This window comes from Megalobrama amblycephala, linkage group LG1 (genome assembly GCF_018812025.1).
Source record: "Megalobrama amblycephala isolate DHTTF-2021 linkage group LG1, ASM1881202v1, whole genome shotgun sequence".
Classification (NCBI taxonomy): domain Eukaryota; kingdom Metazoa; phylum Chordata; class Actinopteri; order Cypriniformes; family Xenocyprididae; genus Megalobrama; species Megalobrama amblycephala.
Genome location: NC_063044.1, coordinates 54,900,269 through 55,006,818, shown reverse-complemented (window position 1 = coordinate 55,006,818; position 106,550 = coordinate 54,900,269). Strand labels below are relative to the sequence as shown.

Below are 106,550 nucleotides of genomic sequence, written 5' to 3'. Positions count from 1 at the left end.
ACTGAAACTGTCAATTGACCTTCAACCGTTTGGTGCCCATTCAAGTCCACTGTAAGGAGAAAAATCCTGGAATGTTTTCCTCAAAAACCTTAATTTCTTTTCCACTGAAGAAAGAAAGACATGGACATCTTGGATGACATGGGGGTGAGTAATTTATCAGCAAAAGTTTATTTAAAAGTGAACTAATCCTTTAAGGCAGCAATTTGGTAAGCACAGCACAAGAGACTCGTATGTATGGAAAATCAAACAAGACTTTATTGAACTAAAACTACAACGCACAAACTAATCTAACGAAAAACATATATACACACAAACACACACACACACACACATTCATTCAGTTACAGGGAAATGGTGAGGTTATTGTCTGGAGGTAAAATGGATTCCCCAATTGTTTAGCTTTTAACACGTTTCTTTGACTGTAGCCTGAGAGAATTAATACACTAGCAATTCAACAATAGTTTCATTTGCTTAATAAAATTGCACCAGCTCAGAAAAATTAGGAGACCTTGTGTTACTTGCTTGGGTGCTCCTTTAAGCGCGTGTTCCCTTCGTGACGGAGTTGAAGGAAGCGGCGTTGCTCGGTCAAGAGTTCTGAAGGATGACGTCCCGTGGGGAAATAGTTGGCTTTGCAGAAAATGTAGTCTTCGTTGAATAGTTGCAGGGTTTACGCGTTGCTGCGTGGGTCTCTCTTTGCATCTCAAGGAGTTGTTGGAAACAAAAGACTTTTGGTGAGTCCTCGGCTGCGAAGTTCAACGAAGGTTCTTGCAGGGGTTTGAGTGAGTCTTGAAGTGATCTGGCTTGCAGGCAGGACGATGTTTGGTCTGCCGCCTCAGCGAAGGCCAAGACGAAGTGCCAGCAAGGCAAAAGCAAAAAGCCAAAACCAAAGCAAAAGCAAATTTACAATGCACGGTATTGAGTTTTGAACGGTTCGTTGGTTCCGCCTTTCCGATTGTTTCGGCAAATCAGGTCCTGTTTTGGGCGGGTCAAACTCCCAGTTCTCCTGTTCTTGTATGTAGTTAGCATAATGTCCTTACAGTCCTTTGTTCTCAAACTTAGGGATTTTGGTCAGAACTTTGAGAAGTCAATTTTGCTGGTTCAAAAGTCATACATCTTACATAAATCAATTTTGCATCAAAATACTGGAAAGCATTCATCCATCACAACCATACCAAACAGTACACACTTTCTGTAATTGAGGTAAATTTCCTTCAAATTTACCTGTAATAAACATTTTAAAATACACAGAAAGAATTACATAGGTTTCATAAACAAAATAAAAGCATACTTGATACATATGAAATGTTAGAGGCTGTTTTGGGCGATAAGTTCATGTCTTTTGGCAATATTTCCTAAATTGTCTTTGTTACCCAAACAGTAATTACACTGTCTGCCAGGAAACTTTGGAATGTCTTTTGAAATGCAAAGTTGGGCAGAAGGGAATGTTTCTTGAAGAAGATTCCCCTGATGACCTGCTGTGATTTTCACCTTGAGATGTGTCACAAGTCCCAGTTTCCTGATAACCATGGGAATTTATGCCTTGTATCTTGGACTTTGTTGATCCATCTGTTCCTTGGTCAACAAAGTGATAGATAGTCTGTTTTGATCTGTCCCTACAGTCAATGTTCTCCAAATGGTGGCAATTGGAGAACAGGATCTTTCGGCAATATCGTGATTCATGCAGGTCTTGGTGGGGGAATGAGTTGATTATCTTTGATCTTTTGAATGTGGAGTGTTTTGGTCATTTAATGTGCTTCGTTCAGTAATAGTCCTACAGCTCCGTGGCTAACGGCTAACGCTACACTGTTGGAGAGATTTATAAAGAATGAAGTTGTGTTTATGAATTATACAGACTGGACGTGTTTAAAAATGAAAATAGCGACGGCTCTTGTCTCCGTGAATACAGTAATAAACGATGGTAACTTTAACCTCATTTAACAGTACATTAGCAACATGCTAATGAAACATTTAGAAAGACAATTTACAAATATCACTAAAAATATCATGCTATCATGGATCATGTCAGTTATTATTGCTCTATGTGCCATTTTCACTGTTGTTCTTGCTTACCTTATCTGCGCACAGATCCAGACACTGCTCTTGTCTTATGCGCTACATGGGCTGGCATACAGTATGCAAATATTGGGGTCATACATATTAATGATCCCGACTGTTACATAACAGTCCGCGTGTTTTCCGTAAGTCTTTTAAACAAATGAGATTTACATAAGAAGGAGGAAACAATGATTTGAAACTCAATGTATGTCTTTTCCATGTACTGAACTCTTGTTATTAAACTATGCCGAGGTAAATTCAAATTTTGATTCTAGGGCACCTTTGAGAAATGTGTAGTTTATTCCAAGCGCGCTGTCTCTTTTTTTTTTTATTTTTTATGAACGATGCCCCATTCACAAATGAATCACTCTTTTGAGTCAATTCTGTTCAAAGTATTGATAAAACAAGTTGGCAACTTGGCAAAATGGTCTAAATTGGTTCGCAAATCAGTTTTAATGATTTGTTCAGTTCTTGCATGCACTGAATCGTCTGAAGCGGTTTCTAACTCGGAGCATTGGATGAAGTGGCAGTCGACCTCCAGCAAATTAAAAGCAAATCTGCAAATGCGTCCTATTGTTTGCCAGCGACAAAGATCTTCATTAGCTGAACTGCGTATGATGTCTGTGAACAATTCCACATAGGTATCAATTTCATTTGATTTAAATTCATACAACCAATAGCCTACATTTTACAACCAAGCAGATTATTACGCCACGATAACAAATTGTGTAGCATTTCTTTACCTTTTTTATGGACATATATCTTAATTTATACATTAAATAAGCTACTATTGTTCAGAGAGTATGAAATGAACACCTGCCGTCCTGCGGTAATTTGTGATAGCCTATTGCGCAATGGCAGTGCCGGTGACCTGTTTGTCTTGAAAATGCACACAGCTTTTCGTCTTGAAAAAGACACAGTTAAGCAGTTTACTCTCGCCTGCTGAAATATAGGCTACATTTGATTACATTTTAGAGAACAGATGGAAGAAGATCCATCAATGTGTATTTGATCATTGTTTGTGTTCAGATGTTCAGCGGTTATTAGCACGAGCACATTGAGTTTCTCTCTTCTTTCAAATGTAGCTGTATACGTTATTATTATACAAAGCAAAAGACATGCAATGATATTCGGGTTACAGATGCCAGAAATAATGCTTGTCTCTTCTGTGTTTGTTGCAAAGATATCTAATTATGATAATAATTTAAATATCTAAATAATAACATGCTATTGTATTGTTTATATATGCCTAGTTACAAAGTAACTAGTAACTAGCTACTAGTTTTTTCATTGGATACTTTTTTACTCTTACTCAAGTAACTATGACGATTATTACTTTCACTTTTACTTTAAGTAAATATTTCTATAAGTTCTTGTACTTTTACTTGAGTACAGTTTTTGGATACTCTACCCACCTCTGAAATCAGCACACTGTTATGTCAGGAACAAGACCACATGTTACCACATTACTTTTCTGCCAAACTTACGCTTCCCTTTACCATCTCACCTATCCTCTTTGGGCTCATCCACACTTCCTCCCCCTAACCAGTTCTCATCACTGGACACTAACCATGCTACTGACACTCTTTGCACCACTCTAACACCTTGCTTAGATGACTTCTGCCCCCTTTTATCCAGACCAGCCCATGCTACCCCCTCTGCCCCCTGGCTCTCTGATGCTCTCTGTGAGAATCGGTCGAAACTCAGGGCTGCAGAGAGGAAGTGGCGCAAATCTAAAGATCCTACTGACCTTAGCTTATATCAGTCACTCCTTTCTTCTTTCTCTACTAATGTCTTCAATGCTAAAACCACACACTATCACACTAAAATTAACAATCCGACTGATTCCCACACACTTTTTAAAACCTTTTCTTCTCTTATTTGCCCTCCTCCCCTCCCTCCCACATCAACTCTTACAGCTGATGACTTTGCCACATTCTTCACACATAAAATAACAACCATCAGCAGCCAATTCTCCACACCACACACTGACAATAACATATTAACGGAAAACACACAAACTCTCTCCTCCTTCTCCATGCTCTCGGAGGCAGATGATTCAAAACTCATCCTTTCCAATCACCCTACTACCTGTCCGCTAGACCCTATCCCCACTCCTCTTCTTCAGGCAATCTCCTCCTCAATTCTACCTGCACTCACTCACATAATCAATTCTTCCCTTCAAACTGGAACATTTCCCACAGCTTTTAAGCAGGCTAGGATTACCCAACTGCTTAAAAAACCCACTCTGAATCCAGCACTTTTAGAAAATTACAGACCAGTATCCCTTCTTCCTTTCATTGCTAAGACACTGGAGAGAGTTGTATTCAACCAACTGTCTACTTATCTCACACAGAACAACCTCCTTGACAACCACCAATCTGGTTTCAGGAGTGGCCACTCAACTGAGACTGCCTTGCTCTCAGTCACTGGTAGGTGCCAACCCAACACTTCATCATAACCTTTCAATTCAACTTGGGTCGTCAACCATTACTCCTTCCAGGATAGCCAGGAACCTTGGAGTGGTGATGGATGATTGTTTAAGCTTCACAGATCATGTTGCGACAACAGCCCGGTCCTGCAGATTTGCCTTGTACAACATCAGGAAGATTAGACCCTTCCTATCGGAGCATTCCACACAAATTCTTGTCCAAGCTCTTGTTCTATCCAGACCAGACTATTGTAATGCTCTCTTGGCTGGCCTTCCAGCATGCACTGTCAAGCCTCTACAACTGATCCAGAATGCTGCAGCAAGACTGGTCTTAAACGAACCGAAGAGAGCACGCGTCATCCCTCTCTTCATCAGTCTGCATTGGCTGCCAGTAGCTGCTCGCATCCAATTCAAGGCTCTAATGTTTGCCTACAGAATGACCGCTGGCTCTGCACCGCTATATCTTAACTCACTACTTCAGATTTATGCGCCCTCCAGAAACTTGTGCTCTGCAAGTGAATGGTGCTTGGGAATGGGGCACAAAATCACTCTCACGGACCTTCTCCGGGTCTGTTCCTGGCTGGTGGAATGACCTGCCACGCTCTCTCCGAGCAGCTGAATCTTTAGCCACTTTCAAAAAAAATGCTAAAGACGTATCTTTTTCGTCAGCACTTGACCCAGTAATAGTAGCACTTACCTTGATTTCTATTTTCCTTCCATCTATTTGTGTATTTATTTTCTTCCCTTTCAGTGGGTCACGTTCGACATACGTCAGTAGTGACCGACGAATTGGGATACCACCAGAGAGCCCTATCAGCTTTGAGTGAACTTAAAACAAGCCAATGGAATTGGCGTGCGATATTTGCATACAGGTGTATATAAATAAGAAGCAGATGCAATCGCACTCTGTCTTTCGCTTCGGAGCCAACCTGTGTGTTCCTGCTATTAGACTGAGAGTGACTTCTCAAGCCTTTGAAGAGCTTTCGTTCTACAGTGCTGGCATTATGGTACAACCACGATCTGATGATAAGAGCAAATCATTAGTAACTCTGATGAGAGCAGTCTCAGTACTATGGTACGGTCTAAATCCTGACTGTAAATCCTCACAGATATTATTTATTTCTAAAAAGGAACATAGTTGTGATGAAACTGTTTTTTTTTTCTAGTATTTCTGACAGAAAAGTAAGATTTGAGATAAGCCTATAATTGACTAATTCTTTAGGATCTAGTTGTGGTTTTCTAATAAGAGGTTTAAGTAGCCAGTAAGTAGCCAGCTTAAAAGTTTTTGGTACGTATCCTAGTGATAAAGATGAATTAACAATATTAAGAAGAGGATCTATGACCTCTGGAAGCATCTCTTTCAATAGCTTAGTTGGTATAGGGTCTAACATACATGTGATTGATTTTGATGATTTAACAAGTTTAGACAATTCTTCCTCTCCTAAAGCAGTAAATGAAATGAATTTTTCCTCAGGGACACTAATGCACTGTCTGACACGATACTGTAGTAGACAGTTGCATGGTTATAATTTTTTCTCTAATACTATCAATCTTGCAAGTAAAGAAGTTCATAAAGTCATTACTGCTGTGTTCTTTGGAAACATCAGAAGTTGAAGCTTTATTTCCTTTTAATTTAGCCACTGTATCAAATAAATAACTAGGGTTGTGTTTGGTTTCTTTAAGAGTTTTGAAAAAAAGGGAGATTTAGCAGTTTTTAAGGCCTTTCTGTACTCAATCATTTTCTCTCTCCACGAAATGCAAAATACTTCTACTTTTGTTTTCTTCCTGCTACGCTCCATTTTCTGGCTGCTGTTTTTAGGGCCCGAGTCTGCTCACTGTACCATGGCATTGGATTAAATTCTTAATCTTTTTTAAACGCAAAGGAGCAACTGAATCTAATGTGCTGGAAAAGACAGAGGCAATAGTTTCTGTTGCAACATCGAGGTCTTCTAAGCTGTCTGGTATGCTAAGGTGATGAAACTGATCAGGATTATTTATAAAGCGATCTTTAGTGGTAGAAGTGATGGTTCTACCATATTTATGGCAGTTTAGCTGCTTTAACTAAATGTAATATACACGAGGCTAGATAATGATCTGAGATGTCGTCACTCTGCTGCAGAATTTCAACGGCATCAATATCGATTCCATGTGACAATATTAGATCTAAAGTATGATTACGACAATTAATGGGTCCTGACACGTGTTGTCTAACACCAATAGAGTTTAGAATGTCTGTAAATGCCAATCCCAATGAGTCTTTTTTATTATCTACATGGATATTAAAATCACCAACAACAAGGACTTTATCTGCAGCTAGTACTAACTCTGATAGAAAATCAGCAAATTCTTTAATAAAGTCTGTATGGTGTCCTGGTGGCCTGTATACAGTAGCCAACACAAATGTCAACTTACATAATGTTACGTAAAGCACAATCACTTCGAAGGAATTATATTTGAAAGACTTTTGACTAATACTGTAAATATTATTATAAATTACAATAACACATCCCCCGTTTGCCTTTCTGTCAAGGATTGTGTCGATAATCATAACCTTGAGGGCTAGACTCATTTAAAGTAATGTAATTGTCTGGTTTTAGCAAGGTTTCTGTCAAACATAGCACATTTAGATTATTGTTTGTGATAATATTGTTTACAATAAGTGCTTTTGAAGAAAGTGATCTAATATTTAACAACCCAAGCTTTATCATTTGTTTATCATTATTATCTCTATTTTTTATTTGTTGAACATTGATTAAATTTTTACCATTAAATGAGTTTGGAAGTTTTTTGTTTTTACTAATTCGAGGTACAGACACAGTCTCTATGTGATAATATCTAGGTGTGAGAGTTTCTATGTGTTGGGATTCATCTGACTTTTGTAATGTGAGGCAGCTAGCAGACGGTCGGTTTAGCCAGTCTGTCTGCTGCTTTGTCCTGTCCTGGGCCCCAGTTTGTCATGTTTCAGCTCTAAGACTATGTGCCATATTACTAGAGAGTATACTAGAATATACTAGAGAAAGCAGCACCATCCCGGGATGGATGAATACCATCTCTTTTCAACAGGTCAGGTCTGCCCCAAAAACTTTTCCAATTGTCTATGAAACCTATATTATTATGCGAACACCACTTAGATAGCCAGCCATTGAGTGATGATAATCTGCTAACTATCTCATCACTCTGACGAACAGAAAGAGGGCCAGAGCAAATTACTTTACCTGACATTGTATTTGCGAGTTCACACACCTTTTTAATGTTCATTTTAGTGATCTCCGACTGGCGAAGTCGAATGGTGGCTGGTGTCTCTATTTTCACGTTCCATGTAATAGAATCGCCAATTACTACGGCACTTTCAACAGGATTCTCAGTGGATGCGTCACTGAGTGGGGAGAACCTGTTTGATGTTCTTATTGGAACGGAAGAGTGGTGTTTTCTGCGGCTAGGCTGCCTCACTGTTACCCAAGTGCCCTGCTGCGCGGAACCGAACAATGTACAGAGTTCACTAAGCTAGTCGCATCCAAAACGGTATCTGAAGCCCCTGCATTCTTACTATCCTCGATTAAAGTTTGGATGTGTGTCTCTAAATCTGAGATTCTCTCTGTCAGCCTGAATATTTTCCTACATTTATGACATGTAAATCCATCGTCGCTGACAGAGAGAGCTATGCTAAATGTGACAGATGGAACAGGAAACAATTCTGGGAGAGAATGGCATGACTCACCATATTTGTAGACTGATCCGATTCAAGTTACCACCACTGTTTGATGAACGTGTTGAAAAAGGAGCGCGCGAGAGACTGATGACAAGTTAACAAGCTAGCGAGATGCAAACATGTTGTAACAGCGATTTAGATTCAAAGATTACAAGCTGGCGATGTCAGATTAATGTGGCAGGCAATAGTATATATAAAGTAATAATAATATAAGCAACAATGAATAAAAGTACAAGATTCAATAAAAATAAGAGAAAACAAAGCTATACAGAGACGGAAACCACTCTGAGCAGCGAGGCAGAGGCAGAGAGGCTCGGTGTCTGGAAGCCTGGATAGTGCTCCCCAGCCCGTCCCGCTGTCTCATTCGTACTATCACTCTCGGCTATGTGATTCAGTTCGCCCGGCATCCCCCGGTTTTCAGGCGTGTCCACTACACTCAGGTGTCACTGGACAATGCACCTGTTCTCTGGGCGGAGATTGCTGTCCTCCTTGCGAAGGATGCAATCGAGCTGGTCCCTCCAGCCGATATGAAGTCGGGGTTTTACAGCCCCTACTTCATTGTACCCAAAAGGGCGGTGGGCTACGGCCAATCCTGGATCTGCGCGTCTTGAACCGGTACCTTCACTGGCTGCCGTTTTAGTTTTGTTTTCATACTTGCTGAAGGTAATGACTGACAAGTATTGTGGATTATATAATCGACAAATCGTGGCTTGAGAGAAGGCGGTATTTACAGAGAACGGTTAAAGCATTGCAAATACGACAACATTTTATTGCATTGCATGAGAACTGTGGCATGCACCTCCTCCGCACATAAATAGTGTTCCACACAATGATTCGACTGAAAAGGGCACTTTTACGATTAAAGAGGCAAGGGCTCAAGCCAATTTAGAAATCCTGGCCAGCACGTGTCTGGGAAAAATGCCACGTATGGTCACATTAAATATAACTCAATATATTGTTGTCATGTTGGTATTAACAGCTGCACAAACAGTGTTTTCAACCGTACAGTATCTTTATTTCTGTGCTACAAATAATCAAATTATCACAGAAGTACTGAGATAAAAGATTATTGTTCAGATATAAACACTAATGTCTATGTTATCGATCAAAATTAAGCAAATCAGCTTTTGAAAGAAACTTGAAGTGCTGAAAATGACGCATTTATCAATTACATTGTTTTACCACAAGGTGGCGACAAGTGACTGTTAAAAAATGTATTTGACATTGAATCTTCATTCAACAGATTCTTTCAAATACACTGATTCATCCAGTAATGAAACAACACACCAGAGTATTTATGAGTGAGTCATTGAATCATACATCCAAACAGATTAAAAAAAAATAATAATAAAATAATTAATTCAGATACATTTTTTCAATTTTAAAATAGACTGCAGCAATTAATATTTTGTCAGAACCTCTAAATTATATGTTTGTTTGTTTTTTTTCATTTAGTTGTCATTCAGAATCACGACAATGCTCTGCCTAATGTGGCTAGAGTATGCAGGCAGTTCCTGGAGGATGAAGGAATTGATATGGTCTGCACGCTCACCTGAACTAAATCCAATAGAGCATTTCTGGGATATTATGTTTCAGTTCATCCTATGCCGTAAGGTTGTACCTCAGACTGTCCAGGAGCTCAGTGATAGTCCAGATCTGTGAGGAAATACCCCAGGACACCATCCGTTATTTCATTAGGAGCTTGCTCCGACGTTGTCAAGCACGTGGGGGCCATAAAAACTACTGAGGACCATTTTGAGTTCCTGCAATGAAATTTCAGCAAAATGGACTAGCCTGCTGCATCATTGTTTCACTTTGATTTTCGGAGTGTCTTTGAATTCAGTCCTCTGTGGGTTGATGATTTTCATTTCCATCAAACGATGTGGCATCCTTTAGTTCCTAACACATTACCCAGTCCATATCAGTATAGATATTCAGTATGATATTTTTCCCCATTGAGATCAAAGTGTTCCTTTAATATTTTGAGCAGTTTGTGTGTGTGTATGTGTGTGTGTGTATGTATATATACATACCGATGCCTATATACATTTATAAATTCTCTCTATCTTATTTATTTATTTATTTATTTTTGATGTTGCAGTTTTCCAAGCACAACACAGTGCGACTAATGAATGTCGGACAGCTGCTTTATTATTACTCTAATGAAATACAAACCTGATTCCAAAAAAGTTGGGACACTGTAAAAATTGTGAAAAAAAACAGAATGCAATGATGTGGAAGTTTCAAATTTCAGTATTTTATTCAGAATACAACATAGATGACATATCAAATGTTTAAACTGAGAAAACTGATCATTTTAAGGGAAAAATAAGTTGATTTTAAATTTCATGGCATCAACACATCTCAAAAAGAGACCATGTTTACCACTGTGTGGCATCCCCTCTTCTTTTTATAACAGTCTGCAAACGTCTGGGGGACTGAGGAGACAAGTTGCTCAAGTTTAGGAATAGGAATGTTGTCCCATTCTTGTCTAATACAGGCTTCTAGTTGCTCAACTGTCTTAGGTCTTCTTTGTCGCATCTTCCTCTTTGAAAGATCTGGACTGCAGGCTGGTCATACCCTTCTTCTACGCAGCCATGATGTTGTAATTGATGCAGTATGTGGTCTGGCATTGTCATGTTGGAAAATGCAAGGTCTTCCCTGAAAGTGACGACGTCTGGATGGGAGCATATGTTGTTCTAGAACTTGGATATACCTTTCAGCATTGATGGTGCCTTTCCAGATGTGTAAGCTGCCCATGCCACACGCACTCATGCAACCCCATACCATCAGAGATGCAGGCTTCTGAACTTAGCGCTGATAACAACTTGGGTTGTCCTTGTCCTCTTTAGTCCGGATGACATGGCGTCCCAGTTTTCCAAAAAGAACTTCAAATTTTGATTCGTCTGACCACAGAACAGTTTTCCACTTTGCCACAGTCCATTTTAAATTAGCCTTGGCCCAGAGAAAACACCTGTGCTTCTGGATCATGTTTAGATATGGCTTCTTTTTTGACCTATAGAGTTTTAGCCGGCAGTGGCGAATGGCACGGTGGATTGTGTTCACCGACAATGTTTTCTGGAAGTATTCCTGAGCCCATGTTGTGATTTCCATTACAGTAGCATTCCTGTATGTGATGCAGTGCCATCTAAGGGCCCGAAGGTCACGGGCATCCAGTACGGTTTTCCGGCCTTGACCCTTATGCACAGAGATTGTTCCAGATTCTCTGAATCTTTGGATGATATTATGCACTGTAGATGATGATAACTTCAAACTCTTTGCAATTTTTCTCTGAGAAACTCCTTTCTGATATTGCGCCACTATTTTTGGCCGCAGCACTGGGGGAATTGGTGATCCTCTGCCCATCTTGACTTCTGAGAGACACTGCCACTCTGAGAGGCTCTTTTTATACCCAATCATGTTGCCAATTGACCTAATAAGTTGCAAATTGGTCCTCCAGCTGTTCCTTATTTGTACAGTGGGTATGGAAAGTATGCAGACCCCCTTGAATTTTTCAATCTTTGTTATATTGCAGCCATTTGCTAAAATCATTTAAGTTCATTTTTTTCCTTATTAATATACACACAGCACCCCATATTGACAGAAAAACATAGAATTGTTGACATTTTTCCAGATTTATTAAAAAAGAAAAACTGAAATATCACATGGTCCTAAGTATTCAGACCCTTTTCTCAGTATTTAGTTGAAGCACCCTTTTGATCTAATACAGCCATGAGTCTTTTTGGGAAAGATGCAACAAGTTTTTCACACCTGGATTTGGGGATCCTCTGCCATTCCTCCTTGCAGATCCAGTTCTGTCAGGTTGGATGGTAAACGTTGGTGGACAGCTATTTTTAGGTCTCTCCAGAGATGCTCAGTTGGGTTTAAGTCAGGGCTCTAGCTGGGCCATTCAAGAACAGTCACGGAGTTGTTGTGAAGCCACTCCCTTATTATTTTAGCTGTGTCTTGTTGGAAGGTAAACCTTCGGCCCAGTCTGAGGTCCTGAGCACTCTGGAGAAGGTTTTCGTCCAGGATATCCCTGTTCTTGGCCAAATTCATCTTTCCCTCGATTGCAACCAGTCGTCCTGTCCCTGCAGCTGAAAAACACCCCCTCAGCATGATGCTGCCACCACCATGCTTCACTGTTGGGACTGTATTGGACAGGTGATGAGCAGTGCCTGGTTTTCTCCACACATACCACTTAGAATTAAGGCCAAAAAGTTCTATCTAGGTCTCATCTTGGAGTCCTTCAGGCGAGCTTTCATGTGTCTTGCACTGAGGAGAGGCTTCCGTCGGGCCACTCTGCCATAAAGCCCTGACTGGTGGAGGGCTGCAGTGATGGTTGACTTTCTACAACTTTCTCCCATCTCCCAACTGCATCTCTGGAGCTCAGCCACAGTGATCTTTGGGTTCTTCTTTACCTCTCTCACCAAGGCTCTTCTCCCCCGATAGCTCAGTTTGGCCGGACGGCCAGCTCTAGGAACGGCTCTGGACATCCCAAACATCTTCTATTTAAGGATTATGGAGGCCACTGTGCTCTTAGGAATCTTAAGTGCAGCAGAAATGTTTTTGTAACCTTGGCCAGATCTGTGCCTTGTCACAATTCTGTCTCTGAGCTCTTCAGGCAGTTCCTTTGACCTCATGATTCTCATTTGCTCTGACATGCACTGTGAGCTGTAAGGTCTTATATAGACAGGTGTGTGGCTTTCCTAATCAAGTCCAGTCAGTATAATCAAACACAGCTGAATTCAAATGAAGGTGTAGAACCATCTCAAGGATGATCAGAAGAAATGGACAGCACCTGAGTTAAATATATGAGTGTCACAGCAAAGGGTCTGAATACTTAGGACCATGTGATATTTCAGTTTTTCTTTTTTAATAAATCTGCAAACATGTCAACAATTCTGTGTTTTTCTGTCAATATGGGGTGCTGTGTGTACATTAATGAGGGAAAAAAATGAACTTAAATGATTTTAGCAAATGGCTGCAATATAACAAAGAGAGAAAAATTTAAGGGGGTCTGAATACTTTCCGTACCCACTGTATATTTAAATTTTCCAGACTCTTATTGCTACCTGTCCCAACTTTTTTGGAATGTGTAGTTCTCATGAAATCCAAAATGAGCCAATATTTGGCATGACATTTCAAAATGTGTCACTTTTAACATTTGATATGTTATCTATATTCTATTGTGAATAAAATATAAGTTTATGAGATTTGTAAATTATTGCATTCCTTTGTTATTCACAATTTGTACAGTGTCCCAACATTTTTTTTTTTTTTTTGTAATCGGGTTTGTAAGTAATACTTTTTATGTGCTTGTCACAAACTTAAAGAACAAAAAATTCACAGTGTCCAAAAACCTTCAAAGGCCATAATTGACAATATTTATAATTGTTGTTGTATAAAAAGAAATTTACAAACAATTTACAAACAATACAACAAATACTATATACAAATTAAATAAACTTGTTTTTCAGATACAGTAGGTTTATTTACCATGTTTACATTTATTTAACACATTTTGTTATTTTATTAACATTGACAAATATAGGCTACGGTCACTTTAAGACCGAATCCATGGATACTGACACATATCCTGTTTTCACCCAAATGTTTACGTCCACTTAAGCCATAACCGACTGTATTTACGCGAGATACTCCACATGATGGACATTTTGACAACTGTGTGCATTTGACCATTCAGGCATGTGAGAAATGGGATTGCGCACAAGAGAGCGTGTGTGAGAAAGGGAGCGCTTCTGGTCTGTGTCATTCAGTGCAATTCCACCTATACTAATCGATAATGAATTGTGATTGAAAGTATGTAGTTTGCAAAATATGTGTTTCTGCTGCTGCTGCCGCCGCTGTCTCTGTTCTCTGTGCACGGACAGTTCTGTCAGTTACATCACGTGAGGTATCGGTCTTTGGTATCGGGGGTATTTTTATCAGTACTATATATATATATATATATATATATTAGTGGTGGGCCGTTATCGGCGTTAACGTGCTGCGTTAACGTGAGACTCTTATCGGGCGATAAAAAAAAATATCGCTGTTAATCTATTCTCAAAGTTGGGTTGGGAGCTGGGTCTATACTACGCAAGCTATGATGACTTTCACCTTGATATTTTAGCGCGGATGTATACCTAGCCGAATTGACCCTTCGCAAAGACCCGCCCCCCTTAGTTACTGTTGCTTTGTCCGACGAGCAGTGGCGCTGTCACGTGACACACAGTGATAAATGCATCACGGAGCAAAGAGGACACTGACAACACGTCGACAAACAAGACAGAGCAGGTTACAAAGTCCCAGCTTTAAAACTGTGTCGTTTTTTAAGAAATTCAAACAATAAAAACTGTTTTGTTGCTTGCCAACCCGCCAAATGTGGGTAGATTTCAGCTGTGGGGGGTAAGACAGCCACTCCCACATAGCCACTTTGGCGGGTTGAATATAATTTCAGTTTACAGCCAAATGATCGTCGAAGATCGTCGTAGCACAAAATTACAATCCAATCACACAATTCGTTATTTACATGCAATTAGTAGATAGGCGGAATTGCGCTGAATGACACACAACAGAAGCGCTCTCTCGCGTGCGCTCTATCTCTCTCTCTGTCGCGAGCGCGATCAGTTCTCCTCGCGCCTGAATAGTCAAATACCAAGCGGCAACCTCCCCGTTTCTCGTGAAGCCAATACGGAAGTGAATTAAACTGCAATTCATCGACTGGCCGCTAGGGACAGGCTGCAGAAGTGAGCAGAATCTCATTGACCATCATGTTAAATTAGCCAAGTTTACAGCAGAAAAAAACATGTTTACAGTCTGGTTCATATTGTGGTTTTGGTCTATACTGTGAATTTGCCCTTCATGACAACTCTGAGGGGGGTGAATTTTTTTATAGCTCATCCGTTTAAATTATATTAAGCCTTAAAGTTCTGAATAATTAAGGGTGTGGTCACTTGAGTGACAGGTATGCCGCTGCTGTCTGTGAGCCGTCATGTTACCTCAGCAGCTCATTTCAGCCGCTGAATTTGGCATCTCACTCGTATTTGTGCTTTTTTCTGTATTATTTTATACAATATATGGCTTGCTGCATACTCGAGATAGATGTCAGTCTGTGTACATGTGCTCGCATGCGGAACACACGTTGTTGGATCGTCGTGGCATTGGCTTTTGTTCCTGAGATTTACTACAATGACAATACCAGGAGGATACAACTCCGACAGCACTGCTTGGATATAACTGAAACTGCTGCACTATTTTGAAAAATTATACTTTGGATACGTGCTCATTAGTTTGAGAGAACATTTGAGAGATATACATCTGGTACATATATATTTTACCCAAGTGCCACGGATTGGATTCATCTCGCGATCTCTATTTCATTAAAGGTATGAAATCCCATTTGATTTGTGTTATTTGCACACCCCACACAAATTAATTAGCCTACTGGTGTTAGAGCACCTATAACGTTATCGTAAAAAAAATTACCGTAGATTGACAGTAATCCTTTAGTACTTTCTAATGATATTGCTATCTTTATTAATATTTTAGATAGTATCTAAGATAGATAGCTAGGGCGGGCGTGGTTTCAGCAACAAGTCGCATGGGCTCCAACTTCGTCCCGCCTCTTTGCCCATTTTCAGTTATCCGTGAGTGACGTGCGGTCACGTGCAGCTAAGATGGCCGCGGCCTCATTTGCGCGTCAAAACCATAGACAGTAAAAGAAATGGACACAGCGACCCCATTGGAACTCAATTGAGACAAGTGAAGCCCATTTTTAGCGATTTTTAGCACTTCCGTTTCTGACGCGCAGACTCAAACTAAGCTTGATGACGTCAGCAACCTGTCTGACAGATGTAAATCTTCTAGTAGCTGTGCGTGCAAACTGCCATCGTTAATCTTGCAGAGACGGCGAGCTTGAGCGGGGAGTTCTTTGGCGTGAGTGAGCAGGAGTAAGTATTCTGATTAATTATTTTGTATAGTATTTTAAAATGTAACGCCAGTACGCCATATTAAGTTAATGCATACTATTGCCTGCGAGCTTCTCCTCCTGTCTGTACGGTAATTTCTCTACTGTGCGACAGAGAGTCGAGTGGTTATGACGCAATCGTTAGCCTATTTTTACAAAAACTGTATCTACGGGGCCATAATGTAACATAGAAGGTAATGGAGCCCTTTATACATTGTCGTGTATTTTTAGAAATAAATAATGGACAAATGGAGTGTTTAAACGCCTCAGATGTAAAGTTATTCACTGTCAAAGTGACGCCAAAATGAATGGGAGTCAATGGGATGCTAACGCAAGTGAAGTTCTGCTACAAGATGGCGGCACCCGGCCGACTTCAACTTCCGGTCGACTTCCTTGGGCACTGGTCAAAACTGCTATTCAGAACTCTATGGGTGACGTCACGGACACTACGTCCATATTTTTTACAGTCTATGTCAAATACACGTGCACACACACAGATGTATAAATGTCCATCGTGTGGAGTATCTCGCTTGAATACAGTCGGTTATGGCTTAAGTGGACGTAAACAGGTGAGTAATAACTGAATATGCATCAGTTAGGTCTATTCAGCAGCCCAATTAAATAGTCCTACCTGTCTGTCATTAATGTTAATCAAACAACAAAAGATGTTAAATGAATGTAGGCTATATGTTAAATAAACCTACTGTATCTGAAAAAAAGATTATTTTTAATTTACTATTGTTTTTGTAATTTGTTTCTTTGTTCTTTTATATAGCCTAACACAAATAACTTATAAAATTTCTCATATTAGCCCATGCTCATATTGTCCACCTCTTGCCCACCTGTACATACCAGCTGATATACAATGTAATCTTGATTTGGGTGGTCAATCTGCATTTAAAAGTTTGAAAGGGTTTTAAATCTTATAAATCAAGTAAAATTATTCAAAATAAAGTAAGCATAACAAAAGTCAACTTTAATCATATAAAATGTAATTTACCAACATCAAAATTGTGGCCAGTGAAAATGCTGAGTGGCTAGTAACTTTGGAAAACCACTAGCCACAGTGACTGGTGAGCAAAAAAGTTAATGTCAAACCCTGGTCGTGACCATGGTCGTAACAGATTGCTGTAACCGATCATCTCTTACTACGAGTCCATAGCATCAAATAAACATGAATGGACATGGAAATCAATGTCGTTTTAAATGCGGAAAGATGTCAATATACACAATTTTTCAAGTAGCACACATATTCTGAATGTCTTCGGCAGAATTCAAATGAGCCATTTTAATCTAGATTAATCTAGATTAATCTAGATTAAAAAAATTAATCTATGCCCACCACTAATATATATATATATATATATATATATACATATATATACATATATGTATGTATTACTGATTAAAGTTTAAAAATTATTTAAGTTGCTGCATCACCTCGATGAATTTGCTTCAGCATTTATTTATATCAGTGATAGATATCTGTAGATAAAGCGCAAATGTATATTGTTCTCTTCTTGCCAGGAACAGCAAACTGTCATTGTCTGTTGCACACTGATGAAACCGCATCCGAATGATGATTATGTAGAAATGTCAAACACATATTCATTGTTTTTTCGAGCAAAAACACACTTGGTCTAATGGAAACATTCTCCTTGTATTTCTTTGTTTCTATGTGCCGCTGTCACAGATGAAGAGAAGAGGAAATCATGGATGAAGGGTGAGATTCTGTTTAAATATCTTAAAAGCCTGATCATGATGTGATGTGTGAGATGTGTCTTCATTCACTTTAGTTTTTATTCAGATTAGTTTATATTCAGTTTTCAGATTTCAAACACATTTTAATTGAACTTTACATTTTAGTTGCTTGTTTTAGTAGATGCATGAGATCACAAGAACAATAAATATGATGTTCATTTGTGAGAAAAGAGCTTAAACCAGACTGAACTTGTCAAATAAGTGAGATGAACTTCTGACAGTCTGTGTTAAATGATTTGATACATTGAAAAGCTTGACTTTAGACTTGATGCCTCATATAATATGACTAAATCCAGATCTGTTTAATTTTCCATTGTCTGTGTATTTTCTGACAGATTCCACAGACAATCGAGAGAATGAATCAGTGACTGTAGATATACCGCAGCTGAATGCAGATAATCTGGATTGAGTGAATGAGCAGGACAATTTACTTTAATGAGATTAGACACGCCCACCAGTGTCAATCACTCTGACATCATCAACACTTCAGCTCCAACAACAAAAACACATTTCTGCTTTAAAGCCTCTAGAATCCGTCCAGTTACAGAGAGAAATGAGCCCATGTATGTTGAGATGATGAACCTGCATGTAAAAAGCTTCTGTGGTTTATATGAACCAAGAAACATAGTAATATTATATCATTTATTATATAATTTTAATAATGTTACTCTTCATACCTGTACCTCTATTAACACAATACTAGTGTGAGTCTCACAGCTTTGACTGTGTGATTATCAACAGTGAGTGTGAGGAATATGATTTTTATAAGATGTTTTACCACAGTATTTGATTTTGCTGTTTTATGTAATTAACACCAGTGCCAGATTAACGTTCATGTTCAGAACTAATCACATGTCTTTGAGATCACATGACCTTCTCTTTGTGTGTAGAAATTCATTAGTGTGTTTGAGACAAATAGCTTCAACCATTTAGTGTTATTCAGCTTCACTGTAAGTGACAGTATTTTTGTAAAAAAATAATAATAATAATAATAATAATAACAACTGCTTAAAGGTGCTCTAAGTGATCCGGGGGCCTTTTCATAAAACAAGTTTACCAAATAAGCTTGGCTTATTTTATTTAGTCTGATTATTTTGAACCGAATCAACTGAAAATAAACCAGACTTACTGAAATAAACCTGGATTATCTGGTAAACTTGTTTTATGAAACAGGCCCCTGGGTGGAGTAACTTCCTGTTGACGTTCGAGGTGTTGTCAAACAAAACAGAGGCTAGCTAGACCCTCCCTCCTCCTCCTCCCCGCCGTGCTTTTTCAAACAGTCATGAACGCGCATTTAAAATGTAAGTAGCTTGCGTATTGATGTTGCTTGTCAGTTATTGGCTGGAGCATGTTTATTATGTTAAGTGGTCCAGGCTGCACCAGTTTGTTTTTATGTCCGTTTTTGGAGCTTGTGGCGACTACAGAGACCGCGTTTTTTTACAGTGTGTTCAGGGGACAGGCAGCTAGCGCATAGTGAGGAGATGTTTGCTGTATGTGACAAAAAATGTTTTTGGCCTAAAAACGTGTGACATCGCTTAAAGCGCCTTTAAGTTGACATTCTTTTTATATTTCTTTTAAAGTTGTAAATGTATGGTTTATTTTGCTCTATGATGTAATTATGCTTAATTAAGGGTATATCAAAGATATGATGTGAAGTGAATCTTCATCTTATCTGAATGATTGTAAATGTGATTTGAAGCACTTAACGTAGCCTTGATGAAAGAGGAAAAAAAAACATTTTGTTCAGATCTAATACTTAGTGGAATGATACCACATTGTGGTATTTCGTGTATTTTATTATTTTTTCAGAAGCATGTTATTGTTGATGAATATTGCTGTACTGCTGATCTTAATGTCTGATCTCTTCTGTCCTCTAGTGGACAAACACTGATACAGCTTTTGCTTCCTAATAAATCTTTTAAAGGTGCCCTAGAATCAAAAATTGAATTTACCTCGGCATAGTTAAATAACAAGAGTTCAGTACATGGAAAAGACATACATTGAGTTTCAAACTCCATTGCTTCCTCCTTCTTATGTAAATCTCATTTGTTTAAAAGACTTCCGGAAAACATGCGGATCTCAACATAACACCGTCTGTTACGTAACAGTCGGGATCATTAATATAATAATAACTGACATGATCCATGATAGCATGATATTTTTAGTGATATTTGTAAATTGTCTTTCTAAATGTTTCGTTAGCATGTTGCTAATGTACTGTTAAATGAGGTTAAAGTTACCATCGTTTCTTACTGTATTCACAGAGACAAGATCAGTCGTTATTTACATTTTTAAACACGTGCAGTCTGTATAATTCATAAACACAACTTCATTCTTTATAAATCTCTCCAACAGTGTGTAATGTTAGCTTTAGCCACGCAGCATAGCCTCAAACTCATTCAGAATCAAATGTAAACATCCAAATAAATACTATACTCACATGACCCGAAGCATGCATGACGAACATCATGTAAAGATCCATTTGAGGGTTATATTAGCTGTGTGAACTTTGTAAATGCACTGTAATATAGTCGGGAGGTCGGTGGGCAGTGAGCACGAGATTTAAAGGGGCAGCAGCCTGAATGGGCACATATTTAATGATGCCTCAAAATAGGCAGCTAAAAATTAATTTTAATAAAATTAATAAAAAAAAAATTATGGGGTATTTTGAGCTGAAACTTCACAGACACATTCAGGAGACACCTTAGACTTATATTACATATTGTGAAAGAACATTCTAGGGCACCTTTAACACAAATTGTTGTCTAGTTGTGTTGATTGTAATGACAAATGTCCAGTAATAAAATAAGACTTTAATCAGCTGTTGTTCATCTTTCAATAGCTCTAAATAATAACTTTGTGCTGATTAATAGTTGAAGAGAAGTACAATCTAGAATGTTTTTTTTTTCTTTTTATTGCTAATTCAAGTACTGCATTTTCACCCAGTGCCAAGAAAAGGCTTTCCACATGCACTTCATCTTTTTTAAGATATATATATCTTTATATATATATATATATCTTTATATATATATATATATATATATATATATATATATATATATAAGATTGAAGAAAGAACAAAAACAACAGATATAGTTAGCAGATGGTAGAACAAAAATGATCATAATATTAAAGGTAAATAAGTAACAGTAAAAAATACAGTTTCAGCTATGATCAAAAATATGATCATGCAGTTATTAAAGCATATCTACCAACGGTGGGTGAACCTCTTGTTCAAATGCACATTGTCCACCTAAGTGGACAGGTCACCAACTCCTTGAAGAATGCATGTTTGAAAAAAAATGAAATGAAGGTGCATGCCTAAAGAGTAATAAAAACACTTTTGAAAAAAAATCCCGAAGTAGCCTTTCATAATTCATGCACGAAAGGGTTAAGAACATCTAAGTGTACACAACTGTGCAATTTTGAGACACCATCAAATATGAACTAAAATGTAATGTTGTTTCCCATGTAAGACTTGATCCAGTCCTGATACAGAGAAACTCTGGTGAAGGCTTAGCCTTCCCCATGCAGGCCATGGGTCAAAAAGTTATGATAGTTTGGCCAAAAATGCAGCTGAACATTTAAACTAAATCTAGAAATTAAGTGAAAAATAAAATTAAATGAAAAGTGTAGATTGCAGCATTTAATATAGATCAGCTCATCTTGCGTTATACTTTTTATGCATTTTACAGTGTTGCGCCCTATAACCAATCACACACAATTCTGTTGAGCTTACAGTTGGACTGGCCAATCAGAGGCATTCAGATTAGTCATCGCTGAAATGTCAGAGTTTTGTTCAGTGCTCGAGATGAACTCGGGATTCTCGGGATTCTCTTCATAAACAGATTTGGTGATTGTGCTCTTGAGGGCGTTGAAACTAATATAAACAGGTTTATTTACAACATATTTTTGTTACCGTTCAGCGATGTAGCCGATCACAAACATATCTGATCATACGTTTTTGTCCAGTGCTCAGAAGGTTTTTGATGAAAACATTCCAGGATTTTTCTCCTTATAGTGGACTTCAATGGAGCCCAAAAGGTTGAAGGACAAAATTACAGTTTACAGCGATCCCAGACAATAAGGGTCTTATCTAGAGAAACCATCGCTCATTTTCTAAAAAAAAAAAAAAAATTAAAATTTTATACATTTTAACCATAAATGCTCATCTTGAACTATCTCTCTTGAACTATCTCTCACTGCTAAGTGTATTACTGCCCTCCAAAGGTCACAGTTTGAACTAAATTGGCATATAATATGATAGTTCAAGTATATAACAATAGTCCAAACTTTGACCTGAGGAGGGCAGTAATACACTGAGTAATACACTGCTGGAATTCAAATAGAGAAGAAGAAGAAGAAGAAGAAGAAGAGAGCTAGTTCAAGATGAGCATTTAGAAACTGAGTAATTGTTTCTCTAGATAAGACCCTTATTCGCGTAGAAAGCTTTGAAGCTGCACTGAAACTGTAATTTTGACCTTCAACTGTTTGGGCTCCATTGAAGTCCACTGTAAGGAGAATAATCCTGGAATGTTTTCATCAAAAACCTTCATTTCTTTTTGACTGAAGAAAGAAAGACATGAACATCTTGGATGACATGGGGGTTTTAATCAGGAAATTTTAATTTGAAAGTGATCTAATCCTTTAAGTATTTAATGACACAGACTCTGTTTTCATGGAGGAATCACATCTAGCCCTAGAGTTGGTTCAATCTGTGGGGCACTGTAGCGCATTACTGTAATGCAGTCCTCCCAGATCAAATCGAATAGAAGACGCAGTGCTTCGGAGTAAATAGTGCAAATGAAGTTGACCCATAAAATGTGGGAGATTAACACAGCATAAAATATAACGTTTAGCATAACTACAAAAAATGCTGTCATGCAGGGCCACCAACTCTCATTCAAACTCACTATTCGCCACACGTCCATTTTCTTACGCAGCGAAAGATACATCAGAGGACACAGACAGATAAGACAGATCAAGATTACTTTTGATATAAAAAAAATCGTAACTTTTAAATTCTGTCAATTATACTATGAGATTCAAACAATACATGTGGTTTTGGCGCTCTTTATTGTGGAGTGACAGATCGCTGTAGCGCCTCAGGTCAAGCTGAATCCAGCTCTAATCACTTAATCAGAGTTTCTACTGCAGAAAGACAGTATTTTGAACAAATTCATTAAAAATACACTTTCAAAAGCTGAAATGATTTTCTTGTTTTAATTATTAAAGTATAACTCAGTATTTTAACTAATTGCTAGTGGAATAATTGAAAAAAGCATGCTTATTAACCAGTATAATAATCAATGATTTGTTGATTAATCATTCCAAATAATCGGCAGATTAATCAATTATCAAAATAATTGTTTTTTGCAGCCCTAGTGTACGAGTTTTTGATGAGTGGAGTAAAAATTGGTCTTAATTAAGCAACTAGGTTGGCAGTGTAAAATTTGCAGGTGAGTTGTATTGTGTAAATTTCTTTGGATTAAAAAGGGTTCAAATTAATGACTGGTATCTTACCGAACAGATACTTTTCTCTTCCTAAATTAAAAGTCCAGCACAAATCATATTGCTTGTGATTCTGTTGATCCAGAAATGAACCCTATAACATGAACCCCTATGTGTGCACATGTGCACAGACGTATATATGTCTTCACCATTAACCGCTCAACAAGCCATATTGATAATTGTATGAAATAATCCAGAAAAACGGTTCAGCGGCTGGAATTAGCTGAGGTAATGTGACGGCTCAGACAAACGGCTAGTAGTGACAGCAGTGTCAATGTCATACTCACACTCACATACTTAAGTATCATTTTATACACAAAAACATGGGCCAATTTAGTCCAAAGTAGTATTGAAATAGTACACTCACAAGTATACTACTAGTACATTGATATTAGTATACTTACTACATAAAGTATACTTAAAATATACTTGAACTTGACTATAGCTCATAAAATGAGCTTTAAGTATACTTAATATTTTTTGTAAGGGGTATCTCATCTAAAACGGTTAGCCTATCTAATAATTCAACACTTGTGAATGTAGATCTCTGGAGTGAAACCACTTCCCATAATCTATTATCAGCCATGAAGACATTGTATTTCTTGTCTATAAACTATTTTGCCTTATTATAACTTTAATACAGTGCAGAACTTTACAAACTCATTTCCATTCACAACAGACATGTTTGCCATGTCAAAACTCTGCAACAATGGTATCGTCTGAATTCACAGTTTCCCACTTGTAAATACACTTCACTCTGTCATTCATGTGGCTGAAACACATATATATGATTCTTCTGGCTTCACTTGAGCAACATGATTCTTGATTATTTTGCCTCAACTTCATTTCTTTATGTTTAATCCAGGTTTATTTACTTCAAGACGTTCAGTAGGCTTTATTTTGGCTTTACTTAATTCAGATTACACAAGAACACAATGATTAATGTAGGCTTCAACAAAACCAATTTGTTGTTCTAGACTTATGTTCAGAAGCACTTCGCTGGAATAACTGGAAATTACCACAGCACGTGCATACTGTTGCACTCATGTTGATTTGATTGCTTCTGTTGTTCTCATTTGTAAGTTGCTTTGGGGAAAAAAAAGTGTCTGCTAAATGACTAAATGTAAATGTAGAAGAATAAAGAATGTCATTTAGGTTTAAACAACACAAGGGTGAGTAAATGATAAATTACAGAATTATCATTTTTGGCTGAACTAACATTTAAAGGGGTGGTTACATGCAAGTTCACTTTTTTAACTTTAGTTAGTATGTAATGTTGCTGCTTGAGCATAAACAATATCTGCAAAGTTACAGCGCTGAACGTTTAATGCAATCTGAGATATTGTCTTTTAAAATGATGGCAGTTTAATGCCTACAAAAACAACCGGTTTGGACTACAACGAGCTTCTTCCCGGGTTGGTGGCATCATAAACCCTTGCTATTAACATAAACACGCCCCCGGGAACATGCAACAAAGTGGGCGAGGCCATGTGGCGCAGTATAATGGAAGCGGAAGAGTTGTGTACACCGGACGCGAGCAGCGCGACACGTCAAAAGATAGAGAACCCATTATAATATGTGATATTTTCTACACTGGATGTGGCGCTGAAGAAGCTTCTAGAATCTACACGAGTTCAATGCTGGATTTGCACAAAGGCTTTTACTGAAAGATGAAGCAGTTCCCACTTTAAAAGCAGAAGCTCCTGTTTATTGGCTTTAAACTGTAAGTACGTTTTATTGTTTGTACATGTCTTTTAAACGTAATGTTATAGTTCTGTTGCTATTTTTAATGCATCAAGGACATATACAAAGAGCAACTCTTTTTTGCTAGCCAGTTAGCTAAGTTCTAGTGAAACAAACACCAACAAACTTCTATGTTCACAGACAAACAGTTGTTCATGCTATAAATTAAATAATACCTATACAAAAATGCGACTACTCAGTCATGTATTCGGCTACAGTAAAGCTTTGTGAAGTTCACAACGGAATTTCGGGAGGAGTGAACCCAAACTTAATCTCAAGAGGAGGGAACCCTAATCTTTCAATTACATCCAGAGCATATAAGCAACTACTCAACCTGCTCTGGTATCAGTTGTTTCGATATCCCTCCACCTCCCCAGCTCCACCTCATAATTTAGGCATCTCATCTATCGTATTCCTCTTCCAGGCACTAGTAGTCCCTGGGGGGTATATCCAAGCTCGTGTTGAAGCTGCTTCCTCGAGCCCCTCCACAGTGGACAGCAAGCCAAATGCGTTTAACCATATTAGCTTAACCCTCTGGAGTCTGAGGCTGATTTGGGGCTTGGAGAAGTTTTGACATGCCCTGACATTTGTGATTTTTTCAGTTGTTCATAAACATATAAATGACAAAAGTGTCATTACACTGTATTCAGCACAAACTAGGCTACAATAATATGTGAGGAACATGTATGTACATGTTTGTATTTTTGAAGGAATAATGTTTATGCGTGGTTATTGAAAAAACAAAAAACTTAAGTCACTGAAATAAGGCCAAAAAAAGTATATTAAATCTGTGTTCACAAGATTTCTGGTTATTGGAGGTTGTAGACTAGAGTTTTTGCTTCAGAATTATGTAAAAATTATGCAGCCTACTCCTTCATATAAAACAATAGAGAGATTTAAATTTTGTAAGACACTTTTTGTCAAGAAACACAGTACGCGTGGAGGCGTGAATCATCATGAATAATGGGCCATTTACACCTGAGAAGACAAAAGAATCACATAATAATGACCTGAAATGACTTGCATATTAATGAGGCCTTTCAGTCAGGTAGGCTGTGAAAAAAACCCTCTGTAATAATGTTTCAGCTCATCATAAACAGCAATACTGTGAAATATTATTACAATTTAAAATAATGGTATTCTATTATATTCTTTAAAATATAATTTATTTCTGTGATGCAAAGTGTCTGAACAATTATGTTACCTCTGTGGCATTTCATATAGGCTTTTAGCTTAAAAGCATGCACATTTGGAGAAATATTGATGGATTCTTATATATTTATGTCAATTTTCTATACTGAGAAGTAATATTTATTGTCATCACTGTGAGTGCTGGATACTGTGTTTTCAATTCATACTTGCAGCCGGAGGGCGCTCTCTGTGCACATTTAGTCCACAAATTATTCTAAAGAAGAAGAGGACATTTCAGGAATGGTGTTTTTAATTCATACTTGCAGCCGGAGGGCGCTCTCTGTACACCTTTAGGCCACAAATTCATATAAAGAAGAAAAGGAACTAGGAACTAACGGCATGTCTTCTAGAGATCGCTAACCATGGCTTTACCATCCAAATAAACACTTTTCAAGACAATAAATACACGATTGAGACGATGAATGCATGTATTGCCTCTGAATTTGCGTCTGAATAGCGCTGGCTCCGTGGGCGTGGCCGCATTAGCGGATAATGAGCTGAATCAAGGACTTCTGACATGGCTCTCTTTTCATACAGATTACATAAACACAGAATGTTTGTTTTTGATTTGACTTACACGATTTAAAACCTGACATTTCAACGTTTCTTTAGACATAAGTGTCATTTTTTTTTGTCATTAGTATTCATAAGTTACAGTTCATTTTCTGAGAACTATCAGATTGGACTTCGTTCAGAGGGAGAGGAGAGATCACACATCATGTTAGTTTTCTTTATTTTACAAAAAGCACAACATTGTGTTTTTACTCTGAGTGTACACAAATAAAAGAAGACATTCTATAGTTTCAATTGATATATTACTTATGTCTCTATGACAAGAAATGACGGAGTATTTTAAGTCTGTTTTGCTGCAATGTGAAAAAAATCCTGCAAAACGCGCCGGCACGTTTTCAGACCTCAGGGAGTTAAAGATTTTATGAGGAAACGAACTCGTGAAAATCAGGATAAAACTGTATATTGAAAGCTAACAAACAGCAGTGACAGAATATCTAAACACTTTGACACTAATACTAAATGAAATACCATTCATAAACGTCCTTTAAAAGACGCAATTGCAGAGGTTCTGCTTGACTCTCTTCATCTGGGTCTGATTCGGCTCAATTTGATACAGCAATATAGACGCCATTATTTACATTTCCAGCTTAGCGCGTAACTACGAATGGTAAGGGGTGTGGCGTTTCCAGGCGCTTCAGCGAATCATGATACACTGGGCCAGCTACCAACCTGCTAACCAATTTGATCACATTGCGAATTTCGGAGGGAGCGGCTTCATAGAAGCAGGAAGTCGAACGAGCTGTTCATATGACAGTGGAAACAGAGGTATAGAATAAAGCTAAAATATATGAAAAATACATACATTGTTAATGGATCATATCTGGATATAAGAAACATGAGCCATCCTGTCAATAATCACAAGAAAATGTGCAAACAATATATGTGATTTGTAGACTGTTTACATGTACTGACTGATTAGCAAATGCATTGTTTATATATATATATATATATATATATATATATATATCTCACATGTTCTCATCACCGTCACGTTACATAACAATAAATGGCCATGTGTTACATTAGAATTAATTTTTCTCACTTTCCACTCCATGCATTTGTCCTTTTATTTCCAAACAACTATTCCTCTGGGATCCAGAACTTTTTGAAGTTCAGCATTCAAATGACCGTATACACCCTGTTATTGGGAGAAAATCATCTAGTAGCCGAGAGTACTGAATAAAACAAAATCTTCTGCATGAATACAGAAATGCTATATCTAAATCTTTTTTAAATGAATTTGTTTTGGGCTTAACTGGCCTTAAATCAGAACCAGATGTTTTTTGCTTCAAAACACAAGACCAGCAACTGAATCTTCATTTGTTTGATTCTCTTGCTTTGCTTTTGTCTTTGCAATGCCACTTGGCCTGTGGAGATTATATCCCATTTTCCAAGCACTGGGATTCTCTGGTAACTTTGTCACTCTTCATCTCAGCAGCTGTGAGTCTTTGCTGTGCCTGTTGGATTATGGTTCGGCCCTTGGACTCCTCGTCACTGTTTGTGTGTGAGTCTCGCTTCTCTCGGCTGACTGTTGTTAGTCTGTGGTCTATCCTGCTGACTCTTGCAACACTGCTGGTTGAGTTAGTCTCCACTTCTCTGCTGGCTGAGTCGTTGTTCATTGCTTGGCTCAGCTGTTTAATGAGTCTTTATGGGTCTGTCTCTCAGGATCATTGTGAAGCTATCAAGCCACATCCTAGCAACCATGTAGAGCACCCTAGCAACAACTTCCATAGACTTTCTTTCAAACACATCAAAAAGACATCTTTAGATAAGTGTGATAGAAACATATCAGTGGTCTCGTTTGACCAATCGTTTGAAAATTACAAAGGAGAGCAAGAAGGTGAAAGAAATGACAGTGAAGATGAGAGGAAGGGTAAGTAAGAGTGGGTTGGATATGCTTCCAAAGTTGGAGTTGGATGTTTGAATGAATTTAACAAATCCGGGTTTGTTTTTTCCCATGTAGGACTTGATCCAGTCATGGTACTGAGAAACTCTGGCGAACACACTAGGAAATCTGCGGTCCTCACATCTTTGTGTAGTAAAACTCGAAATTCCGGACTGAATCCACAGGGAACCGTTCCTACTGAGCATTGGACCTCCAGAGTCTCCCTGTATTGAAAAACATTCAGCATTTATATCTCTGACAATATGGAGTTAACAACGGTTATAGACATAATAGTAAAAGTATGCTAGCCATGTGTCCACTAAAGCATTTTTATCCTGAGGCCAGTATGCTTTTTTTAACTGTTTAAAGTGGGAGCACTCAGTTTTCTTTCCTTTGTATCCTTCCCTTGCATCCCAATCAGGGTGGAGCTGAGACGTGAGGATAGGAAGCAGGTAAAGGACACAAGGATTCAAAAACTAGAAATGAAAAGCACCCCAAGACTTGACAAATGTTTAGGTGCATACCGCTGTGTAGATTCATTTAACGTCACGTGTTGACATTGCAAGATTCCAGTAAATACGAGGTGGCATAAATGCAGCATTTAACTTTGGAAAAAGCCAAGTTTGAGACACACTTCCTGGAAAATAAAGCTAAGATGTTTTGATCGCCCCCTGGTGACATTTTGGTTTTATTTTCTCTACAGAGTTTTCTATAGTGGAAGAAAGTGTAGGCATCTTTTTACCTTTGTGTCTTATTTTAATTTATTATATAATGTGCTGTATCTCTGTTCTTTCCTCTGCAGATCATGTGAAGTAAAAAACAGTCATTGTGTATGAGTTTTTGATCAGTGGAGTAAAAACTGGTCTTAATGAAGCAACTACAGGTTGGCAGTGTAAAGTTTGCAGGTGAGTTGTATTGTGGAAATTGCTTTGGATTAAAAAGGGTTCAAATTAATGACTGGTAGCTTACCGAACACATACTTTTCTCTTGCTGATTTAAAAATCCAGCACAAATCATATAGTTTGTGATTCTGTTGACCCCGAAATAAACCCTCTTACAGTCACTGTTGCTCACAATGGGCATCATCACCTGCTGCAGTGTATTAGGAAGCTGGGTGTCTGTCAAACAGATTAGAGGACACATTTTATGGCTTTAACAAACATTTCTAGGTAAACTGTTGAGGTTTTCAGTATTGTTCATATTTGGTTGGTTGATGTTCACTCACCTCCAGAGTGTAGTTTGCCCCATCCAGTGACCCAGCTCTCTGTACCTGCATCAAATACACTACCAGCCGCCGCCAGACAGACCGGCTTAATGTATTTAGAGAAGGTCACAGAAGAGTTGAGCTGGACCAGTGCTATGTCGTTGTTAATAGCAGAACTGTCATAGTTAGGATGGGTGATGATTCGACTCGCTGTCCTGGACGTCTCATTAGGGTTTGAGCCGGATTGGTTCAGACGCCCGAAGTACATCACAACCTTAGACACATCAATACTGTAAATAGAGAAATTCTGCTTTAATCTCAGTATTATCAGTCTACAAATGAAGAATTTGGTTTGAAAACACGATAAATGCCATTTTCAAAAAAATAGAATTTCCGCCAAAATCAGTATTGTATCTGGTCGGTATTGAAAAGTCATTCATTAATTTTGTGAAAAATTCGATATCCGTCGTATTATTCTGTCAGGTTTTCTCTGTTTCTTTCCAAAACGCGACAAACGCCTGTCTCCTTTCTCTGCAGAACACGATATATCCGCTCAACCAATCACAGCGCACTATTCCACCCACTGTAAACATTGAAGGCTTTTTTAAAAAGCCATTTTTAATACCAATGTACTCTGCAAATGTTTATTTAACTGTGCGGTGGCACCAGATACTCTTTAACCGTTAATGACAAATAATTAATAACATTAACAAGATGACCCGTTGAAGTCATTTTGGGAGCGACGACTGAATGTATTTTTTAGTAAAAATGCCTGTATATAAGATAAATATTGGCAAACTTTAGACTCTGTCATATATGTGAATCAACTTTGTAGTGTATTTTCAATTTGAAAAATAACTTTTATATTGATGGATTTATTGCAATTTGGGGAAAGAAAAATAATATTTTTTTATAATAAACTTTTTAAAATCAAAATGTAGATTTGAATTTTTAATGTTTTATAACCAAAAGATGCTATGTGAAAGTTTGAAACGGAAAATAGTGTTTTTTATCTTGCGGCTTTCTTGGTAAAGAAAACACCTTTTTACTCAAAATTTATCAAAATGGAGTTATTGCGTTTTGGAACCAAACTCTTCAAATCTATCTTGAGCATTATTTTGCTTCATACTCCTGGAAGCAGTGAGCTGCAGATAAAACCCAGTCTTTATTGATCAGAGTCCCGCCACAGTTATGTCTTGTGCCGTAGACATGAATGCTGACTTGCCACGGCCAAGACCCTGCTGTCGCATCCTCTCCTCCAACAATCCTGTTGCTGAGAGGGGCTCGACCACAAACTGATGATGAGAGAAAGAAGATATGAGGTTTCCTTGTTAAAATGCCTCCCCGACATTGAAGAAGCATTCTGTTTGGGTAACACTTTATAATAACAATCATTTATAAGCAGGGTTGGGGAGTGACAGAATACACGTATATATGAAGAGTTTGGTTCCAAAACGCAATAACTCCATTTTGATTAATTTGAGTAAAAAGGTGTTGTTTTTTGTTGTTGTTGTTTGTTTGTTTGTTTGTTTGTTTTAAATGTTTCTTTACCAAGAATGTGGCAAGATGAAAACCACTATTTTCTGTTTCAAACTTTCACATAGCATCTTTTGGTTATAAAAACATTCAAAAAATTCAAATCTACATTTTGATTTTAAAAGGTTTGTTATAAAAACGTATTATTTTTTCCCCAAAATGCAATAAATCCATCAATATAAAATGTATTTGTCATATTGAAAATACAGAGCAAAGTAAGTTGATGCACATATATGACAGCCTCTGAACTTTGTCATTACAAATCTTATATACAGGCATTTTACTAAAAATATTCAGCCGTCGCTCCCAAAATGAATTCAACAAGTCATCTTGTTAATGTTATAAATTAATTATGTCTCTGTTTGTCATTACCAATTAAAGAGCAAAATTAATAAATGACTTTTCAAAGCCAATACAATACTGATTTGGCGGAAACTCAACTTTTTTTAAAATGGCGTTTATTACGTTTTGGAACCAAACTCTTCAAGTATATATATATATATATATATATATATATATATATATATATATATATATATATATATATATATGTGTGTGTGTGTATGTTTATTTCATGAGGTACACATTTTAAGACAACTTACAACACATTAGCATACCACTGATACTCATTTATGAATGTATAGTCATGTTTTGTAAATTATTAGTTCATCATCAACTAATAATTAGGTTGGTGGAGTAGTCCTGCCTCAAGTGGAGGAGTTTAAGTATCTTGGAGTCTTGTTCACGAGTGAGGGAGCGGGAGATTGACAGGCGGATCGGTGCGGCTTCTGCAGTAATGCAGTCGTTGTACCGGTCTGTCGTGGTGAAGAAGGAGCTGAGCCGTGAGGCGAAGCTCTCGATTTACCGGTCAATCTACGTTCCTACTCTCACCTATGAGCTTTGGGTCATGACTGAAAGAACAAGATCCCGGATACAGTCGGTCGAAATGAGCTTCCTCCGCTGGGTGGCTGGGCGCTCCCTTAGAGATAGGGTGAGGAGCTCGGTCACTCGGGAGGAGCTCAGAGTAGAGCCGCTGCTCCTCCACATTGAGAGGAGTCAGCTGAGGTGGCTCGGGCATCTGTTCCGGATGCCTCCTGGACGACTCCCTGGTGTTCCGGGCAGGAGGCCCCGGGGAAGACACGCCTCGGAATTCCCCCAGAAGAGCTGAGGGAAGTGTCAGGGGAGAGGGTAGTCTGGGCGTCTCAGATGGATGGATGGATGGGATGGATAACTAATAATTGTCTTATAGCTGAATTAATAAAGCATTCATAAAATGTTAGTATATCACTTTTAAGACATCATTTAAGATGTCTTTAAATGATTAGTTCATCATTAACTAATAATTTATAAGTGACTTGTAACTGATTATTGTTATTATAAAATGTTACAATGTGTGAAACAAGATAAGACAACTTACCATCTAACTGGCTGAGTGAACCTGTGTGTTTAGACAAAGACAAAATAAGTAGAGGACAGAGAATGAAGAGAGCTGATGAACTGGTTTGTGTAGACCATGATTACTGGCTCGCCAGTTACATCAGCGCTGGCACATATTGACATGAAAACAACATACAATCTTTCTCCTGAATAATGCTGTTTATGGATTTTAGTCAAAATACCTTTTAAATGATTTTATAGTCATATGAAATTAAGTAACTAACCTAAGAAAAAAAACTTTGGAGAATGTATGGATGACCCAAACCCCAAAGTGTAGCTATATTTATAATAATAAGCTATATACTTAAATAATCTGTATTTAATGAGGGTCATCTGTCTTTGTATGCATTTTCAAACAATATGCAAGTAGTCACCAAATCTATAAATAAAAGAAATATAAGTGTGGAATTTCTGTGGTGACCAAAATCTTTAACGAATCAAAACTATCTTTCAGCTTCTTCAAAGTCACCACTCGTTCAGACTCTGAACTTTCACTCAACCAAACTTGAACTGCATCCTGGAATAAACATGAATTAAAATTATCCATTAAAATACAGAAATTATGCATTTGTAAAGAAATGTATTCAAATGCAGAATTTGTGCTTATCTACAGAACCAATTTGAAGCATTCATCCATAAGTCTTCAGATCCAAAGGTTTGTATAATCATGGGAAATTAAAATGCTTGTCAGTTTTTATACAACTGAAACAAACATTACTAAATTTACATCTAATTATGTCATAATATAGACATTTTGTAAGATACCTGCTGTGTAGATAAGGATGAAACCGGCAACTCTTAAAGCGGTGTTAAACTTCATAATTCTGTTCTGGTCTGTGATCTGACTGCTGTTTCCTCGACTGTCAGGTTTCTGCTGAGATGTAAAGCAAGTGCGACTGCTTTTATCAAGAGTTTTCTGCCCCACCCCACTGCTACGTTCATCTCGGTCTCAGATGTTTTCCAGAAAAATACTTCTTCTCAGCTTTTCATGCGTTTTGTGGATGTGGGTGGAACGTGTCCCCACCACTTTTTGCTAAAAATTATTTCATCCCCACCAATTTTTTTAAGGCCTTTGAAAAAAAATAGCTTGCAGAAAGCATCTCCAATCCATCATTCTTCTTACATGAAAAATACTCTTTTACTGGATGATTGAAGTGATGAAGCTCCTACCAAATCATACATTCACAGACATACACATTTATTAATATATAGCGGGAGATTGTGGATTAAATATATCAAAATGTCTGTCAATGTTACATTTGGTCGTGTTTGTCTGTGTAACTTGAGATCTGTAAAATGCTTGAAGTAGTGAAACTGTTTAAAATTCACCTGTGTTCACTTCATTGGGATATTGTGATGAACCAACACTGACTAATATGATATCTATCTTTAAGCATATGTCATGAGTTCAACATTTTATCCAGGTATATTCAGATAACCTGTACTCCACTGAGTCAATAGTTTGTTGAAATGAGCAAATTTCCATAACCACTGAACCTTAAAAGAAATACAATATTTATTCTAAAGACCCAAGACCAGATGCTATCGCCCTGTTTGTGAAGATATTTGATTACTTTATAACAGAGAAACGGCCTGCATGTACTTTCATAATTCTAGGCACCTATATGCTGTGTGGCCAAAATATGAGAAAAACACATATGAACTGTCAACACTATTCATGCTTTTAAAAGGTGAACCATCAATCATCTTTAAATATTCTTTTGTTATCAGGATTTCAGGGCTGGAGGTATGCAGAGCCATCAGTCATACTGCAAATGAAACATTATGACCCTCTGAAAAAAATTTGAAGTATGAAACTGGAATTTTTACAAGAAGTGTATGATCGCTGGTTTCTCCACAGTCACATGACAGGTAAAACCAGACGACCTTTTACAGAAGCAGCAGTTTGCAATAAGTCACATTTTACACTCAATTGTTGAATTGTTGTATTTGCTTAAAGGTGCCCTAGAACTTTTTTTTAAAAAGATGTAATATAAGTTTAAGGTGTCCCTGGAATGTGTCTGTGAAGTTTCAGCTCAAAATACCCCATAGATTTTTTTTAATTCATTTTTTTAACTGCCTATTTTGGGGCATCATTATAAATGAGCCGATTCAGGGCTACTGGCCCTTTAATTCTCGTGCTCCACGCCCACGTAGCTTGCGCTTGCCTTGAACAGTGCATAAACAAAGTTTACACAGCTAATATAACCCTCAAATGGATCTTTACAAAGTGTTCGTCATGCATGCGGCATGCATGCGTCGGATTATGTGAGTATTGTATACTGTTATATTGTTTGCATTGATTCTGAATGAGTTTGATAGTGCTCCGTGGCTAACAGGCTAATGCTACACTGTTGGAGAGATTTATAAAGAATGAAGTTGTGTTTATGAATTATACAGACTGCAAGTGTTTAAAAATGAAAATAATGACGGCTCTTGTCTCCGTGAATACAGTAAGAAACGATCGTAACTTTAACCACATTTAACAGTACATTAGCAACATGCTAACAAAACATTTAGAAAGACAATTTACAAATATTACTAAAAATATCATGATATGTGACATGTCAGTTATTATTGCTCCATCTGCCATTTTCGCTGTTGTTCTTGCTTACCTAGTCTGTTGATTCACCTGTGCAGATCCAGACGTTACTGGCTGCCCTTGTCTAATGCCTTTCATAATGTTGGGAACGTGGGCTGGCATATGCAAATATTGGGGCGTACACCCTGACTGTTACGTAACAGTCGGTGTTATGTTGAGATTCGCCTGTTCTTCGGAGGTCTTTTAAACAAATCAGATTTATATAAGGAGGAGGAAACAATGGAGTTTGAGACTCACTGTATGTCATTTCCATGTACTGAACTCTTGTTATTTAACTATGCCGAGGTAAATTCAAATTTTCATTCGAGGGCACCTTTAAAAAAGCAGTCTCAAGTGGGTTGACTATACACACAACTATGCTGAGTAATTTGTACAAATAACAATTTAGTTGTACAAACAAAATAACTTCAAGTAAAGCTGACAAAATTTGTGTAAATACAAATCATTTGAATTTGTCACTGTTACATAATATTTACTGTATATGTGCAGTTTACTTAATAATTTAACATCACATTTATAAAAAAATACTTAAGGTGAACACATTTATTGACTTAATTTACCTTATTAATAATAAGGTACTCACTCAAAATTGAGAGCATTGAGAGCAGGAATTCCGTCCTATATACATGTGTATATGAGGCTCACAGCCTAAACACAGGTGCCATTCTTCTGCATAATGGTAACCACAACATTCAAAAACATTACAGAAACTCCTTTAAATTTCCAACATAACTGAACATTACTTCTTCTGTTTATTTCTAGAGCATATTTAAAAACATTACATACTAAAAGCCAAAGAGAAAAGATGAGTTTTAAGGCAAGATTTGAACTCAAGAAGTGGAAGCCATTCTAATAAAATTAGGAAGATTGTTCCAAAGCGTGGGCCAACCACTTCAAAAGCTGGGGATCGTAAGGAGGAATTTGCCATCCGATTTTTGTCCTCTCACAGGAGTGTAGGGGTGAAGTAGGTTAGTCAGATAAGAAGGAGCTAGATTATTTAAAGATTTAGACACAAGTAGTAAGATATTATACTCAATTCTGGGGGTAGGCAACCAGTGTAGCGATCTCAGTAGGGGCGTAACATGATCAAATGTCTTTACGTCCCTTCAGAAATCTAGCTGCAGAATTTTGGACTACTTGTAGTTAAGAAATTTGGGTCTTTGAGATGCCATAATAGAGGGAGTTGCAGTAGTCCAGCCGAGACTTAATGAGGGCATGGATTGCAATCTCTAAAGAGCTCTCTGAAAGGAAAGATTTAATTTTAGATAGAGAACGAAGAACTAGAACCAACATTTGATTTGTTTGTCAAATTTCAAGCAGTTGTCAAATACCAGACAGATTCCACACGTATATCATTGGCATAACAATGGAAGAAAATGTTTCCTAAAATTGGATCCCAGAGGAAGTACATATAGAGAGAAAAATGTGGGTGCCAAAATAGAACCCTGAGGTACACCACAAGTTAAAATGCCTAAGGAGAAAGGCAATCTAATTTGTACTATAACAGAAAAACTTTGATTTGTTAAAAAATATTTAAACCAACTTAACCTTAACTTGATATAAATATCCAGCCATACAATGTTTAAAACTTTATAATTTTGTTCAACATCTAATGAACCAAAACTGGCCCGCCAGCAATAATATCTGGCCCGTGCACACGGCCAGATTATTTTGATAGTGGCTGGCTCTGAAACAGTGTTGCCAACTTAGTGATTTTGTCGCTAGATTTAGCAAATTTTCAGACCCCCCGACTTTTCAAGAGCCGACTAGCGACAAATCTAGGGAGTTTTTGGACAAACATCAGTTGCCAAAAGTCGGCAGTACTGTGCGAGCACAAGGTTTTGCTTTCCCGCTGCAGTCGCACATCTCTCTGCTTCTACTCTGTTCAGTGATTGGCTGAGAGGAGCAGCAGCACATTCCATTGACTGTACATCATCTGACGTGAATGAGCACATGAGCACAGTGTTTCCACGTTCCAGTTATCACTTATCTGCATCTCCTTTGTTTTACATTTAAAGAATTTAGTTTGACAGTTTTGATTTGTGCTTATCACTGCTCACTATCACAGATCTTAAGTTCATCCAGTTTCCAACCTCATTGAATTAAAGGATTAGTCCACTTTTAAATAAACTTTTCCTGATAATTTACTCACCCCCATGTCCCCCACGAAAAGAAATTAAGGTTTTTGATGAAAACCCAGGATTATTCTCCTTATAGTGGACTTCAATGGCCTCCAAACGGTTGAAGGTCAAAATTACAGTTTTAGTGCAGCTTTAAAGGGCTTTAAACGATACCAGACGAGGAATAAGGGTCTTATCTAGCGAAACGATCGGTCATTTTTGAAAAAAATACAACCGTTTATGCTTTATAAACACAAAATATCGCCTTGAACGTACTTCCGGTTTCGCAGTTTCGTTTTTTTCTGTGCTAACCCATTGTAACCAAACACATACCTGTAAAATAATACTCCATTTCAACATTTTATACTCTCCCCATGCATTCGGTCCCATGCAAGCACACCAAAAAACTTTTTCAAGTGCCGGTAACACTTTACAATACGGTTCATTAGTTAACATTAGTTAACTACATTAGTTAACATGAACTAATAATGAACTGCACTTCTACAGCATTTATTAATCTTTGTTAATGTTAATTTCAACATTTACTAATACATTATTAAAAGCTTGTTAACATTAGTTAATGCACTGTGAACTAACATGAACAAAGAATGAACAACTGTATTCTCATTAACTAACACTAACGAAGATTAGTAAATACAGTAACAAATGTATTGCTCATTGTTAGTTCATGTTAGTTAATCCATTAACTAATGTTTAACAAATGGACCGTATTGTAAAGTGTTACCATTTAATCTCCTACACTGCACATTTTATATTTACAGTCATTAAAAGAAAAGAAATCAAGTTAAGAAGAGACAAATAATATGATTAAATCAGACAATCTGTGTTTTCCTGTTTTGATTTTTTATTTCGGTATAGGTCAACCTTGTACTGTGACTTACTGGAAACCGCTGTTATTGTATAATTAGACCGTTAGCATCTCGCTCAAAAATGACCAAAGAGTTTTGATATTTTTCCTATTTAAAACTTTACTCTTGTGTAGTTACATCATGTACTAAGACCGACGGAAAATGAAAAGTTGTAGGCCGATATGGCTAGTAACTATACTCTCATTCCTGCGTAATAATCAAGGAACTTTGCTGCTGTACCATGAGTGCAGCATAATATTGCAAATGAGGATGGTGGATCCAAAATCACATTAAAATGCGAACACAGGAATCATTAAGTGGAATCAAAATGCATGTGTCTTATCGAATCCCCGGTTCTTGTAATTTTGGAGCTGGTTCTCGATACCCAACCCTAAATCCTTAATAAATCAGAAACCGTTCTGGAAACAAGCTGGTTCCAGTTTTCTGACTAATGTGTGTGGATTTTTATCATTTTATCATTGTTGGTTACACACATTTATGCTCAAACACCATACAAGTGAATTTTATTTAATAGGCCCCTTTAAATTCCAGGAGGAGCTCAACACAGCACTGAAGTCCTTTCAAGAAAAACTTCAACACAAAGAAAGCATTAAAGGACAGTTTGAAAAAACAGTTCAACACATCACGGTGAGGATTTATTTTTTTTATTTTTTTTGACATTTGATATTAGAACAGTTGAATTGGTTTGTCTGACAATTTCATGTCCCTTTATTGGCTGGAATAATACACACACAGAAAACCATTGGGTAGAAATGCTGAATGCATGTATTTATTTAATATAATTATATAAGTTCCTAATACATAATTACATAAGGTCAATTTATTATTCCATAGTTCACTTCTCCAAGTCTATGAAATTAAAATTTAGAAATGTCCTATTTTGTTTTCTATTACCTGTGGGTAATAGATAGCTGCACAGGACTAAAACTAGAGAAAGTATTGATAGACCTTCCAGGGGCTGGTGGCAAAAGGATTATTCACTTTTAAATAAACTTTTCCTGTAATTTACTCACCCCCATGTATCCAAGATGTCCGTGTCTTTCTTTCTTCATAAAAGAAATATTTTTGATAAAACATCCAGGATTTTTCTCCTTAAGTGGACTTCAATACCAAACAGTGAAGGTCAAAATTTATTTCACTGCAGCTTCAAATTGTTCTATGATCCCAGGAATAAGGATCTTATCTTGTGAAACCATCGCTCATTTTCATCAAAAACTTTAATTTCTTTTCGACTGAGAAAAAAGACATGAACATCTTGGATGACATGGGGGTGATAAATTATCAGGAAAAATTTATTTAAAAGTGAACTTCCTTTAAGTAAGTTGTTTGTGATTTTAACATAGTCTATGTTTAAATGTAATATGTAAGTAACATAATATATAAATCTAAACTTTATGCTTTATAAAAATGTGAAGTAATGAATTGAAGAAAATGTATTGTGATTCTCTTTGTACATAGGCTACACTCTTTCATAGATGTCACATTTATACATTTAAACTGACAAGTCATGTTCAGGAACAACTTTTTTGATCTGAAATTAAAATGAGTAAATGTTGTGTTTGTGATATACAGCCACAGACCTGATGCAAACTGCAATCGCGGAAAATGTGAAGGCATAATAGTGTGTGCTGCTACTGCTAATGCTACAGTACTAGTACTTCAGAGAGTTAAAGTTGTAGTTAAATCCCACATTTACCCACTCACTCTTTATCCTGCTCCAGAATCCAGAATCAGTTTGAGATGATTGAGGTGAATGTGATCTGATTTCAGTCTCAAGCTGAGCACACAGAGCGTCAGATTAAACAGCAGTTTGAGAAGCTTCATCAGTTTCTCAGAGATGAAGAAGAAGCTACAATCACTGCACTGAGGGAGGAAGAGGAGCAGAAGAAGCAGATGATGAAGGAGAAGCTGGAGGAGATGAACAGACACATCTCAACTCTTTCACACACAATCAAAGACATGGAGGAGATGATGAAAGCCAGTGACGTCTGCTTTCTGAAGGTCTGATTTCAGATCATTGGTTGATCATTGGTTCATTGATTGAGTTCTTGATGATAAATGGTGTGTTTGTTCTGCAGAAGTTTCCAGTCTCAATGGAAAGGTGAGTGATCTGCTCCTGTCTCTGGTCTCTCTGGTTCTGATCCAAAGCCACTGCAGTTCTGACTCCTGAATGTTCTTCCAGAGTCCAGAGCTCACGGCTGGATCCACAGATGGCTTCTGGAGCTTTGATTCATGTGCCGCGATACTTGGGCAACCTGCCGTTCAGAGTCTGGAAGAAGATGCAGGACATCGTCCAAAACAGTGAGTCTGACTGCAGGAGATCAGTGCTGTTACACATACAGATGGGTGGAGAGATAAAAGTTCTGAAAGATGAGGGGCTTTCACACAGCATTGTTTTAGGAATGCAGTTATAAAAATTAGCCATCAGGGTGATCCCCTAAGAACTACATTTCTCCTAGTAACATTATCCTGGTTGCATTCACATTAAAGGGACTTTGATTTGCACCTCCAGTAGGAACCCAGAAGTGATGTAAGATGGCTGACAGCGACACCATTTAACGTCAATGTCATGCCCACAGATAACCATAGAGGTCCAACCCACCACAGTCTCATATAATCCTGTGGGAAACACTGGGAAAACTATAAATCTAGGGGGTTAGCCTGTCAGCCTGCCAGTTCCTCATTGGGAAACTGTTGGACGTCATGGCCCGCCCCACACTCAGATTGGATCTGGCTTTGGTGCATGAAAAATGGGAAGTCATTCTTGACAGGCTGGATGAGCACCTCCTATCAGGCCATAACCGTCCTTCCCCCATGAGCCTTCTGTTCCTTCCCAGCCTCCTCGCAGAGGTGGAGAATAATAATAATAATAATAATACATTTTATTTATAAAGCACTTTACATTTTAAAGAAAATCTCAAAGAGCTACAATAGAGGAAAAATAAAAAAAAACAAAAAAAATTAAAGGGTTAGTTCACCCAAAAATGAAAATTCTGTCATTTATTACTTACCCACATGTCGTTCGACACCCGTAAGACCTTTGTTCATCTTCAGAACACAAATTAAGATATTTTTGTTGAAATCCGATGGCTCAGAAAGGCCTCCATAGCCAGCAATGTCATTTCCTCTCTCAAGACCCATAAAAGGTACTGAAGACGTTGTTACAAAGTCCATCTCACTACAGTGGTTCTACAATCATTTTATGAAGCGACGAGAATAGTTTTTGTGTGCAAAAAAACTAAATAATGACTTATATAGAGATGGGCCGATTTCAAAACACTGCTTCCTGAAGCTTCGAAGCGTTATGAATCAGTGTATCGATTCTTGATTCAGATCACCAAAGTCACGTGATTTCAGCAGTTTGTTGGTTTGACACGTGATCCGACTCATGAATCGAGAGAGGAAATGACATTGCTGGCTATGGAGGCCTTTCTGAGCCATCGGATTTCAACAGAAATTTCTTAATTTGTGTTCTGAAGATGAACGAAGGTCTTACAGGTGTGGAACAACATGAAGGTAAGTAATTAATGACAGAATTTTCATTTTTGGGTGAACTAACCCTTTAAAACAATCTAGGAATTAAGTTGAAAATCAACTAAAACTAACACACAAAATTTAAACACTAAGAAAGTTTTAGACATTGAAAACCTTTTTAAAAAGATAAGTTTTTAAGTCCTTTAGTCCATTAGTTGTTTGTGGAGCCCTCAAGTGTTCAGGGAGAGCATTCCAGAGCCGAGGGGCCGTGGCACAGAAGGCTCTGTCCCCAATTGTGCGGGACTTAGTCTTAGGGGGATGGAGCCGGTGAGTGTTTGTGGAGTGGAGAGAACGTGCTGAAATCTGTGGAGTAAGGATGTGTTCATATTTACGCACTCTCATCAGGATCCTAGCGGCACTGTTCTGTATGTGCTGGAGTTTCTGGATGCTCTTGCTAGGGATCCCGATGAGAAGAGCGTTACAATAGTCCAATCTTGAGGAAACAAAGGCGTGAACGAGTTTCTCAGCATCATGTAGGGTAAGTGTGGGACAGAGTCTGGCTATATTCCTGAGGTGGTTAAAAGATGTTTTGCAGAGATGTTTAATGTGGGACTCAAAGGTTAAATGAGGATCAAACTTGACACCAAGATTGGTAACTAATGTTGATAGGGGAATGGCCAGAGAATGTAATACAGGTTATGGAAGATGATCTGATCTGATGAGGGGAACCAATGAGGATAGCTTCTGTCTTTGAACTATTCAGCTGGAGAAAGTTAGGATTCATCCATGCCCTTATTCCCTCCAAACAGGCAGTGACTGTGGATAAAATTGTTGATGAAGTCATGGAAGAAGCCATATTCAGCTCACATTCATTCATTTCGTCAATCAAACTGCATAAATGTAGAAGGATTGAGTGAATATGCGAGAATTGAGAATTTCAGAATTTCAGAATTCAGATTCTGAGCTTAGGTTCTAACCGAAACACCCATGTTCTACTTGCTTCCATTTCCTCACACACACACACACACACACCACTTGAACCTTCCATAGAGTAATGTTTCATAGAGTTCAGAAAGGTTGAAGTGAATTTAAAAGGACATTTCACAGGCTTCATTGCACAGGATGTGGCCTACTGTATGTTGTTGGGAATGCAACAGGCTTATAAATTAAAAATATGAAACTCACTGACAGAAGGCTGCTCTCAATTTTAAATGTTTATGTACTCTTTGTGAAGAGATCTTGTTCATGCGGCTGTGTGCATCTCTGTGTAAGTGGTTAAATGTACTTGCATCTCCAAATGATGTCCACTTGAGCGGACAGCATGCAGCAAAATTGTGTGTATTTGACAAACTAATCAAAATTATGTAAAATCATGTGGAATACAAAAATATAAATGCAAAATATTGAAAACGCAATTGAAACTTTGGGTGTCTTTGATGGAATCATGTCCTCATGTTCTGATATCAGAATCTCTACAACCTGTCAAGGGAAAACTGTGGAAACCCTACTCAGATGCTCCCTCCAGTGTTGCAGAGTATGGCGATTTACCCTTATTAGCTGATAATTCTCATTCTCAAACCTCAAGTTTTTCAATCTCATCTGAAATGAGCAGTGTTGGGGATAATGCATTACGTAATCAGATTACTTTTTAATGTAATGTTGATTGTGTCTCATCAGCTCCAGTGATTCTGGATCCAAACACGGCTCATCCAGATCTCAACCTGTCTGATGATCTGACAAGTTTGAAATGGAGCTGGATCAATCAACCTGTTCCTGACAATCCAGAGAGATTCGACTGGTATCCATGTGTTCTGGGTTCAGAGGGGTTCAACTCAGGAACACACTGCTGGGATGTGGAGGTTAAAGAGAGTTCAGACTGGAGTCTCGGAGTAACTACAGCATCAAACCAGAGGAAGGGACGTGATTTCTTCAACACTGATGTCTGGTGTTTGTGGTTTGATCAGTACAGCCTGTCTGAACGGTTTGGCTTTCGTGTTTATCAGCAGCTTGATCGTGTGAGAGTGAATCTGGACTATGACGGAGGAACAGTGTCATTCTCTGATCCTGTAACTAACACACATCTACACACATTCACAACCACCTTCACTCACACACTCTTTCCATTCTTCTGTTGTTACACTATTTTCACTCTGAGGATCTTACATTTCAATAGTCAGTAAATGTTAATCCTTCTTTCATAATTTTTCCAATATTTAACCCGTATCACATGAGTAATGCTGAGCTCACACTGCACCATTTTAGGTCCAATTTTCAGAATTTCAAAATTGATTTCACTGCAAATTCGGATCGCAAGCTTCTTGCAGGCTATCATTTTCCTTATCACTTCTCGCATGTGTTTGGTTTGGTTGTGAAACATAGTTTTTGGACCAGACAGAGTTGTCTGCGATTCTTCCGACTGTATAGGAATTCTTGTTGAAACCCCCTGTCGCGATCCATTGTGCAATCAATGTGCACACAGCAGCGACTGAATGCTATGCCATTAAGTTGTGCAGTGTGAAAAGACTTTGAAAATCATGCAGCGTGAACTCAGCAAAAGAGTGCACTTGATGGCTGTGATTGGACAGGGCTGATCACATGACTGATATCCAGCACTCACTGCAACGCCAATCACACTCTCATATTGCTTTTAGAAACATCAATTTGGAATGAGTGGGAACACTGAATTTTTTTGTTTTTTCTTTTTTCAAACTAATTCTCAACTTGCTTGGGTGAGCAGTGAGACAGTGTGGCTTTACTGACATCTAGAGGTAAAATTGAGCAACTGACTCAAAACGGATAATGGATACTTTACTACATGACAGTCAACAATATTAAGAAACATTTCAGCTAATGTTTCTCTGCTGGAGGATGGATTTATTTATTTATTTATTTATTTATTAAAAAGTGTAATTGAATTGAAAATATTGGCTGAGAATTGAACTGAGATGGATGATGCCGTCACTGTTTTCTAATATATTGAACTCATTTCATAAATGATGATCTTTACAACAAATCTGAATCAACAATGAGCTGACCTCAGCTGAACAATAACACTATTTTCTTTTTAAAGCTGCTTTACTGTAGAACTGAACACTGTTCACATCACTGAATCATTATCTATATCAGAATCAGAGCTTTATTGTCAAGTATGTTTACACTTATGAGGAATTTGTCTTGGTGACAGAAGCGTCCATGGCAGAGACAGAATGACAAGGGTCCAGTGATGTCCTTCAGGTCTCTCAAATGACTTCATGACCACAGACGTCAAAGCAACAGGTCATTCAGTCCTGTGATTTTGGGTTTGTTGGAGATGGGGATGATGGTGGAGCATTTGAAGCAGGAAGGAACATGTAATTGCTCCAGTGATCTGTTGAAGATTTGTGTGAGGATACGGGCCAACTGTTTCCAGAAGACCCGACACACATCCTCTTCACAGATCATAGTGGAGGAGGGAGGGGGAAGGGGAGGTGTTGATGAATGCATGGAGATAAGGTCAGAACTCTAAATCTTCTATGATTCTTCAGTCCAATCTTTAGTAAGCCATGAATTATTGTTCTCATAGGAAGAATTGGAACAAGTAGATTAAAGGATTAGTTCACTTTCAAATTAAATTTTCCTTATAATTTACTCACCCCCATGTCATCCAAGATGTTCATGTCTTTCTTTCATCAGTCAAAAAGAAATGAAGGTTTTTGATGAAAACATTCCAGGATTTTTCTCCTTATAGTGGACTTCAATGGACTCCAGATGATTGAAGGTCAAAATTACAGTTTCAGTGCAACTTCAAAGGGCTTTAAATGATACCAGATGAGGAATAAGAGTCTTATCTAGAGAAACTATCGGTCATTTTTCGAGAAAAAAAAAAAAAAAATACTGTATATGCTGTACATAAACAAATGATCGCATTGAACGTGCTTCCGCTTTCCATATTCTTCAAAAAGCTTACGCTGTATGTCCTACGTCTTCCCTATTCTACTTACGGAAGGAACGCAGCACCAGTTTAGTTTTTTTCCATTAGTAGAATAGGGAAGGCGTTTGAAAAAAAGCTCTTTAAAGCTGCTCTGAAACTGTAATTTTGACCTTCAACCGTTTGGTGCCCATTGAAGTCCACTATAAGGAGAATAATCCTGGAATGTTTTCATCAAAAACCTTAATTTCTTTTCGACTGATGACAGAAAAACATGAACATCTTGGATGAACAGGGGGTGAGTAAATTATCAGGAAATTTTATTTGAAAGTGTACTAATCCAGTTTGCCGAACATTGCTATGACCAACATAGGCTTACTAAACGCTGCATATGTTACAATCTGATGCCTACAAAATTGCTTAGAACAAATCAATTTGATAGAGCCAGAAAAGTAACTTTATCTCCTAAATGTGAAACTGTTGACTGCTGGGATGCAGTTTCTGACAAATAAAATGGGTCAAAATTCTCTCAACATTATCATTCTCAGGCATTGAGATAAGGTTACTGTCTGGTTAACGGAAAATGAAGGAGTCATAATAAATAATAATTATTTATATATATATATATAATGTGTGTGTGTCTATACTGCATGAGTAAATATATGTTCAATATATCTTTTCACATGTACATATATATATATGTTATGAAGTGTATTGAATATAAAATGACATAAATTATGATATACAAGTAAATATGTTGTCACATATTTTTCAATAAATGAGAAGTGTCAATTCCTTATTTAATATATTAACACAATATATTATTCTGTATATTTTCAATATACTGTTAAATCATTTAATATATTGATCATTCATAAATAAGGAAATATATTTTCTTTGCATATTTTCTTTGAAGCTCTATAGAAATGTGGCAAGCTGGAGGGTTGATAACTTTTCAATCTGGTAACAAAAATAGAGATTTTTAAATATTATAAAGATGTCATATGTGTCCATGTACTGCAAGTCTTTTAAGATCAGATGTCCGATAACAAATAATCATTCATATTTCAAATCACCATCCAACATCAAATCAGGCAGAATAAGAGTTAAAGATGCAAAAGATGCAGAAGCTCCACCCTCTTACATCACTTACCAGGAAGTGACTGTCTTATTTATCCTTTCTGACTCTTAGTGTTGACAAAATCATAAAATAATCAGCAATCAGTGGAGAAGTAACACTTTCAAGAAGAGACAGCAGATCTTTGTGATTCTCATGTTGATTAATTTTTGAAACCATCATTCAGAAAGTGGAAGCTTAGATTGCTGAAGCTCAAACAGTGTAAATGGATTCACTATCTGAAGAAGAGCTTACTTGTCCTGTGTGCTGTGAAATCTTCAAGAATCCTGTTATTTTATCCTGTAGTCACAGTTTCTGTAAAGAGTGTCTTCTGGAGAACCAAGTTTCTGTAAAGAGTGTCTTCTGGAGAACCAAGGAAACTCAGGAGTGTCCTGTCTGCAGGAGATTATCCTCACATGCTGAACCTCCATGTAATCTTGCATTGAAAAATGTGTGTGAGTCGTTCCTGAAGGAGAGAAATGAGAGGCGTTCATCTGAGGAGATCTGCAGTTTACACAGTGAGAAACTCAAACTCTTCTGTCTGGAGGACAAACAGCCTGGTGTGTTAGTGTGCTTTACTTCACAACAACACGACAATCATAAAGTCAGACCCATCAGTGAAGTGGTTTCATCATATAAGGTAAGACATATTTTGTTTGAGGACAAAACCATATAGTTGTATATCATAAATATATACAAATTTATCCATACCATTTTGCTCATATTGTGCATTACATATATGAACATTCCACAGAAATACCTGATTTTCACTTTCATTTCCAGGAGGAGATCAATGCAGTTGCTTAAATGCTTAAAAGAGAAACTTATACACAAAGAAAAAGTTAAAGGAGTGTTTAAAAAAACAGTTCGTCACATCAAGGTAAGGACTGATTCTTTTGACAAATTTCATTAGAATAGCTTACTTGCACAACTACTTATGTTCTGCTTGGGAGTACATACATGAGAACGCAAATTATTACTACATTTTATGGCTAGTAATCACCTTCCGCATTTTGATGTCAACTGACTAGTTTGGCCGACCACAGGCAGCGTGATGAGATGTCTCCAGAATAAGACATTTGAGATGATTGAGGTGAATGTGATCTGATTTCAGTCTCAAGCTGAGCACACAGAGCGTCAGATTAAACAGCAGTTTGAGAAGCTTCATCAGTTTCTCAGAGATGAAGAAGAAGCTACAATCACTGCACTGAGGGAGGAAGAGGAGCAGAAGAAGCAGATGATGAAGGAGAAGCTTAAGGAGATGAACAGACACATCTCAGCTCTTTCACACACAATCAAAGACATGGAGGAGATGATGAAAGCCAGTGACGTCTGCTTTCTGAAGGTCTGATTTCAGATCATTGGTTGATCATTGGTTCATTGATTGAGTTCTTGATGATAAATGGTGTGTTTGTTCTGCAGGAAGTTTCCAGTCTCAATGGAAAGGTGAGTGATCTGCTCCTGTCTCTGGTCTCTCTGGTTCTGATCCAAAGCCACTGCAGTTCTGACTCCTGAATGTTCTTCCAGAGTCCAGAGCTCACAGCCGGATCCACAGATGGCTTCTGGAGCTTTGATTCATGTGCCGCGTTACTTGGGCAACCTGCCGTTCAGAGTCTGGAAGAAGATGCAGGACATCGTCCAAAACAGTGAGTCTGACTGCAGAAGATCAGGGGCCTCATTTATAAAACTTTCCATAGATTTCATCCTAAAAGTATACATATGCGTAAAAGCTAGATTCTGCGTTCACACAAAAGTTTTAAAATGTATAAAACCATGCGTATGCCAGAACCTGCGCACAAATCCCTTTATATAAATCCCAATCAGCAGAAGATTGTGCGTACGTCTCCTCCTCGATATCACCATATATGGAGCTTATGATGCCCTCATTTTACTATTCATAACCTCATCTGCATATTATTTCCATACATGTTCCCACCCACGTGACACCATGGTTAACACCGTCAAAGGTACAAGACATTGGAAAATATTAGATACGGACTGTAAATGCCATTTGTGCAATACACTACACTGATAAAAATCATCCAGTATCCTCTTTATGTTTTAGAATAAATGTATTATGAATAAAAACTAAATTGTATAAATACTTCAGATAAAGGTTTTAGAATAGAGTTGATTCATTCATTTCCACTGGCCAAATAGTATTTTAATTGTTTTAAAGAATTCAAATCAAATTTATGCAGTTTTGCTGATAAGGTGAACATATCTTTCAGGAAGTTTAGAGGCTATTTTTAGTGGAAACAGATCAGCCTACTTATTTATTGCTGTGTAAATAAGTATTTTGAAAAAGGAAACATACAAATCTTATAGTTTTCTTCAAGTTTTACCTTCAAATACAGTTGGTAATTGTTTGAAGATCCTTGACACGACTTCCAACACCTCTGTGCGGTTATACGGACCGTTCGACCACCCAGTCCAGCGGTGTCTTCCATAATATTGAAGTTAAGTGTGCATCACTGATCATCGTTCTTGCTAAAATATTTTGTCTTAACATCTGCATTTTAGTTTAAAGGTGCCCTCGAATGAAAAATTGAATTCATCTTGGCATAGTCAAATAACAAGAGTTCAGTACATGGAAATGACATACATTGAGTCTCAAACTCCATTGTTTCCTCCTTCTTATGTAAATCTCATTTGTTTAAAAGACCTCCGAAGAACAGGCGAATCTCAACATAACACCGACTGTTACGTAACAGTCGGGGTGTACGCCCCCAATATTTGCATATGCCAGCCCATGTTCCCAACATTATGAAAGGCATTAGACAAGGGCAGGCAGTATTAACGTCTGGATCTGCACAGCTGAATCATCAGACTAGGTAAGCAAGCAAGAACAACAGCGAAAAATGGCAGATGGAGCAATAATAACTGACATGATCCATGATAAGATGATATTTTTAGTGATATTTGTAAATATTTTCTAAATGTTTCGTTAGCATGTTGCTAATGTACTGTTAAATGTGGTTAAAGTTACCATCGTTTCTGACTGTATTCACGGAGACAAGACTGTCGTTATTTTTATTTTTAAACACTTGCAGTCTGTATAATTCATAAACACAACTTCACACACAACGAGTTAGCCACGGAGCACTATCAAACTCATTCAGAATCAATGTAAACAATATAACAGTATACAATACTCACATAATCCAACGCATGCATGACGAACACTTTGTAAAGATCCATTTGAAGGTTATATTAGCTGTGTAAACTTTGTTTATGCACTGTTCAAGGCAAGCGCGAGCTCCGTGGGCATGGAGCACGAGAATTAAAGGGCCAGTAGCCCTGAATCGGCTCATTTATAATGATGCCCCAAAATAGGCAGTTAAAAAAATGAATAAAAAAAATCTATGGGGTATTTTGAGCTGAAACTTCACAGACACATTCAGGGGACACCTTAGACTTATATTACATCTTTTTAAAAAAAAGTTCTAGGGCACCTTTAAAGGGGAATTATTATGCAAAATTCACTTTGCATGGTGTTTGGACATAAATGTGTGTTGGCAGCATGTGTACACAACCACCCTATAATGATAAAAATCCACCCACTCCTTTATTTTAATCCCCATAAATCATAAGCAGTGTCTCAGAACAAGCCGTTTCCAGATCCCTGGCAGTGTGACGTCACAAGAGCCACAGGCCACGAATGTTGACAGACACTGACGTTTGAACATAGAACCGCCCTGAGCGCGTTCACAGCGAGTCCGCCATTGCTGCACTGACGAGAATCTCTCCCAAGTGTTTTAGGTGTTCTGTAGCTGGATGGATTAATCCACAGAGCTCTTTCCATTTACTCCCTAAGGGTGCGTTCACACTTGTAGTTTGGTTCGTTTGGTTCATTTGGTCCGGACCAAAGAATAAAAAAAAACATTTGGTCCTGGTCCGGTTAGCGTTCAGACTGGCAATTTTATCACCGAACCAAAAGATACAGAACCTTAATGCATAGGGATGCATTCACAACGCGATTGGTCGGATTTTATGACGTATTGCCTATTTTGAGACGGAACTTACCGAACATCCAAAACAGTGCTGTTTTCTGAGGTAAATGCGCTCGTTGTGTGCGTGTAGCGGTGCGTAGCCTGCATGTGATGGTATTTTGGCCAGCTGGGAACTCGTGAAGAGCTTATAAAATGTGTAAAGTAGTCAAAACAGTGGCGGGAATCCATCCGTCACACACACAAACAATCTGCTGTATGGAGCATATTTTAATCGAACCAAACATGACAAGTGTGAACGCACCTTAAATCTGAGCTGCTGAAAACGAGGTGGATTAACTTGGTTTTCCAGGAAAATACTCCCTCAGTTCTGTCGAAATTCGTTTATTTCTGCGCGAATCATTTCACACCGGACTGCTTAGTGAACGAATATCAATACAAAGGGACAATACAAAACAGAGACTGTGCTAGAAATATGCTACTCAAGGATATACCAGTAAAAACTGTTTGTCATCAAGCTTACAGTCTCCAGAGTGATACTTGATAAGGCAGTAATGAAGGTGAGAGCACTTTATTACAGTTCATCAGAGTTGATTTATGGGTATAAAGTTTATTAAGCACCACCTGAAAGGCATAAGGTCTTTATATTAGTTTACTGTTAGTTGTAACGAGTTTTTGTGTACTTCACTATGTTTGTTGGTGATAATAATACAAGGGAAGAGAAAGAGTTTATGGATAATATTTTAATGTACACTTGCAGTGTTTTATTACACTTTGTAAAATGGGGCATAATAGGAAATCCTCTTTAAAGAGGAATCGTTGTGCTCCTAGCGCTCCTCGCCAGAGGTGTCAAGTAACGAAGTACAAATACTTCGTTACCTTACTTAAGTAGAAATTTCGGGTATCTATACTTTACTGGAGTAATTATTTTTCAGACGACTTTTTACTTCTACTCCTTACATTTTCACGCAATTATCTGTACTTTCTACTCCTTACATTTTAAAAATAGCCTCGTTATCCTATTTCATTTCAGCTTGTTTTCATTCCGGCTTGAAAAAAAACAACTATCCAGATAAATCGCGCCATCCGGATAGAGTGAATTTGATTGTGGTTGGATGAGAATAAACATAGGCTATACCATTCTGACACCCTATTGGTTTGTACGCGATCCATCACACCTGCACATGACACAAATCACGTCACACTCCAGCAAGGAGGACAGTGTTGGGGGTCGTTACTCAAAAAAGATTATTTATTAAAAGTTATTATTTCTCTACTACTGGCTCATTTAGGCTATCAAACGGCTGTTTTCTCTTCGTCCTCTGCAAATTATGCTAGGTAGTTCGGTAGAGAGACGTTTGAATTAATTAGCGTATACACCGGTTTTTAATCTTTTTTTTTTTTTTCTTTTTTTTTAGCGCGACCCTTTTTATTTATATGACCCATAGTCATATACAACCATGTAGCTAAACATGCCTAAACGAATTAATTTAAAACGAAACTGAAGGTAAACCTGCGTTGCTCTCATGGTGTTATACCTCTCTCTTTCGGTGAAGTGGAGCAGTGCTCTTGCTGAATGGCACGGATTGCACTACGAACTATTGTACATTTTATATGTTTGTTTTTTTTTAACTGTATTTTATTTTTTATAACGAACAAGCTGCGATGTCACGTTTCCAGTGCTTTGTTGTGTGTGCGTGAGGCGCGGGCGCGATCAAACAGCTGTCTTTGCCAGGGACTTGTCTCATCGTCATGGCAACGGTTCGTGGCCAGGTTAGATTATGTCAGGCCCTGCGTTCCATTTGGAAGGGCTCATCCCTGTGCCCTAATCCCTTCAAAGGGTTTACCCTCCGGAGGGAGAGCTTCGAAGGGATGAAGGGTGTAGGGGTCAAAATACTCCTTTTTTAGAACGCACTTCTGCGTCATCTTAACGAGACAGTCAAGGGGGATAGATAGCGCAAGCTGCGCCCTTTGTTTAACGTTAGTTTAGGCCTATATATTTATTTATTTTTGGTTTATCGCACCATAATGTATATTGTGTCTATGTATTTGAAACATTTGAATGGACTGATAAAGCTGTAAAGTATTTTTTGAAGTACAGTGTCGTTTTGACCATAATAATGTACTAAATCTAACTCGTATAAATATTACAGTAGTAGCCTATAGAAAAATACTATACATTCATTTATAGGTAAAATCGAACTCCGAGCCTCCTGTACCCATTCTGTGATGACAAACAACTTCCCTGTGCAAAGGATCATGGGGGCCCGAAGTGTCCATCAGTTGTACCCTTCGAAATCCTTCATTCCGAAGGGCCCTTTAAAGTGGCCAGTTTTGAACACTTCGGTTTGGAACGACCCTTCAATATGGAGGCCATGATTGTTGCCTTTTGTTGGATGCTCAGACGACCAAACAAATGCAGATTAAACATGTTCAGTCTGGTAAAAACAGACTCCAACCAGCGCCAACAGGGTTATCACACCTATCCAACAAACTCCAACAGACGAGTTTGTTGGTGTTTGTCGGTGCGGTGTGAACTGAAACAGCTGAAATCTACCCGCATTTGGCGGGTTGGCGGGTGTTAATGTCAAGCCCTGATTGTTACTAAGCCTGCCCTGGGTACACCAAAACTACCCGCATTTTTCTTTCCGTTGCCCTCACAGATTCCTGCAGTTAAGCTTGGATGTACATTTACATTCCAATAAATGTTATTGATGACATTTTGAGGAGGTGGAGTGCACAATAGACCCCTGTAGCGCGGCCTAAGCTTTTGTCCTTAATGGCATTTTTTTCCTTACATTACTTTTACTTTTATACTTTAAGTAGTTTTGAAACCAGTACTTTTACACTTTTACTTGAGTAAAAAGCTTGAGTTGATACTTCAACTTCTACAGAAGTATTTTTAAACCCTAGTATCTATACTTCTACTTGAGTATTGAATGTGAATACTTTTGACACCAGTGCTCCTCGCTGTCATTAAAACAGCGTGTCACAGCAAAAATTGATCAAAAGTAGCACGTCTATATTCATATAACTTTTGTTTGACTTCTGCATAATGACTGCGTAATGTAATTTCAGTGCTTATCGCCATTAGTGAAAGTGTAGTAATAATGTGTATCTCAAAATGAAAATGTGAGTTTCCATGCGAGTTGAAATCATTCTTTTTTTTATTTAAACTGTTATTGTGAACACGCACTGTATTTATGATTATGACTCATAATGAGGATTTAAAGTGGTTTTCCTTCATCTGCCGTCAGTCCCTCAGCTCACCATCGGTGTCGCCAAACTGCTCCGTCTCCAAAATGTTCGCATTTTGTGTGGAGTCATGCAAATTTTCCCATCAAGTTTGTTTTTATAAATCAGAACTTATGCGTAGAAGCTGGCGTACGCCTCTTTCAGGGCCTGTTTTGTGCGTACACAACAGTTATAAACGAGGCCCCAGAGCTCTCACACATACAGTGGACATGATGGAGGGTGGAGAGATTCTTCATGTCACAAAGAGATAAATAATAATCTAAATAATGTCTCATCAGCTCCTGTGATTCTGGATCCAAACACGGCTCATCCAGATCTCATCCTGTCTGATGATCTGACCAGTGTGAGAAACGGCAGGATCAATCAACCTGTTCCTGATAATCCAGAGAGATTCGACTGGTATCCCTGTGTTCTGGGTTCAGAGGGGTTTAACTCAGGAACACACTGCTGGGATGTGGAGGTTAAAGAGAGTTTCTGCTGGATTCTTGGAGTAACTACAGCATCAAACCAGAAGGAAGGGGCGTCATTGTTTTAACACTGATGTCTGGAGTGTGGAGTATGAACAGGAAGGACTGTCTGAACCGTTTGGCTTTCGTGTTTATCAGCAGCTTGATCGTGTGAGAGTGAATCTGGACTATGACAGAGGAACGGTGTCATTCTCTGATCTTGTAACTAACACACATCTACACACATTCACAACCACCTTCACTCACACACTCTTTCCATTCTTCAGTTGTTATCCCTCTCTGAGGATCTTAGCCTTCAGTAGTTAGTAAATGTTAGATCTGGATCATACAGACATAGGTGCGTGTAAACCTCACTCCCCTGAACTCAAGAGGTGCTCTAGTGACTGACGCTATAGAGATTACAGTCTTCTTGTTAGAGCGCCCACTTTCCATGCGGACAGGCCCGGGTTCACGTCCCACTGGAGCGGGCCGGTGCGAACTAGAGGGGCTACACAGGGAACATTCTCATAACTTTGTCTAATGTTCTGGAAAGTTCTTCCAGTTACATAATAGATCGTTTGTTCAGGGTAATGTAAAGGTGGTACCCAAAAACTTTATTTATACATTGTAGAAGATTGTTTAAATTTCCTCAATGTTAGGAGAAAAACATTAGAATGACAACTGACTTCAAATGAATAAGGCTGTGTGTGCCGTTTTAAAAGAACATCCTTGGAAATGTTTTGTAGCTAGCTATTGTTCCTAACTTTTCTCTTTAATTTAATGGAAAGGTTATATAAAACAGTGTTCAGGAAATCACTACATATTATCATTAGCATTTTCATAAATGTTTTTGTAATGTTACCAGAAAACATTTGAACAACATTCTTAGGACATAAATATTTAAATACTTTAAATATTAACTTTCTAGCTTAAAATTGGCGTAAGTTTGGATGTTGCATGAAATCCCCTGTGTTTAAAGAGCACCTATTATGCCCATGTAATTTAATCTAATTTAACTCCAGTCATTTGATAGATGGCCTTCAGTTTGACTTTTTACCAACAAACTGTTATAGCTTGCCAACAGAAGCCGTCCTAATGGTGTCCTCTCATGGGCTGCGTTCAAATCCACATATTTCCCTACTATATGGACAGTAAAAAGCAGTAGGTGAACAAATACGATTTCTCAGTATTTATAAAACAGTAGGTGAGAAATACATGGGTGGTGTATTATTTCCCACAAGATTTGGATGCAAATATATGGATGCATTCGAATGCCTACTTGCCTACTATATAGTAGAAGAAAACATGAAGTACATGAAAAGAGTAGTATGTTCAAATCCTCAGTATTTATAAAACAGTAGGTGAGAAATCCCCAGATGGCCCAACTGCTCCCACTCACTTTTCTACCATGATATGTCATAATCGAACACGGAGGAGAAAAGTGATGCCAGTGCTTTCAGATGTGAGTAAACACGGGACGTTGTGTTAAAATGGCAATTGTTTTGGCACAGAATTGGCACAGCTGTAAATACATGATTGTAATAACAGTAAGTTTGAATAAAGCTTTGTTTCATGTGTTGTTGAAATGTTTATTGGGATGATTAGGCTACTTTTATTCATTTTTTACTAATTTATTAATGTTTCCGAAATTCAGTAGCCTATACTACAATCTCAAAATAAATGGGCAGCTTCAACAAGACCACAAAATGAGCACAATTTAATCAGTATCAAGATATTTACAGATGATTTAAACTTGTCAACTCATAACATTTAAGTTAAGCTAGTGATAACGTCGTAGGTCACATGATAACGTCAACATGTCGGATGATGTCCGGATCGCATTCATACTCAACGAATCAGGCTTTAAAATACGTACTGTTTTAGTGCTCGATAAGTGCATTGACATTAACTCAGGGAGTATGTGGTTTCGAACGCAGCCAAAGTGAACTGCTCATCTAACCTCAGACTCTTCGGGTGCTTCTCAAACGGAAGGCTGCATCCTACGAAGGCTGCATATCTCGCCGAAGGCCATGGGTGTGTCCGAAAACTGGAAAATACTGCCTTCAGAGGACACATTTCAAGGTAGGAAGGCATGTCCGAATCCAATGTTAGCTTCACTTCCTGTCTCATGGGATACCTTCATCTGATCGATTTTTCAAGGAAGCATAGATGTATCCTTTGCTGCCATTGTTATCCCACAATCCTGTGCTTTCCGTTCTGCTGAGCTAGCTTGATAAGGCAGCGAGACAGCAAGACAGATACCTGGGTTTTCGGACGCAGCCCATCTGAATCAGAAGGGTCCTTGAAAGGTAGCCTTTGTTTTCACGTCCTTCGTTCAGCTGAATTTGAAGGATGAGATACTTCACGACCTTCAATCGCCAACAGTCCTTTGCACACATTCCAATTCATGAAAATACTGACTGAAAAAAAAACCAACAAAAAAAACAAGTCAGTATATTACGCTTGTCTGAATTTATTATGAAATGTAAGAAAAAAAAACAATGTTTTTTAACATGAAAGCATATTAGAAATGATAAAATGTCCACCATAGTTTGTAGTATTATTATATCTTAACTGTCCCTCAAAAAATGCAACTGAATCGCAGGAATCCCAAAATTCTTACTGATACATGAAGGCTAAGTTGGGCATACTGTACTGATATAATACACTCAGAAAAGAGATACTTGGAAATTGTAATGCCCATATTACCTAACCAAGGGTGATGCTTTCACTTTGATGGTATTTGAGGAAATAATGGATGAACTAGGATTTTCATGCTGGAAGCATTTCTTAAGTCATTCTGCAATCCAGGGAAAGTGAATTATCAGTAAGAAAGCAGAAACAATCTTATCCTTCACACATTTTCTTCTCTCTTTTTCATCCTTATTTTACTCAATTATTCAATGTGCTCTCCACACTCCAGACCACAAGGTGGCGGAAATGCACATTTTACGTTGGTTTCCCAAGAGGAAGAGGAAGAGAAGAGACGCGTTCTGAACCTTTTACAGTCTATGTTCTGAACTGCTTGTTTCAAAACAAACGTTTTGCAGCGTTTTTGATGCATCATTTTTTTTAAACCGATCATAATTTACAAGTAAAGCCATGCATTCAGAGCATCAGGAAGAGCTGAAGTCTGTAAAGACAGAGTTTATTGAAGATGACAGCGAGAACAGGACTGATCCAGAACCCTGCAGAGTGAAGCAAGAAGATACTGAAGAACCAAGAGGTGTGTATTCTGCTTTTGTTATTAATGATGCTGTAAACGCTAAGGTTATAAACAGGTAACGGTTAAATGGTTATAAGCTTAACAGATTGTGAGTTAGTGAGCCAGAACTTCGGTAAAGTTGGTTTTATATTCGCACATTCGGACTTCTGATAAATTCAAACTTTCCAATAAATGTGCAATAAATTAATGTTTGCGAATTTTAAGCAGCGGCATGATATTGACAACCAAAGATTGTCAACTTACAACATTTTTCACAGTCGATCAAAATAGCTATTGTTTTAATGGCATATTTACTTGTGAATGTCCACTGAATGTCCAATGTAGTGTGATTAACAAGACTATTGAATACGGATGTCCGAATTTGCGAATATAAAACCAACTTTACCCAAGTTGAGCCAGACGTTATATTTCAGTAAGTGTAAAATATTGTCAGTAGCCTACGAAAAATTAAAGTAACACTAGTGTCAAAAGCACGTGTAAATTTTATTCAAATAAATAATGGTAGGCTACAGATGATTGTATTGTCTGCAACCTCTCTGAGTTGTTTTCTGTTATGAAATGTACTAAAGGGACTGTTCATTCATTTACTTAGCCTCATGTCATTACAAATTTTATTGAAAAAAAAACTGATAGCCTACTTTAACATGGCGTAAATCGAATCTATCGCTATTTGCACTAAATGGCATCTATTGAGCGTCTATTCAGCAGAATTTAAAGACCTCCAGAAATTAAAGCAAAGGCAGCACACGATTATAATAAACAGCCCAGGTGAAAAAATACTATACTAATGTGTAGTAATTACTATAGTGTTTTTCGCTTAGTTATCAATATAATGAGATAAACATACCAGAATACCCCAGGTGTATTTCTTGTTGTGAATGTTTTTCTAATGTTGTTCTAATTGTTTTGTTTTTGATTTGAAAAAGTATTGCAATGCAGCTAATATATACAAACCCAATTCCAAAAAAGTTGGGACACTGTACAAATTGTGAATAAAAAAGGAATGCAATAATTTACAAATCTCATGAACTTATATTTTATTCACAATAGAATATTGATAACATATCAAATGTTGAAAGTGAGACATTTTGAAATGTCATGCCAAATATTGGCTCATTTTGGATTTCATGAGAGCTACACATTCCAAAAAAGTTGGGATAGGTGGCAATAATGCCTCGTTTCCACTGAGCGGTACGGTTCAGTTCGGTACGGTTCGGAACGGTACACCTTGATCAGGCTTGCGTCTCCACTGCCAACAGTACCCTTACTTGATTGGCGTGGTGTAGCCGGGAAGTAGTGATCGACGTCATTCTCACGCAAAGAAGAAAACGAACATAGTAAACAACAATGGAGGACATATAGCAGATCTTTTTCTTGCTTCTCGGCTTGAGGCTGTTTGTCACAAGAAGAAGACGAGCTTTGCTTGTTGCACACCAACATTCGGCATTTCAGAATACCAAGTACGCAAAGTTCAGACGTCCATGCAGCAGCACCTACCAACAAGCGGAGGAGAAAACCTGCATAATTTAAAAATTATTTAATGTGTCATGAAATGTAGTTTTAAAAGCTTTTCAGGCGAGAATGTAGTTGTTTAAAGCACAAATCTGTGGTTTATTTATAAAGATAGCGCCTATTTGAAAATTTAATCTGACATTGTCGGAGTTGTGAGATCCAGGCGATCACCGGGCGCTCAGCGCTAATGTACCCAGCCAAATAATTTTGGCTGAGGGCAAAGTGAAGTTTTATAACTTTATATATTTATTTAACTTTACCGTTGTAGTGCGCAGTACGTTTGACTAAATTATTTGCTTGTCTTTATTTCTTATTGTATAGCTTCTCATATTTTATACTTATACTTTTATAATGGTTATTATTGATAATTAAAACTGACTTTTAACAAAAAGAGAAGGTTGTTTTGTCTTATTTCATTTTATTATAGGCTACATACAGTGAAGATAATCAGAGTACATATGCACATATTGCCTGAACCACACATTAGAACATATTGCCTGAACCACACAATAGGTTTCATATTTTTTAAATGAAAACGAAAAGAGGCAGGGTTGTGTTTTATATTTTGTTTTGTTATATAGCCTACATGAAGTGAAGATGATCAATGCATGCATTGCCTGAACCTCATTTGTGTGGCACCTCTTGTGTTGTCATTCCCCTTGTAGCACGCGCAAGTGACGATTCTCTGTCAACCTATCAACGTTCTGCAGAGTGTAGCTCCCCTTTTGGTATGGTACTGTTGTGCTTGGTAGCCCAACGAAAGGGTCCCAAAAAAGTGGTACGGTACGGTTCGGAATTAGGGTACCATTCACAACTTTTGACAATGGAAACGGCAAAAATTGCGTACCATACCGAACCGAACCGTACCGCTCAGTGAAAACGACCCATAATAGGCCGGAAAAGTTAACTGTACATATAAGGAACAGTTGGAGGACCAATATGCAACTTATTAGGTCAATTGGCAACATGATTGGGTATAAAAAGAGCCTCTCAGAGTGGCAGTGTCTCTCAGAAGTCAAGATGGGCAGAGGATCAACAATTCCCCCAATGCTGCGGCCAAAAATAGTGGAGCAATATCAGAAAGGAGTTTCTCAGAGAAAAATTGCAAAGAGTTTGAAGTTATCATCATCTACAGTGCATAATATCATCCAAAGATTCAGAGAAATCTGGAACAATCTCTGTGTGTAAGGGTCGAGGCCGGAAAACTATACTGGATGCCCGTGATCTTCGGGCTCTTAGACGGCACTGCATCACATACAGGAATGCTACTGTAATGGAAATCACAACATGGGCTCAGGGATACTTCCAGAAAACATTGTCAGTGAACACAGTCCACCTTGCCATTCGCTGTTGCCGGCTAAAACTCTATAGGTCAAAAAAGAAACCGCATCTAAACATGATCCAGAAGTGCAGGCGTTTTCTCTGGGCCAAGGCTTATTTAAAATGGACTGTGGCAAAGTGGAAAACTGTTCTGTGGTCAGACAAATCAAAATTTGAAGGTTTTTTGGGAAAACTGGGACGCCATGTCATCCGGATTAAAGAGGACAAGGACAACCCAAGTTGTTATCAGCGCTCAGTTCAGAAGCCTGCATCTCTGATGGTATGGGGTTGCATGAGTGCGTGTGGCATGGGCAGCTTACACATCTGGAAAGGCACCATCAATGCTGAAAGGTATATCCAAGTTCTAGAACAACATACGCTCCCATCCAGACGTCGTCTCTTTCAGGGAAGACCTTGCATTTTCCAACATGACAATGCCAGACCACATACTGCATCAATTACAACATCATGGCTGCGTAGAAGAAGGATCCGGGTACTGAAATGGCCAGCCTGCAGTCCAGATCTTCACCCATAGAAAACATTTGGTGCATCATAAAGAGGAAGATGCGACAAAGAAGACCTAAGGCAGTTGAGCAACTAGAAGCCTGTATTAGACAAGAATGGGACAACATTCATATTCCTAAACTTGAGCAACTTGTCTCCTCAGTCCCCAGACGTTTGCAGACTGTTATAAAAAGAAGAGGGGATGCCACACAGTGGTAAACATGGCCTTGTCCCAACTTTTTTGAGATGTGTTCATGCCATGAAATTTAAAATCAACTTATTTTTCCCTTAAAATAATACATTTTCTCAGTTTAAACATTTGATATGTCATCTATGTTGTATTCTGAATAAAATATTAAAATTTGAAACTTCCACATCATTGAATTCTGTTTTTATTCACAATTTGTACAGTGTCACAACTTTTTTGGAATTGGGTTTGTATATCGTAACGTATCGACCCATGTATCATGATATATATCGAATTGTGAGGTCCTTGCCGATAGACAGCCCTATTTCAAAGTGCAAGGTTTTAAAAGCAGTCTCTGTGTAAACAACAAAAACGTGAATCTGTGAAAACAATGACGTCACGCACATGCGCATTACATGTTCATTCTATTGTTTTTCATCACCATCTATTGGCCTGCCAGCAGAATACAGAGTTTTTAGTCGTTTTTACAGTTTTGTGTAAATGGGGATCGTTTTGACAATGGTGTTGTCTGTAAGTGGAAAACTCAAAGGAAAAAGTTCTCCACTTCAAGCATATCGTTGTCGTGTAAATGTACCCTTAATGACAACGATCTACTCTTCAAATGCTGATTATATCAATTACATCGTTACTCCACCAGGTGGCGACAAGTCACTGTTAAAAGATGCATTTGTCATTGAATCATTCATTCAAGAGGTTCCTTCAAAAATATGTGAAGTCTTTAGGCTTTTTCAAGATGCATTGGCACTGGGCAGACCGATCGGCGTATGACATCAAAGTACCGTGAGAGCGATTCAAAACAATAAGGAGTCATATACTCTCCAAAGCACTGTCACAGTACTTTGATGTCATACGCAGATGAGCGCAGATGCATCTCAAACAAGCCTTACATGAATGAGTCATTGAATCATTCATTCATTTTTAAAAGTTTTTATTAAATAATTCATTCAGATTAATTAAACATTTCAAATAGACTGCAGCAATTAACATTTTGTTAGAATCCCGTAAATCACATGCTATTTTGTTCAGTTACCTGTTCAGAATCATGGGACAATCATGGGAGAATCTTAATCTCTGTTTGAAACAAAAAAAATCAGGTTACTCAATTCAACCAGAATCGTGCAGCTCTACTGATTTATATGTGACATCTTGATGTTACAAGTATGATAATGAGATTTAAATTACTTAAAAAACTTTTTTTTTCTTTCATTTTAGTCCTGATTAAAGAAAATGAGGAGAGCGAAGAACTAAATGAAGTGGAGGAGAAACTTCATGTCAAAACTGAAGAAAAATCTTCAAGTTGCTCACAGACTGAAAGAAAATTTGTACCGAGAAGAAGAGCCAAGAAAAATTTCATTTGCCCTCAGTGTGGAAAAAAATTCCCAAACAAACCAAATCTTAGACGTCACATGAGAGTTCATAGTGGCGAGAGGCCGTACACATGTGATCAGTGTGGGAGCACTTTTACTGCAGCTCACGTATTAAAGCAGCACCAGAGGATTCACACCGGAGAAAAACCTTATAAGTGTTCATTCTGTGACAAGAGATTCAGTCGGTCATCACATTTGAAAAGACATGAGAAGATACACTGCAGAAAGAAGCCGCACACGTGTGATCAGTGCAGGAATAATTTTGCACAAGCAAACGGTCTTAAACTATATATGTGCCCTCACTCTGAAGAAAGACCATTTAAGTGTGATCAGTGCAGTAAAACATTTTATAGAGCAGAACACCTGAAGATCCACATGAAAGTCCATTCAAAGGAGAAGCCTCACATGTGCTCTCTGTGTGGAAAGAGTTTTTCACAGCTGGAATATTTTAAAATGCACCAGAAAAGACACAGTGTTGTGAAGGATTATATGTGTTTTGATTGTGGGAAGACCTTTATTACATCTTCCATATTGAAACAGCACCAGAGGATCCACACCGGAGAGAAACCTTACAAGTGTTCACACTGTGACAAGAGATTCACTTTGTCCGGACATCTGAAATCACATGAGAGGGTCCACTCTGGAGAGAAGCCGCACACGTGTGATCAGTGCGGGAAAAGTTATAAAGAAAAAGGAACGCTTAAGACACACATGAAAATCCACACTGGAGAGAAACTGCACAAGTGTGATCAATGTGGAAGAGCTTCACGTATGCAAACACTCTTAAATTACATCTGCGATCTCACTCTGGAGAGAAACCGTTTAACTGTGATCAGTGCGGTAAATCATTCGTTTCATCATCAACCCTAAAGATCCACCTGAGTGTCCATACGAAGGAGAAGCCTCACGTGTGCTCTTTGTGTGGAAAGAGTTTTGCTCATATGAGTGGTTTGAAAGTACACCAGAAAAGTCACAGCGGAGTGAAGGATCAGATGTGCTTTGATTGTGGGAAGACCTTTACTACATCTTCCGGATTGAAACGGCACCAGAGAATTCACACTGGAGAGAAACCTTACAAGTGTTCGTACTGTGAGAAGAGCTTCAATCGGTCAGGAACTCTGAAAAGACATGAGATGGTCCACACTGGAGAAAAACCTCACAAGTGTTCACACTGTGAAAAGAGCTTCAGTCTGCCAGAATATCTGAAAAAACATGAGCGGATTCACGCTGGAGAAGAAACTTACAAGTGTCCACACTGTGACAAGAGATTCAGGCGATCAGGAAACCTAAGAAGACACGAGAGGACTCACGCTGGAGAAACGTCACACACGTGATCAGTGTGGGAAGAGGTTTTCTCATTCAGGTTCTCTACTGCGACACACTAAAAACAGATGTGGTGTAGTGTTGGCGAACATTAGCCGCATTTCCACTGTTGGGCCTAAAGCGGGCGTGCTAGTGCGTGCCAGGGCCAGTCGCGTTTCCACTGTCACTTCCGGGGCTTGATCGTGCCTCATCGGGGCTTTCTCTGGGCCAATGGCCCAGGTTTTTCGGCCCGCTGAATACCTTGGTCCAAAGCGGGCCAGCTCGGGCTTGAGGGAGTGGTTACGAACAAAGGCGGAGTTTATCTGTGTGTGGAGACGGAGGCGCCATGGATGATTACACGTTACCAGCTAACATCAGCATTAAAGACTTTTAAAATCATTTTAGCTCAAAACTCACTTTCAGACAGCAGCAAGTGTTTGAAATAACTTCTTTTTGTGATCCGATGTGGATTCTGATCACCAAGACTATGCTATTACCATAGTAAACATGGTAAATATATTTACAATGGCTTGAAGAAATCAGACATATATACTATCATGCAGCGTTATTTATTTTATCTGTCAGCACGTCTCGTCTCTCAACGGACTGATATCCATATTTAGCTCCGCATATGTGGCGACCAGGGCGGGCGAGAGCCGTGAGGGAACGGTGCACCGGCCTTGAGTCTATCACAGAGGAGCTCCGGAAGCATAAAAGGAGGAGCGACGCCAGTGAAGGACGAGAGAGGACCAGGCCTGGATATTATTTTATGTTTTATTATGTTTGTGTGGCTGGCAGACGTCCGCGAGGGTCTGTCGGCATTTTACTTTTGTTTTGTTCTTTGTTTATTTTTATATTAAAGTTTATTTGAATGTTCGCCGGTTCCCGCCTCCTTCTTCCCATACTCATGAACCGTGTTACATTGGTGCCGAAACCCGGGAGGAAGGAGGGACATGCTGTCGGAGAGCCCTCGCTGCTGAGGGGGATCGCGGTGCCGCGGAGTTCGGGCAGCGCGGGAGTGAAGACCGCGAGAGGCTGCCCGAGGCGGTGCTACTGGAGCCTTGTGAAAGATGGGATGGAGACCCGGATGCCGTGCTCCTGGGACGAGGTGGGGAGGCTGCTGTCCAGGAGGGAGCGGAGGAGTCGCCACCGTCCGCCGTGGGCCGGAGCCTGCTGCCATCCGCCATGTAGGGGAGGAGCAGGGGACGGGGGAGGAGCTGCCGGCTGCCCTCAGCAGGAGGACTCATTGCTGGCCGCCAGGAGGCGGTCGAGGATCGGGCCGTCCACTGAGGGTCCAGTGCCATTGCATGGCACCGCAAGGAAGTGCTTCTCGGCAGGCTGAGGACCGAGCGGTAGTGTGTCTGGGAACCGGACCCAGAATTTTTTTCTTCTTTTTCCTCTCTCGTCCTGTCGCTCCCCTTGCTTCCGTCTCCTTTCTCTCATCTCGTCTGTCCTTACCCCCAGGTGCTGCGGCTGCCGAGACAGGCCCCGGGGGGGAGTAGAGCGCAGTCTCGGGAGTTCCCCCCGGCCTGCGAGGGGCGATGGGGGGTATGTGGCGACCAGGGCGAGAGCCGTGAGGGAATGGCGCGAGGCCGGTGGCGCAAGAGTTAATGAGCTCCACCTGGGTGGCGCACCGCCCTTGAGTTTTCTAAAAGGATGAGCGACGCCAATGAAGGACGAGAGAGGACCAGGCCTGGATATTATTTTATGTTTTATTATGTTTGTGTGGCCGGCAGATGTCCGCGAGGGGCTTTACTTTCGTTTTGTTCTTTGTTCATTTTTATATTAAAGTTTATTTGAAAAGTTCGCCGGTTCCCGTCTCCTCCTTCCCATACTCACGAACCGTGTTAGGGCATATTTCATAAAATAAAGCAACTCCATGTTTTCAGGATTCCTCTGTTTCTCTGTCACTGGAGAAAGTGTTAAAGCTCCCCAGGTCGTAATTTTGGTGGAAAATTTGTAGAAATTATTATTCTTTGTAAATGTGACATAAACATTCTGTCCTATGACTAAACAGAAACAGACGCAAATAAGTGTGTGTCCTTTCTTTTGTGAAATAACAGTAAATACCACTTTATTTCTGTGACTAATATTTAATCTTGACACAAATTAATTCATTATGATTCATTTGTTTGGTAAAACATCGATGCTTGGGTATTTAAATTTTTAAGTACACAACAAAATGCCAACAAACGCCCGCTTTTATCATGTTCACTTTACGATCTCGCCAGTTTCCAGGGATTTCTTTCTGATTATCTTTCTGATAAAACTTCCATTTGTTTGTGAAATGACGGGTTTGTGTGACGTTGTTCCAGAGAGGCGTGTTATGAGCAGTTTTAGTGAAGCGCTGTGGAGCTTCTGGCCTGATGGTGGAAATACAGCGTGATTTTGGGCTTGGTGCTACAAGTCCGGGGCTATTAGCCTAGCCTGGCCTGCAGAAAGCCCTGGCTCGCACTGGCCCACAGTGGAAAAGCGGCTATTGATACGCTGCTGTGGTGAAATATTGCCAGAAACCAGTATGGCATATGAAGGACTGTTTTCAAGGTGATGGCACTGAGTTCAATGTCATTTATTACTCAACTGAATGCCGTTCTACACCCGTAAAGATTTGTTCATCTTCAGAATGCAAATTAAGATATTTTTAATTAAATCCGATGGCTCAGTGAGGCCTGCAATGCCATTTTTATCCACTAATGCCATTAAATCTCAAGATCCATACAGGTACTAAAAACGTATGTAAAACAGTTAATGTGAGTTCAGTGGTTCTACCTTAATATTATAAAGCAACAAATACTTTTTTAAGTACTTTTTTGTTATTCAACTATGCCGAGGTAAATTCAATTTTCAATTCTAGGGCACATTTAAGCTTGTCTGAATTTATTATGAAAAATAAAAACAATGTTTTTGAACATGAAAGCATATTAGAAATGATAATTAAAAAAATGATAAGCAATAAAATGGCCACCATAGTTTGTAGTATTAGTATATCTTAACTGTCCCTCAAAAAATGCAACTGAATCGCAGGGATCCCCAAATTCTTACTGATAAATGAAGGCTAAGTTGGGCATACTGTACTGATATAATACACAAAATTGTAATGCCCATATTACCTAACCACGGGTGATGCTTTCACTTTGATGGTTTTTGAGGAAAAAATGGATGAACTAGGATTTTCATGCTGAAAGTGTTTCTTAAGTTATTCTGTAATCCAGGGAAAGTGAATTATCAGTAAGAAAGCAGAAACAATCTCTTAAGGGTCTATTCCTCCCATTTTTCACTTCACACATTTTCTTCTCTCTTTTCCATCCTTATTATACACAATTATTCAATGTGCGCTCCACACTCCAGACCACAAGGTGGCGGAAATGCACATTTTACATTGGTTTGCCAAGAGAAAGAGACGCGTTCTGAACTGTTGTTTCAAAACAAACGATTTGCAGCGTTTTTGACGCATCATTTTTTAAAACCGATCATAATTTACAAGTAAAGCCATGCATTCAGAGCATCAGGAAGAGCTGAAGTCTGTAAAGACAGAGTTTATTGAAGATGACAGCGAGAACAGGACTGATCCAGAACCCTGCAGAGTGAAGCAAGAAGATACTGAAGAACCAAGAGGTGTTTATTCTCCACTATTAATGATGCTGTGAAATTATAAGGTTATAAAACTTTAACAGATTGTGAGTTAGTGAGCCAGTCGTCATACTTAAGTAAATGTAAAATATGCTCAATAGGAAAAAATGAAAGTAACTGAACCAAAAGTGTCAAAAGTACAGGTAAATTTTATTAAAATAAATAGTGGTACAGATGATTGTATTTCTGCAATCTCTCTAAGTTGTTTTCTGTTATGAAATGTAGTAAAGGAATTGTTAATTCATTTACTTACCCACATGTCATTACAAATCTGTATGAATATGTTTTTCTGCATACAAGTAAATAATGTTACCTATAACGATAACATTAGCGTTGACACCAATGCATGATAAAGTTCTGTTAATTTCTGGAGGTCTTTTCATCAGGTTAGATACTGATTATGAATCACTCAAACCCCGTTTTCTAAACCCTTGCACCCCACACTTTGAGAACTACTGCCATAACATAACTCAAGTTACTTAATAGCCTACTGAGCCGATATAATGAGCAATGCGGGACATTCCCAGCAAACAAAGGACGTCCCCCCGGACGTTGTGAACGTCCGCTTAAGTCCGCAGTAGGTCCGCTTTGGAACGTTCGCTGACGGACGTTCTGACGACATTCAAGTCTTTGCCAGTCATCTGATATTTCCAGAACAACACTTGCAAATTACCAGTCGCCATGCGTTGCCTTTTATCAACAGACCTGACACCTTGCAACTCAGACCAAGGACAAATTAAACTAAACCTTTTGGATTTAAAATAGGTTGTGTACCTAAAACAATCCCATTAAATGTGATTTAAAAGAAACCATGATTGTTTTGTTGTGCAGGTTGATTTTACTGCAAGTAAAAATAGGTCTATTTGAATTTAGGTCATTCTACAGAAAAGTCCACTTTTGGTATGACAAAATGTATTTCTTTTTCTAACGTTTAAACTTAGACCACATTATATTAGCCTACACTTTGACTTTATGAATAAATTACAGCTTTATGATTTTTTTATGTGCATTTAAAGACAGCATGTAGCCTTTTGTCACTGTGGTTTCCTTACTTCTCTGGCATTTTTAAACGTTTTTATGTTTAAAAAACGTTTTTAATAATGATAATGCAAAAATAAGGAAATTGTGTTTTTTTGTTTTTATTTTAATCAGGTTAGTTAAAAGTGTGATTGAATGATGATAATTCAATTGCTCAACAATGTATTTGCTATAACAATGAAAATATTTGAAAAACAGTTATAAACAAGTAATGATTCAATCCATTACATCTTAATTATTGAGTGTAGCAGAATTCAATGAATGTAAAATTACCATGTCACATATGACACATTTTATTTAATGTGACAGACAAACAAGAGTAACACCAGTGACGCCAGTGTCACTAAATGAGCATTTTAAATTGAAGTGCTCCTTGTGTTGATGCTGTTATTTTAAATATAGTAATATAATGATTTACAAAGATACAACACTTTATATTTGTAAGTTGAGCCTGGGGTAATATTGATATTATTTCTTAATGTGTAAATTATAGTACAGTAACAGTCAAAAGTATGGACACACTTTCCCATTCATGTCCAGACATTTAATTTGTACCTTATAGAATATAGTACGTAAACAAAATATAATACTTTTGATCACATTTTTGATCACTCAAATATGGTGATGAAACGCTTATAATGACATTTATTTTTGTTTTGTTTTTAAAAAATTCCATGTTAATGGTTTAATTGCATTTTAATAATGCTAATTAATTTAATGAATAAAAACAGTCATATTAATAATTGATGCCCCCCTCACCTATGTATTTTCTGGTAATCAAATTAACATGCAGGATTTGTATACTTCAGGTGTGATGGTTCATATGTGTGTGTGTATATATATATATATATATATATATATATATATATATATATATATATATATATATATATATATATATACATACATACATACATACATATATACATGCATACATACTACATACATACTACATATATATATGGCAAGGGGAGTATGAGTATGACTAATTTAGATCTGTGTGAAACGCAGCAGGCAGTCGGTTAGAACTGTGTGAGTTGACTCTTAGTTGAAGAGACACACCAAGCAGGATCTAAGTTCTCACTCTGTTTACTGAAGAGTTGTTTGAGTATACATGTGTGGTTCTGTAACAAATTATACAAGAGAAATAAACTTGTTTATATATATATATATTAAAACTAAATCTATCTATCAAACTAAATCTATCTATCTATCAAACTAAATCTATCTCTATCTATCAAACTAAATCTATTTATCTATAATATACATATACATGGATACATACATCACTTCTCATCTATCTCTCTTCTCATCTATCACTTCTCATCTATCTCTTCTCATCTATCACTTCTCATCTATCTCTTCTCATCTATCACTTCTCATCTATCTATCTATCTATCTATCTATCTATCTATCACTTCTCATCTATCACTCTTCTCATCTAACACTTCTCATCTATCTCTCTTCTCATTTATCTATCTCTCCTCTCATCTATCTTTCTTCTCATCTATCACTTCTCATCTATCTTTTCTCATCTATCTCTCTTCTTCTTTAGTCTTCATGTTTTTTATCTAGATAAAAAAGTTTGAAGTCAAACTTTAAGTTGGCTTGAAAAAGCCTGTCCAGAAAGTTTGAAATAGTTTTAAAAGTTTGAAGTTTGAAAGTTTGAAGTTTGAAAGTTTAAGTTTAGTAGTGTAGATAGATAGTTGTCACAGATGGTTACTAGATAAAAAAGTTTGAAGTCAAACTTTAAGTTGGCTTGAAAAAGCCTGTCCAGAAAGTTTGAAATAGTTTTAAAAGTTTGAAGTTTGAAAGTTTGAAGTTTGAAAGTTTAAGTTTAGTAGTTTAGATAGATAGTTGTCACAGATGGTTACTATGGAGTTTTTATAGAGTTATTAGCTTGTTCTTAGCCTACTTTAGCACTTAGCTAATCAATATTAGCATGTAGCTATTCACTGCTAGCATGTGTAGCATGTTGGAAGTCCAGATTGCTAGCATGAGTCAAAACAGCCAACCGCCATGTCTCTACGATGTTCTGATGCAGAGATATAGATCTTGCAAAACGGTTGCTAGGGTACAGTTTGGTTGCTAGCGAGTGGCTTGGCAGCTATCAATGATAATACTCCAAAGGATGCTTGACAATATAAACCAACCCCCATGTCTCTACAATGTTTTAAATCAAAGATATTGATTAGCTAAGTGCTAAAGTAGGCTAAGAACAAGCTAATAACTCTATAAAAACTCCATAGTAACCATCTGTGACAACTATCTATCTATCTATCTATCTATGTATCTATCTATCTAACTAAATCTATCTATCTATCAAACTAAATCTATCTATCTAAACTACTAAACAAACTTTCAAACTTCACACATAAGCTAGTTCACACACCTCTTTAATGTTAATTTTAGTGATCTCCGACTGGCGAAGTCGAACATCATTTGTGCCGACGTGAATAATAATTTTAGAGTATTTACGATTAGCATTAGCCAGCACTTTTAAATTTGCTTTGATGTCAGGTGCTCTGGCTCCCGGCAACATGTGACTATGGTGGCTGGTGTCTCTATTTTCACGTTCCGTGTAATAGAATCGCCAATTACTAGGGCACTTTCAACAGGATTCTCAGTGGGTGCGTCACTGAGTGGGGAGAACCTGTTTGATGTTCTAATCGGAACGGAAGAGTGGTGTTTTCCGCGGCTGGGCCGCCTCACCGTTACCCAAGTGCCCTGCTGCGCGGGCTCTACAGCCGGAACCGAACAATGTACAGAGTTCACTAAGCTAGTCGCATCCAAAACAGTATCTGATGCCCCTGCATTCTTACTATCCTCGATTAAAGTTTGGATGCGTGTCTCTAATTCTGAGATTCTCTCTGTCAGCCTGACTATTTCCCTACATTTATGACATGTAAATCCCTCGTCGCTGACAGAGAGAGCTATGCTAAACATGTGACAGATGGAACACGAAATAACACTGGGAAAGGTTGACATGACTCACCTAGTTACCACCGCTGTTTGATGAACGCGTTGGAAGAGAAGCGTGCGAGACTGATGACAAGTTAACAAGATAGCGAGATGCAAACGCGTTGTAACAGTGATTTAGATTCAAAGATTACAAGCTGGCAACATCAGATCAATGTGGTAGGCAATAGTATATATATAAAGTAATGATAATATAAGCAACAAAAAGTACGAGATTCAATAAAAGTAAGAGAAAACAAAGCTATACGGAGATACAAAACACTGAGCAGCGAGGCAGAGGCAGAGAGGCAGACAGCTCAGATCATAGTGTGATAATCACCAAATCTCATGCATTAATGACATAGTGTGCAATAAAGTCTAACATCAATTATCACATAGAATAACTCCAAAATACACTGAACAGACCGATGAATACAGGCAGATTGATGCTAGTGTAATTTAATAAAGCAAATGTATTTCAAGTATTAACATGGTAAAGCACTAATATACATATAAGTTCACTTGTACAGATTTAGTACAATTGAGAAACATGGTTGTGAACTAGTTGTGCACTTAAAGATTACTACTGTAACACTTTAGCATATATACTAAATCGGGCCAATTTAGTCCCAAGCAGGACATTTGCAAGTTTACTACTAGTACATTGATATTAGACTTACTACATACTTAAAAATATACTTGATCATAATTTAAGTGTAGTCCATTAAATTAACTTTTTCGTAAGGAACTGTGTCCATCTCACCACAGCTTTACACAACCAGCAGAAAGAGAGCAGCTGAAATAAAGATAAAGTGTAGTGTACTCTTTGTGTTTTGTGTGTGTGATTATGTTGATGTTTTGTCGTTGTGGACAGTATTTGGCACTACTGTTGACGGCCTATTGTGTTACTCTTCACGCTTTTCCTTTCAATCATTATCTAGTTTTATAGTCTTTTAGCATATATCCTGACTCAGTTAATCAGTTTCTATCAGTCAAACACTCAGAATAAAGTGAGATGATCTGCTAATGATCCTGAATGTCTTGTTGAATGAGTGTTGATAGTCTGAGGATCATCAATATTAACAGAGAAACTGCTGAAAACACTGTTTATTTCATGTCAATAGTTCCTGTTTTCACCTCATTTATTATGCTGATGTCTTCAGATCTGCTGTAAATTGACACATAAAGCTCATTTCATTGCTGTCAACAAACTGAGGGTGTTTGTTGGTTACAGATATGTACATTTATTTCGGTCTTTATGCTTTCAACTCTTTTTCTGACCATTATTTATATTTATATATTATATTTAAAAACAAACTCAGTTAATGATATATTTTCCATTTTGGCAGATCAGCTTCTCCCACACTGAAATTCTTCATCATCAATGAAGCTCCTCCCTCATCACTCACATCATCAGTGAAGCTCCTCCCACATCAATTAACCAATAAATGCTGGAATATTCCCATCAGACGAGCATCAGAGCATCAGGAAGAGCTGAAATCTGCAAAGACTGAGTTTATTAAAGAGGACAGTGAGAACATGAGTGATCCAGAACCCTGCAGAATGAAACACACTGAAGATACTGAAGAACAAAGAGGTTGGTGTTTATTCTTCATTCATTCATGATGCTGAACAACATTCATGATAGAAAGATTCAAACACTTCTGCCCAGTTAGATACAATAAAATATTAAACAAATGGTGAGTAAAGGGAGGTTTGAGAAACTTTAAATATTAAATAATACTAAATATTGTTTGAACTGTTTTATTTTACTGTTTACTGTAAAATAAAATAGTTCAATTTACAACATAACCATTATTTTTTAATATATTTACATCATTGATATTTTACACCCCTGCTTAGATCACACATAATTCATGAAATTGTTATAACTGTCGAATGGTTTAATGGGAGCATGGAGTGTTTGGTATCAGTGTGAATGTCCTCTTACCGCTTTAATCATTCTTTGAATTAAATTCATTGTATTCTTATTAATAGAAATCATGTCTAAACTGTACTCTTTGGTAGATCAGGGAGATAAGAGACCATCAGATAATGTGATTTATGGTGAGAGGAGGAGAAATGTATACATCATACAAAAGACAATGTTTAATTGGTCAGTACTCCCTTCAGAGGCTGGACAGAAATTCAAGTTTAAAATCTCAGAATACGAACAAAGCTTCAGAGGAGTAGACAAGACAATGACAAGAAGATAAAGGCAGATCAGCTTCATTCAAGCCATCCAACTCTCGTCTCACTTTCATTTGTTTTAGTTTTCTTTTCCGTTGAGAGTCTTTCTCAGGTTAGGTTTTGTGCCCAAAGTTTAATCAACGACTCTACAGTCTTTGCTGCCTCAAAACTTCAAATCTCAGCCACGAATGAGACTCCACTCCTCCGCCAACACACCAGAATGTGATTGCACTCTAAAAAATACTGGGTTAAAAAAACCCAAGTTGGGTTAAATATGGACAAACCCAGCAGGTTGGGTTAAAGGGCACCTATTATGCCCTCTTTCACATGATGTAATATAAGTCTCTGGTATGGTCAAGTTTCAGCTTAAAATACCCCACAAATTTGCCCCTATTTGGGGGTGAGCAAAAACATGCCTTTTACTATATTAATATATTGCTGGCTAAAAAAATAAATCCAAAATTGGTTGAAAAAAATGGCTGGGTAAAAACAACCCAATTCTTGGTTTTGTCCATATTTAACCCAGCAGTTTTTGGCTTCCCACAACATCAATCCAGACACGAAAAGACTTGAAGAGAAGTGTCTTGTGTGCTTACGAATTTAATGTGTTAAACTGCCAATCTCTGTTACCTTTTTAATAAATAGTGTTGTCACTAGAGTTTGGATATTTATATACGCTACAGAGCTGATAGTTATGGCCTGTTCAAATGAATGCAGGACGATTCAGTTGCTCAGTCATAAAATAAGTGACTGTAAAATTCCCTATAAATTAACTAATAATTCTCTTTGAGCTAAATTGAACTGTGTACCCTTACAATAGTTCATTTTATGTCCTTTTCATATTTCTTTTTATTATGAAAATGAAATTACACTTTTTTTCTTTGATTTCAGACCTGATGGAAGTGAAGGAGGAGGAGAGTGAAGAACTGAGTGAAGTGGAGGAGAAACATCATGACAAATCTGGAGAAAAACCTTTGAGTCACTCAAAGACTAAAAAGACATTAAAGAAAAGAAGAACCAAGAAATCTACAACCTGCACTCAGTGTGGAAAGAGTTTCACAACTAAACAAAATCTTGAGCGTCACATGAGAGTTCATACTGGAGAGAAGCCGTTCACATGTGATCAATGTGGAAAGAGCTTCAATCAATCGTCAAACCTTAAAAATCACCTGAGGATCCACACCGGAGAGAAGCTGTTCACATGTGATCAATGTGGAAAAACATTTCTAAGGTCATCAGTCCTGAAGAAACACCTGACAGTTCATACGAAGGAGAAGCCACATTCATGTTCTGTGTGTGGAAAGAGTTTCTCACTGCTGCAACATTTACATACACATCAGAAAATACACACTGGTGTGAGAGAGTACATGTGCTTTGAGTGTGAGAAGACTTTTATTACAGCCGGTGATTTAAAAGTGCACCAGAGAATTCACACTGGAGAAAAACCTTATGAGTGTTCATACTGTGACAAGATATTCAGTTGTTCATCAAATCTGAGAACACATGAGCGGATCCACACTGGAGAAAAACCTTACAAGTGTTCACACTGTGACAAGAGATTCAGTGTGTCATCAACTCTGAAACCACATGAGATGATCCACACTGGAGAGAAGCCGCACACGTGTGATCAGTGTGGAAAGAGTTTCTCTTGTAAAAGTCACCTGGAGCGACACATGAAGATCCATGCAGTGGAGAAACCACATCACCACAGTCTGAAATCACAGTAAGTAGTCACAGCCAGATCTCTCCTCTCCACCTGTAGCTGATGAAAAAAAAAACTCAGTGTTCTTGTGCTCATATTCAGGGTGCTGAAGAAGAGGCATAGAAAAACAATCTGATATTTTTTTTGTATTGTTCTTTAATGTTTTTCATTAAAACATCTAGTTTCTCTTCCACTTCTACTCTTCCATTCAAATGTAAGATATACTTTCATATAGCCTTGAAACTGGACACTTTTTTATATTTGATATTTGATTACTTAATCCATTTTCTGTACCTGAAAACTACTGTTACCGGAAAAACCTGTTTATTTTATTTGAATATTTGCTCTATTGTATTTATTTCTGATGTTGCTTGTAGTTTGATTATTTGTTCTTATTTTCCTTATTTTTATTTGACAGTAGTCCTATTTTCCCTGAACATGGCACATACTGAACAGTACCGAAACCGTGACCCTAAAACCGTGATACGAACCGAACCGTGAGCATTTTGAACCGTTGCACCTCTGCTATTCACGCCTTCCCTTTCAATCATTATCTTTCAATAGAGCAGTTTTATAGTCTTTTCTCATATATCCTGACTCAAATCAGTTTCTATCAGCAAACACTCAGAATAAAGTGAGATGATCTGAATGTCTTGTTGAATGAGTGTTGATAGTCTGAGGATCATCAATATTAACAGAGAAACTGCTGAAAACACTCTTTATTTCATGTCAATAGTTCCTGTTTTCACCTCATTTATTATGCTGATGTCTTCAGATCTGCTGTAAATTGACACTTAAAGTAATTTCATTGAGTCAACAGACTGAGGGTGTTTGTTGGTTACATGTACATTTGTTATGTTACATTTATTTACATTGTTGTTATGTACATTTATTTCTGTCTTTATGCTTTCAACTCTTTTCCTGACCATTATTTATATTTATATATTATATTTAAAAACAAACTCAGTTATATCATATAGTCATATATTTTCCATTTTGACAGATCAGCTTCTCCCACACTGAAATTCATCATAAATGAAGCTCCTCCCTCATCACGCACATCATCAGTGAAGCTCCTCCCACATCAGTTATCCAATAAATACGGGAATATTCCCATCAGACGAGCATCAGAGCATCAGGAAGAGCTGAAATCTGCAAAGACTGAGTTTATTAAAGAGGACAGTGAGAACATGAGTGATCCAGAACCCTGCAGAATGAAACACACTGAAGATACTGAAGAACAAAGAGGTTGGTGTTTATTCTTCATTCATTCATGATGCTGAACAACATTCATGCTAGAAAGATTCAAACACTTCTGCACATTTAGATAAACAGTCAAACTATGAAATGGAACGATCTGTTTTTCTGTCAGTAAAGGGAGGTTTGAGAAAATTTAAATATTAAATAATACTAAATATTGTTTGAACTGTTTTATTTTACTGTTTACTGTAAAATAAAACAGTTCAATTTACAACATAACCATTATTTTTTAATATATTAACATCATTGATAGTTTTTTCAGGAATAAACAGTAAACTCCAAACTGTGTCAAGTAAATACACTTTCCAGAATGGCTGACAGGGTTGTAAGTTTAAATAAAGCAAAATCTTATTTATAGTTCCTGATGAAGTTGTATTTCTCTTATAGAAGTTATATAGATTATTCTTCTTTGAGTAACTTTGGTAACAGGGTTGATGAATGCGATTGAACTAAATACGATGGATTGAGATTATTTTCTTGTGCTCCCATCATGCTGTAGAAAGAGACCAGATCATGTCACTTCCTGGATGTCACAGTTAAAAAGACATCAGAGTGATAGTAATATTTTATAGCAGTTGTCTAGTGTGTAGAATTTGAGGGTGAACTAGACACAAATGAATCTTTCAGATGATTCATTCAAACAGAATATCCCATTGAATTCTGAATCAACACTCAGGAATCTAATTCAGTTGAGCCTAGCTGAGGAAAGAGATGTCAACCTCAAGCAGTTTGTAAAAGACGGATTGGTTTGAAGAGGGCACAGCTCAAGCCCCATCATAATAAATCCCCAAGACAGAGAAACAAAACAGGCCTTCTCTTCTTCTCCAAACCTTTGAATGAATTCTCTTGACCACAGAGTTGAAAACCACAGGAAAAAAACCCACAGAGACTGCTATTATTAAATCCATCAAATTATTCTCAAAATGATGACTAAACAGACTTATCAAACATTGTTCAACTGCATAATTCTGTAACATGTCTTCAAGCTAATATGTAACACATCTGGGGCTCGTTTTCCCAAAAGCGTCGTTAGTCAACGATGGTGGTAAGTTCAATTGAACTCTATTGGTAACGACGAAACATGCGACCACAGTTCACTTTGAGAAACGCGCCCCTGTTTAGATCACACATAATTCATGAAATTGTTATAACTGTCGAATGGTTTAATGGGAGCATGGAGTGTTTGGTATCATTGTGAATGTACTCTTACCGCTTTAATCATTCTTTGAATTAAATTCATTGTATTCTTATTAATAGAAATCATGTCTAAACTGTACTCTTTGGTAGATCAGGAAGATAAGAGACCATCAGATAACGTGATTTATGGTGAGAGGAGGAGAAATGTATACATCATACAAAAGACAATGTTTAATTGGTCAGTACTCCCTTCAGAGGCTGGACACAAATTCAAGTTTAAAATCTCAGAATACGAACAAAGCTTCAGACGAGTAGACAAGACAATGACAAGAAGATAAAGGCAGATCAACTTCATTCAAGCCATCACACTCTTGTCTCACTTTCATTTGTTTTAGTTTTCTTTTCTGTTGAGAGTCTTTCTAAGTTTGGTTTTGCCGCAAAGTTTAACCCCCAGAGGTCTGAGTGATTCTGGGGCCCTTGAGATGTTTTGTCATGCTCTGACATTTGTGCTTATTTCAGCTACTTATATCATACTATTGGCCAAAATGTAATTTTGCTGTATTCAGCACAAACTCTGCTACAATAATATGTGAGCAATATAGATATACATGTTCACATTTTTTTGTAAATAAAGATTATGCGTGGTTAGAAAGTTTTTTTTGGGGGGGGGGGGATCTCCTTGCAATAAGGCTATAAAACATATTCTGAATAGTTGTTAATAAGACTTTTGAGTTATCAAGCTTGTAGGCTAGAATTTTTACTACGCAATTATGTAAAGATTATTCTGAACTTTTTAACACCAACAACAATATAATGATTTGAATTTTCTAAGTCAGTTTTTGTGTCAGCACTGCTGGGTGGGAGTGGTGATGGCCATGAATATTTATGTGGAGACAAAGTGGAGACAAAGGACACTTCTTCTTCTTCTTATTATTATTATTATCATAATTATTTTGATGTACTGAAAATGAAATTAAACTTTTTTTCTTTGATTTCAGACCTGATGGAAGTGAAGGAGGAGAGTGAAGAACTGAGTGAAGTGGAGGAGAAACATCATGACAAACCTGGAGAAAAACCTTTGAGTCGCTCAAAGACTAAAAAGACATTTTTAAATGAAAGAAGAGCCAAGAAATCTGCAACCTGCACTCAGTGTGGAAAGAGTTTCACACACAAAAGTCATCTTGAAGCTCATATGAGAGTTCATACTGGAGAAAGACCGTTCACATGTAATCAATGTGGAAAGAGCTTCAATCAATCGTCAAACCTTAAAGATCACATGAGGATCCACACCGGAGAGAAGCCGTTCACACGTGATCAATGTGGTAAAACATTTACTCAGTCAATAATCCTGAAGAGACACATGACAGTTCATACAAAGGAGAAGCCACATCCATGTTCTGTGTGTGGAAAGAGTTTTTCACAGCTGGGAAGTTTAAAAGAACATCAGAAAATTCATACTGGTTTGAGAGAGTACATGTGCTTTGAGTGTGAGAAAACATTTATTACAGCAGACTGTTTAAAACGTCACCAGAGGATTCACACTGGAGAAAAACCTTACAAGTGTTCACACTGTGACAAGAGATTCAGTCAGACAGGAACACTAAAAAGACACGAGAAGATCCACCCTGGAGAAAAACCTTACAAGTGTTCACACTGTGACGAGATTCAGTCAGTCAGGAACACTGAAGACACATGAGAGAATCCACAGCAGAGAGAAGCTGCACACGTGTGATCAGTGTGGAAATAGTTTCACTATTAAAGGTCCCGTTCTTCGTGGTTTTTTGAAGCTTTGATTGTGTTTATAGTGTGCAATATAACATGTGTTCATGTTTCGCGTGTAAAAAACACAGTATTTTTCACATAATTTACTTATCTGTATACCGCTGTTTCCACTGTCATAAAAACGGGCTGATGACTTCCTTGTTCTATGAAGTCCCTCCTTCAGAAATACGTAACGAGTTCTGATTGTGCCAGCGGTTCCTGTGTTGTGATTCGACAGCAGCTTAGCGCTCCTTGCCCGGAAATGTCACGCCTCTTACCATAACGTGGAGATGCACGCGCTCAGTGTTATTGTAAACATGTCTTTAATTTTACCCTATCAATTTGAGCCGGAATCAGACCCGGAGAACATAGATGAAGAGGATCGAGTAGAAACACGTCTTTTGCAGGATGTGTCACAATGGTAAGCTGTTTATTTACAGTAGGTAACGTTACATAGGCCTAAACATAGAACAATGATTCGCGTGGCTGCAGCTAAACCAGCATGTGGTTAAACAGTAAACAACAGATATAATCAACAAATAATTTAAACTGATCATAACAAACACCAACAATCGATAGTGTCCGGTTGAATTACTACACTTTTTAAAAGTTTTGGTCGGATAAGTTTCAATTGCCATCTAGTTAACAAAGCTAAACAGCGTTGCCCTTTGTGTGATAAGTTACAGAAACTGTTAAACGCACCAACGTAAATAATAAAATACACTTACCGGTTGTGGTCCACAAACAACGCCTTCTCCAGACAAAGAGGGAACTGCTCCATCTTTCAAAAATAAGCTTTGTGCGAATAAGGCATTAAACTGACTGAGATTGAGGAAGCTGTCCTCAGTAAAATGTGCTGCACATAGTTTAACATGTGGATTATAATTTTCGGGAACCGAGTTAAACATAAATTGTAACCATTGATCTCTAAGTACAGCGTCCCTGGGAAGGCCAAACAAAGGTGATTGGACTGCGGGATGAAAATAACAGCGTTTCGACGACATGGCGACAAACACACTTTACAAACGCAACTCTTGCTCTTCTCCGTGGGAGCGCAACAAGACCACGCCCCCTTTTTTTGTGTATTCCTGTGGGCGGAGGTTAGTCAAAAAACTGTTTTAGTGACGTCATTAAAGAAGGAAGTAGAGGGATGTAGTCCAAACTGGCCGTTCGATGTAGGCGACTTCTGTTAAATAAAATATCTCGCTTGGCATTAAACTTTGAGCTTTAAAATTTTACAGATTTTATTTATACTCTAACAACAACATTACACACTAACTAAAGTTTGAAACATGGGATCATGAAGAATGGGACCTTTAAAAACCACCTGAAGTTACACATGAAGATCCATGCAGAGGAGAAACCAGTGATCCAGAACCTGCAGATGAAACTTCACAATACTGAAGAACAAAGAGGTTGTGTCAATGAGTGACAAAGAAACATCATCCAAAGTTCATCTTCAGCAGTTTGTGTTAATGTACCTAATGCTTTTGTATCAATCAGTTCTCTTTTAAAAAGGGAACTAGTAAAAACAAATTAAGATATTTTGATTAAATCCGATATCTCAGTGAGGCCAGCAATGCCATTTTTATCCACTGATGCCATCAAATCTCAAGATCCATAAAGGTACTAAAAACATATTTAAAACAGTTCATGTGAGTTAAGTGGTTCTACCTTAATATTATAAAGCAACAAATACTTTTTTAAGTACTTTTTTGTTATTCAACTATCCTGAGGTAAATTCAATTTTAGGGCACCTTTAAGCTTGTCTGAATTTATTACGAAATGTAAGAAAAAAACAATGTTTTTGAACATGAAAGCATATTAGAAATGATAATTAAAAAAAGGATAAACAATAAAATGTCCACCATAGTTTGTAGTATTATTATATCTTAACTGTCCCTCAAAAAATGGAACTGAATCGCAGGGATCCCGAAATTCTTACTGATACATGAAGGCTAAGTTGGGCATACTGTACTGATATAATACACTCAGAAAAGAGATACTAAAATTGTAATGCCCATATTACCTAACCAAGGGTGATGCTTTCACTTTGATGGCTGAAAGCATTTCTTAAGTCATTCTGCAATCCAGAGAAAGTGAATTATCAGTAAGAAAGCAGAAACAATCTCTTAAGGGTCTATTCCTCCCTTTTTTCCCTCCACACATTTTCTTCTCTCTTTTCCCTCCTTATTTTACTCAATTATTCAATGTGCTCTTCACACTCCAGACCACAAGGTGGCGGAAATGCACATTTTACATTGGTTTGCCAAGAGGAAGAGACGCGTTCTGAACTTTTGTTTCAAAACAAACGTTTTTTGACGCATCATTTTTTTAAACCGATCATACTTTACAAGTAAAGCCATGCATTCAGAGCATCAGGAAGAGCTGAAGTCTGTAAAAACAGAGTTTATTGAAGATGACAGCGAGAACAGGACTGATCCAGAACCCTGCAGAGTGAAGCAAGAAGATACTGAAGAACCAAGAGGTGTGTATTCTCCATTTGTTATTAATGAAGCTGTAAACGCTAAGGTTATAAAACTTTAACAGATTGTGAGTTAGTGAGCCAGTCGTCATACTTAAGTAAATGTAAAATATGCTCAGTCGGAAAAAATGAAAGTAACTGAACCAAAATGCTATAGTGTCAAAAGCTCAGGTAAATTTTATTAAAATAAATAATGGTACAGATGATTGTATTGTCTGCAACCTCTCTAACTTAAGTATGAAATGTAGTAAAGGAATTGTTAATTCATTTACTTACCCTCATGCCATTACAAATCTGTATGAATATGTTTTTCTGCATACAAGTAAATAACGTTACCTATAACGATAACATTAGCGTTGACACCAATGCATGATAAAGTTCTGTTTATTATAATTGTGTGCTGCCGTTACTTAATCTTTTGCTTTAATTTCTGGAGGTCTTTTCATCAGGTTAGATACTGATTATTAATCACTCAAACCCCGTTTTCTAAACCCTTGCAGGACACTTGCGCCCCACACTTTAACCACTGTCATAACATAACTCGAGCTACAGCAGGGAACTATGGCAAGCCGTTTTGACTTTTATTCATTCTCAGGACATGAATTCTTGATATCAACAATTCAATTTGCACTAGTTAAAAAGATAATTCTTGATATTAGGAATTACATTTCCACTAGTAAAAACATTCTTGATATCTGTAATTGTATTTTCACTAGTGAAATGTCACCATAGTCCTGGACCAGCATAGGACCAGCATAAACCAGCATACCAGCTTCAAAACCTACCTTACCAGCATATGCTGTTTTTTTCAACAGGGGTAACAGACTTGCGTGTTTATTTTAGCTACTCCGTCAGTGAAACGACACACTACAGCCTGTAAAACTATGAAATAAATATCGGTAAATAATGGTAACCTAAATAATAATAACATTCGTTTATGCGTCCCGTTATTCTGTAGTCTGATATAGCTAGACTGCTCTGCGCTTTGAGAGGGATGGGGACACGAGCAGGAAAGAGACCATTTCTCTTTAATAATATCTTCATGTTTTCTCCTGATGTTACAAGCAACTGACACTTGTTGTAAAAGGTCTGAAGAGCGAGTTTTATCCTCCGCAGGGGCAAGACATTCAGGCTATGTTTGATTTTGCGCTGTCAGAGAAAGCGAAAGTAAAAATCACCAGCGTGTGTGAATCACGCTATATACAAATTAACTTGACGCGCCATATAAAGTCTAATAACAAGCACAAACTGTGTTAAATGGAAATTGACGCGCAAGCAAAAAGGTTTCTGTCCTACAGTGTTTTTTCTACTTACACAGTAAGTCTCTACCACAGTAAAGAATGCGAATAGCCTATAATAGGCCTAAATGCGAATGAAAGAAACGTTTATAATTCCCGGCGTGAGTGCAGATTTGGGAAAATAAACAGAGATTCCATGTTCAGTGGAATAACTAATGGAATATTGTTAAATTCTCTGCTAATCAGGAGACCAGATCGCGATTGACAAAACCGAATACAAAGCTTAAATGTATGGACTCGCACACCTCTCTCATTCGGCATGAACCAAAATGTTTCCATGGCTGCGATGTCACATTTAATTCCTAACCTATTATTTCTTTTGTAAACAAAGCTTTGTGCTTCACTCGTGTCATATTCAAGTAAATACTGCCACAGCCCTATCAGTGGGCACCGAATATACCTGGATTCTCAGTACTACCGGTACTACTACAGAAATGCTGGTATCGTCACATTTTCAAAATTTCAGTACCGACTTGGTACCGAAGTACCGGTACTTTTGACAACACTATTTTAAAGTATTAAAAATTAAAAAGTATTGCAATGCATCGATATATATATCGTATCGTGATATATCATGATACATTGTATCGTGACCCATGTTTGTGATATACAGTGGGTACGGAAAGTATTCAGACCCCCTTAAATTTTTTACTCGTTGTAATATAGCAGCCATTTGCTAAAAATCATTTAAGTTAATTTTTTTTCTCATTAATGTACACACAGCACCCCATATTGACAGAAAAACACAGAATTGTTGACATTTTCGCAGATTTATTAAAAAAGAAAAACTGAAATATCACATGGTCCTAAGTTTTCAGACCCTTTGCTCAGTATTTAGTAGAAGCACCTTTTTGATCTAATACAGCCATGAGTCTTTTTGGGAAAGATGCAACAAGTGTTTCACACCTGGATTTGGGGATCCTCTTCCATTCCTCCTTGCAGATCCTCTCCAGTACAGCTATTTTTAGGTCTCTCCAGAGATGCTCAATTGGGTTTAAGTCAGGGCTCTGGCTGGGCCATTCAACAACAGTCACGGAGTTGTTGTGAAGCCACTCCTTCGTTATTTTAGCTGTGTGCTTAGGGTCATTGTCTTGTTGGAAGGTAAACCTTCGGCCCAGTCTTAGGTCCTGAGCACTCTGGAGAAAGTTTTTGTCCAGGATATCCCTGTACTTGGCCTCATTCATCTTTCCCTCGATTGCAACCAGTCGTCCTGTCCCTGCAGCTGAAAAACACCCCCACAGCATGATGCTGCCACCACCATGCTTCACTGTTGGGACTGTATTGGACAGGTGATGAGCAGTGCCTGGTTTTCTCCACACATACCGCTTAGAATTAAGGCCAAAAAGTTCTATCTTGGTCTCATCAGACCAGAGAATCTTATTTCTCACCATCTTGGCAAACTCCATGCAGGCTTTCAAGTGTCTTGCACTGAGGAGAGGCTTCCGTCGGGCCACTCTGCCATAAAGCCCCGACTGGTGGAGGGTTGCAGTGATGGTTGACTTTCTATAACTTTCTCCCATCTCTCGACTGCATCTCTGGAGCTCAGCCACAGTGATCTTTGGGTTCTTCTTTACCTCTCTCACCAAGGCTCTTCTCCCCCGATAGCTCAATTTGGCTGGACGGCCAGCTCTAGGAAGGGTTCTGGTCGTCCCAAACATCTTCCATTTAAGGATTATGGAGGCCACTGTGCTCTTAGGAACCTTAAGTGCAGCAGAAATTTTTTTGTAACCTTGGCCAGATCTGTGGCTTGCCACAATTCTGTCTCTGAGCTCTTCAGGCAGTTCCTTTGACATCATGATTCTCATTTGCTCTGACATGCACTGTGAGCTGTAAGGTCTTATATAGACAGGTGTGTGGCTTTCCTAATCAAGTCCAATCAGTATAATCAAACACAGCTGGACTCAAATGAAGGTGTAGAACCATTTCAAGGATGATCAGAAGAAATGGACAGCACCTGAGTTAAATATATGAGTGTCACAGCAAAGGGCCATGTGATATTTCGTTTTTTCTTTTTTAATAAATCTGCAAAAATGTCAACAATTCTGTGTTTTTCTGTCAATATGGGGAGCTGTGTGTACATTAATGAGGAAAAAAATGAACTTAAATGATTTTAGCAAATGGCTGCAATATAACAAAGAGTAAAAAATTTAAGGGGGTCTGAATACTTTCCGTACCCACTGTATATCGAATTGTGAGGTCCTTGCCGATACACAGCCCTATTTCAAAGTGCAAGGTTTTGAAATCAGTCTCTAATACCCCCTTTCCACCAGCATGAACCGGGTGCTAATTCAGAGCTAGTGCTAGTGCCAGTTCGGAGTTGGTTCAACTGACGAGCCTTCTAAGAACTGGTTTGCCTTTCCACGGGCTAGAGAGCTAATACAGAGCCAGGATTTACATCACAAATACGTCTCGTATTTCACAGCAAAGCTAGCGCTGCAGCGCCAAAAACAAACACACCAGGCTTGTTTGAGATGCATCGGCTTCCCCCAGAGCAATCGGCGCATGACATTAAAGCACCGCGCAAACGATCCAAAAGCACAAGGAGTCGTATGCTTTACAAACACACCCGTGGACCCACGGCACTCCGATGTCACCCATCGAATCGGTTCGCACTGTTTCGATGCATCTCGAACAAGCCTTCCATTAACAATCGCGGATATTTCACTACTATTGATGCTCATGGCTTTGCGAACCTACATCCATTTGTATATAGACGGAGATTACGATCGAGTTTCTATTAGCTTGATTAGCTGCTATTTCAAAAATGGCTGTCTCAAGTTTCTTGTTGGTCACGGTAACCCCGCCCCCAGCCCCTGATGCAAACAGTTCTTACTTCTAGCCCAGCAATGTTTTGGTGCTACTTATGAACCACTTTTCCTGGTTCGGAGCTGGTGCTTTGTGTGTCGAAAGACAAAGAACTGTTTTGAAACTAGGCTCTGGCTCCGAACCAGCACTCAAACTGGGGTATGAGTAAACAACAAAAACATGAATCTGTGAAAACAATGGCGTCACGCACATGCGCATTACATGTTCATTCTATTGTTTTTCATCGCCATCTACTGGCCTGCCAGCAGAATACAGAGTTTTTAGTCGTTTTTACAGTTTTGTGTAAATGGGGATTGTTTTGACAATGGTGTTGTCTGTAAGCTGAAAACTCAAAGGAAAAACTTCTCTGCTTCAAGTATATCATTGTCGTGTAAATGTACCCTTAATGACAACGATCTACTCTTCAAATGCCGATTATATCAATTACATTGTTATTTCACCAGGTCGTGACGAGTCACCGTTAAAAGATGTATTTGTCATTGAATCATTAATTTCAAGAGGTTTGTTCAAAAATGTGTGACGTCTTTAGGCTTTTTTGAGATACATTGGCGCTGCGCAGACTGATCGGCGTATGACATCAAAGTACCGTGAGAGCGATTCAAAACAATAAGGAGTCTTCAAAACACTGTCACGGTAATGTGATGTCATACGCTGATCATTCTGCTGAGCGCCGATTTATCTCGAACAAGCCTTACATAGAGTCATTGAATCATTCTTTCATTTTTTTAAAGTTTTTTTTTTAAATAATTCATTCAGATTAATTAAACATTTTAAATTGACTGCAGCAATTAACATTTTGTTAGAACCCCGTAAATTACATGCTATTTTGTTCAATTTAAATTACATTTTTTTCTTTCATTTTAGACCTGATTAAAGAAAACGAGGAGAGAGAAGAACTAAATGAAGTGGAGGAGAAACATCATGTCATAACTGAAGAAAAATCTTCAAGTTGCCCTCAGGGTGAAAAAAAATTCCCAAACAAACCAAATCTCAAACGTCACATGAGAGTTCATAGTGGCGAGAGGCCGTACACATGTGATCAGTGTGGGAGTACTTTTACTGCAGCTCACGTATTGAAGCAGCACCAGAGGATCCACACTGGAGAAAAACCTTACAAGTGTTCAATCTGTGACAAGAGATTCAGTCGTTCATCAAATCTGAAAAGACATGAGGAAATGCACAGCCGAGAGAAGCCGCACACGTGTGAACAGTGTGGTAATAATTTTGCACAAGCAAACGGTCTTAAACTATATAAATGCCCTCACTCTGAAGAAAGACCATTTAAGTGTGATCAGTGCGTTAAAACATTTTATAGAGCAGAACACCTGAAGATCCACATGAAAGTCCATTCAAAGGAGAAGCCTCACATGTGCTCTCTGTGTGGAAAGAGTTTTTCACAGCTGGAATATTTTAAAACACACCAGAAAAGACACAGTGTTGTGAGGGATTATATGTGTTTTGATTGTGGGAAGACCTTTATTACATCTTCCATATTGAAACAGCACCAGAGGATCCACACCGGAGAGAAACCTTACAAGTGTTCACACTGTGACAAGAGATTCACTTTGTCCAGTCATCTGAAATCACATAAGAGGGTCCACTCTGGAGAGAAGCCGCACACGTGTGATCAATGTGGGAAGAGCTTCACATATGCAAACACTCTTAAATTGCATCTGCGTTCTCACTCTGGAGAGAGACCGTTTAACTGTGATCAGTGCGGTAAATCATTCGTTTCATCATCAACCCTGAAGATCCACCTGAGTGTCCATACGAAGGAGAAGCCTCACGTGTGCTCTTTGTGTGGAAAGAGTTTTGCTCATATGAGTGGTTTAAAAGTACACCAGAAAATTCACAGCGGTGTGAAGGATCATGTGTGCAATGATTGTCGGAAGACCTTTACTACATCTTCCGGATTGATACGGCACCAAAGAATTCACACTGGAGAGAAACCTTACAAGTGTTCGTACTGCGAGAAGAGCTTCAATCGGTCAGGAACTCTGAAAAGACATGAGAGGATCCACACTGGAGAAAAACCTTACAAGTGTTCGCACTGTGACAAGAGCTTCAGTCTGTCAGAACAACTGAAAAAACATCAGCGGACTCACGCTGGAGAAAAAACTTACAAGTGTTCATACTGTGACAAGAGCTTCAATCGGTCAGGAACTCTGAAAAAACATCAGCAGACTCACGCTGGAGAAAAAACTTACATGTGTTCACACTGTGACAAGAGCTTCAATCGGTCAGGAACTCTGAAAAAACATGAGCGGACTCACGCTGGAGAAAAACCTTACAAGTGTTCCTACTGTGACAAGAGCTTCAGTCTGTCAGAACAACTGAAAAAACATCAGCGGACTCACGCTGGAGAAAAAACTTACAAGTGTTCATACTGTGACAAGAGCTTCAATCGGTCAGGAACTCTAAAACGACATGAGAGGATCCACGAAGGAGAAAAAACTTCACACTGTGACAAGAGATTCAGGCGATCAGGAAACCTGAGAAGACTCACGCTGGAGAAACGTCGCACACTTGATCAGTGTGGGAAGAGGTTTTGTCGTTCAGGTTCTCTACTGCGACACACTAAAATCAGATGTGGTGTAGTGTTGGCGAACATTGAGGCACTGCCTACACTGCTCTGAAATATTGCAAGAAACCAGTCTGACATATAAAGGACTGTTTTCAAGGTGGTGGCACTGAGTTCAGCAATGGCGTTTCAGGGTTATCCTTAGTTTCAGGGTTTCAGGGTTATTTTCAGGGTTTCAGGGTTAGTACACCCAAAATTAAAAATATTGTCATTAATTACTCACCCTCTTGTCGTCTTACATGACTTTTCAACAATATGTAGTGATGGGCCGATTTCAAAACAATGCTTCTGAGCTTTACGAATCGAATCAGTGATTCGGATCTCTAATCAAATGGCTAAACTTTGGAAATCACGTGACTTTGTTGTTCCGAATCACTGATTCGATTCGTAAAGCTCCGAAGCAGTGTTTCGAAATCGGCCCATCACTATATTGTTAAAGTCGTTATTTTATCCCACGATTTACCATCTTAGGTGTATATGATCTTCTTTCAGACGAATTAAAAATATCCTTGAGAAGCTCGAGTTTGTTGCACAGCTTTAATTGTTTGAACCCACGAGAGGCGTCTAAGCTTACGATACTATTTACTATTCTATCTATTCATTTGGCACAAGTCAACTTGCACAGTATTGTGCCGGAAGGTAGTATTTTAAATTTATAACGTTTTATATATTAATATTTGTCTTACAAAAATGCATCACTTCATGTCAGAAATACTTTATTAACCCTCTGGAGCCGTATGGATTACATTTATTATGGATGGATCCATTTAAAAAATAATAATTAAATGTGGATCCTATGTACAACCATTATAAAGCTTTGAGAAGCAAAGATTTTCTTAAATACATCTCAGATTGTGTTCATATGAACCTAGGATGGCTTGAGGGTGAGTAAATCATGAGATAATTTTCATTTTGGGGTGAACTAACCCTTCAATCTGTTCATGCCTGTGGAGCTGTTTAGACTGTTCAGAGCACTTCTGAGGGGAAATAATATAAAGAAATTACTGAAAAAACAGTCTCTTTGTCTGTTTCTGAACTTTCCCTTGTGAATTATATTGCCGTGATTCTCACAAAACCATCAAAACATTGTAACAGTTAAGATTTTAAATATAAAACAAGCAGTTAGCATTTTTTTTAAATGAAAAGACTGAATTGTTGTAAACATGTAACAAGACGCAACTGACATTAGCACTGTCAGTCACGGTAAAAAGCCGCTTAACTGTTAAAAGAACAAGATAATACATCAGACATTTAAACATCGGACTGAACTGAAGGAAAATGCTAAATGTGAAAGCAGGTAATAAACATACTTACTCGACTTTTATCACAATACTCCTCTCATAATACAGTAAGCTTTGATGAATGATATCGATTCAGAACCGTTTACGTTGCTAACCGGAACTAACCATTTTATAAGTATATATATACACTCACCTAAAGGATTATTAGGAACACCTGTTCAATTTCTCATTAATGCAATTATCTAATCAACCAATCACATGTCAGTTGCTTCAATGCATTTAGGGGTGTGGTCCTGGTCAAGACAATCTCCTGAACTCATTCTTACATAAAGCACCTTTAAAGGTGCCCTATAATTTACATTTTAATTTACCTTGGCATAGTTAAATAAATAATGGGTACTGCAGTCCAAATTCAAAATTGTACAATGATATATAACTGCATTCATCTCTATCCTAGGACTGGACAGCTGTCTACTTTCCACTTGATTGTAATATGATTGTTTCATTCATGTGAATAAACTGTCTCTGTAAAGCGTCCTTGAGCTTGGGAAAGGCGCTATATAAATTAAACATATTACTATTATTAGTAGTGAGAATTCTGTACATGGAAATGACATACAGTGAGTCTCAAACACCATTGTTTCCTCCTTCTTATGTAAATTTGATTTGTGCAAAAGACCTCTGAAGAACACGCAAATCTCGCAAAATAATGTACAGTCGGGATCATTAATATGTACTCCCCCAATATTTGCATATGCCAGCTCATGTTCAAGGAATTAGAGAAGCCAGTATTAACGTCTGGAGCAGCAAAGCTGAATCATCAGACTTTATGCAGGTAAGCAAGCAAGAACAACAGCGAAAAATGGAAGATGGAGCAGTAATAACTGACATGATCCATGATATCATGATATTTTTAGTGATATTTGCAAATTGTCTTTCTAAATGTTTTGTTAGCATGTTGTTAATGTACTGTTAAATGTGGTTAAAGTTACCATCGTTTATTACTGTATTCACGGAGACAAGAGCCGTCGTTATTTTCATTATTAAACACTTGCAGTCTGTATAATTCATAAACACAACTTCATTCTTTATAAATCTCTCCAACAGTGTAATGTTAACTTTAGCCACGGAGCACCATCAAACTCATTCAGAATCAAATGTAAACATCCAAATAAATAATATACTTACATGATCTGATATGCTGCATGATGAACACTTGATCCATTTTTAGGGTTATATTAGCTGTGTGAACTTTGTTTATGCAATGTATTATAGAGTTGCATGTTTGGGGCGGGGAGCGCGAGCATTTAAATGGGAAGTGCGCTGAATCTGCACATTTTCAATTACACCCCAAAATAGGCAGTTAAAACATTGTATAATAAAAAAAAAATACATGTGGTATTTTGAGCTAAAACATCACAAACACATTCAGGGAATACCTTAGACTTATATTACATCTTGTGAAAGGTGTTCTGGGGGGTACTCAATGGCTTTCAGGAAAAAAAAAATACAATAACAATGAGCTGTTGATAAAATGAGTATTGAGTTTAATCAATCATTACCTGAAGCAAATACAAAAATGAATGACACAGATCCTTCTCTTTACTGACTTATAAGAGCCAACGCATCTCAAGAGAAGAAGAGAATCAAAGTGTCCAGTTTCAAAGATAAATTGAAGTATATCTCTCTTTTGAATGGAAGAGTAGAAGTGGAAGAGAAACTTGCTCTAATGAAAAACAATGAAGAACAAGTTCAAATCTATATCAGATTCAGATGCTTAATCGTGTCATGTTTGCTGTCACGGCTGGATCTGAAGATGATCTAGTTACTGTAATCGAGACTGTAGACTAGATCATTGATCAAACTCTGATGTGTTTCTCTCCAGTGTGAATCCTTCATGTGTTTCAAAGGTTTCAACATACACTCACCTAAAGGATTATTAGGAACACCTATTCAATTTCTCATTAATGCAATTATCTAATCAGCCAATCACATGGCAGTTGCTTCAATGCATTTAGGGGTGTGGTCCTGGTCAAGACAATCTCCTGAACTCCAAACTGAATGTCAGAATGGGAAAGAAAGGTGATTTAAGCAATTTTGAGCATGGCATGGTTGTTGGTGCCAGACGGGCCGGTCTGAGAATTTCACAATCTGCTCAGTCACTGGGATTTTCATGCACAACCATTTCTAGGGTTTACAAAGAATGGTGTGAAAAGGGAAAAACATCTAGTATGCGGCAGTCCTGTGGGCGAAAATGCCTTGTTGATGCTAGAGGTCAGAGGAGAATGGGCCGACTGATTCAAGCTGATAGAAGAGCAACTTTGACTGAAATAACCACTCGTTACAACCGAGGTATGCAGCAAAGCATTTGTGAAGCCACAACACGCACAACCTTGAAGCGGATGGGCTACAACAGCAGAAGACCCCACCAGGTACCACTCATCTCCACTACAAATAGGAAAAAGAGGCTACAATTTGCACGAGCTCACCAAAATTGGACAGTTGAAGACTGGAAAAATGTTGCCTGGTCTGATGAGTCTCGATTTCTGTTCAGATGGTAGAGTCAGAATTTGGCGTAAACAGAATGAGAACATGGATCCATCATGCCTTGTTACCACTGTGCAGGAGGCTGGTGGTGGTGGTGTAATGGTGTGGGGGATGTTTTCTTGGCACACTTTAGGCCCCTTAGTGCCAATTGGGCATCGTTTAAATGCCACAGCCTACCTGAGCATTGTTTCTTACCATGTCCATCCCTTTATGACCACCATGTACCCATCCTCTGATGGCTACTTCCAGCAGGATAATGCACCATGTCACAAAGCTCGAATCATTTCAAATTGGTTTCTTGAACATGACAATGAGTTCACTGTACTAAAATGGCCCCCACAGTCACCAGATCTCAACCCAATAGAGCATCTTTGGGATGTGGTGGAACGGGAGCTTCGTGCCCTGGATGTGCATCCCACAAATCTCCATCAACTGCAAGATGCTATCCTATCAATATGGGCCAACATTTCTAAAGAATGCTTTCAGCACCTTGTTGAATCAATGCCACATAGAATTAAGGCAGTTCTGAAGGCGAAAGTGGGTCAAACACGGTATTAGTATGGTGTTCCTAATAATCCTTTAGGTGAGTGTATAGTGCCTTGTCGTTTCTGCTGTAATATTACGAACAAATATTCTCCTTTGTGTGAATCTTCAGGTGTTTCTTCAGGTCTGATGCCCAGTTAAACCGTTTACCACACTGACCACAGTTAAATGGTTTTTCTTCAGAATGAATGGCCAGATGTGATTTCAGAGTGGAAGACTGAGTGAAACTCTTCCCGCATTGATCACAGGTGTAAGGTCTCTCTCCGGTGTGGATCCTCATGTGAATCCTAAGGTTTCGTTTACATGGGAAACTATTCCCACACTGATCACAGGTGTATGGTCTTTCTCCACTGTGCATCCTCATGTGTCTCTTAAAGTTTCCTTTAAATGAGAAACTCTTCCCGCACTGATCACAGGTGTAAGGTTTCTCTCCGTTGTGGATCATCATGTGATTCTTAAAGGGCATATTGCAGGTTAGAGCTTTAGTGATTCAATGTGTAGAAAAATAATGTATGAAATAGATTTTCTTGAAAAAACACGCATAAATACGCTACATAGGCTTCTGGAGTCGTTTTTTGTGAGAGAATTTTACTTCCGCATCTGAAAAATGCCAAATCGGACGTGACGTCACTGAAGGGAACGCGATCAATATAAACTATAGGAAAACAATGGATCGCAATGACAGTTCGGATGCTGAGGAAATTATTTATACTCGTATAACTAATCACAGCCATACAATTAGCCTGCTATGTGGTCAAGAGAGCAGGGACAGGCCAGAATTAGACAGAATAACGGTCAAAAGAGACAAATTGAACTGTTGTGTGAGAAGCAGTGGAGAACAGGACAGAGACGTTAGCTTATAGATATAACGTTAACGGCATGTGCTCAGATCACAATATTGTACAGATTATTATCATGAATCAGGCAATAGCAAAGCTATTGGTCATGTAGGAGTAGGCCTAACTGATTACTAATAACAGAAACGAATAAACTTTGATCAAGCGTATGTCACACGCGTTAATATCCGTCCACACTAACGTTACGTGATATAGCCGTTTCTCATCACGACTGATTTGGTAGTTAGCAAATGTAATAATCAAAAACAAAACTTAAAATGTGCACCGTAAGTCTTCATCGAGCTGCATCTCTGACGGATCCGTGATCATGTCTCCCGCCGGCGGCCAAACATATAGTGTTAACTTACTGTATTTCATGTTATCCTTTATTCATTAATTCTGTGTTATGAGTTTATTCCGTGCCCATTCACTGATTGTGTGAGGATGTATGACGCCGTGATTATGTAGTTGTGTGAACTTGAATGTATATGTTTACATAGGCTACATGGCATGCATGAAATTGGAGTATTTACATTACCAGCACATCATTCAAAACTGTTTTGTGTGAGTGTGAGACTGTATGCATGTGTACATAATTTGTATTCATCAGTGTTGAAATTGATTCAAGTAAAAACGGTGAAGAAGCATAGCGTGTGTAAGTTTATTCATTTAATATAATCATTTACAGAAGTATTACAATGTTGAACTCCATCATATCGCCAGGATGATAATCCTCCAGTCTAAAATGAACGCGTTTTTCGACGCATATGCAGAAGTGAAGTCCCGTCTCTTCACCTGCACAAAACAAACCCCGGCACAGAAGATAGCAGCGTAGTTTTTCTTGTTAGTAAACCTCTGTACTCGATGTCCTGACAGGCTTAAGTTTGTGCAACCTCCACAAACACAATAATTTATCATTACGATGATAAATAGAATACAAAAACTACCGAAAACACACTGATTCACGGCCGCTGTTGCTAAATACCAGTATATTCTGCACTGAATCAACACAGAGCTCTGCGAACATCTCCCTGTAGTGACGTAAAATGACGCGACGCTGAAAAAAAAGCGGTTTTTACAGAGACCGTCACTTTATCTACTAAATTAATGCCCTTATGTCTCGTAAAACATTTTTAAACCCTGCAGTACCTTTTTATATGGTATTTTTGTACAAGGTTATATATTCATCTCGAAAAAAATTTTAAACCTGCAATATGCACTTTAAGGCTTGATTTACATGTGAATAGTTTTTGACACTGAGGGCAGGTGACAGATTTTTTAGCTTCTGTTTTTCCTTTCTTGTTCACGTCCATCAGGTCTAAAAGAAACATTAAATCATGTGCGATTTCAAATGAGAGACAAATGTGAAATAAAAACGTGATCAATGAATGAAGAATAAACACCAACCTCTTTGTTCTTCAGTATCTTCAGTGTGTTTCATTCGGCAGGCTCCTGGATCATTCATGTTCCCACTGTCCTCTTCGTCCAGATGCTTTTTGGTAGTTCTGCCAAAAACAAACAAGGTTTGTTTCCAACAGACATGATGTGAGATCAACCAACAAAATTTCTCATCACTCGTTGTGGCTGTTAGAAACCAACTTCCACAGAAGATACTGTTTGTCAGATCATAAAGATGAACTACTTACCGTGACTTCAGACTGTGATTGTTCTTCGTATGAGTGAATAAAGAAGATAACTGTGAGAAATTCTCCCCGCAGAGATAGCAGTGATATAGTTTATTCACTGCATGGGTCCTCATGTGTAGCCTAAGATAGCTTTTAAAAGCAAAACTCTTTCCACACTGATCACACGAGTGCGGCTTCTCTCCAGTGTGGATCCTCTCATGTGTTTTCAGAGATGATGACAGATTAAATCTCTTGTCACAGTGTGAACACTTAAAAGGTTTCTCTCCAGTGTGGATTGTCTCATGTCTTTTCAGATGTGATGACAGACTGAAGCTCTTGTCACAGTACAAACACTTGTACAGTTTTTCTCCAGTGTGGATCCTCTCATGTTTTTTCAGATGTGATGACAGACTGAAGCTCTTGTCGCAGTACAAACACTTGTACGGTTTTTCTCCAGTGTGGATCCTCTCATGTGCTTTCAGGCTTTCTGACCGATTGAATCTCTTGTCACAGTGTGAACACTTAAAAGGTTTCTCTCCAGTGTGGATTGTCTCATGTCTTTTCAGATGTGATGACAGACTGAAGCTCTTGTCGCAGTACAAACACTTGTATGGTTTTTCTCCAGTGTGGATCATCTCATGTGCTTTCAGGCTTTCTGACCGATTGAATCTCTTGTCACAGTGTGAACACTTGTAAGGTTTTTCTCCAGTGTGGATTATCTGGTGCTGTTTTAAACCGTCTGCTGTAATAAAAGTCTTCTCACACTCAAAGCACATGTACTCTCTCACACCAGTGTGTATTTTCTGATGTACTTTTAAATTTCCCAGCAGTGAGAAACTCTTTCCACACACAGAACATGAATGTGGCTTCTCCTTCGTATGAACTGTCAGGTGTCTCTTCAGGTCTGATGCTCTAGGAAATTTTTTCCCACACTGATCACATGTGAACGGCTTCTCTCCAGTATGAATTCTTGTGTGGATTTCAAGACTTTGTTTTTCTGAGAAACTCTTTCCACACTGATCACATGAGAACGGCTTCTCTCCGGTGTGGATCATCACGTGCCTGTTAAGCTGTGATGATCGCATGTAACTCTTCCCGCACTGAGTGCATGTGAACGGTTTTTCTCCAATATGAACTCTCATGTGAATCTCAAGATGTTTCTCATATGGGAAACTCTTTCCACACTGAGTGCAGGTGAAAGATTTCTTGGCTCTTCTTCCCTTTAAAAATGTCTTTTTATTCTTTGAGAGACTCAAAGGTTTTTCTCCAGGTTTTTCATGATTCTCTTCCACTTCACTCAGTTCTTCACTCTCCTCGCTGTCTTCCATCAGGTCTGAAATGAAAGAAAAAAAAAAGTTAAATTGCAACATCAAAATAATGCAAAGAGAGAAACATAAAGTTAAATGAAATAACAGTGACAAAAAGCCTATACTATTTTTATGCGTTTCTCTTATACTTCTATCTACACTATCGCTTAAACTTTGCAAGACTGATGTTCAGTGATCTTCCAGTTTTTATTTTTAAAACATAAGCACAAATCCCATGTTTTTGTAGTGAGACATGTTAAATAAATTTGATCAACAATACAACTGTAATAATCTCATTAAACTGTGCCATAAAATTGCAACAATTTTGATTATTTTCTTGTACAAATTCAAATTATTAAGGGCTGGTCATGCTCATTCTGTGGGATTATACATTTAAGAATCTGTTTAAGATCTGCTAATCCTCCATCCTGACATAGCATCACTCAAATGAAGGTGTATTTGGCATTTAAGGTAAAGATTATGACATCAGATGAAAGATTCTGTTAAGCAAAGTCTCTCTCATGAGGTTTCTACTTTCTTCATTGTAAACCAAATGAGTCAGACTACAGAGACTCTCACCTATTGTCTTTAATGGCTTGTGGAGCCCCTGTCCCGTTCTTTGAATAGTTATGCAGATTGGATAGGACTTGTGAAACTCTAGAGTCTGGGGCATGTAACTCTACTGCATCTGTGCTTTGTCTCTGTCTCTAAACACTGACCCCATAAAATGTAAATAAACTACAATAAAACAAGGTTATAGTTGAACTTCGACTGCAGCTTCACACGGCAAATTCTCAATGAAGAATCCTGCTAAGATACATTGTCTCCGTTTTATTTTTTTCTGAATTTCTAACGTATCCATTGACTTCTATTCTATCGCATGTGAATGTGTGGATACATTAATACAATCTCTAGCTAATTTCTCTGCTTTCCTCTTTAACTTTACAGTGTCCATAGGAATTTCACATACTCAATGTCTAGTGTATTTCTCGAGTGCTGACGATATTCACCAACCCTCTTACCAAAGTTATTGTAACAAAGATAATCTACTTTGATAATTTATGAGAAATACAGCTTTACCAGTAACTATAAGTCAGCTTTTGCTTAAGTTATGCTTACAAACCTGGACAGTTTGCTCTTTACTGTTTATTGATAAAAACAAACAAAAAACTAATTTCTATTCATCTAAATATGCAGAAGTGTTTGAATCTTTCTAACATGAATGTTGTTCAGCATCATGAATGAATGAAGAATAAACACCAACCTCTTTGTTCTTCAGTATCTTCAGTGTGTTTCATTCTGCAGGGTTCTGGATCACTCATGTTCTCACTGTCCTCTTTAATAAACTCAGTCTTTGCAGATTTCAGCTCTTCCTGGTGCTCTGATGCTCGTCTGATGGGAATATTCCAGCATTTATCACTGATGATGTGAGTGATGAGGGAGGAGCTTCATTGATGATGTGGGTGTTGTGGGAGGATCTTCACTGATGATGCGAATGACATGGGAGGAGCTTCTCTGATGATGAATTCCAATATGGGAGGAGCTGATCTGCCAAAATCAAAAATATATCAGTTACTGAGTTTGTTTTTTTACTAATTGACTCATCTAAACATTTATATCTGTCTATTGTAAAGTAACTGATGCTAATTCACAAATGTATTTAATTTCTAAGCCTGACATTATTCTGCTTCTTTATTAAATTATCAGCAGATATGTAGAAATACAGAAAATAATGATATAAAAATATGTAATGTAAATTCTTCCAAATATTAATAATGGCCAGAAAAACAGTTGAAAGCATAACGACAGAAATAAATGTACATCAAGTATTTATAGTCATCAAATCCACACAATGAAATGAGCTTTAAGTGTCAATTTACAGCAGATCTGAAGACATCAGAATAATAAATGAGGTGAAAACAGGAACTATTGACATGAAATAAAGAGTGTTTTCAGCAGCTCATTCAACAATATGAATAAAATTGTGCATGGATTTTGTGCTATTTGAGCATGTATAAGATATGCAAAGTTACAAAGCTCAAAGTCTCCCACAAAATATTTATTCAACCTAAAAGAGAAGGCAGATCCTGACCTAGCTAAAACACATCGATCAAATTCTCCCTCACATACTTGCGTTACTCAGTGGAAATATTTGCATAATGCTGCCCAAATGCAGGAGTTGCTTCTGTTGTCAGTAGCCATTTTGTGGAGTGGTTGTTACTTTATTTGTCCTTCCGAAAGTGGATGCAATTAGGAAACAGTGGTTAAGATTTATTTACAGCACCGTTCCAGAGCGATACAACCCAAATGTCTGTGTGTGTGTTACCAGGCTAAAGATTGCGTCAGTCGCTAGATCTCTCTTGAGATCAGAGGAGTGAGGTTTAGCGTAATCTCTCTGATTCTTTTACTCACATGAAGAAGAAAAGACACCGATCAGACATGAAATGCAACTTCTGATTTAACTTGCAATAAATCAGCTTTTCCATGATAATTTTTACTTGTTTTTAGAACACAGAAAAACATAACCTTGTTCAAAAATTAGTACATCATACCTGGAGACACATATATTACAATTATTGGTAAGTTTACAATAAGGTTCATTAGTTAACATTAGTTAACTACATTGGTTAACATGAACTAATAATGAACTGCACTTCTACAGCATTTATTAATCTTTGTTAATGTTAATTTCAACATTTACTAATACATTATTAAAATCTTGTTAACATTAGTTAATGCACTGTGAACTAACATGAACAAACAATGAACAACTGGATTTTCATTAATGATAACAAAGATTAGTAAATACAGTAACAAATGTATTGCTCATGGTTAGTTCATACTAGATAATACATTAACTGATACACTTATTGTAAAGTGTTACTCAGTTATTTCAACAAATTTAGATGCCACAATTCATTTTCCCCATTACACATGCGCACAGCTCTTACTTGTCCACGTAAATGTTTGCAGTGCATTTTACGGAGGACAGTTTACCGCACCTGAGAGAGTACAAGACTGGCTGTGCAAAGACTTTCTAAAAAAATGCTAGGGCATTTTATTTTTTTGCTAGGGCAATCTGGCACATCTGAATCAGAGTCTGTAAGTATGTTTTAAAGCATTTTCTAATGACTTTTCAAATGCAAAGTTTAGTTTTGTGCAGTGTAGGGTTGTCACTAATTCTGACGATTAATCGAGTAATCAGATTTTTTTGTACATTTTATAATAACAATGAGGCAGCAATATTTGGTTAGAAAAAAGTACCAAAAGCAAGTAATCATATGGTTTTATAGAACAACACTGTTAAAATACATAATATAAACAATCGTTTATGTAGGCTACATTATGTATTATAACAAATACCTGCAGAGGGCGGCGATTGTTGTTCTGCTTTACAGCAGATCAAATCCTTGTTCAATATCGGCCAAATGACATTTAACTCAAATGTTCACTTAATCTTTAATATTTGGCAATTTCTTATAGAAATACAATAGAAATACTATAGCCTCTGCAATTTCTTGAACAAGAATATGTGAATATCAAAACATGCAAGGGTTTAAACTTTTATTTTGAAATGACATGTTTTAAACCTAAATTTAACAACAGATAGTTCAGCAAAATTCATATTTCTGCACTGAATATTAATAACTGTTAGTTAATATTAATAATCCATGATAAACAAAAGCAAGAAGAAAAAAAACAAAAAAAAACAAGCAGAATTGACAATGGGATTTTGGCAAGCCTTTAATATGCAGATCATTCTTGAAGGATGCATTCATAAAATAATTCACAGAGCTTCTCTTTACATGTACTGCTTATAAAGCTTACAATTACATTAATTCATATAGCAGATGTTTTTATCCAAAGTTACTTACAAATGAAAAACACAACAAAGCAATTAAACTTAAAGACGAGGAACAATACAAAGTTTCATTCATGGTCTAGAATAATACAGGAGAGGGATTTAAGAAATAGTGAAAGCAAGAAGAAGGTTTTGTGTCTTTTTTAAGAGTCAGCAGGATGCAGTTACTTTTCTTGATTCTCTTCTCACCAGCCAGTGTTGAGTTTGTTTTCAATTCTGAGAAAAAATATTTAGAGTTACTTTAATATTTGTTTCTATGCTGCTGTAATCAAAATAATATGATTATCTTAGGATCCATGAACTTCATTATGACCCTTGGTGTCTGAACCAAACATGTTGAAGTTATAGAAACTCTCCTGGTCACTTTCTCTGATAATTAATGTCAGTGATGAGCAGACAGTGAAACGTGACAGTATCTACTCACATTATTCTCGATGACATGTTTTGTGCTGGAATCACAGAATAATTCACATACGTCAGCTCCTAAACAAGGAAAAGATTTTGCATGTAAACTAATGTATTTTTTAGATAAGCCACATAAAGGGAAGTGCTCTTGCTCATTTCTCAATCTACAGATCTTCAGCGGTGGAAGAAACTCACGCTGGTGTTCGGTTGTGGTTTGTGCTCTTATTTAAAGAAATCTGCTGAGTAGACAGATGTAAATCACTAATATTGTAATACTTACAGAAGGGTCACATTCCTCTTCTATGGGATCTGGAAAATAGTTGTGAAAGAGCCTTAGTTTTCAGAAGTATTTATGATGAAATGTGCAAAACACAGTAGCTGTTTAATTTTTTAATTTTTAATACTCAGAAATCATTGATACGTCTTGACAGAATTTATTTTTTTTTTTTTTAATTAGCATAATCTCACAAGCTTTAATCTTTACTTGCACTTTAAGGCCTTCACTCACATTTCTATGATACAACCTGAAAGTGAATTTAAAGGTTTTGTTCACCCAAAAATGAAAATTCTGTAATTTATTACTCACCCTCATGTCGTTTCACACCCGTAAGACCTTCATTAATCTTCAGAACACAAATTAAGATATTTTTGATGAAATCCGATGGCTCAGTGAGGCCTGCATAGCCAGCAATGACATTTCCTCTCTCAAGATCCATTAATGTACTAAAAACACATTTAAATCAGTTCATGTGAGTACAGTGGTTCAATATTAATATTATAAAGCGACGAGAATATTTTTGGTGCACCAAAAAAACAAAATAACGACTTATATAGTGATGGCCGATTTCAAAACATTGCTTCAGGAAGCATCGGAGCATAATGAATCAGCGTATCGAATCATGAATCGGATCGCGTGTCAAACCGCCAAACTGCTGAAATCACGTGACTTTGGCGCTCCGAACCGCTGATTCAATACACTGCTTCAGGAAGATTCGGAGCACAAATGAATCAGTGTTTTGAAATCGGCCATCACTATATAAGTCGTTATTTTGTTTTGTTTTTTGGCGCACCAAAAATATTCTCATCGCTTTATAATATTAATATTGAACCACTGTACTCCCATGAACTGATTTAAATATGTCTTTAGTACATTCATGGATCTTGAGAGAGGAAACGTCATTGCTCCCTATGGAGGCCTCACTGAGCCATCGGATTTCTACTAAAATATCTTAATTTGTGTTCCGAAGATTAACAAAACATCATGAGGGCGAGTAATTAATGACATTATTTTCATTTTTGGGTGAACTAACCCTTTAAGTATTTGTTATACAATATTAAGGATTATGAAAACTCACCAGCTCCTTTTTTACGAATCACACAGACAATAAGAGCAGGAAGAAGAACAGCGAATGCAGCGACAATCACAATCACAATCACTGAGAGAGAGACGATAGAGAGACATATTCAGTGCGACTGTATTACTGTTTAACCAAATATATAAAAACAACTTTAAATACAATAATAAATGGCACATTTAATAGAATAATTATCCCTATTTATAATGAAGTAAATTGATACTTGTGATCATGATTTTATAGAAAGTTCAGTAAGTTTCTGTCAGTTTATTATAGATGTGATGGTCTTCTGAGCTACTGTTGTCACTTCATAGTTCAGCAGTTATAAAGTGATTATCTTAAAGGGTTAGTTCACCCCAAAAATGTATTTTTTTGTCATTAATTACCCCAATGTCGTTCCACACCAGTAAGACCTTCGTTTATCTTCAGAACAAAAATTAAGATATTTTTGATGAAATCCAAGAGGCCATAGACATCAATTTAACCAACACTTTCAGAAAGGTACCAAAGACATTGTTAAAACAGTCAATGTGATATTGTTGAATAAAGTCGTTATATTTGTTTTGTTTTTGTGGGTGAGTAATTAATGACAGAATTTTCATTTTTAGGAGAACTAACCCTTTAATATGGAGGACCAGGAGTGACACATAAAAATAAAACGAAGAATCAATTAATTAATTTAGTAATTCAAACATAAAAATGTATATAAATGAATCACTTTTTATGTGGGCAAATTAATAGAAATATTTAAAGTTGTTTATTTAATTACTGTTTTTAAATATAGTTTAATAAAAACATTAAATTTTAAAAATCTTTTTTGAATGTGTAAATAAATAGACAAATTTAAAATGGGTTATTTAATTCATTTTTTAAAACGTAGATCAATAAAACAATAAAAAAGTTCATTAGTACATCATTTTAAATGTGCATTTAAATCGCACAATTTGGCAAATGCTTTTCTTTCCCTATTTACCAATTGCTTTTCTTTGTCAGTTTGCCAAATGCTTTTCTTTATCTATTAATGCTTTTTTTTTATTTGTCAATCGAGTGGTAAAATGCCATTGGACAGTACACATGTGGGAGCAACCAATCAACTTTCGCCTCAATTTGAAGAGCCAATCCTCTCTCACTAGTAACACTCACTTTCATTGAACAGTTAGTATGGTGACCGGGAGGGGACATGATTGGTTCATTTAGTTTTGTCTCGGCCACAACATATAAACTCGTGGGAACGTGATAATATGTTTAATGTTTTATTGTTTTATTAAACTATATTTAAAAACAGTAATTAAATAAACAACTTTAAATATTTCTATAAATTTGCCCACATAAAAAGTGATTCATTTATATACATTTTTATGTTTAAATTATTAAATTAATTAATTGATTCTTCATTTTATTTTTATGTGTCACTCCTGGTCCTCCATACTTTAAAGCTTCCATTAAAAATAGTCAATTACAATATACAAAACAGTTGAACGAGCAACAACACAAACACTGCAAAATTATCAGAGTAATATTAATACCGATGTCCTCTCTGATGTCATTTTCACTACAATATTCCCTCACACACTTGTTGAAGCTGCAACCTGATTGGTCCCCATCTCCAAACCCCGCCCCCACACCTCAGCCAATCGTACTGGACAGGGAGGAAATATTAGGAAATATCTGATGGCTGAATCAGTGTCATCGCAGAGAGTTGTTTATATGAGCTGAAACACTATCAGACTACTGTATACCTCATATGTTCACTAAATTACCATGATTTATTGTTTTGTCTATGAGAATGATGTCTCTTTGACATTTAATAGTCACTTTACAGCCGTTTTAACAACTTCAGAGAGGATTCAGTACATTTAGATACTGATTCTAGAAAACTCCATGAGTCAGTCAAATGAGGATGATGTTCATACACACCTGGAATCAGCGCTGTTGCTATAGTTGATGTTATACCTATTAAAACCAAAAAAAGAAATACAAAAATCATATTTTAATGCATGATCACAACATAAAGACATTTATTTTACAAACGGAGACTGATTTATTTCAACTGCTGGAGTCCAGAGCAGAAGTGTGTGCAGCTGCTTTAAAGGATGGATTTTTTGAGCAGATACGCCATATTTTGGAAAAAGCATTTAATTAATAAGCTTTCATTGCTTATGCAGCTCATATCAGTGTTGTATTTAGAACAGTTACTGGAAATGTTAAGAGCCTCCTGTAGAAATGGATCATGTTTGTTCCATCTCACTGACAAATCTGATTAAAGCGCTGCTTAGTTGTGATGATAAACCACTGAAGTGAGACTGATGATCAGAGATCATGTGATCATGAACTGTTGAATCAACTGGAGCTGCAGGAGATGAATGTTGGAGGTGTTACAGTGAGCTGCTGCCTATAAACCTTCAGTTTGTCCTGAATGGCATTATTAGGGCCAAAGCCCAAGGGGCTGAAGGCCCTATTGTTTTCTTTAGGATTATTAGGGCCCGAGCACCGATGGTGTGAGGACCCTATTGGAATTGCTCAGCCAAAATTTTCTTCTTCTCCAAAATGAATCACATTTTTGAGGGCCTAAACGTTCTCAAAAACTCATGAAACTTTGCACACGCGTCAGAAGTGGTGAAAATTTACATCTGATATGGGTTTCAGAATTAGGTGTGGCAAAATGGCTCGATAGCGCCACCTACAAAATTTCAATTAATCGCCCTTCGTGCTACGTTTCACGTACAGTTATGAAATTCGGTAGACAGATGTAACAGCCCAATACCTACAAAAAAGCCCCTGGGTGCAAAGTTTGTAAACCCAACAGGAAGTGAGATATTTTGAATTTTCTCTACAAAATTTTGGCAGTTTTTGCCATTTCCACATGTTGTACTTTAACGAACTCCTCCTAGAGCTTTAATCAGATCAACATCATATTTGGTCAGTCTAATCTAAAGGCCTTTGAGACGTTAAATTGCGAAGATCTAGAGTTTTCGCTGAAGGGCGTGTTTGTGGCGGCCTGGCAAAGTTTGATGTTTCGCCATGAAACAGGAAGTTGTTGTAACTCGGGCATACAATGTCTGATCTGCCCCAAACTTCACATGCTTTATTAGAGTCCTGACCTGAAGACATCTATATGACAATATTCAGTTACAGTCATAGCGCCACCTGGGGGCAACAGGAAATGACATGTTTTACACTGTGATTAACTCCACATAGAGATTGAACCAGATCAACATTATATATGGCCAGTCTAATCTTAAGGCCTTTGAGATGTTAAATTGCAAAGATCGTGAGTTTTCGTTGAAGGGCGTGTCCGTGACGGACTGACAAAGTCTGATGTTTCACCATGTAAGGTGAATCACTTTTCTGAGGACCAAAACATACTCAAACTCATGAAACTTTGCAGATGTGTCAGAAGTGGTGAAAATTTACGTCTGATATGGGTTTCAGAATTAAGTGTGGCAAAATGGCTCGATAGTGCCACCTAAAAAATTTCAACGAAGTGCCCCTGACACTACGTTTCACGTACAGGTATGAAATTTGGTACATACATCTAACAGCCCAATACTTACAAAAAAGTCTCTTGGAGTGAAATCTGAAAACCAACAGGAAGTGAGATATTTTGAATTTTCTTTGCAAAATTTGGGCAGTTTTTGCCTTTTCCAGGCGTTGTACTTTAATGAACTCCTCCTAGAGCTTTAATCAGATCAACATCATATTTGGTCAGTCTAATCTAAAGGCCTTTGAGACGTTAAATTGCGAAGATCTAGAGT

At 37.8% G+C, this 106,550-nt stretch overlaps 8 protein-coding genes and 1 pseudogene across 10 annotated transcripts; 7 read left to right on the top strand and 2 right to left on the bottom strand.

Annotated features, from left to right (window-relative positions):
- Positions 1-28,189: 28,189 nt before the first annotated feature.
- On the bottom strand, positions 28,190-33,949 carry LOC125275299 (chymotrypsinogen A-like). 2 transcript variants are annotated; one of them, XM_048202134.1, is made up of 7 exons: positions 33,774-33,949; positions 32,989-33,009; positions 32,463-32,735; positions 31,165-31,330; positions 30,057-30,325; positions 29,801-29,949; positions 28,190-29,055 (listed from the first exon to the last, which is right to left on the bottom strand). In XM_048202134.1, exons 1-7 carry the CDS (start codon positions 33,826-33,828, stop codon positions 28,735-28,737), a joined length of 1,254 nt encoding a protein of 417 aa, XP_048058091.1. In that variant the 5' UTR covers positions 33,829-33,949; the 3' UTR covers positions 28,190-28,734. The 2 variants fall into 2 exon arrangements, with proteins under 2 accessions (XP_048058091.1, XP_048058082.1); XM_048202125.1 differs by having other exon boundaries at positions 28,193-29,055; positions 32,463-32,820; positions 33,774-33,940.
- A 5,133-nt stretch (positions 33,950-39,082) lies between these two features.
- On the top strand, positions 39,083-45,016 carry LOC125275277 (nuclear factor 7, ovary-like). 2 transcript variants are annotated; one of them, XM_048202078.1, is made up of 5 exons: positions 39,083-39,247; positions 40,391-40,621; positions 40,699-40,721; positions 40,803-40,921; positions 43,772-45,016. In XM_048202078.1, the coding sequence occupies exons 1-5, from the start codon at positions 39,098-39,100 to the stop codon at positions 44,272-44,274; spliced, it is 1,026 nt and encodes a 341-aa protein (XP_048058035.1). In that variant the 5' UTR covers positions 39,083-39,097; the 3' UTR covers positions 44,275-45,016. The 2 variants fall into 2 exon arrangements, with proteins under 2 accessions (XP_048058035.1, XP_048058045.1); XM_048202088.1 differs by having other exon boundaries at positions 39,150-39,247; positions 40,342-40,621.
- Positions 45,017-46,847: 1,831 nt separating this feature from the next.
- On the top strand, positions 46,848-48,536 carry LOC125275289 (E3 ubiquitin-protein ligase TRIM35-like). The gene is made up of 3 exons (XM_048202113.1): positions 46,848-47,758; positions 47,902-47,998; positions 48,233-48,536. Exons 2-3 carry the CDS (start codon positions 47,912-47,914, stop codon positions 48,467-48,469), a joined length of 324 nt encoding a protein of 107 aa, XP_048058070.1. The 5' UTR covers positions 46,848-47,758; positions 47,902-47,911; the 3' UTR covers positions 48,470-48,536.
- A 10-nt stretch (positions 48,537-48,546) lies between these two features.
- LOC125275284 lies at positions 48,547-56,344 on the top strand (annotated as a pseudogene).
- A 1,403-nt stretch (positions 56,345-57,747) lies between these two features.
- On the top strand, positions 57,748-64,082 carry LOC125275269 (zinc finger protein 501-like). Its single transcript, XM_048202066.1, has 2 exons — positions 57,748-57,995; positions 62,752-64,082. The coding sequence occupies exons 1-2, from the start codon at positions 57,872-57,874 to the stop codon at positions 63,774-63,776; spliced, it is 1,149 nt and encodes a 382-aa protein (XP_048058023.1). The 5' UTR covers positions 57,748-57,871; the 3' UTR covers positions 63,777-64,082.
- A 10,883-nt stretch (positions 64,083-74,965) lies between these two features.
- Positions 74,966-77,281, top strand: LOC125275250 (gastrula zinc finger protein XlCGF7.1-like). Its single transcript, XM_048202045.1, has 2 exons — positions 74,966-75,747; positions 76,730-77,281. The coding sequence occupies exons 1-2, from the start codon at positions 75,110-75,112 to the stop codon at positions 77,001-77,003; spliced, it is 912 nt and encodes a 303-aa protein (XP_048058002.1). The 5' UTR covers positions 74,966-75,109; the 3' UTR covers positions 77,004-77,281.
- Positions 77,282-79,170: 1,889 nt separating this feature from the next.
- Positions 79,171-79,939, top strand: LOC125275259 (gastrula zinc finger protein XlCGF49.1-like). Its single transcript, XM_048202056.1, has one exon. The coding sequence runs from the start codon at positions 79,316-79,318 to the stop codon at positions 79,817-79,819; it is 504 nt and encodes a 167-aa protein (XP_048058013.1). The 5' UTR covers positions 79,171-79,315; the 3' UTR covers positions 79,820-79,939.
- Positions 79,940-81,150: 1,211 nt separating this feature from the next.
- LOC125275246 (zinc finger protein 883-like) lies at positions 81,151-89,381 on the top strand. Its single transcript, XM_048202031.1, has 2 exons — positions 81,151-82,372; positions 87,358-89,381. The coding sequence occupies exons 1-2, from the start codon at positions 82,249-82,251 to the stop codon at positions 89,127-89,129; spliced, it is 1,896 nt and encodes a 631-aa protein (XP_048057988.1). The 5' UTR covers positions 81,151-82,248; the 3' UTR covers positions 89,130-89,381.
- A 3,930-nt stretch (positions 89,382-93,311) lies between these two features.
- Positions 93,312-97,400, bottom strand: LOC125275231 (zinc finger protein 431-like). The gene is made up of 4 exons (XM_048202010.1): positions 95,888-97,400; positions 95,649-95,746; positions 95,462-95,559; positions 93,312-93,859 (listed from the first exon to the last, which is right to left on the bottom strand). The coding sequence occupies exons 1-4, from the start codon at positions 97,234-97,236 to the stop codon at positions 93,482-93,484; spliced, it is 1,923 nt and encodes a 640-aa protein (XP_048057967.1). The 5' UTR covers positions 97,237-97,400; the 3' UTR covers positions 93,312-93,481.
- Positions 97,401-106,550: the final 9,150 nt, after the last annotated feature.

Bases quoted from the DNA above. Each gene is read 5' to 3' on its own strand.
- LOC125275299 (XM_048202134.1), bottom strand. From the start codon at position 33,828: ATGAAGTTTAACACCGCTTTAAGAGTTGCCGGTTTCATCCTTATCTAC. The intron at 33,010-33,773 runs GTATCTTACAAA...CTAAACACACAG, and splicing joins CATCCTTATCTACACAGCAG to GTTCACTCAGCCAGTTAGAT. The intron at 29,056-29,800 runs GTAAGCTACCAG...TTTTCAATACAG, and splicing joins AAGAGAAAAGTATGTGTTCG to GGAGACTCTGGAGGTCCAAT.
- LOC125275277 (XM_048202078.1), top strand. From the start codon at position 39,098: ATGCTCAAACACCATACAAGTGAATTTTATTTAATAGGCCCCTTTAAA. The intron at 40,622-40,698 runs GTCTGATTTCAG...TTTGTTCTGCAG, and splicing joins GTGACGTCTGCTTTCTGAAG to AAGTTTCCAGTCTCAATGGA. The intron at 40,722-40,802 runs GTGAGTGATCTG...ATGTTCTTCCAG, and splicing joins TTTCCAGTCTCAATGGAAAG to AGTCCAGAGCTCACGGCTGG.
- LOC125275289 (XM_048202113.1), top strand. From the start codon at position 47,912: ATGCAGTTGCTTAAATGCTTAAAAGAGAAACTTATACACAAAGAAAAA. The intron at 47,999-48,232 runs GTAAGGACTGAT...ATCTGATTTCAG, and splicing joins AAACAGTTCGTCACATCAAG to TCTCAAGCTGAGCACACAGA.
- LOC125275269 (XM_048202066.1), top strand. From the start codon at position 57,872: ATGCATTCAGAGCATCAGGAAGAGCTGAAGTCTGTAAAGACAGAGTTT. The intron at 57,996-62,751 runs GTGTGTATTCTG...CTTTCATTTTAG, and splicing joins AGATACTGAAGAACCAAGAG to TCCTGATTAAAGAAAATGAG.
- LOC125275250 (XM_048202045.1), top strand. From the start codon at position 75,110: ATGAGAGTTCATACTGGAGAGAAGCCGTTCACATGTGATCAATGTGGA. The intron at 75,748-76,729 runs GTAAGTAGTCAC...CCATTTTGACAG, and splicing joins CACCACAGTCTGAAATCACA to ATCAGCTTCTCCCACACTGA.
- LOC125275259 (XM_048202056.1), top strand. From the start codon at position 79,316: ATGAGAGTTCATACTGGAGAAAGACCGTTCACATGTAATCAATGTGGA.
- LOC125275246 (XM_048202031.1), top strand. From the start codon at position 82,249: ATGCATTCAGAGCATCAGGAAGAGCTGAAGTCTGTAAAAACAGAGTTT. The intron at 82,373-87,357 runs GTGTGTATTCTC...CTTTCATTTTAG, and splicing joins AGATACTGAAGAACCAAGAG to ACCTGATTAAAGAAAACGAG.
- LOC125275231 (XM_048202010.1), bottom strand. From the start codon at position 97,236: ATGTTGCAATTTAACTTTTTTTTTTCTTTCATTTCAGACCTGATGGAA. The intron at 95,747-95,887 runs GTAAGTAGTTCA...TGTTTTTGGCAG, and splicing joins AATCACAGTCTGAAGTCACG to AACTACCAAAAAGCATCTGG. The intron at 93,860-95,461 runs GTGCATATTGCA...ATGCCCTTTAAG, and splicing joins CATGTAAATCAAGCCTTAAA to AATCACATGATGATCCACAA.